The following is a 144,179-nucleotide window of genomic DNA, read 5'->3' as shown; positions in this document are numbered from 1 at the left end:
TTCCGACATCACACATGACATACCTAGGCATAAAATTAGGGCGCACCCCATCTGCTCTTTATAACCTTAACTATAAACCTATTTTCACTAAGATTAAAGGTGATCTAGACAGGTGGTCCACTCTTCCTCTCTCTGTGGTGGGTAGAGCGCATTTGGTAAAGATGATGTGCTTCGGCAAGCTACTATACCCGCTACAGACGATACCTCTACTGCTTAGACATGATGACATCCGTACACTTAGGTCGCTTATAATTAAATTTCTGTGGAAGGGAAGGAGATCACGCATAGCGTATAGCAAACTTCAGTTGGGTAAACATATTGGAGGACTGAATTTGCCATGCATTCGCACTTATAACCTAGCGGCACTCTATAGGCACGCGAGGGATTGGATTATGAACAGCTCTTATTTTTCTGACCTGACTATAGATAGGCAAATGGCGGAACCGTGGGACCTCGTGGCTCTGCTACACTCCAAATACTCTGAACTCCCTCCGTCGGTCAAACATAGTGTATTGTTGAGGGACACAATTGCAGCATGGAAAGCTATTAGACTACTCTATAAAGTGCCCTTTAGTATCTCCCCGGTAATGTCCTTATGGAATTCACCATCCTTTGCCCCCTGGAAATACTAACAAACTTTTTAACGCATGGAAAGAAAGGGGGATTATGAAATTGGGAGACCTCTTGTTGCCTCCTAGGGGTACCTTTATGACATGGCCGGAAGTCAGGGACAAATATCATTTCCCCTCTTCTCATATATTGCAATATTATCAAATTAGGACTTTTTGTAGATCGAGAGCCCGCCTTTTTGATGAAGTCCATGGGGAGGTGCAGTTTGCAGATTTACTGGCTCAGCCCACTGGTTCGCTCTCTTTATCTACTATATACAAGATTTTGAGAGAACACAGCTCAAGGGGGCTGGCTGATAAAATTTTCGATCACTGGGTTCCTATCCTGCACACGGACGATTTGACTCCTAAACTATTGCAGGGCCTAAGACACGTCAGGAGCGCTGTAGTGGGGGAGGACTGGAGAGAAATGCATTTCAAACTTCTACATAAGGCCATCTATGCTTTTAACTTCTCCCACTGGGAAGTACCTCCCCATTACTTAAAAGCTTGCCCAAAATGTCACCTAGATGGAGCGGACCTCTGGCATTGCCTATGGACTTGTGATGGGATACAGGGGTATTGGAAGGATATCAAGTTCTTTCTTTCACACATATGGAATGTGCATATTCCTCTAGAACCGCTACACTTCATATTTCATTATATTCCTACTCCAAACACTAACGGTGTTTCATCCACCATAGCCTCCAAAGACATCCATCTCCTCCTGCTGGTGGGGGTGAAGTGCTTATTACGCCATTGGTTGGTTGCCACAATACCCACACTGACGGAGGTGAGGGATACTATGATACATTTATTAGGTCTAGAGGCTAGAGAGACGCTAAAAGACCCTGAAAAACTTACTAAACCTTTTTTTGCTAAGTGGAGGACAGTGTAATGCCTGATGGGGACAGGAGGCGCCTGATGTCCAAATTCCGAATGACTGAATGGTATGCGCTAGAGTCCTTGAAGGGGACTCTTGGAGTCCTAAAAGTAGTAGAGGAGTGAATGTAGCGGTTGTGAATGAGTTGATGTTGCTTTGATGTTTTTATCTTTTATTTTTTCTGATTATGTCCTTGTCAGACTGTAAGACAGATGCTTCCACATGAGGAGTCTCTCTCCTTATTTGCTCCTCTCATCAACCTAAACGCAGTTTTGTTTTTTATCATCTGTCCTGAATTATGGAGCAATGTTCCACCTGAATGCTGATGTACCGGATATATGTAGGCCCTATTGCATATGTTATAGCTCTTGACATGTAATATAATGGGTTGTATTGTTTTTCAAGGAAGCATTCTTTTGCTCTATTTCTGTCAAATGTTTGGAAAATTTCTAATAAAATTGTTATTTAAAAAAAAAAATTTAGGAATTGTCGCCCCTTTGTAGTTTTAGCCAACCCCGGACCCCAATCTATATCTGGATAGTTAAAATCTCCCATTATTACCACTGTACCTGCCCGGGCGGCCCTCTCTATTTGTTTATGCAGCCGACCTTCTATCTCCTCAGTGATATTAGGGGGTCTGTAGATTACACCAAGTATTATTTTTTCAGTATTTCCCTCCTTTTGTAATTCTACCCACAGTGATTCCACATCCTCAGAATCATCACACACTATGGCATCGTTCACACTGACTTTCATACCACTTCTAACATACAGACAGACTCCACCACCTTTTCTGTTCATTCTATCTTTGCGAAACAATGTAAACCCCTGCAGATTGACAGCCCAGTCATGCGAGGAGTCCAGCCATGTCTCAGTGACCCCAACTATATCAATATGTTCCTCCAGTATCAAGGCCTCAAGCTCCCCAATTTTATTTGCTAGGCTTCTGGCATTTGTGAACATACACTGTACATTTTCATCCTTTATGTTATTGGGGTTAATGGGATTCAAGGATGTAAGTTTTATTTTCCTATGAAGCCTATTCCTATTAACTATTCTAACCCCTCCCTCCGCTCCACCCCAGGTACATTTATAATTCCCACCTCTCTATCTACACTATCTTCCCCCTCTTTGCTGTAGGTCCCCTCCCCCAAGTCCCTAGTTTAAACACTCCTCCACCCTTCTAGCCATCTTCTCCCCAAGCACAGCTGCACCCTCCCCATTGAGGTGCAGCCCGTCCCTACGGTAGAGACGGTAATCGACAGCGAAGTCAGCCCAGTTCTCCATGAACCCAAACCCCTCCTTCCTACACCAGCTTTGAGCCACTTGTTTACCTCCCTGATCTCCCGCTGCCTCTCTGGTGTGGCTCGTAATACTGGTAGTATTTCAGAAAATACTACCTTGGAGGTCCTTGCCTTATGCTTGCGGCCTAAGTCACTGAAATCATTTTTAAGGACACTCCACCTACCTCTTACTTTGTCATTGGTGCCAATATGTACCATGACTGCTGGGTCCTCTCCAGCCCCGCCCAGCAACCTGTCAACCCGATCCGCGATGTGCCGAACTCGTGCGCCAGGCAGACAACACACTGTTCGGCGATCCCGGTCATTGTGACAGATTGCCCTGTCTGTCACCCTAATAATTGAGTCCCCCAACACTAGTACCTCTCTGGCCTGCCCTGTACTCCTCCCTCCCTCCTTACTGGAGCAGACCCCCCCCCCCACCCTAGCGGTCAGAGGCAGTATCCTGCTGCAGTTCTGCTAGCTCTGTAATGGCATCCCCCTCATCTGCCAAGCGGGCAAACTTGTTGGGGTGTGCCAGTTCAGGACTAGCCTCCCTGACACTTTTTCCTCTATCCCGCTTTCTAACTGTAACCAAGCTAACTGCCTGACTGTCCTGCAACTCCATCCCACTGTCCTCCCCCACCTCTACTCCCAAGAGTGCCTGCTCAGTGAGCAGGGGACTCCTCTCCATGCTGTTAATGCTTCTCATTGTTGCCAGTCGCTCCTCTAGATCCAGGATCTGGGCTTCCAAACGAACAACTAGCACACATCTCGCACAACAATATGCACCCTCAAACTGTTGTTCCAAGGATTGCATACATTGAACAGGATGTCCATTGGACTGCATTTTCCAACATGGAGGCCATCTAGTTATGGGGATATCACAAATGTATAGGCAAAAAACAGACAGTCAAAATTACACTTCAAATTTTTTGTAGACCTTGTGGGTTCAGAAATTAACACTGACAGCGATCTCAACCTCCTGCTTTCAAACTCCTGTTTTTGAAACTCCTCTTTCACGCCCCCTCTTACACAGCAACACTCAGAAGAGCAAGCTCCATTATCATTATCATTTTGCTAACTGAAAACATGCTTTCGAAAACAGTATTGCATGAGTTAGGTAAGGTGTGTGGACTTGCGGCTAATCACATGGCTTATGCCTTTTTGATAAATTTGGCACAAGTACACGCACACAAAAAATTTTTTGGAAAATCACATCACCCACACCAACATTGATACATTTTCTCCACTGCATTTGACTTCTGGTAATCCAGATTGCTGATGTCTATACTAGCTCTCATGTATAAGCCACTTCATCCCTGTACTGTTGTCCCCATCTATAACCCTTGAAGATCTTGTCTGCCCTGTGCGGACAGATACTGATGCTGGGGAGTGGGCAATTTTCCCCTACCTCATTGTAGTCTGCTGTATCCTCTGTACACTGAAACACAGGCTTTACCAGTCTGTACTACATGCCTCCTCCTGCACAAAGCCTTGCATGCTCTCCTTCCAATCTACTCTCTGTTACAGTACAACCTGTATGATCTGCTCCCTCTCCAAACTCTAGACTGCTGTGTAAAACTTCCTCCTGCTGGTAGCTCTAACACTGAACAGAGGAAGGGAAATCATGGACAGACAACACAGCAAGGAGCAATGTGCTGTCAGAGCTATGTCAGAAGCAGCAGGACAATCAGCTGGAGTTGAATGGACCTCAACAACAAAATTATAGAATTTTATAATGAATAATATTTAGAAAGTTGCCATTTTTTGCACTTGGAAAACAAATAAGCAATGAAAAAGAATCAGTATACACCTTTAAGTTTATTATAATTATAAAAGTATGAAGTCTATTAATCTTATATATAAATAATGTAAATCAAATTAGTAAATTTTCATATTATTACTATGATACTAAGCAAAGAGATTGCAGAAGAAATCTGCAGCTTATATACCGTTTATGTTACAAGTGCATTATATTTGTTTTTTTAAAGTAATCAGAACATTTAAGCCCTTAAGGACACAGCCCATTTTGACATTAAGGACCAGGCCAATTTTATTTTTGCCTTTTCGTTTTTTCCTCCTCGTCTTCTAAATATCGTAACTCTTTTATATTTTCATCCACAGACTAGTATGGGGCTTGTTTTTTGTGCAACCAGTTGTCCTGCATAATGACATTACTCATTTTACCATAAAATGTATGGCGCAAATAAAAAAAAATACTATTTGTGTGGGGAAATTAAATAGAAAACTGCAATTTTGCTAATTTTGGAAGGTTTCGCTTTCACGCCGTGCAATTTACGGTAAAAATGACATGTGTTTTTAATTCTGTGGGTCAATACGAATAAAATGATACCCATGATTATATACTTTTCTATTATTGTTGCACTTAAAAAAATCGCAAACTTTTTAACCAAATTGGTATGTTTAAAAACCTTCTTTTTTGATGACCTATAACTTTTTCATTTCTCCGTATAAGTGGCGGTATGAAGGGATAACTTTTTGCGCCATGATCTGTACTTTTTATTGATACAACATTTGTGTATGTAAAACTTTTATTTATTTTTAATAGATTTTTTTTTATTAAATGTGACAAAAAAGCTGAAATTTTGTGCATTTTTTTTTTACATTCACGCCGTTTACCGTAGGGGATCAGTAAAATTATATTTTAATTGTTGGGACATTTATGCACACGGCGATACAAAATATGTGTATTAATTATTATTGTTTACACTTTATGGGGGTAAAATGGGAAAAAAGGACATTTTACATTTTTATTGGGGGAGGCGATTTAAAAATTTTTTTTTTCTTTTACTTTTTTTTCTTTCATTTTTACACTTTAATAGTCCCCATAGGAGACAATCTATAGCAATCGTTTGATTGCTAATACTGTTCAGTGCTATGCAAAGGACACAGAACTGATCAGTATTATCGGTGATCTTCTGCTCTGGTCTGCTCGATCTCAGACCAGAACAGAAGATCCCGGGAGACGGCCGGAGCAAGGTGAGGGGACCTCCGGCCACCATGCTGGATGATCGGATCGTCGATATTGATCACGGTATCTGAGGGGTTAATGGCGGACATCCGCGCAATCGCGGATGTCCGCCATTACCGGCAGGACATGATGCGAGCACCGCTCCGGTGCGTTAATTACCACGGTACCATGACGTAGATTTACGTCCATTGTCGCTAAGGGGTTAAAGACGTACTCCAGGAAAAAAAAGTTTGTGCTTATATAGTGCAGCATAGTCTATTCTTAGAGAAGAATGTAGAGATTCTTGTGTATGACAAGCCAGGCATGGGTTTGCAGCCATGCTGATTGGAATTCTATCACTGAATTGCTTGCCTTATGCTGCCTACAGTTCCTGTGAATCCTCTTGCTTTGCAGAGAGAGGGGGTGGAGTTCACTGCCCCTGATCATCTAATCAGGCTTCTGGTGCTGGAGATCACCCAGGTGAACTGATAAGCGAGTTGAGGTCAGTTCACATAATGTGAAGTTTTGAAGCATTTATTTTATTTGAATAGTGTTTTTAGAGAAATCACCATTCAGCTGTTTTAGGAAGATTTAAAAGTATTTAGACTGTGTTCACATGTTAATTTTACATATTTTTCACACATTAAATTTACATAATTTTTCACACATTTTACTGCATTCTGGTTGTTTTTTCTCCAATTGTCCAAAATGGCAGTTAAAAAATAAGTTGTTTTTTTTTACCAGGCTATGCACAACAATAGTTAGTATGGTTGAAAAAAGACATACGTCCATCAAGTCCAACCAGGGTATTGAAGGGAAGGGTGTAAGGGGATAAGGGAAAGGGATGTAGTTTTATAATTCTGCATAAGCCTTAATGTTATTTTGTTCCAGGAATGTATCTAACCCTATTTTAAAGCTGTTAATTGTTCCTGCTGTGACCAGTTCCTGAGGTAGACCGTTCCATAAATTCACAGTCCTCACGGTAAAGAAGGCGTGTCACCCCTTTAGACTAAACCTTTTCTTCTCCAGACGGAGGGAGTGCCCCCTCGTCCTTTGGGGGTTTTTAACCTGGAACAGTTTTTCTCCATATTTTCTGTATGGGCCATTTATATACTTATATACGTTTATCATATCCCCCCTTAAACGTCTCTTCTCAAGACTAAACAATTGTAACTCCTTTAATCGCTCCTCATAGCTAAGATGTTCCATGCCCCATATTAGTTTAGTCGCGCGTCTCTGCACCCTTTCCAACTCCGCATTGTCCCTTTTATGAACAGGCGACCAAAACTGAACAGCATATTCCAATTGAGGCCGTACCAATGCTTTATAAAGGGTGAGTATTATGCCCCAGTCCCTTGAGTCCATGCCTGACATTGCATGCTATTCTGTAGTCTGTGATCTACAAGTACACCCAGATCCTTCTCTACCAGTGACTCTGCCAGTTTAACACCCCCTAAGACATACGATGCATGCAGGTTATTAGTACCCAGATGCATAACATAGTACCCAGATGCATAATAATGAAATAACACAGTTTTTTATTCATGTTATTTTGTTCTAAGAATGTATCTAAGCCTGTTTTGAAGCTCTGAAATCTTTCAACATTTTCTCAGTTAAAATGTTTATTTACAGTTCTTATGGTAAAGAAGGTGCAGTGTGTGAAAACAGCCTCAGAGAGGTGTACAGCTATGATATATCCTAATCCCACCCATAGAGATAGCAGAAGCAGCAGCATACAGATAGAGCTGAGAGGCAGGGGGTCTGGGAGCTAGAAAGAGCAATCTCATAGGTGATAATAGATACATAGAAAAATATAAGGTGTTGTCAGATAAGAAGCATTTGGCCCATCTAGTCTGCCCAATAATCTGAATCCTATCAACAGTCCCCGGCCCTATATTATATGAAGGATAGCCTTATGCCTATCCCATGCATGTTTAAACACCTTCACTGTATTTATAGCTATCACTTCTGCAGGAAGTCTATTCCATGCAACCACTACTCTCTCAGTAAAGTAATACTTCCTGATATTACTTTTTAACCTTTGGCCCTCTAATTTAAAACTATGTCCTCTTGTGGTAGTTTCTCTTCTTTTAAATGTGCTCTTCTCCTTTACTGTGTTAATTCCCTTTATGCATATAAAAGTCTCTATCATATCCCCTCTGTCTCTTCTTTCTTCCAAGCTATACATGTTAAGGTTCTTTAACCTTTCCTGGTAACTTTTATCATGCAATCCATGTACTAGTTTAGTAGCTCTTCTCTGAACTTCCTCTAGAGTATCTAAATCCTTCTCGAGATATGGCCTCCATTACTGTGCTCAATACTCCAAGTGAGACCTCACCAGTGCGTGAGCCCTTCTCTCTTTCTACCGCTTATACCTCTCCCTATACATCCAAGCATTCTGCTAGCGTTTCCTGCTGCTTTATTACATTGTCTTCCTACCTTTAAGTCTTCTGAAATAATTACTCCTAAATCCCTTTCCTCAGATACTGAGGTCAGGACTGTGCCAAATATTCTATATTCTGCCCGAGGGTTTTATCTTGCACTTATCCACATAAAATTTCAGTTGCCAGAGTTCTGACCATTCTTCTAGTTTAGAAAAAATGTTTTTCCAAAGGGAACAGGGGTGCTGTATAAAACTTAGCTTTTAATTATATGCTAGATAAAATATAAATATCAAGTGTTCTACCACAGAAGACAAAACATAACATAATAAGGAGCCACCAAGCAAAGGTGATACACATTGGTCACTGGAAAGGACCACACAATTCAAAATTGTCAATGATCAGAGAAAGATATATTACACTACATCCAGTAGCAAAGGATGTTTATAGTATCACAAGCGACAAATGTCATATGAAAAAGTATAGAGCTATCTTAATTAGCTAGTAATGCCAAATTTGAACCAAAGGTTGTCCTGTCCCAACACGTTTCTGTATGGGGGATGGATCAAGCATAGGAACCCCACACTTCATCAGGGGGCATACAGTATATCCAGGTGTTCCAATCCTCACACCGTTACAAAAAATGGATAGTTGTATAAAAGAGCTTATAATAAAGCCTACTACATATGACTTAAGATGAACAATTCATAATGGATATTTTCAGCAAACTGATGTCAATATGATCATGACAAGAAAGACGTCATCCCCAGGTAAACATGTAATAGCGCTGTGTAGTCAAATGCTGATACCTGCAAGAGAAGACAGACAGAGAATATACCGACATTAAGGTCAGGTACACCAACACTCCTGCAGGGTCTCACAGCAATAAGATAGAAAAGACTGGCAAATACTCACGGTCCTGACTACAGCCTAAGACCAATAAAGGGGATCTGTATATATGGAGTAAAAAGTAGTCCACTCAGTAACCTTATACCAAAGAAAATGTGTCTACATTAAGTATGCCCGCTTCCCGTCATATGTAAACCTCGCAGCCATATATACTTACAGACATCCAAAGTTATCAGGCAAAACTCTGCTGTGGCAGAGTAAACCGGCACGGTGTCCGGATAGACGTGCTGTGTGTGCACGCCGGCGTCTCGCTACACATTCCCTTTATTGGTCTTAGGCTATAGTCAGGACCGTGAGTATTTGCCAGTCTTTTCTATCTAATTGCTGTGAGACCCTGCAGGAGGGGTAAGTGTTGGTGTACCTGACCTTAATGTCGGTATATTCTCTGTCTGTCTTCTCTTGCAGGTATCAGCATTTGACTACACAGCGCTATTACATGTTTACCTGGGGATGACATCTTTCTTGTCATGATCATATTGACATGAGTTTGCTGAAAATATCCATTATGAATTGTTCATCTTAAGTCATATGTAGTAGGCTTTATTATAAGCTCTTTTATACAACTATCCATTTTTTGTAACGGTGTGAGGATTGGAACACCTGGATATACTGTATGTCCCCTGATGAAGTGTGGGGTTCTTATGCTTGATCCATCCCCCATACAGAAACGTGTTGGGACAGGGACAACCTTTGGTTCAAATTTGGCATTACTAGCTAATTAAGATAGCTCTATACTTTTTCATATGACATTTGTCGCTTGTGATACTATAAACATCCTTTGCTACTGGATGTAGTGTAATATATCTTTCTCTGATCATTGACAATTTTGAATTGTGTGGTCCTTTCCAGTGACCAATGTGTATTACCTTTGCTTATTGGCTCCTTATTATGTTATGTTTTGTCTTCTGTGGTAGAACACTTGATATTTATATTTTATCTAGCATATAATTAAAAGTTATTTTTTATTCTGCACCCCTGTTCCCTTTGGAACAACATTTTTTCCAAATTCTGCAATTTGCTGAGGGGGCTCATATTTCATTATTTGCTGGTATATGGCAACACTATTATATACTCTATTTCTTACATTCTTCTAGTTTGCCTAAATCCTTTTCCATTTGGCATATCCCTTTAGGAACATCAACCCTGTTACATATTTTTTTGTCATCAGCAAAAGATACATCTTACCATAGGGACCTTTTGCGATATCACTAATGAAGATATTAAACAAAATTGTGATTCTGTTGTTCACAAGAAGTAAGGTAACCCAGGACTGACCTTCCTCTGGCACTGTGATGATCTGTGTGTCAAACTGGTGATCACATGGTCCAATGGTCCAGTTAGGCTGGGTTCACATATTTCCAGCGTCCGTGCATAGCTAAAACTGATACCATTCATTTGAATGGGACAGTTCCCAATCATCCAGCATCTCAACTTTGAGGCTAGATGGTTGGACATGACGGACGGCATCGGACAGGGAAAAGCAGCTTTCTGTGTTCCCCTCTCCGGCGTCCAGAAACAATGGAAGCTGCATGCTGTACAACTGATGACAACTGATGCACATTGTCATCAGTTATGGCATCAGTTGCGTTGAGATTTAGGCTGAGTTCACCTATGCTGGATGTTGGACATACAGTATGTGAACCCAACCTTGCAGTAATTAAAGGGGTACTCCCACCCTAAGACATTTTATCCCCTATTCAAAGGATAGGGGATAGAATGTCTAATTTCACCGCTGGAGATCCCCGCAAACTCTCATACAGACATCCACCTGTGGCAGTTGCACAGAGCAATGTTTGCTGTGTGTCTGAAGGGTCATGACTACGGGGCCAGTGTTTCGTGATCCCATGACTCCACCCTCTTGTGACATCATGCCCCACCATTCAATGCAAGTCTATGGGAGGGGGCGTGATGACCGACACCCCCCTCCTTACATAGACTTGCATTGAGGGGGAGGGGCACGATGCCATGACTCCGCCCCCTTGTGACATCAGGCCCCCCCTCAATGCAAGTCTATGGGAGTCGTGACTATATAGTAGTGACTAGAGATGAGCACATTTTTGAAAAATTTGATTCGCTATTAAAAACGGCTATTTCTGGCCTATAGAGAGCCTCAACAGGGATTTACCTTACCTTACACTTTGCCTTGCTGTAACACGCATAGGGTGTGTGCTGGGTTTGTGAAATAATTCTGTTATTCAATATGACATGCAGATCAGAGACATCGCTATTAGAATCATTGTCGCAGAGCAGCACAATGACAAAGCATGGAGATGACAGAAGCATTAGGAGACAATATAGTTGCTGAACGACAGCGTGGAGGTGGCAGCAGCATGAGAAAAAGATATGGTGGCTGTACGACACAGCCTGGAGTTGGCAGCAGCATGAGGAGACCACATAGTGGCTGAATGACACTGCCTAGAGTTTGCAGCACCATGAGGAGACCATATAGTGGCTGAATGACACAGCGTGGAGGTGACAGCAGCATGAGGAGACCATTTAGTGCCTGAATGACACAGCGTGGAGGTGGCGGCAGCATGAGGATATCATATAGTGGCTGAATGACACAGCGTGGAGGTAGCGGCAGCATAAAGTGGCCGAATGACACAGCCTGGAGTTGGCTGCAGCATAAAGTGGCTGAATGGCTCAGCCTGGAGTTGGTAAAAGCATGAGGAGACTATATAGTGGCTTAATGACAAAGCCTGGAGTTGGCAGCAGCATAAGGAGAACAAATGGTGGCAGAATGAGACAGCCTGGAGCTGGCATCAGAATGAGTAGAACATATGGTGGCACAATGAGACAGCCTGGAGGTGGCATCAGTATGACGAGAACATATAGTGGCAGAATGAGACAGCCTGGAGGTGGCATCTGCGCGAGGGGAACATGTGGTGGCAAAATGAGACAGCCTGGAGGCAGCAGCAGCAGCATTAGGAATCCGGAAAGTCACCCGATGACATAGTGGTGCAGTGTGTCGCAATACCAGTACCCGGTGGCGAAGGTTGGTGAAAAAAGGAGAACTTGGCATCAGATGTGTGGCAACATGCGGGTGGCAGGATCAGAATAGTAGATGAGGCTGGTATGCAGAATAAAACGGTCTCTTTTGTAAAAGTGTTAGTGTGCACAAGTAAGTATTGAGGATATGCATTACATAAAACTTAAACAAAAGCAAAAAACACCATGTGCCACCTACACCACCAAATATTGATGTGATGCAAAGATCTCTAAAAGTTAGAAGGGAACAACGTATGGTCCATTGTAACCGGTGGGGGTAAAAACTTCCCCTGTAAGGCCCTACTCTTGCATTATTAATTTCCCTCTTAACAAGTGTAACTCGTCCTAAAGGGCGGCCCCACACAGGAACCTCTCCCTATTTCCACCTACAAACACTGCCATTTCCTAGGGAAATTTTTAGGTGGAAATAGGGATTTGTTCCTGTGTGGGGCTGCCCTTTTTAAGATGAGTAACACTTTCCTCGAAAAGGTGGAAGGGAACAACGTATTGTCCAATGTAGCAGGTGGGGGTAAAGGCCCCCTGAAAGGCCCTACTCTCGCCCTAAAAAGGGTGGTCCCAAACAGGAAACTCTATTTCTACCTAAAAACCCTAGGATATGGCAGTGTTCATAGGGGGAAATAGGGAGAGGTTTCTGCAAGAGGGCCACCCTTTTTAGAGCGAGTAACACTTGCAAAGAAGGGAATTAATAATACGGGAGTAGGGCCTTACAGGGGAAGTTTTTACCCCCACCAGTTACAATGGACCATACGTTGTTCCCTTCCACCTTTTAGAGGTCTTTGCATCACATCAATACTTGGCGGTGTAGGTGGCACATGGTGTTTTTTTCACACCTTTCCTTTTGTTTGATTTCAAAAAATGTTTGGGTACATATATTTTATTCTAAGAAAAGTTAAGATTTAGCTAATGCATATCCTCAATACTTACTTGTGGTCTGATGCCAAGGAATGTCTATAACTGGGGAGCAGCACCTTAAATATGTTTTGCACTATCCATATTTGTGAAGTGTTGGTGTGGCACCATGGTCAATCTACTCTGATGCATCAGGCATTGTTGGGTGGAAATCCTGGCTGATCCATGCCTGATTCATCTTCACAGAGGTCAGTCTCTCCTCATTTTTTGTGGACAGATGAAAACACCCGCTCTGACGGAACACTACTGGCTGGGCAGGACAGCTTTTCCATGGCAAACTCTGCTAGTTGTGGCCACAAATCAAATTTGGCTACCCAGAAGTCTAGCAGATCTTCAAGGTGTGTTGGCATGGTTATGTGAAGGCATGCCACCACCTGCTGGTTCAGGTCCTGCTCCAGGTATACTTGCTGTTGATGAGTTGCTTTACTATGCGGGTGAAGAAAGCTACTCATCAGCGACTGTAAACTAAGACTGCTGCTGATGGAGCTGGTACTGCTGCTGCCACCCCACCCCTCCCCAGCAGCCATCGTAGTGGAAGGTGAGCTCAGAGGGCCCCCCGAGTCAGACCTGCGATGGACGATGGCGCAGATAGGCATCAGTCAACTGACTACGTAGGATATCTCTGTAGTAGGTCAGTTTTACTCCCTCTCAGTGGGTGTAAAAAAGGCCCCCATTTTGTGCCGGTAGCGAGGGTTCAATAAGGTGGAGAGCCAGAAGTCATCCCGCTGCCGAATGGTGACAATTCGGCGATCACTACGCAAGCAACTGAGCATGCATTGTGCCATTTGTGCAAGTGACTTGGAGGGACTCCCTGCCTCCATCTCCATTGCATACTGCCACATTGTGTCTAGGTCCTCTGTCTCTCCTTCTTTATAACCCTCAAGCTCCTCTGGCTGCTCCTGCTCCTCCTCCCCTGTCAGATGACTAGAAAAACCACCCATATTGCGAAACCTAAACTGTTCTCCATTGTGCCCCTCTCCCTTCTCCTTCAGTCTAGCCCCCACAGGGTTCATGTGGCCAAGAGATGTAGGCGCCATGTCTCCTTTACCCTCACCAGCCATTGTTTCCAACATTTAATATAGTAGATGAAGCAGTGAAATGACATTGTTCAACTGACTAATAATATGGCTTCCTCAAAGGGCCTGAGCAAACGGCAGGTGTCACGTATGAGCTGCCACTAGTCGACATTGAAGTTACATAGGGGAGTCCCCCTATCCGCTTGGATCATCAAGAAATCGGTGATGGCTTTTCTCTGTTCGTACAATCAGTCCACCATATGAAGGGGTTAATTCTAACGTGTGGCAACGTCGCAAATCAGACTTTGTTGGGCGATGCCGTTCTGACGCTGCAGCTCAAGGATGGTGTGCTTTGCGGTGTACGAGTGGCTGAAGTGCATGCAAAGTTTCCTTCCCATTGTTAGGATGCCTTGCAGATGGGGGGAACACTTCAGGAACCACTTGACAACCAGATTGAACTTGTGTGCCATGCAGGGCACATGTCTCAGGCTTCCTTGTTGCAGCACAGACAAGATGTTCTTCCCGTTGTCAGTCACCATGGTTCCCATTTCCAGTTTTCGTGGAGCAAGCCATGATTCGATTTCTTGAGGAATGACCATTAGCAGTTCCTCCTCTGTGTGACTCTGTTCGCCAAGGCAAACCATGTGAAGAACAGCGTGACACCGCCGTGCCTTGCACACAGGGTATGCTGGAGGGCCACTGAGACTTGTCTGGGAAGTGGAAGCTGAGGACACGGTGGAGGATGAGGAGGCGGAGTCGCACAGGACCAGTGGCCTGAGAGCGTGGAGGCGGAAGCGGCGTGACCTGTTTAAGTTGCAGTTGTTGCTGTTTAGGAACCACATTCACCCAGTGGGCCGTGAAGGACATGTATTGTCCCTGATCGTAGTTACAGCTCCACATGTTGGCGCTGCCAAGCACTTTGGTACACACCAACAGGCTCTAGGACTGGGGAGTGAAAGGGGGTGACATGGAAGAATGAACGGACAGGGTAGTGAAGCATAGGATTTTAAAGTCATCAACCTATCTAATTATCACTTGGACAACGCCACCATTTCTCTACTCTCTAAGGGGTTAAGTTTTCGTTTAGTGGAGGAGTTTGATCAGGTGGCCTTTGAGATCGACTTTTTCACAGCTGTGAGAAAGGTCGGTCTCAAAAAACTATTCTGCAACAATAAAAACACTGAGAAGCAACGCACTGAGGGTGATGTACCCGTTAGTATTGGAGCATTGGGGTTTAGTGTGTTTCGGGAGGCCCCTCAGTCAGAAATTGATTGTTTGCACACTCTCATGGATCTCCTATCGGAAGAAGATAGTGGTGATTCAGAGACCCTGGAAGTGCCCGAGTTCACAGGAGGAAAAAGATCCACCTTCTGCCCTCAGATTATACCTGGGAGTGACCTTAACCTCTTCCAGAAAAAGGTTCTGGAAGAAGTGAAGGCATTCTGCTACCCCTGTGACCCAGATAACATCTCTAGAGAGGAGAGGGATGCGTTAGAAAGGTTGAGAAAGACAGATAACGTAGTGGTTAAAAAGTCTCATAAAGGGGGACAGAGGGGAATACTTGAAAGAGGCTTAAAGGCAGCTCAATAACCCTCAGCACTACACCAAATTGCGGAGCAGCCCCCTTAATAATCAGAAAAACAGACTACAAACCCTTTTAAGAAGATATGTTGTCCAAAAAAGTTGCAGAGAAGTTGTTACCGGATACCCCGAGGGAAGCGGTGTGGTACTTCCTACCTAAAGTCCACAAAACGTTGGAGTCCTCCCCCGGGAGACCAATTGTCTCCGGGGTGGGGACTCTAACGGAGCCCATCTCCAAGTATATAGACTGGCTACTTCACCCCCTCCTAAAAGAAATCCCGGCCCTTGTAAAAGACACTAATGACTTCCTGCGAGCACTGGAGGACCTCCTGGTGCCAGATAATTGTATTTTAGTGTCAATCGATATTGAAAGCCTCTATACTAGTAACCCGCAGGAGAAAAGTATAGAGGTCATCAGGTGCTTCCTCCAGTGCTCGGGGCGAAGTATTGGGTACATTAATTTCATTTGTGACTCCCTTAACTTTGTTTTGTCCTGTAATTCCTTCAAGTTCAATGGCGACTGGTTCACACAGACCAGCGGGGTCGCAATGGGGACCCCGGTGGCCTGTACTTTAGCCAATCTGTACGTAGCAGGCTTCGAACAGAAATATGTTTTTTCCAGCAGGAATAAGTTCATAGGCTACATTGTACAGTATCATAGATTTGTCGACGATGTTTTCATCGTGTGGGCGGGTACGGAGTCCATCTTTGTGGGCTTCGTCTCTGCCCTGAACGATGAAAGCGACATGAACTTTAGGTTCACTTGGAAAGTGGGGACTCCAATGTTGAAGTTCCTAGATGTGGAGGTTGGCGTCGCGGATGGTAAGGTGGTTACTAAGGGTTACTGCAAACCTACGGCATGCAACTCCCACCTGCACTTCAGAAGTTATCACCCTGAACATGTGAAGAAGGCTGTCCCTTATGGACAGTTCCTAAGGCTCAGGAGAATAAATTCTGAGGAAAGGGACTTTGAGGTGCAGGCAGGTGAGTTGCAGACCAGGTTACTGTCGTGGGGTTACCCCAAAAACATTTTGGATGTAGCCCTGAAGAAGGCTAGGTCTAAAAATACAGATGCCCTTTTGAGGAAAAATACAAGCAGAAGCAAGCCAGAAGGTAGATCTGACAGAGATAATCGGGACTGATTTTCTTTTGCATTCACTTACAGTCCGCTAGCACAAAGAATTAGAAAAGCCATTTATAACAACTGGAACCTATTGCAGAATGACCCGGACCTCCAGAACTTAACTAAAAGACCTTCTTGGATTATGTTTAAAAAATGTAAAAATCTAAGTAATGTCTTAGTCAGTAGCTCCCTAAAAAACTCGACCCCCAGTACTAACTGGTTAACCAAGGATATGCCGAAAGGCAATTTTAAGTGTGGAGGGTGTAATTGGTGTAGCTTTTACTGTACAGACAAGTATATCAACATAGGAGGAGTTGAAGTAATTTGTAAAGATTTTTTCTGCTGCAGAACAAAAAACGTAGTTTTCGTGATCCAGTGTTGCTGCAACCGATTTTATATCGTACGTTTCCGAGAACGACGTTTCCCCGACTGATCGAGCATATACGTGAGGCTCACAATAGCGATGTTAACACTATGCGTTTTTTTGCTATAGAACGCGTTTATACTGCAGCAGGCACTACTCCAGAAAGAAGGACGGTGGATTCACAAAACTAATGCCCAGGGCGGTCTTGGGCTCAATGATAGACTCGATATGAGTGTATATTTATGACAGTTGCATGCTGATTGCGATATAATTTTATATCTTGTGATTTTGTATTTTTGTATATGAATTTTAGTCAGCACACCTGTTTTGTGTGTTTTTAATAAAGTTGTTGTAAACACGCCCCCCTGTTGTCGCGTGACCAGCACAGGTGTATTTACCTGGGTCATATGACGACAGGGGGAGTGGTCTGAAGAAGCGCCTTTTGAGCGGGCGTGAAAGCTGCTTACCCCTGTCACGGGAACCTGGCATCCAGCTGATGTTGTAATTTGCACCTGAATAAAGACAAGCTCCCAAGTGTGATCGGCCTCATCATAATCGAGTTGTGTCTGCATGTCACTGATGTCCTCCTCAGGTTCCTCAACAGTGTCTGCTTTAGGAGCCTGAACGCTCCCAACACCACCTCTCATGCCACCTCATCACTACGTGCCTGCCTAGCGGGGGAAGCGGTGGATGTCTCCACCCCTTCTTGGCTGGGCAGTAGCTGCTGACTGTTCTCTAGTACATCCTCTTCACTAAATAGTGAAGCTGAACCCACAGCATAAGATACTTCTGTGGGGGAGGGAACAGCATAGGACAGAGGCAATGGGAGGACATGGGCTGCTCTTGGGCCATGCCAAGTTAGGGTTGTGTCTGAGGAACCCACCAACTGTTGACTGGGGGTGTCAGATGTCACTTGTGATGAAGTGGATGACTGTGTTAACCAATCGATGATGGCAGATGGGTTGCTGTTTGAGACAAGACCGCTAACTGATACCGGGAGCTCAGGTTTCTTGCTGCGACTCCTGCTGCCACTCGCCCCTAGTCTTCTGTGACCACTGCCTGTTGAATTTCTGCTCCTCTGTGCATGTCCTGGCACTTCTTTGCCTGACATACGTGCGTATATGAGGGGAGTACTATATGCTCCACTATGCTTAAATAAGTATTTGTCTACAACACCAGCAGGTGTGTACATTGATCAGGCCTTTCACAGTATCTAGGCCCTTAAGACTTTAACAGGAACAAAATGGTGCACCACTTAGATGAACGTATGTGGTATGCACTCATGAGGGGAGGACAATGCGCTCTAGTTAGCTTAAAAGAGTATTTGTCCACAACACCAGCAGGTGTGTACTTTTGCCTGGCCTTTCACAGTATCTAGGCCTTTAAAACGTTAACAGGAAAAAAATGGTACAACACTTAGATTTACACACAGGTTACACTTAAAAGGGGACAATATGCTTTAAGTGCTTAGCTCACCCTATCTGGCTTGCTACTATTAGCTTTTCAATTGTTGTACACACCAGTGCTGCAGCACACAGTCGCTGTGTAGTACACCGAAAAATGCACTTTCTCTCTCAATCTCCCTCCCTTCCCTATCAGTGATTCTAGGCTGGATTTGGGCTTGAGGTGAATCACTGCTGTAAAAAAGCTTTTCTGTGCAACACACACTGCTCTCTGTTCCTTTCTGCAATAGAATGCTGATGTGACTGGGAGGTTAATTGCTGCAGTAAAAATGCTTTTCTGTGCAACACACACTGCTGTCTGTCCCTCTCTCTCTGTAATAGAACGCTGATGCACTGGGCGGTGAATCGCTGCTGTAAAAATGCTTTTGTGTGCAACACACACTGTTGTCTGTCCCTCTCTCTCTGTAATAGAACACTGATGTGACTGGCCGCAAGATGGCTTTCGATTATATAGGGATGTGACATCACAGGGATGACTGGCTGCTGATAGGCTGCATGTGATTCAGGGTCATCCCGTAGACCCTTGTTCCTGCCTTCCTAGGATTCCTTGCCCCATGTCCTCACATGTGAATCCGCCAGTTTAGATGCCCTAGAGCCTGGACCACACTAAATGGAGTTTATTGAAGCGATTTGCGTGATCGAACCTCGTTAATATTCGCATTCGTTGCAAATCAAATTTTTCCTGAAATTCGCAATGAATTCGGATTTGTCAGATTCTATTCACACATCCCTAGTCGTGACCCTTCAGACACGTGGCAAACATCGCTCTGTTCAGCTGCCACAGGTTGGTGTCTGCATGAGAGATTGCCCCCTCGATCAAACATCTTATCCCCTATCCTTTTGATAGGGGATAAGATGTCTTAGGGCCGAAGTACCCCTTTAAATGTGTTGATGCAGTTGTGCTGGATTAAAACAGATGGCGCTGTAGGACTAGTGATGGTGAGTGACTGTGCATGGGCAGAAAAAACCTGGAGTGCTTCTTAAACAGAATACTGGAAAATGAATTGAAATAGTTATTGTTATCAGTTATTTTGTTGTAAATAATGTGAAGTTCATTCATTACTAAGAAAAATCTGAAGAAATGTTTTTATAACGTATTGATTTGATTACTGCATAAAAGTGCTTATAGTGTGCAAGATATGGCACTCTTCTGTGAGCATGACATTTTTGCTTGTGTATGTGTTCTTGGCACTGCAGCACTTGTCATGAGTCACCTTATATTGAGTCATATTCCCTGCAATACATATTTCTATTTTTGGAAATACTGATCTTCCGAATTGGAAAATGTATGCACAATAGAAATATGATACCTGATTCCATACATTTTATTATTAACAATATACATACAAATTGTTTGACTAATGGCTACCTATAATTCACACACTATATATTAAATTACCTTGGAAGGATAATGATCTGAATTCTCACATCATCATGTCTTATGGGGGTATTCCAATCTCATATTATCATGGCTTTCAGGCCCCTCTGGCTTGTTTGCAGCAGCTGGAGGCGGTCGGCAAACATTAAAAAACAACCGTCATCTGCCTTATGCGTAAATAGTGTAGCTCAGAGTTATTCTGTTTCTGAAATCCCCAGAGTTTAATGCAGTAGTGTAGAGAATTGTGCTAGTCACATGTCTTATCAGCCCCATGCAATGTAACTGCAGGGCACTAGTCAGTTTCCATCTCAGCCAGAGGCCTTCTGAAGGCCTCTGTGCTGGCCACTCAGAAATCTTCTAATAGAGTCTGCCTCATGCATAAGGCAAACTCTGCTAGCAGAGCGCCGATCACAATCAGCAATGCTATGTAATTGTATAGCATTGCTCAGTGTAAGCATTCTAATAAAGAGCAAAAGATACATCTCCCCTTGTCTATGCTTGTGAATTCAGCTCTCTTCAGCTGTCCCCAGACTAAAAATCTAAATAGAGGGTCAGAGCACTGGCAGTTAATACATCAAGTTAAACAGATTTGTAAATTACTTCTATTTAAAAATCTGAATAATTCCAGTACTAATCAGTTGCTGTGTACTACAGAGAAAGTTATTCTCTTTTTAAATTTCTTTTCTCTCTGCTGACACCTCTGTCTATGTAAGGAACTGTCCAGAGCAGGAGATGTTTGCTATGGGGATTTGCTCCTACTCTGGACAGTTCCTGACGAGAACAGAGGTGTCAGCAGAGAGCACTGTGGTCAGACAGAAAAGTTTTCCACCGAGGTGGAAAGGGGATAAGATGTCTATGGGCGGAACACCCCTTTAAATGGACTGGAGGATAACAAAACCTACCACACAGCTGAAGCAAGCTCACGGTTCAAAACCAACATAACAAATATATGTAGTTTTTACAGTATATTAATGATTCATAACTAAGTCCAATCTTTAGTCTAGGAATAGAGTTGAGCAAATATTTTAAATGCTCGTTTTGCCGGACTCCCCGAACTTTTCGAAAATCGCTAATTTTGTTTGGCTTGGTTCAACTCGAACTGGCAATGAAATAATCCCCTAAACATGTTTAAAACACTGTCAAACAGCTCTAAACCCCTGTCTAACATTGTTAGGAGTGTATTCAAGTAGTTATAAAGTGTTTTTAAGGCTCAGTTATGGCAACATGTGGTAACCCATGGTAACTTCCAGCTCGCCCCTTTTTTTAATGCATTTTCACACCAAAATAAAGCAGCATAAATTATTCCTGGTTGTCGATAGATACCTGTCAGTGTTAATATGCACACAGAGGTATCGAAAGATTCCGTGGCTTTATCCAGCATGCCAAAAATTATCCCTTTTTTAGGAGTAGTAACAGAATTGGCATTCTAAAATAGTAAAGACTGAAGAAGAAATAGCTCTTGTATGAAAAACTGAAAGAATTATCCCTTTTCTGGTAATGATGCGTTGTGTATGTGTGGACCTGGTGGAAGTAGGGTGATGGTGGACTGGTGTCACTAGTAGTAGTCTGCGTACAACAGGTGGTGGCTGACTGAGGTTAGCATACATCATGAGATAGAAGACAGAGATTCATAGCATACAGCACGAGATGGCAGACTGATGTCACTAGTGAAATGCATGAGATGGCGTACTGGTAGTGGCAAGAAGGTTGTGGGCTGGTGGCTAACTGATGTTACTATTGTACAGCAAGAGATGGTGGATTGAAATCACTAGCATACAGCATGAGATGATAGACAGATGTCACTAGCGTTCAGCATGAGATGGTGGATTGATGTCACTATCATCCAGCAGGGGTGGTGGTAGTACTGCCTAATCAGTGGCATCTGGCACAGAAGGTTTAAATTCCTCACCGATTCCTGCCTGATTCGTTTTAGTAAAAGTCAGTTTTTCCACACTGCTGGCTGACAGCCTTGTTCATTTGGGGTGACCACTCAGCCTGCTGCGTTGAACACTTTCTCCAAAGCAACACTAGAAGGTGGACAAGACAGAACTATCATGGTAAACTGGGCGATTTCTGGCCAATGGTCTAATCTGGTGAGCCGGAAGTCCATGGGATCTGGGCTCATGGTGTCTGTCAGAGAAAGGGCACTGCTGAGTTAGGCTCGCCTCAACCTGGTTGTTAAGGTGGTGTTTTACATCCCTTTGATGACTCATGTCAAGGGGAGCATACAGAATGCAGAAACTTCGCCATCATGTGCTCAAACTTCAAGATGCCGCCACTGCTGCTGCAGATGCCTCTAGCTGTATCCCAGCAAGTGGCAAGATGCTGGCAGAGGTAGTTGAGCGTTGACTGGACTGGACCCAGTCAGCAGGTGATTGGTGCTAGAATGCCTGGCAAGCTGGCTGTGTAGCGTCTCCTTATACAAATCCAATTTATCTCCTTCTCAGAAGGTGGGAAAATTCCCCCATTTTTGGATTATAATGAGGGTTTAAGGGTGTGGTATCAGTACTCTTCTCTTCCCTTCAAGCCCACAATATGCTTGTTATTGTGCAAGCAAGAAAGCATACACCTATCCATCTTTGCCAGCTTTTCTGAGGGCCCAGCTTGTTCCACCTCTGTCCCATACTGCCAAGGTTGGTCATGCTCCTCCTCCTCATCAGTGTCGCCTAGAGTTGGGTCCTCGTCCCCTCTCTTGTCCATAGATTCCAAATCCTCCTCCTCAGGTCCACTACCTCCTTATACATCTCCTCCTCCACAAGGAGAACATCCTTACTGCTGCCATCAAGATGTGAAGTCTCCTCCATTCCTTCTTCTTTCAACATAGCTGTCAGTGTCTGCTCCAAAAGGAATTTAATGTTGAACATAAAATAAAAATTAAATTATATGGTCCCTGGACTGGTGATACTGACATGCATGGGTTGTGTCTGCTTAGACCTGGTTGAAACTACTAGCAGAACGGGGCGTGGCCTGGCAGCCGGACTGCATGGACGCATAGCTGCATAGCTCCTGAGCTAAGCGACTGGATTTAGGCGACTGTCAGCGGCTGAACCTCTACAATTAACTACAGAGGTGTCGGACCTTCTCCTGATCAAGATGCTGCATCGCAAGAGGGGTAAATCGTCGGGAAGACCTAAAAAAACTTACCGATTTCTACAGCACTGCAGGCCGAGGTGGAAACCAAGATGGCACTGCCTCCTCACAGCGCGCGTCTTCTCCGGCATCTTCCTACAGCAGCAGGCGGGACCGCAGCAGACAGGGTGCCCTAAGCCCAGCTCGGAGCCGCAGAAGCTCCTCTCTCCCGCCTGACAACCCGCTTACTCAGATGGAGTCACCTGTGGAAAGCAGATCTCCGCAAGCAGAAGCAGATTCCCTAGCTGACACATGGCAGGTACGTGCCCCTGCTGTCTCTGCTCCAGCATCCCCAGCATCTGATAGCCCGGTGAAACAGAGGCCGCGGCTGTCTTCCCCTGAAGGAGAGACTGCTCAAACCCCTGCTTTACTATTAACCCCTGCTCTGAGTGATGATCTATTCGCTGCATTCTCCACCACGGAGGCCCCAGTTTCTGAGACAACCCTGAAGTCCATGCTGCAAGCTTTAAGTGCTTCTATACATAGGAGCATTATGCATTCCTTGCTCCCACTGCAGACATCTGTAAATGAGCTTGGTGCTAGAGTGGATCATGCAGAAACGAAAATGGCTGAATATGCAGGTTCACATAATGACCTTATTGATGCCCACAACAATCTTGAATCTGAAGTGCAAACTTTAAGATCAAAAGTGGCAGACATTGAGGACAGGTCGCGACGGAATAATGTAAAACTGCGGGGAATACCTGAAACTGTGGCACCTAAAGACCTCACTGCGTATATACAGAAATTGATTAAAAGTGTCCTGCCGGACTGTTCTCAACGGGATCTACTGTTGGACAGAGCCCACAGGGTACCAAAACCTAAGCATTTGGCTGATGATGTACCCAGAGACGTGCTGGTTAGGGTGCATTTCTATCACATTAAAGATGCCCTGATGTACAGAGCTAGACAACGTGATGCTCTTCCGGATGAATTCAGCTCTGTGTCTATATATACTGACCTTTCTGCTGTGACGCTTCAAACCCGCAGACAACTCCAACCAGTAACAATGGCTCTCCGGAATGCAAAAATGCCTTACAAGTGGGGTTATCCTACCCGCTTATTAATACACAAGGACGGCGTAACGCATGTAATTCACTCATTGAATGAAGGATCCCGTCTCTTACAAAAATGGGGATTATCCGTGGTCAACCCGACTGATAAACAAAGATCGTCCCCGAGATCTGTTCAAGCTGACTGGCAAATTGCAGGGAAATCGCATAGAGGTCACCGCTGAATAGCATTCTTAAAGTTCTGGACTCTTCCTGATATCCTATGTGGTCCAAGTCTGGCATTCAGGAGACTTTGTCATCCCTCCAACTTGATGGTGCCCAGTCACCGTATATTTCCTGTTTCTATAGAATGGTTCACCTGAGAACCGACCTTACTGTTGTTCTATTAGTGTTGTTGTGTTTTGTTTGTTTTTGTCAGGTACTAAAGGAGACAACTTTGAAGACATTGAACTTTCCCATACCAACTACTCTACATTATTGCCTACCAGGAGATGGGGACATATGGAAGAATCACCTATATATAGTATGGTACTAACTGTTATGTCTCTAAATGTAAATGGACTGAATGTGCCGGCAAAACGCTCTTATTTATGGATGGAGGCAAAGAGAACTAATTGCAGGATGCTTTCAGGGTTAAGCATAATAGTTTTCCACATGTTTTTCAGTCTCACTATGATACGAAGTCAAGGGGAATCTTGATTGCGATCAAGAATACTGTTGCATTCACCCTACTCAACAGTGTAATAGACCCACATGGTAGATACATAATTTTAGTCTGCTTCTATTTATGCGCCTAATAAGGGTCAAATATGATTCTGTAATAAAGTATTTAGACTTCTCTCCAAACATAAAAACGGTTCTCTGGTCCTATGCGGGGATCTTAATGCGGTCCCAGATGCCGAACTAGACGTATCCTCCATGTCCCGCACTAAACCAATTTCAATATCTAAGCTTATCCATAGAGAAGAGCTGTATGATACATGGAGACTTCTCCACACCACGGAGAAAGATTTTTCCCATTACTCTGCAACATATAATTCATATTCGCGTATAGATTTGTGCTTAGTGGATAGGACGGCTCTGAGGTTTTTAAAATCTGCGACTATTGAGCCACTTAGATGGTCAGATCATGCACCACTAGTAACAGTATTGGATGAAAAAGAGGCTTCCACACCAACATACCTATGGAGGTGTAACGAATTTCTTATGAACCATACGCAGTATGGAATGGAGATAGAAAAAGACTTACATACATATTTCACAATCAATGAGACATCTGACATATCTAAAACTACAATTTGGAATGCGCACAAAGCTTACATTAGAGATAGTTTTATTAAGCTAGGACACGCGTACAAAAAATTAAAAACTGAACAGCTAGATACTCTACTAACTAAGCAACGTACGCTTGAACAACAAAATAAAATAGCGCCATCCAATGATATAGCAGCAGAATTAAACAAGGTGAGATCTGAAATAAAGACCCACTTCATAGAACAATATGCTAAATCCCTTCATAAACTTAAAGCTAAGCATTATGCGCATAATAACAAAGCAGGTAAATTACTTGCCAACAGGCTAAAAGAGAGGCAAACAAAATCTAGGATCCCTTACCTGAAAGACGACTTTGGTGGGGGGAAAATATACCATCCGCAACTTATAGCTGACAAATTCATGACATATTATGCTGGACTATATAACTTAAGTGCAGGAAATTTAGTTTGTGCTCCTACTGAGGAGGACATAAATACTTTTTTGAGAACACTAAAACTCCCACGTTTATCCTCCATACAGCTGTCTTCCCTAAATTCCCCTATAACTCAGGACGAAATAAATAAATTAATTACCTCTCTCCCCCTTGGTAAGTCACCGGGCCCAGATGGTTTTAGCACGGCCTATTATAAGCAATTTCGTACTACTCTTCTCCCCCATCTACATGCGTTCATAGCACACGCCTTTAGCTCGGGTGAACTTCCTAAAGAAAATCAATCCGCTTTAATTGTAACCCTTCCAAAACCGTGTAAAACTCCTGATACCCCAAGTAATTTCCGCCCTATATCACTACTAAATGTAGACTTAAAAATATTTGCCAAACTGCTTGCATCCAGAATGGCGCCACTATTACCCCTATTAATAAATAAAGACCAGGTAGGCTTTATTAAAGGCAGACAAACATATGACAACACCCGCAGAGTACTTAACCTATTGCATTATGTGGAGAACAACCATATTCCTACATTGTTTTTGTACCTTGATGCCGAGAAGGCGTTCGACCGGGTTAACTGGTCGTTCGCCTTCTCGGTACTTTCCACTATGGGAGTAGAAGGCGCGGCTCTTGGAGCAATCAAAGCCCTATATACAGCGCCTAACGCAAAAGTATTCACAAACGGCACCCTGTCTAGAGAATTTCTGATTACAAATGGAACTCGGCAGGGCTGCCCATTGTCGCCTTTAATTTTTGTTTTATGTTTAGAGCCCTTAGCCTTAGCGATGCGTGCCTGTTCCACAATTGAGGGTGTTAAGGTTGGTTCAGAGGACCATTTAATCTCGCTCTATGCAGACGACATTATCATAACACTGACAAATCCGGAGCAGTCCCTGCCGAGCTCCCTGCAATTGCTAGATACCTTTGGCAAATTATCATACTATGAATTGAATATGCAAAAGTCCCAGATCTTACCCATCCATATTTCGAGGGCGGTAAGAATCTCTTTGTCGGCTAGATACCCCTTAGACTGGAGAGATGATTACATTACATACCTAGGTGTCAAACTGACCTCTTCCTTTGACGCGCTGGTTAGACAAAATTACACCCCTTTTTTAATTGAATTACGTAAGGAATTGGACAATTTAGGTAAATATGAAGTGTCTTGGGCGGGGAAAATAGCAGCTTTTAAGATGCTGCTACTCCCTAAATTATTATATTTATATCGTACATTACCAATCTCCCTCCCGACCTCGTACCATACTCAACTTAAATCATTACTGAACAAATTGGTTTGATCCTCTAAAAAACCAAGGGTGTCGTGGGGGGTGATGTGCCTAAATAAATGGAAAGGGGGTATTGGCTTGCCGGACCTACGGAAATATTATAATGCCACTCTAATCTTCCAATTTAAAACTCTTTGGTCAGATGTCCCCGCTATGCCTTGGATACAGATAGAAAGTACATTAGCAAATACAATACAACCTAGAACTATTTTGTATCTTTCACTGTGGGACCTGAAGATGTCCCAGAACATGTCACCTCTGACCCTAGCTGGGTTAAAGTGCTGGACAAGGCTTCACAATAGTCATGGTGCTGTGCAGCTCTCCTATCCAATTCACACGCCCCTATCCATAATTGCTCATGCTAGTCCTGACCTAGATGTATCCTCCTGGATCAGGTGTAATGTTACCTGTCTTGGTGACATATGTAAGAGAGGTGTGATGCGCCCCTTTACTGATCTTTGCTCCACTTACGCAATATCCACTAATGATTTCTATAAATATCTACGTATTAGACATATCCTAGAGTCAAGTAAATCCAGAGTATGGCGGTATTCTCAGGAAGGTTTTCGCTTATTTCAATTAGCAATAAAAGGCCTTCAACCTATATATACCCTCTTGGACACGCAAGTGGATTATTTTAAAAGGACCCCCTTTGTTAAATGGGAGCAAGAACTAGCATGTACTATATTGGATGCTGAGTGGGTACAATCAGCGAAATGGATGTCTAGATCCTTAGGATGGGTTTCACATTTAGAGGCAGCATTGAAAACGAGACTACAATGGTACCTCACTCCCTCGCGTTTATCAAAAATGTTCCCAGAGAATTCGAACCTATGTTGGAGGGGATGTGGTCAAATAGGGACTCTGTACCATATACTATGGTGATGCCCGAAAATAATCCGCTTTTGGGAAAATATAGAGGTAGTACTGAAACGATTATTCGGATTAACGGGGTCTTTATCCCCCAAATTAGCCCTCCTCTTGGTGGGGGTACAAGTCCTGCCAGTATCAATGAGAATTCTAATTTGTAAAGTCCTAACCATAGCTAAATTGATTAATACACGTAGATGGAAATCTGACGAACCACAATTAGTGACAGAAGTGGTCTCTCTTCTTAATGTTGCCTATAAGTATGAAAGAGCAATAGCATACTCAGAAAGCTGCGTAGATAAATTCAAATGTACATGGATTACTTGGAAAATCTCTGAATACTATGTACCTTGACTGTAACAATCTCTAATTTTATCTTTTTTGTCTTTAAAATGTCTTTCTTACTCTACTTTACTAACACGAAGGCGATGTGAAATTGTTGATGTCTACATGCTTATACGTTTTCAACATACCTGACATAAGTTGTTTAATGTATTCTATATGTTGTTACATTTGGGAAAATACTCAATAAAAAGATTTAAACGAAACTACTAGCAGAACTTGTCTTGGTGACTTACCAGAGTAAGTATTGTAGTAGTCTGCGTACAGCAGCAGGTTAACAAATCTTCAAAATCAATTAGAATTTTGCCCCAGCCAGGTGCCTGGCTAGAAGTAGCAGGTTTTCCAAAAAGTCAATTTCATTTTGGCCAGCAGCCCTGGCTGGCCGAAGGGTGGTTGCAAAAGCAAACGCAGCAAATTTGAATTTGTCCAGCAGCCCTAGCCGGCCAAGGGGGGTGGTTGCAAAAGCAAATGCAGTAAATTTGAATTTGTCCAGCAGCCCTGGCTAGCCGCAGGGTGGTTGCAAAAACAAACACAACAAATTTGAATTCAGCCAGCAGCCCTGGCTGGCCACAGGGTGTCTGCACCAGTCCCCCTAGTGCTATGCTCTGTCACTGCAGCCCCTTCCCCACTTCCCCCACCTCAGCAGCACACTCCAAAGGCTGGCCATGACCCAACGCCTCTTCTCGGCTAGTGCTATCCTTTTGCATAGCAGTAGTGGAGGTGGGGAGGCAAAGACAGAGATGAGGAAACAGACCCTCTAGGATGGACAATTCGTTTACCAGACATATTTTTTTTAAGGATTGTTTTATCTTTTTTGGGAGATTTTTCACCAAAATACTTGTCAACTTTAAGTTTCAATGCACATATAAGGCCAGTTTAATAAAACCAAAATGTAAAAAATACAGTTGCTTTAGAAACCTCATGTGTTTTGAATGCACAGGCTTTTTAGTATAATGCGTGTTTGCGTGTATACAACTTGAAAAATGTAAGGTGTGTTTGCTGAAAATATGAAAACCAACAAAACTTTGTAAACAAGGCAGATACGTATCAGAGGAACATGCTTTTGTATGCCAGAGATGACTGCACAATGTGTACTGGTGGTGTTTGTGGAACAATATGAAATGCAACAGACCTCTACTAACACTACAGGCTAGATACGTACTGTATAACTTCAACACGCTTTTTGACTGGCATAGACGACTGCACAATGTGTACTGACAGTGTTTGTGGAACTATATGAAATGCAACAGAACTCTATTAACACTACAGGCTAGCTACCTATAACTTTAACATGCTTTTTGACTGGCAGAAATTACTGCACGATGTGTACTGATGGTGTTTGCAGAAATATATGAAATGCACCAGACCTGTATGAACACTACAGGCTAGATACATATAACTTCAACACAATTATTGACTGGAGATTACTGCACAATGCGTACAGATGTTGTTTGCGGAAATATATAAAATGTACCAGAACTACAGGCTAGATACAGATCATGGCACTAGCTACTGTAGCTGGTTGAGGAACACTTTTCAATTCAGGTATTTGCAGGTATGAGCCTTGAAAAAGGCTTTGGATTTGTGGTAGCAAAAGATGAGTCCTTTAGCGGCTGTGAGAAGGATGTCCCCTTATCTGCTGTATAGGAGCCCCTTTAGGTTTTTTGTATGGGGATTGACTTCTGTTCATACACACAAAAGGTCTTTATTTCTAATCTATATCTATCTATTTATCTTTCTCTCTCTTTCTAAACTGTTTCTCTATCTTTTTTAACCACTAACTGTCCCTATGTCTGTATCTCATCTTCTCACTGTCTCCTCTCTGCAGAAGTTCCGAGTGCTCTAAATGCTGTGGGTGATGTCAGTGCCTTTTTATCTGTGTTCCTGGCTGTGTCCTAATGCGTTTGTGCTTGATTGATACAGTGAACGGCAAAAGCATGTTTTTTTGGGCGGGCGGAACAAGTAGGGCAGGAATGAAGGGCGGTGAAAAAGCAGCAGATCACATGATAACCCAAATCTATCATGTGATATGCTGCTCTCTCACCGCCCTTCATTCCTGCCCTACTAGTTCCGCCAGCCAAATAAAACATGCTTTCTAGGTTTTTGCGCTAATTACCAACCCGCGCTAGCAGAATCGGTAAAATCTCAAATGTTCGCCGAGAAGGAAGAATCAAAAATTTGATTGAATCCGGCTTCGCTGGATTCAGCTCGCTCATCTGTATTTAGGAGGTATTTATCATTACTATCCAGAATTATTACCTGTTTAGTAACTTTGCACTGACCTTCTGTTGTATTTTCTATATACAGATCACTTTCAAGCAGCGTCCTGCCTATTATAACAGTCAGAACAGGAAGTCTCAGCTTGGTTTTAGGCTCAGTGGTAAGAGTGGCGACTGCAAGATTTCAGGATTATTTTTTAATAGAGATACAAAAAAATTTGAAAAGAACATTACAAAAAAATGTATTTAAAAATATGTTTAACAGAGTGTTTCAAACAATGGTTAATTTTCAGATGCCACATTCTCTTTAAGTTCAGCGTGTCTTTCTCTATATACTAGAATGCAGGACCCAGTGCACCACTATGGCCAATACATGCCCATTAAATTGTTTAAGATAGATACTTAAAACAGTCAACAACTTTTTTAAATACATTTGAAATTGGAAAGTATAAGCTAGGGCAAAGGATACTAGGACTGACATTTTCTTAAAATTTGTGTTTGCCTTATTTCTTCATCTTGCTTTAAAGGGGTTATCCAGGAAAAACTTTTTTTTTATATATCAACTGGCTCCAGAAAGTTAAACAGATTTTTTAATTACTTCTATTAAAAAATCTTAATCCTTTCAGTACTTATGAGCTGCTGAATTTGAGTTGCTCTTTTCTGTCTAAATGCTCTCTGATGACACCTGTCTTGGGAACTGTCCAGAGTAGAACAAATCGCCATAGCAAACTTTTTCTACTCTGTGCAGTTCCCGAGACAAGCAAAGATGTCAGCAGAGAGCACGGTTGCCAGACAGGAAAGGACAAGTCAACTTCAGTAGCTGATAAATATTGGAAGGATTAAGATTTTTAATAGAAGTAATAGAAGTAAATGATTTACAAATCTGTTTAACTTCCTGTAGCCAGTTGATATATAAAAAAAAAAAAAAAAGATTTTTCCTGGAAACCCCCTTTAAAGCTCAACTGTCACCAGTGTTTTATTCCTAAGACTACCCACATGAGTTTACTTCTGTAAAACATGTAATGAAGTTTGGCTGCACTTTTGGCTACTTTATCCAGGCAAAAATCATGTTTGGATGCCGGTCAGCAACAGACGGATACGTCACCGACTTGGATTGCTGCCAGAGAAAGACAGAGGTCCTCAGCCCAAGCGCCCTTGATGTCCTGGACGTGTGTGTATGGCCCAGTGTGACTTACCAGAGTAAGCGCTTGCTCCTTCCGCGAGCGTTGTCTCCGGCCGGCTGAAACCTCTGTGTTCCTGTGGTATGCCAGAGGCAGGGAGCCAGTGGTCGCTTTGGCAAGTCATGCCAGACTGTGTACATGTCCAGGACATCAGGGGCATTTGTGCTGAGAACCTCTGTCTCTCTGGCAATGGTCCAAGCGGTGACTTAGTGAGGATAGGAATAGCTGGGCTTTGCAATGGCCCTCCCACCGCCACGCCTATCTGACTGTTGCTGATCGGCATTCAAACATGATTTTCGCCCAAATAAAGCAACCAGAAGTCTGGGGGGGGTAAAACACTGGTGACAGTTGTGCTTTAAATCTCATTTAATTTTTGTGGTGGAAAATCTATTAGCCTAAGTAAAACCCATTTTCTCTCAGTGTTAAAAAATTTCACAAATAGGTGAGATCTTCAGATATGTCAGTTATAAAGTAATAACTGATGCAAATTTCTGCAGTCAAAACTGTGACTAAATCAATATCAACTACCGCAGTGCAACATTTAGTCCACATTAAACCTGTGATAGCACATAATCTCAAGTCTGAGAGATAATAGTTATTCAACAGAAAATATGTAAACTCTGTTTTATCAAAATTGGGTGTTTGATGTCTAGTAGACATTCGCTGCGGATCTGCTGTCTCGCATTTCCCATATCTTTCAATACTTTAATTGGTAAATTTCAGGAAATAGCAGAAAAATGGATATCATCAGCAAACCTCACATAACAGAGACCAAAAGATTACGTGACCTTGAACCAGTGAAACCTTTTCATTATAAATAGAAATATGCCAACAAAATAAATTAATCTGTGCTCTGAAATTATTATTAGTTTGAGAAGCAGTTAACTAAAGGGATAGAAAGTTTATATTACGGATGTTTTAACTTTAGCTGTAAAACAATAATCTAAGCACTTGGATGAATATGTGTACATGCATTTTATTGTGAAAAGGCTATGTCAATAATGATAAGCGTACCTTTCATAGTGCAAAAAAAAGAAAAAAAGTGATGTGTTACTCAGGACCCAATCCTGATTATGTGCATATAATTTTTATGTGTCTCGGACCTATATATCCAGAGATATAAGCATTTATCTGCTGGTGAGTTACTTTTTCATTGTGTAGGCTGGAGGGGGCGTGTCAGTCTGTCTCCCTCACAGGAGCAAGCACGGGTACAGCCAGCCAATCAGTACTCTCTACTCTGTAACCCTTTCCTCTCTGCTGTGTCATGTGTCAGAGGAAGATACTTGGAGCCTGCCTGCCGTAATCAGAAGACATTATGGTGAACTCATAACAGGATAAAATGTATAAATATAAGAATAGATCTTTCTAAAATTAGTGCAAGGATTTTTTAGATAAAAGTACAGCATTTTTATGAATACATGTTCTATCTGTTTTATCTTCTCCTAGTAAAGCTAATCAGCATAGCTTTTACTATGTGTGTCATTCATCTTTCACAGACTTCTTTGTCATTCAGGAGTCCGAGAAAGCTTTGATTATTTCAGCATGTTGGGAGTTGTAGTTTAGTAACAACTGAAGCTGCAATGTTTGTAAATAACTGTGTGAGAGCAGTGTTGCCTCCAGCTGTTTTAAAACTACAGCTCACAGCATGTCCACACACCCTTTATCTGTAGTTTTGCATACACAATAGAAATCTCTTATACTGGACACCAGTCTGCTTTATGGCCGGTATCCAGTATGCTGTAAAATCTAGACTAGTCTGTCTGGCTAAAAGACAAGCGACCCCTAGTGGTGGATATTTTGAGCTTGAATTTCAGGTGAAAAAAAATAAAAAATTAACAGGTGTATATTGTGAAATGTCATATTATAATGAGTCCTGCAATATATGAAAAGTTTTTAACAATGACAGTGCCTCTTTAATCCAAATAAGTATTTGCTTAGTGAGTTTGTATAATACAATGACAAAATATCACAAATTTCTGCTATGGAGTCTGTACATAAAGTTGAACATTTGTAATGACTACAATAACAAACTAATGTCATTTATACCGCAGAGTAAACTCTGTGGGAAAAAAAAGCAACAAAAAGTGCAAGAATCGCCAATTTTGGTCCAAAACGTGGAATAAAAATGACCAAAAGGTAGCATAAATCAGTAGCACCAATAAAAAGTACAGGATGTCCTGCAGAAAATAAGTCCTAACACAACACAATGTCAGATGAAAAAGGTCAGATGAAAAATAAAGACGTTATGGCTGTCAGAACATGGCAAAACAAAAAAAGGAAAAAACAGGATTTTTTTCTGAAAAGGAAAAAGAACATAAAAAGCTATATAAAGTGAGTAACTCTATAATCATACCGACCCACAAAATAAAGATAACCCAAACAATTTTTTTTTTAATTATGCCTAAAATTTTCCAGTGTTAACAATATTTTGGAGTTTTTCACAAAAAATACTGCATGCATCAACAAAAATTAACATCTAATATAAAATACAAACTGTACCAAAAAAACTATTTCAGAATCGCTTCGCTCAGTAAAATAATTTCAAAGTTTTCACCGCTTAAAGAAACACGTGTCAGATTTGACATGTGGGACCCGGTTATAAAGGTGAAAACAGGCACCGCCCTTAACCCTTAAGGACCAGGCCATTTTCCACTGTAGGACCAGAGCGTTTTTTGCACATCTGACCACTTTCACTTTAAGCATTAATAACTCTGGGATATTCTACTTTATGTTAGTGGTAAATTTTTGTCGATACTTGCATCATTTCATGGTGAAAAATTCCAAAATTTTATGAAAAAATTGAAAATTTTGCATTTTTCTAACTTTGAAGCTCTCAGTTTGTAAGGAAAATGAATATTCCAAATAAATTATATCTTGATTCACATATACAATAGGTCTAATTTATATTTGCATCATAAAGTAGACATGTTTTTACTTTTGGAAGACATCAGAGGGCTTCAAAGTATAGCAGCAATTTTCCAATTTTATAAAAAATTTTCAACAGCGGAATTTTTCAGGGACTAGTTCAGGACTAGTTTTGAAGCGGATTTGAAGGGCCTTCTTATTAGAAATACCCCACAAATGACCCCATTATAAAAACTGCACCCCCAAAAGTATTCAAAATGACATTCAGTAAGTGTGGTAACCCTTTAGGTGTTTCACAGGAATAGCAGCAAAGTGAAGGAGAAAATTAAAAATCTAAAATTTTTTACTATTTATTTTTTACAAGGGGTAAAAGGAGAGAAATCTTCCTAAAATTTGTAACCCAATTTCTCTCGAGTAAGGAAATACCTCATATGTTTATGTCAAGTGTTCGGCGGGCACAGTAGAGGGCTCAGAAGGGAAGGAGCGACAGTGGGATTTTGGAGAGTGAGTTTTTCTGACATGGTTTTTGGGGGGCATCTCCCATTTAGGAAGCCCCTATGGTGTCAGGACAGCAAAAAAAAACAACACATGGCATACTATATTGGAAACTACACCCCTTAAGGAACGTAACAAGGGGTCCGCTCAGCCTTAACACCCCACAGGTGTGTGACGACTTTTCGGTAAAGTTGGATTTGTAAATGAAATTTTTTTTTCACTAAAAAGCAAGTTTTCCCCCAAATTTCACATTTTTACAATGGGTAATAGGAGAAAATGCCCACCAAGATTTCTAACCCCATCTCTTCTGAGTATGAAAATACCCCATGTGTGTGCGTCAAGTGCACTGCGGGCGAACTACAATGCTCAGAAGAGAAGGTGTCACATTTGGCTTTTGGAAGCACATTTTGCTGAAATGGATTTTGGGGGGCATGTCCCAATTAGGAAGCCCCTATGGTGCCATAACAGCAAAAAAAAAAACACATGGCCTACTATTTTGGAAACTACACCCCTCAAGGAACATAACAAGGGGTCCGCTGAGCCTTAACACCCCACAGGTGTTTGATGACTTTTCGTTAAAGTTGGATGTGTAAATGATTTTTATTTTTTTTACTAAAATACTGGTTTTCCACCAAATTTTAAATTTTTACAAGGGGTAATAGGAGAAAATGCCCCCCAAAATTTGTAACCCTATCTCTTCTGAGTATGAAAATACCCAATGTGTGGGCGTCAAGTGCACTGCGGGCGCACTACAATGCTCAGAAGAGAAGGAGTCACATTTGGCTTTTGGAAAGCACATTTTGCTGAAATGGATTTTTGGGGGCATGTCCCATTTAGGAAGCCCCTATGGTGCCCGAACAGAAAAAAAAAACATGGCCTACTATTTTGGTAACTACACCCCTCAAGGAACGTAACAAGGGGTCCGCTGAGCCTCAACACCCCCCAAGTGTTTGACGACTTTGGATATGTAAATGATTTTATATATTTTTTTTAAATAAAATGCTGGTTTTTCCCCAAATTTTACATTTTTAAAAGGGGTAATAGTAGAAAATGCCCCCCAAAATGTGTAACCCCATCTCATCTGAGTATGGAAATACCCCATGTGTGGACGTCAAGTGCACTTTGGGTGCACTACAATGCTCAGAAGAGAAGGATTCACATTTATAAATTTTGCTGAAATGGGGGGGGGGGGGCAGATAGCATTTAGGAAGCCCCTATGGTGCCAGGACAGCAAAAAAAAAAAAAAAAAACACATGGCATACTATTTCGGAAACTACATCCCTCAAGGTATACAACAAGGGGTACAGTGAGTTTTAACACCCCACAGGTGTTTGATAAATATTCATGAAGTGGGATGTGAAAATGAAAAATTTTATTTTTCACACTTAAATGCTGGGGTTACCCCAAATTTTTTATTTTCACAAGTGGTAAAAGGAAAAAATGTTACCATAAGTTTGTAAATACATTTCTTTGGAGTAAGGACATACCTCAAGTCTGGGCGTAAACAGCTTGCACACTGGTCTTAGAGGAGCAGGTCGCATTCAGGAGCCTTGAGCTTCTGCGTTGCGGCCTATAGAGCCAGAACAGTGGGACCCCCTCAAGGGGCATTACATGGGGTAAATAACTGGTTTACACTAAATAACTAAAATGGGGTACAGTGGGACATAAAATTAAAAATATGTGTTTCACATAAATTATAAATATGTGTTTGATAAATATTCATGAAGTGGGATGTGAAAATGAAAAATTTTATTTTTTTTACACTAAAATGCTGGGGTTACCCCAAATTTTTCATTTTCACAAGTGGTAAAAGTAGAAAATGTCACTGTAAGTTTGTAAATACATTTCTTTGGAGTAAGGACATACCTCAAGTCTGGGCGTAAACAGCTTGCACACTGGTCTCAGAGGAGCAGGTCGCATTCAGGAGCCTTGAGCTTCTGCGTTGCGGCCTATGGAGCCGGAACAGTGGGACCCCCCCATAAGGGGAATTACATGGGGTAAATAACTGGGGTACGCTAAATAACTAAAATGGGGTACAGAGGGACATAAAATTATAAAACAGGTTATGTTCCCAGAATGATGACCCAGAGCATAGCCAAAACTAAAAAATATGCCCGCCCCAAACCCTGTGCTCTGAATGATCATTCTGGGAATGTGACGTGTGTGGCCGTCCCTAACCAGTTGCCTCAAATGCTCACCCCCTCAGGTGGAGAGTGCGCTGCGCATTTGAGGCAACAAAAAAAGTCCCCGATGATAGTGACTCAGTGACCCATGACCCAGAGAAAAAAATACCCCCAGAGATCTTATCAGTTTGGTTTTTTAGATGAGTTTTTTTGGGCAATTTAGTGGTTTATGGTGTTAAAATTTGGAATGTACTCTGGACTTGGTACATTGGGGTCAAATTATGGAAAATTAAAATGAAAAGGGAAAGTTTAGTTCTGCATGGAAGTGTGATACTCCCTGAAACAGTTTTTAATGCAGAGGCCCCGATGATCGGGGCAAGTGTCACACTGAGTGGTGGTGTCCTTCCATATCCCCCTCCTGTTACACACTCTGCATTTTTTCTGGGATCGTCCCTTGTTTCCAGTGTGGGGGACCTCACCTGGAAAGTGTTGGCCTGGGATGATCCTGGCACCTATAACTCCAGTTTCCTGGGAAGTCCGGCCTGCTCTTTCCCGGTCGCCAAAGATCAGGACCTTTAGGACTTCTTCTTGGAACTGGAGGAATGTCCCTGTGTTGCCAGCATACTGGGACAGTACAAAAGCGTTGTACATGGCAACCTGTACCAAGTAGACCGCAACTTTTTTGTACCATACCGGTGCTTTCCACATGGCCATGTATGGCTTGAGGACTTGATCAGAGAGATCAACTCCCCCCATATACAGATTGTAGTCCAGAATACAATCGGGCTTGAGGACTGGTGTTGTGGTACCTCGCACAGGGACAGGTGAGCTGCCGTTACCATGAATAGTGGTCAGCATAAGGACATCCCTTTTATCCTTATACCTGACCAGCAACAAGTTTTCATTGGTAAGGGCACGGGACTCACCCTTGGGCATAGGTGTCTGCAGAAAATTTAGAGGGAGGCCTCTCTGGTTTTTCCGCACGGTCCCACAAGCGGACGTGGATCTGGCGGCAAGGGATGTGAACAGAGGGATGCTGGTATAAAAGTTGTCCACGTACACGTGGTAACCCTTATCCAGCAAAGGGTGCACAAGCTCCCAAACGATTTTCCCACTAACACCCAGAGTGGGGGAACAATCTGGGGGTTCAATACGGGAATCTCGTCCCTCATACACTCTAAACTTGAGAGTGTACCCGGAGGTACTCTCACAAAGTTTATAGAGCTTCACTCCATACCGCGCCCGCTTTGAGGAAATATACTGGCGTAAGATGAGTCTCCCCTTAGGCGTAGGCCTCCAAAAATTTGGCCCCAAAGTGATCGATGACCGGTCTAACTTTGTAAAGCCGGTCATAGGTGGGATCACTTGGGGGTGGACATGCCTCATTATCTGGGTAGGTGTGTGTGTGGGGGGGTGAGTATGTAGTGTGTGTGATTGGTGTAACTGTAACTGTATGGCGGAAAAAAAAGCGCTGCGGCCAAAAAAAAAAATTTGGGGGGGGCCAAATGCAGTGCCCTGAACACCTAATAGGGCCCAGATCACACTAAAAATATAAACATTTTTTTTACACAATTTTTTTTACTGTACTTTACTGGTTAACCCTACCTGTCCCTGGGGCTGTACTCTCTCCCTGCTCTAAGGGGGGTCTTCCTCTCTGAGGGGCTCCGATCTTCACAGAGGGGGGGGTCCCTGGCTCCTTCTCTCAACTCGGCCCGCTGAACGAACTCAGGGGGCAAGCAGAGCCGCGAGAAGGGGCCGTTAACCCCTCCCCTGCTGGCTGCTATTGGCCGGACAATTGTCCAGCCAATAGCAGTGATCCTGGGGGGGTGACGAAATCGCCACCTCCCCATAGCTACAGAGGGTGATAGGGGGTGTATCCTACACCCCGATCCCCTTGTACCTCCGGGTCAGTGGGTCACACGTGACCCGCATAACCGGAATAGCCGAAAATTGCAATTGTGAATTCACTTGCGATTTTCGGTGATTGCCTACATCAGCAGTCAACCCGGTCCGGTCCCTGCCCGGCAAGCGGCAGGGACCGAAATTCCCACGGGCATACAGGTGCGTCCTTGGTCCTTAAGGGATTAAAGGGGTACTCCAGTTGAATTTTATTTTTTTTTTTTAAATGAATTGGTGCCAGAAAGTTAAACAGATTTGTAAATGAGTAAAAAAGAGATTGGGGATGTGCAGCTCACAATTAGCTAACCGAGGTAAGAGGGCTGTACACCTACACCTGGTGTTGGGGAGTAGCAGAGAAATTGTTTAAACAGTAGCCAACCCCTCAAAGTTAGCATCAGCTACCCGATACAAAGATGAAAAATTATAATAATGAAAACTGGATTGTGCTTCAATTAAAATATGAAAATGTATATTTATTACACAATTTTAAAATATATAGTTTTTTATCAATATATCCTCTAAGCACAGGGCCCTTGTGCCAAGGGAATTAAAATAAAATAGAATAAAATGACGATATCAACAAACACCGATAACTTGCATAGGAAAATTTGACAATTTCATGTCACTTTTGATGGTCCGGCCTCCGGTAATCCGGAAAGTGAGCTCAAGTCCTATAAATGTTGTAGATTCCAAAGTAATATAGGTAAATAGGATATATTATTACTACCAGTCTGCAATAAAACCTGATGGACCAGTTGGGAAAATAGCCGCTTTCAGAAGTTGTTCGCTGTAGGTGGTATCTCAGCAGAAGAACAGGTGCAGGCCTCTGGAAAACTCAGTTGTAGGTGACATCACAGGTGCTTGGCAGCGCTGCCTGGAAGATGGTCTCAGGAATCATCTGCTGATTTGCAGACCTGGATCGGAGGTCACCGGTGGATAATCGAGTATCGGTGGTGTAGAATAAACCTAGACGCTGTTCAGGGCTCTCATATGTTTTAAACACGGCCCTTTCCTCAGTAGGCTTGTAATTACAACATAACTCCAGGTGACCTCATATCAGGTTTTATTGCAGACTGGTAATTATAATATATCCTATTTACCTATATTACCTTGGAATCTACAACATTTATAGGATTTGAGCTCACTTTCCGGATTACCGGAGGCCGGACCATCAAAAGTGACATGAAATTGTCAAATTTTCCTATGCAAGTTATTGGTGTTTGTTAATATCGTCATTTTATTCTATTTTATTTTAATTCCCTCGGCACAAGAACCCTGTGCTTAAGGATATATTGATAAAAAAACGATATATTTTAAAATTGTTATTTTCATATTTTAATTGAAGCACGATCCAGTTTTCATTATTATTATTTTTCATCTTTGTATCGGGTAGCTGATGCTAACTTTGAGGGGTTGGCTACTGTTTAAACAATTTCTCTGCTACTCCCCAACACCAGGTGTAGGTGTACAGCCCTCTTACCTCGGTTAGCTAATTGTGAGCTGCACATCCCCAATCTCTTTTTTACTCATTTACAAATCTGTTTAACTTTCTGGCACCAATTCATTTAAAAAAATAAAATAAAATTCAACTGGAGTACCCCTTTAATCCCTTAAGGACCAAGGACGCACCTGTATGCCCGTGGGAATTTCGGTCCCTGCCGCTTGCCGGGCAGGGACCGGACCGGGTTGACTGCTGATGTAGGCAATCACCGAAAATCGCAAGTGAATTCACAATTGCAATTTTCGGCTATCAGGTAGCTGATGCTAACTTTGAGGGGTTGGCTACTGTTTAAAAGATTTGTAAATGACTTCTATTTAAAAATCTTAACCCTTTCAGTACCCTTTAGCAGCTGTATGCTACAGAGGAAATTATTTTCTTTTTTAATTTCTTTTTTGTCTTGTCCACAGTGCTCTCTGATGACACCTCTGTCCGTGTCAGGAACTGTCCAGAGCAGCATAGGTTTGCTATGGGGATTTTCTCCTGCTCTGTACTGTGGACAAGACAAAAAAAATTCAAACAGAAAATAATTTCCTCTGTAGCATATAGCTGCTAATAAGTACTGAAAGGGTAAAGATTTTTTAATAGAAGTAATTTACAAATCTGCTTAATTTTCTGGCACCAGTTGATTTAAAAAAATTTTTTTCCACCGGAGTACCCCTTTAAGGGGTTAAAGGCAATCTGTTACCATGGAAATGCTATCTATTGGCATAATTTTTTAGAGCAAGAGGCACTGAACTCTATGATTTCAATCTAGAATTATTATTATTAATAATTATTAATTATTATTATACTGAATCTTTCTTCACAAGGATATATATATATATATATATATATTAATCTGCTCAGCTCCTCCTGCTCTATAACATGATGGTGCTGATATATAAAATGAATATCTTATCTCTAGAAATCAATTGTATTACATTTTTATTGCAAACTATAATCATGTGTTCATATAAAATGTGTATAGATGGAGTTAGTATGATTATTCTGATCAATACTGCAATGTGTGACAATGGTCAATGTAATAAAAAATGGATTATAGTTTACCATGCTCCCTTTTATATAGGGGTAATAGCAGTGCTAGGCACCTAAGGAATTACTAGGTGTTACTAGGCACCTAAGAAATGCTGATATGTATGTTCCAAATCTTTGACTTTTGGTCCAAATTGGGAAAATCTTTCTCTAAACAACTTATTAAAACATTTTTAATGGATCCTTTTTGTGATTTTCAAAATGTGTTAGATAGAGATGTCGCGAACATAAAATTTTCGGTTCGCGAAAGCGAACTTCCGCAAAAGTTTGCGAACCGGCAAACCGCCATCGACTTCAATGGGCAGATGAATTTTAAAACCCACAGGGACTCTTTCTGCCCACAATAGTGATTTAAAAGTTGTTTCAAGGGAACTAACACCTGGACTGTGGCGTGCTGGAGTGGGATCGATGGCAAAACTCCCATGAAAAATTACATAGTTGATGCAGAGTCTGGTTTTAATCCATAAAGGGCATAAATCACCTAACATTCCTAAATTCTTTGGAATAACGTGCTTTAGCCCCCTTTAGGCAGCACATAGAGCCCCCCTTTAGGCATCACATAGTTAGATCCCCTTTAGGCAGCACATAGATTCCCCCATGTTAGGCAGCACATAGTTAGAGCTCCCCTTTAGGCAGCACATAAGATTCCCCCAAATTAGGCAGCACATAGTTAGAGCCCCCCTTTAGGCAGCACATAGATTCCCCCATGTTAGGCAGCACATAGTTAGAGCTCCCCTTTAGGCAGCACATAGATTCCCCCATATTAGGCAGCATATAGTTAGAGCCCCCCTTTAAGCAGCACATAAGATTCTCCCATATTAGGCAGCACATAGTTAGAGCCCCCTTGAGGCAGCACATAGATTCCCCCATGTTAGGCAGGACATAGTTAGAGCCCCCCTTGAGGCAGCACATAGTGGGATTTGAACCCAAGGCCCCAGCCCCAGCCCCAACCTCTGAGCCACCATGCTACCCTTAGCATACATCGAATATCCACGGTTGCTAAAATGGACAGAGATGTCAGCAGAGAGTACCAGAAAAATTTCCCACATTAGTTTGGCAGTATAGTTCCCCCACATTAGGTTGGCAGGATAGTTCCCCACATCAAGTTGGCAGTATAGTTCCCCTCATTAGGTGCAGTAAAGTTCCCCACATTAGGTTGGCAGTATAGTTCCCCACATCAAGTTGGCAGTATAGTTCCCCGCATCAAGTTGGCAGTATAGTTCCCCACATTTGGTGCAGTATAGTTCCCCACATTAGGTTGGCAGTATATTTCCCCACACTAGGTTGACAGTATAGTTCCCCCCCCACCCCACCTCACACAAGGTTGGCAGTATAATTCCCCCCACAAGGTTGGCAGTAAAGTCCATCCCCCCACATTAGGTGCAGTAAAGTTCCACCCACATTAGACAGGCAGTGTTCCCCCACAGACATACAGCCTCCAGCCATATACAGTGTATGGCTGGAGGCTGTATGTCTGGGTCGGAACACCGAAGATGACGTCCCGCTGGTCACTTAACATGCGCGCGTCATCCTCGGTCCTCCCCGACGCATGCGTGCGCTCGTAAAGCAGAGCAGAGCATCGGGGAGGACCGAGGATAACGTGCGCATGGGAAATGACCAGCCGGACATCATGCGCCACCTCTTGGCGGTCACACTTTTTTAAAGTTAACACGGGGCTGCAGAGAGGTAACCAGGACATCCTTGTGTCGCGAAAAGAACTTTCGGGACACAGGGATGTCCCGAATGTGACAGGGGCCTGTGGCCACGTGCCCACAGAGGGGGCTCGGCATGCCACCTGTGGCACGCGTGCCATAGGTTCGCCATCACTGCACTAGTGTGACAATGAGCAAAAAACTTGCAGTGGTCCCCAACCAGGGTGCCTCCAGCTGTTGCAAAACACACGGACTGATGTTTGAGCCCTTTTAATACTGTAGTTGCTGGACTGAAAAAAAGTTTGCCAGCGGAGTACCCCTTAACCAGAGGTTACCCAACCAGGGTGCCTCCAGCTGTTGCAAAACACACGGAATGATCTTTGAGCCCTTCTAATACTGTAGCTGCTTGAAAGAAATCAAGTTTTCAACCGGAGTACCCCTTTTAACCTGTAGTTCCCTCCCAACCAGGGTGCCTCCAGCTGTTGCAAGAGACACGGACTGATATTTGAGGAGTGTAGTGGACCCTGAATTAACCAAATAGCTATCGCTTTCCCTATTACAGCAAGAGCAGTTTCACTTTCCCTCCACTCTCTAAGCCTACAGCATTCTGAATTAAAGTAAAATGGAGTCTGTGCAGGAGGTTGGAGGGTCTGGAAGGGAGGGTCTGCTAGGGATTGGCTGTAATGTGTCTGCTGACTGTGACACACAGGGTCAAAGTTTACCGCAATGTTAATGAATAGGGGGCGAATCGAACTTCACATATGTTTGCCCGGCGAGGCGAACCCGAACATGCGAAGTTCGCCGCAAACCGTTCACTGCCGAACAATTCGCAACATCTCTAGTGTTAGACATGATACACGTAACTGTCAATTTATAGCCACAAATATAGTATTACATTTAATAGCTTAAAAATCATTATGAGGTTTTGACTATATGATTAGTTCGATTTTTTATCAGTTCTTACAAAAAACTATTTACCAACTACAAAGCTTAAGCATGAACTATCTGACTCATATAAAATGTCCATTTTGGAGATTTCTGAACAGTGGTATCTCCATAAGCAAAAATACAGTAAGTACTAGATAGCGGATTTATTAGTACATACCAATCTTAAATCATAGTTCCATTTATAAAGCAAAATGAGGCCTACATTTAAAAATCAAGACTGCAGAAAAAGCTGAGTTGGTCAAAGACAATCCTGGGATAGCAAGGCCTCACCTGCATAATGTTCCCAGTTATGCTTTAGCCACAGTCAACAGTAATGGATTCTGCACCATAAATCCAATTTACAGTACAATACATTAAAATACCATTTTGAAAATCTTTAAAAAAAAGAAACATTTTATTCTACAAATTGCATTAGTAGAAATCTGAAATTTTCTACACTTTCTGATATTTTACTTGTACCATTTTCAGTTTAATAATCATTTGTATCCATTGTGTTTCTATTACTTATGTTATCCACAGGATAGGGGATAAGTGTCTAGACCGCTCTCATGGGGAGTTAAAGGGGTTGGGAGGGGGGTTGTCAGGTCATGATTTCTGACCATGGGGATCCCACACGATCTCCAAAATGGTGCCCAAATATCCCTGTGTATGGAGCGTTGTCAACACACTCCGTACATTTTGTATGGGAGTATCGGAGACAGCAAAGTACAGCACTCGTGAATCTCTTGCGCTTTCACAGAAAATGCATGTAGGGGGTGTGTTGAAAGGGTGCGGAGATAGCAGAGGTTCCCAGCAGCCAGACCCATCGTCTCCAATCCACCAACACCAAAACACCAAACCTGGATAACCCCTTTATTGAAGTTAAATAATCTAAAGTTATATTATAATATACATTAATCTGAAAAGCTACCAATGTAAATAGTAAAGTTTTTCATAATGTGACAGATGCTACATTTCCAGGGTGCAATCCAGGGTGTAATGTTTCGTGGTGGTTGACTACAGTCTCTGAAAAGATTATTACAGTGCTTAGACTACCAAACAGGTAATTGCTTAAAAGTACTGTGTGCCCAGAAACAAAGCCCTTTAAATGCTGCCCCCCTAAGCCGCACCACAGATATTGTTGGTAAATGAGCTTAAGATTTGATAACCAATGCTTTCCGTGCTGCGTGGTTTTATGTTTTATTTCAATGGGTTTTTTGTGGTTTTCTAAAACACGTTCCATTCAAAGCACTTAAGTACTACTGACCACATCGTATTATAGACAAACTGGGTAAATGTCTGTATATTGTAATATTTTAAAGTTAATAGCAAGTGCAGAACTATTAAGGGAGGATTGTAATTGTAACAGTTCTCTGATAGACTGTCTGCTCACTGGTGAATGAATATCCAATGTTTCTGCCTAAAATAAGAGTTATTAAATCCATGCTGGCTAAGTAATAACACATGCCATGATAATTAAAGGGAACATATCCTACTACTTGGCTAAGTCACATGACTAAGTTACATGTGGGTATTGGTCAGTGATTGCAAATATTAATGCACTTAACACATGTATTCATTTTCAGAAGAAAGGGAAAGAATTCTATGTTCTCATGTTTTCATTTTAAGGGTTGGGGTATTCAAATTATTCATTGCCTTTAAATAGATATTTGATATTCATATGCAAAATTTATTGTTTCATACAGGTCAAAGGGGCTGCGAATAATGTGTCAATCAAGCTGTGCAATTCTGAAATAAAAAAGATAATATTTAAGCATTTTTTTTTGTATTGTGTTTTCTGAATCCAGGCAAACTATTACATAGTTTGTAAGGTTAAAAAAAAGGCAAGGGTCCATTGAATTCAAACTAAAGCCTTACTGTGTTGATCCTGTGTTAAACCCTACTGTGTTGATGCGGCTGGTGCCAATTTCCCCATGACAGAGAAAATATTTATTACCGACTCAAGTATATATTTCTTTTAGTTGTGTTTCAATTGCCTAATATGAAATTAATCTTCTCATAAAGACAACTCATTTAAATCATATGGGGGACATTTATCAAAGCCTTTATTAGTATTTTTTTGCTTAAAATTGTCGCAAAAAAGTTATTTGTGTTGCTTTTTGTGTGGATTTTTGATTGTACAGTGCCCTAAGCAAAAAAAAATAAATAAATAAAATTAAAAAAAACTTGCTTACAAAAGCAAAAGTGATTTTTGACTTGCAGTGGTCAGAGATTTATCAAGTGCGAAAGTCACAAAAAGTCACATCACATGACCTACCGAATTTACTTCAGCTCAAACATGGAGCAGAAAAAAAGCATTAGCAAAGCAAAAAATAAATGCTTACGTGAAAGAAATTTATCACCAGGCTAAAACCATTTGATAAATAAGTCGTACATAAGCAACAAAATTGTTAGGAAAACATAAAAAAAAAAAAAGGAATACATAAGCAAACATTGATAAATGTTCCCAACACCGATGTGGACCAGGCCAATCCATATATAACATAGTTAGACATTTATTTGAATGGCTGAAATAAAAAAACTTCTACAAACATAAGGCTAACCACCAGTCACCATAAGTTTTTGAAGCTGAGGTTAAGTGAAGCAGTAAATCACAACATCTTTAGTCACAGAAGGGGAGATTCATTAAAACCTGTCATGAGGAAAAGTTGCTGAGTTGCCCATAGCAACTAACCAGATCACACCTTTATTTTCTGAAAAGGCCTCTGATTGGTTAATATGGGTAACTCAGCAACTTTTTCTCTGGACAGGTTTTGATGACTCTCCCCCAGTATGTGTAAATAACATTGTATCTGTTGCTCCACCAGGTCATCATGTTACAACAGGGTGATGTGCTCCAAGGATCTGGCCTCTTGCCACAGGGCAATGAGCAACCTTCCAATAGGGAAAACAACCTATCTGATTTTTACTTCCTTATGCTCTTTAACCCTGATCATCAATAGAAAACTGGAGCAGACCTAGTACAAAAATATTTACTAAACTGAGGGGGACTTTACATGGGTTTACTGGTATCAACAAACATTGATGAAAAGCATACATCTCAGATATAAAATCCTTTAATCACAGCCCATTTGATTTAATCCGTGAACGTATTGTTCCTTTAAAGAAAATTTACCAGGACATAGCTCTGGTTGCCTGGATGAATACATCTACTGATCACATTGTTACCTACAATCAAACAAGCAGAAAGTGATAAATGCTTTTGGTAACCACATGTTGTGGTCATAGGAAATAGTAATGGCACATGGGGACATTGTGCCAGAGTACTGTTTGACTAGAGAGATACCTTGGACTTAGCTCAAGGTGAGGGTATTGATTCTCATTGAAGATATCCAGTGATACATGGAAACTCTGGGGCAAGAAAGTAAAAGCTATCTACAGAAAGGTGACTCTTTTGGAGGAGACTCTGGTATGTCTAGCATGAAATGTTTGTCTTTTGGAGGAGGAGAGCATATTTTCATACTTTTATTTTCCTTACCTGAAAATAAGTTTGTATATACCACAACGATCTTTAGAGAGAATAAATACCTGAATAAGCTGAATTTATGACAAGTTTTTAGCAAACCAGTACACTTCTCTGTATTAATGTGGGTCGAGAAACCCCAAAACAGCTGTGGATACACTGAAAAAAAGGTGAACAGTGTTCTTAAGAGTGTTCGAAGTATTTAAATAGGTCTGCCCATGGATAAAGTATAGGACTGAAATATACAGAGTCTGAAATTACATGATGCTGAAACTTTGAGCTATGAATTTGTGGAAACTGAATTTTCCACCATAAGTTTTTAGTGGCAATATTCTTCATGGGAAAACTACCAGAACATCAACTCTGACAGAGCCAATTAAGTCCATGGGATTCATCAGGATTTGACACAATCTCTTGAAAAAATCTGGAATAATTGTCACTGCCTTGTTTTATCAGGAATATGTGCTGCAAGTGTGAACATAATCTAAACTATTTAGACATTATTTTCTTGGATTTGAATTTTTTACTTAATTTCAGGTAGAGGAAAAGAAATAGATGACAGTTAATCATAGCAAATGTATCAATTTGCCTAATACTCAAACATTAGAATACAGTATATACCTACAATTTCAAGAAGTACTGTACATGGAGAGTGTCACGGTGATGGTCTTTAATTTGCAATTTTAGTTGCCATATGTTGGAGGCATTTTGTAAGGTAGAAACATCCTTTTACATCTCTGAAAGACTTTTTCACTGAACCTATTATTTGGTGCTAGCTCAATAACTTAATGGGATTTATTGCATGATTCTTTCTTCTTTTTTGACAATGGAAAGGATCAGAAAAAGGGCAAACAGAAATGAGAACACTCCAGTTTATAGTGGTTAAGCAAGTAAGCTGATGAGAAATAAGCCATGAGTGCCAAAGGGACTGACTTGCAAAGTCCATTACCTTACCAACAAGACCATTCTTGTCATTATTTCCATTCAATTCATTGGAAGTAACATTTCAAACATTGAACAGTAGAAGATCTTTCTGAGTCATCCCTCCTTTGCTGGAGTATCATTAATACATGTGAAATGTGTTACTACAGTAGCAGTTGTAGCATCAAAGAGTCACTAGGGAGAAGGGAAGACCATAGAGGTAGAGGGTATCAATAAATGTCATAAGTACATCCTAAGATAATATAGTTCTTTCAAAAGTCTGACAAATTCATAGAAACAGAAGACTGAGTCTTAAATAAGCAGAGTGAAGTGAACAAACATTTTAACAAAGCATGTACGCATTTGATGGTCCTAGGCTGGGTCATGGTATGTGGAATGGATGAAATGAAGACAAAGTTTGCAAAGCATGTGAACAATTGCACGAAAGAAAAAGAAGAGAGAACAAGTCTAATAAAAAAAAAATGTAATATAAAAAAATTAACACACAATGGTTACTATGAGTTAAGAAGTGCCAGGTCCAGATTGATTTGGGATAGAACCATATAAGCTTTTACAAAGCTATATTGTGCTTTATATTACTTCTTTATATGCTTTATTCTTAACATAGGGACACATGAATAGGTGAAAATACAAAAAAAAATTATAATTCTGTCTTTGAAACCCTGCAGAGTGAAGTAAGAGATTGGTTCATAAAGGCTAGTTTCTTCCTTAAACCAGGACTATAAGATTTAGGGGCTATTGATCAGACTGGTTTTCCTAGGAGACATTAGCATATCGTCAGCCAAACAACATCCAAATGTTGATGAAATGCTTGTCATGTTGGATGCTGATGAAACCTTTGATCACATTCCTTAACATATTTATTTAAGTCCATGATTTATTGGGGCCTAGGATCAGAGTTTAAGGTCTTATTAAGAACATAAATGAGAATTCAATGGCTACTTTATTCAGTAAACTGGGGGTGTCAGATTTCACTTGTGATGAAGTGGATGACCGTGTTAACCAATCTATGATGGCAGATGGGTTGCTGGTCTAGACACGACCACTAGCTGATACGGGAGCTCAGGCCTCTTTCTGCGACCCCTCCTGCCACTCGCCCCTAGTCTGCTGCGACCTCTGCCTGATGAATTTAGGCCTCTGCCACTCCTCTGTGCACGTCCTGGCACTTCTTTGTCTGACATACTTATTGCGTATATGAGGGGAAGACAATATGCTCCACTACGTTTAAAACAGTATTTGTGTACAACATTAGCCTGTGTGTACTTTTGGCAGGCCTTTTACAGTATCTAGGCCATTAAGACTTGAACAGGAACAAAATAGTACACCACTTTAGATGTACGCATGTGGTATGCACTTATGGGTGGGGGACAATGCACTCCAGTACGCTTAAAACAGTATTTGTGTACAACACCAGCCGGCGTGTACTTTTGGCTAGCCTTTCACAGTATCTAGGCCCTTAAGACTTTAACAGGAACAAAATAGTACACCACTTAGATGTACGTATGCGGTATGCACTAATTAGGGGAGGACAATGTGCTTCAGTACTCTTAAAACAATATTTGTGTACAACACCAGCCAGTATGTACTTTTGTCTGACCTTTCACAGTATCTAGGCCCTTAAAACTTTAACAAGAACAAAATAATACACCACTTAGATGTACGCATGTGGTATGCACTCATGAGGGGAGGACAATGAACTCCAGTACACTTAAAACAGTATTGGTGCACAACAGCTCTTGTGTACTTTTTGCTGGCCTTTCACAGTATCTAGGCCCTTAAGACTTTAACAGGAACAAAATAGTACACCACTTAGATGTACGTATGTGGTATGCACTCATGAGGAGAGGGCAATGCGCTCCAGTACACTTAAAACAGTATTTGTGTACAACACCAGCCGGTGTATACTTTTGGCTGGCCTTTCACAGTATCTAGGCCCTTAAGACTTTAACAGGAACAATATAGTACACCACTTAGCTGTACATATGTGGTATGCACTAATGAGGGGAGGACAATGTGCTCCAGTATGCTTAAAACAGTATTTGTGTACAACACCAGTTGGTGTGTACTCTTGGCTGGCCTTTCACAGTATCTAGGCCTTTAAGACTTTAACAGGAACAAAATAGTACACCACTTATGAGGGGAGGACAATGTGCTCCAGTATGCTTATAAAAGTATTTGTGCACAACACCAGCAGTACACACCAGTACTGCAGCACACAGTCGCTGTGAAGTACACCCAAAATTGCACTCAATCTTTCAATCTCACTCCCTTCCCTATCATTGCTTCTCGGCAGGATTTGGGCTTTAGGTGAATCGCTGCTGTTCTGTGCAACACACTGTGCAACACACTGCTCTCTGTCTCTCTCTGTAATAGAATGCTGTAGTGACTGGGAGGTGAATCGCTGCTGTAAAAATTATTTTCTGTGCAACACACACTGCTCTCTGTCCCTCTCTCTGTGCAACAGAATGCTGATGGGATGGGGAGGTGAATCGCTGCTGGAAAAATGCTTTTCTGTGCAACACATAGCGATGTCTGTCCCTCTCTGTCCCTCTGCAAGAAAAGGCTGAAGTGACTGGCCGCAAGATGGCTGCTGATTATCTAGGGCTGTGACATCACAGGGGTGGCTGGCTGCTGATAGGCTGCATGCTGCATGTGATTCAGGGTTATCTTGCCTACCCTTGTCCCCGCCTTCCCAGGATTCCTTGTGCCATGTCCTCACATGTGGATCCGCTATTTTAGATGCCCTGGAACCTGGACCGCATTAAATGGAGTTTAATTAAGCAATTTGTGTGATCGAATCGCTGCGATATTCGCATTCATCGCAAATTGAATTTTTCCTGAAATTCGTAATGAATTCAGATTCGTCTGATTCGATTCGCTCATCCCTAGCAGTAATTATAAACAGGGGATTTAATTTCAAATTTGTTGGGGTACTAAGCAAGGATGCCCTCTCCCTGCGTTTGCTGCCTTTGTCTTTGCTTTTTAACTTGGCTCTGGATCTATTTTTTGACACATATTATAATTAACTAACTTTTAGGAAATTCCGTTAAAATGATTGCTTGCAGATGAAAAAGTGTAACATGAGCTTGACAAAAATTTTTGGAGCGTCTGGACCCAAACAAGTCTATTGTATCGTATTTTATGTGAGTGCTGGCACATCTAAAGATGTATGCAGAGAGGTATGTTACATCATTACACAGGGGTTATTATTCACTCAAACAAAAATATCTGATGGGAATTATGTAATCTTCCGGATGTCCTAACATATATAAAAGCAAATTCAATCAAAACCATTTCTATGCATCAAATTGCATCAGTAAATTAAAAGGAAACTACTTATGTCATATATCAATAGATATGCCATTTTATGTTGCGTGTGCATTTTCAGGCATACTCATCAGTAATATAAAATATAATAGAAGCCGATTCCTATAAATTTTTGCAGTCAACTACCTGATGATCAGCTGATCAGTGGGCCGACTTTATCTTTAATGGGTCAAGCCCTAAGCACTCATAGTAATAGAAAACCATTCTGAAGAATAATTTTTTCTCTGGCATTATATGGACAGACATTAATTTGGAAGATCACCATGCTTCATTGTGCTTGCATTAGCCATGCCTACAAGGGGCCATAGCAACAGGGGCGCCAGGTGGCCGACACAGCTCGCATGCCACTAACATACTTGTCACTACTGCAGTGGCGGATCCAGGGGGGGCAATTGCCGCCCATCCCCCACTCGGAACTCTATCATGGTGGAGCGGGAGCTGTCAGCTCAGCCGCTCCACCATTCATTCACCTTTCTCACACGCTGCTCCTTGCTTGCAGCGTTTGAGCCGCGGGGACGCGATCTACGGCTGGCCGGAGCGATGACGTCACATCATTGCGCCGGCGCCCGGAAACACGTCCCCGCGGCTGGCACACTGGGAGCAAGCAGTAAGCTTTGTAACCAGTAAGTAAAACTTCGGGCACATGACAGGGGGGCATTATAAGTGTGGGCACATGACAGGGGGCATTATAATTGAGGGGCACATGATAGGGAGGCATTATATTTGAGAGGCACATGACAGGGGGGCATTATAAGTGAGGGGCACACTGTCATGTGCCTCTTACATGTTATGCCCCTGTGCTGTGCCCCTCACATATAATGACCCCATCATGTGCCCGAAATATGATACCCCCTTTCCTGTGCCCCACACTTATTATGCCCCCTGTCAAGTGCCCCACACTTATAATGCCCCCTGTCATGTGCCCCTCACATATAATTCCCCCTGTCCTGTGCCCCTCACATATAATACCCCTGTCCTGTGCCCCTCACATAATGCCCCATGTCTTATGCCCTTCACATATAATGCCCCCTGAGGGGGCAGGACAGGTGGCCTTATATGTGAGGGGTACAGGACAAAGGACATTATTATTTGGGAGGAACAGGACAGACAATGTTACTATGTGGGGGGCACCGGAAGGGTCATAATTATTATATGTGGGGCACAGAATGGGGCATTATTTCTATATGTGAGGGGCACATAATGTTTTGCATTTCAAAGGTATAGCATATATTATAAGGAATTTCTGGGGTGGTACGTTTTTTATAGGTCAAAATACTTTATGGTATTGTATTAAGAGGGTGGACTGAACTGTAAGGTTATATTCAGAGGATACAGTGTGTGGTAGTATATTCAGAGGGTACAGTGTGTGGTAGTATTATAATCAGAGGGTACAGTGTGTGGTAGTATTATATTCAGAGGGTACAGTGTGTGGTAGTATTATATTCAGAGGATACAGTGTGTGGTAGTATTTAGTGATGAGCGAATTGAATCTGACGAACCCGAATTTGTTACGAATTTCAGGAAAAATTTGATTTTGAATCGCTTTATTAAACTCCATTTTCCTGCGTTCTAGGTGGTTTTAGACCTAAGATGGTGGCTCCACATGTCAGTACATGGGGCAAGGCACCATGGGAGGGCGGGAAGCTGGCACGGGAATCAAGGTAGGCGGGCTGACCCTGAATCACATGTCAGATGCAGCCTATCAGTGTTCACTGACCCCTGTGATGTCACAGCCCTATATAATCGGCGGCCATCTTCCCTCTGGTCATATCTTCTCCACACGAGATTGGGAAAGGAAGTGACTGCACGTCTGTGTGCTGATCGCATAAAACGGCGTTATACAGCATCCAACCGCTATGATTAGCAATGACATCAGCATTAGGAAAAGATAGAGGGCACAGTGTTGCTGCAGTTCTGACCGAGAACGATTCTAGCATAACCTCGTATTCTCCTTACTCCATGTAGCAGGCATAGAGGTGCTGCATAGCAGTCACCTGTGTCATAGATCTCACAGCTGTTTTACCTGTATGGAGCATCTAATCTCCTCTTTTTTCAGCCCAATTGAGTTTTTTCTGTTGCTCCACAAATCTGATTCTCACAATTGTGTGACAGAGTGCAATTTATTGTTTAATCCCTGTAAAAAAAAGAATTTCTGCGGTGCTGCCCAGTTGGGTCCTGCTGCTGTTCAGAAATAAGTCCTATTAGTGTGGACTCTAGTGCCTTTTTACCATTTTTACCATTTTTCACCATTTTACCATTTTTCACCTGTACAAATACGCTTAACAGTGGCCTTATCATTGCAAAGGGCCTACATACAAGCAAATAGCGTACCATATACTACCTTTTTTCTGTCTCTGTGCTAAATTCAGTGTTATACCACACGTTATACACCTGCCGGTGTATGAAAGAAAAAAAAAAGTTTTTCCTGCGTACAAATACGCTTAACAGTGGCCTTATCATTGCAAAGGGCCTACATACAAGCAAATAGCGTACCATATACTACATTTTTTTCCTGTCTCTGTGCTAAATTAAGTGTTATACCACACTAGTGTTGAGCGGCATAGGCCATATTCGAATTCGCGAATATTCGCGAATATATGGACGAATATTCGTATATATTCGCGAATATTCGCATATTCGTTATATCCTCGTTTTATTTTCGCATACGCGAAGATTCGCGTATGCGAAAATTAACATATATGAAAATTCGCATATACAAAATTAGCACGCGCGAAAATTCGCATATGCGAATCTTCGCGTATGCTAATTTTCGCATATTTGAATTTTTCGCACGCCAGTCTCACACAGTAGTATTACATCCTTCTTTACACCACACAAGCTGGAAGCAGAGAGGGGTGATCACTGTGATGTGTACTGTGAAGAAAAAAAACAAAAAAAAAACACGAATATTCGTAATTACGAATATATAGCGCTATATTCGCGAAATTCGCGAATTCGCGAATATGCGATATTCGCGAATAATATTCGAATTGCGAATATTCGCGAGCAACACTATACCACACGTTATACACCTGCCGGTGTATGAAAGAAAAAAAAAGTTTTTCCTGCGTACAAATACGCTTAACAGTGGCCTTATCATTGCAAAGGGCCTACACACAAGCAAATAGCGTACCATATACCAATTTTTTTTCTGTCTCTGTGGTAAATTCAGTGTTATACCACACGTTATACACCTGCCGGTGTATGAAAGAAAAGAAAAAGTTTTTCCTGCGTACAAATACGCTTAACAGTGGCCTTACCATTGCAAAGGGCCTAAATACAAGCAAGTAGTGTACCATATACTACCTTTTTTTCTGTCTCTGTGCTAAATTCATTGTTATACCACATGTTATACACCTGCCGGTGTATTAAAGAAAAAATAAAGTTTTTCCAGAGTACAAATACGCTTTTTCAGTGCCTCTATCATTGCAAAGGGCCTACATACAAGCAAATAGCGTACCATATACTACCTTTTTTTTCTGTCTCTGTGCTAAATTAAGTGTTATACCACACGTTATACACCTGCCGGTGTATGAAAGAAAAAAAATAGTTTTTCCTGCATACAAATACGCTTAACAGTGCCCTTATCATTGCAAAGGGCCTACATAAAAGCAAATAGCGTAACATATACCACCTTTTTTTCTGTGTCTGTGCTAAATTCAGTGTTATACCACACATTATACCCCTGCCGGTGTATTAAAGAAAAAAAAGTTTTTCCTGCGTACAAATACGCTTAACAGTGCCCTTATCATTGCAAAGGGCATACATACAACCAAATAGTGTACTATTTAGTACCTGTATTTCTGTCTCTGTGCTAAATTCAGTGCTATTCCACCCATTAGTATACACCGGCTGGTTTATACAACAAAAAAAAAGTATATTTCTGCTTATAAATACGCCTAATAGTGCGCTCATCATTGCAAAGGGCATACATAGAACCAAGTAGTGTACTATTTACTACCTGTTATTCTGTCTCTGTGCTAAATTCAGTGCTATTCCACACATTAGTATACAACTGCTGGTGTATTTTAAAAAAAAAAAGTGTTTTTTCTGCGTAGAAATACGCATACCAGTGCACTCATCATTGCAAAGGGCATATATACAACAAAGGAGTGTACTATTTAGTAACTGTTATTCTGTCTAGGGCCTATATACTTTGAAAGGACAGCCGTAAGTAATTGCCTTTTATACCCTCATTTTACCCTCATAAACGCACTAAGTATGTCAGGCAGGGAAGTGCCAAGACGTGCACAGAGAAGGGGCAGAGGCCTACATGCGTCAGGCAGAGTTGGCAGCAGACTTGGGGCGAGTGGCAGCAGGAGTCGCAGCAATTGGCCTGAGCTCCCGTTAACACCCAGCGGTCGTGTCGTCGACCCATCTCTCCTCGTCAATTGGTTTGCACACTCATCCCCCTCATCACAAGCGACATCTGACAAGCCCAGTCAAGAGTCGGTGGGTTCCTCAGACACAACCCTCAATTGGCATGGCCCGGGAGCTGTCCCCGTAATCCCTTTGCCTTTGTCCTATGCTGTTCCCTCTCCCAAAGAAGTATCTCATGCTTTGGGTTCAGCTACACTATTTAGTGAGGACGATGTAATAGAGGACAGTCAGCAGCTAATGGGCAGCCAAGAATGTGAGGAGACATGCGGCCAAGTAGTGATGCGGAGAGTGACGTGGGAGGCGGTGTTTCAATTGTTCAGGGTCCTGAGGCAGACACTGTTGTGGAACACGAGGAGGACATTAGTGACGTGCACACATCTTTTGATGATGATGAAGCCGATTGCAATTGGGAGCCAGGTGCAGAAGCTGGGGCTTCATCATCATCAGGTGAAGAGATTTGCTCTTTGTCTATGAGGCAGCAAGGCGGTAGCACGGTTGGCAATCAGCGTTGTGGCGGCAGTAGTGGAAATTCAGGAGCCAAACGTGCCAGGGGGAGACCACCTGCTTCACGGCAAGCTACCATTCAGGGAGGTAGTGGAACAGGGGTTCCTGAAGACGGCGCCAATAGCAGTGAAATAGTGCGGACTGCGGGTGGGAAAATCAGCTACTCTGCGGAGTCGTTCTTCATAAAGAATCCGGAGGACCTTAGCATAGTCACATGCAAAATCTGTCGGCAGAAAAAGAAGAGTGGCCAGGGTCCCAATCTCGGCACCACGGCCCTGCGTCAACACATGATTCGCCACCATAAAGCGGCCTGGGATAACCATGGCTCCGATGTAGTGGTCCAGCCTACTGCATCACCCAGTGGCCATCCGCTCCCTCCGTCATCCAGCCAAGGCTCCACCACCTCAGCCAAAGGGAGCATTGTGTCAAACCCTCCTTCTTGCGCTCCTGCTTCTTCCGCTCATAGTCAGCCATCCCGCCAACAATCGATCGGCGAAGCCATGTCCAAGAGACAACAGTATGCGCCCACTCATCCAACGGCGCAGAAGTTGAATGTGCTCCTGTCCAAGTTGCTGGTGTTGCAGTCCCTCCCTTTCCAACTGGTGGACTCTGCAGCTTTCAGGGAATTGATGGCTTGTGCTGAGCCGAGGTGGAGAGTCCCAAGCCGTCATTTCTTTGCGAAGAAGGCAGTACCAGCCCTGCATAAGTTTGTACAAGAGAAGGTGGGCCAGTCCTTGAGCCTGTCGGTGTGTTCAAAAGTGCACGGCAGCTCCGAAGTGTGGAGCTGTAACTACGGGCAGGGACAATACATGTCTTTTACGGCCCACTGGGTAAATGTTGTTCCTGCACAGCCACAACAGCAACTTGGACAGATCACACCACTTCCTCCTCCATGCTCTCGCTCCCAGGCAGTTGGTCCTTTTACAGTGTGCGCCTCCTCCTCTTCCCCCATGTCCTCGGCCTCCACTGCACGTCCAAATCTCAGTAGCCCTTCATCGTACCACGTGTTTAGGGCACAGCGGCGTCAAGCCGTCCTTCACATGGTTTGCCTTGGGGAACAGAGTCACACAGGGGAGGAACTGCTAAAGTTCTTTAGGGAAGAAATTCGTGTATGTCTTACTCCACGAAATCTGGAAATGGGAACCATGGTGACCGACAATGGGAAGAACATTGTTGCCGCGCTGCGACAAGGAAGTGTGAACCATTCGCCCTGCATGGCACACGTGTTGAATCTGGTTGTCAAGAAGTTCATCAAGTCTTCACCCCTTTTGCAAGACGTCCTGACAATGGCAAGGAAACTGCGCATGCACTTCAGCCACTCGTACACCGTCAAGCACACTTTGCTTGAGCTGCAGCGTCAGAACGGTATCCCACAACATAGTCTCATTTGTGACGTTGCCACACGTTGGAATTCCACCCTCCATATGTTGGACAGACTATATGAACAAAGAAAAGCCATCACGGATTTTTTGATGATACAAGCAGATAGGAGTACTCCCTTGTGTAACTTCAATGTGAACAAGTGGCAGCACATACGTGAAACCTGCCGTTTGCTGAGGCCCTTTGAGGAAGCCACATTTTTTGTTAGTCGCTCTAATTACGCCATGAACGACATAATTCCACTCCTATATTTACTCCAAAAAATGATTGAAAACATGGCTGGTCACGGCAATGGAGACGTAGCGCCTACATCAGAAGGCGTCCTACATGAGTCCTGTGGGGGATGAACTGGGGGAGGATGATGAGGGGCAGAGCGGAGCACAGTTTACGGTGGATGAGATGGCCGGTGTTTCTGGTCATTGGAGAGGAGGAGCAGCCAGAGGAGCTGGAGGGTTATTACGAGGGAGGCGAGACAGAGGACCCAGACACACCGTGGCAGTATGCAGTGGAGATGGAGGCAGGTAGTCCCAGCGAGTCACTGTCACAAATGGCACGGTGCATGCTGAGTTGCTTGTGTAGTGAATTGTCAAAATTCGTCAGCGCGATGACTTCTGGATCTCCACCTTATTAGACCCTCGCTACCGGCCCAGAATGGGGGCCTTTTTTACACCCACTGAGAGGGAGGACAAACTGACCTACGTCGGGGAACTTCTACGTAGTCGGTTGGCCGATGCCAACATAGCACGTGGACATGGAGCAGGACCTGAACCAGCAGGTGGTGGCTTACCTCGACATGACCCTGCCAACAACCGTTGAAGATCCGTTGGACTTCTGGGCAGCCAAACTCGATTTATGACCACAACTAGCGGAGTTTGCCCTGGAAAAGCTGTCCTGCCCGGCCAGTAGTGTGCCATCAGAGCGGGTGTTTAGTGCGGCCGGGGCCATAGTCACCTCAAGGCGAACTCGTCTGACCGCTAAAAATGTGGAGAGACTGATGTTTGTCAAGATGAATCAGGGATGGATCAGCCAGGATTTCCAGCCACCAATGACAGATGGGTCTGAGTAGATTGACCATGCTCCTACAACAAAATTTTCTCTATTTGGTTGGTTATGAAACCCTCTGGGGCAGACCTGGGCATTTTACGGCCCGCTTGCCACATACGGCCCTTTGATTGGTTCTGACCGGCCCGCGCTGATTGGGGAACAATTATGCTGCCTAATCTGGGGGACAACTATGCTCCTAATCTGGGGGACATCTATGCTGCCTAATCTGGGGGACATCTTTGCTGCCTAATCTGGGGGACATCTATGCTGCCTAACCTGGGTGACATCTATGCTGCCTAATCTGGGGGACAAGTATGCTCCTAATCCGGGGGACATCTATGCTGTCTACTCTGGGGGACAAGTATGCTCCTAATCTGGGGGACATCTATGCTGCCTAATCTGGGAGACATCTATGCTGCCTAATCTGGGGGACAACTATGCTCCTAATCTGGGGGACATCTATGCTGCCTAATCTGGGGGACATCTATGCTGCCTAAACTGGGTGATATCGATGCTGCCTAATCTGGGGGACATCTATGTTCCTTATCTGGGGGACAACTAAACTCCTAATCTGGTGGACATCTATGCTGCCTAATCTGGGGGACAAGTATGCTCCTAATCTGGGGGACATCTATGCTGCCTACTCTGGGAGACAAGTATGCTCCTAATCTGGGGGACAACTATGCTGCCTAATCTGGGGGACATCTATGCTGCCTAATCTGGGGGACATCTTTGCTGCCTAATCTGGGGGACATCTATGCTGCCTAACCTGGGTGACATCTATGCTGCCTAATCTGGGGGACATCTATGCTGCCTAATCTGGGGGACAAGTATGCTCCTAATCCGGGGGACATCTATGCTGTCTACTCTGGGGGACAAGTATGCTCCTAATCTGGGGGACATCTATGCTGCCTAATCTGGGAGACATCTATGCTGCCTAATCTGGGGGACAACTATGCTCCTAATCTGGGGGACATCTATGCTGCCTAAACTGGGTGATATCGATGCTGCCTAATCTGGGGGACATCTATGTTCCTTATCTGGGGGACAACTAAACTCCTAATCTGGTGGACATCTATGCTGCCTAATCTGGGGGACAAGTATGCTCCTAATCTGGGGGACATCTATGCTGCCTACTCTGGGAGACAAGTATGCTCCTAATCTGGGGGACAACTATGCTGCCTAATCTGGGGGACATCTATGCTGCCTAATCTGGGGGACAACTATGCTCCTAATCTGGGGGACATTGATGCTGCCTAATCTGGGGGACATCTATGCTGCCTAATCTGGGTGACATCTATGCTGCCTAATCTGGGGGACATCTATGCTGCCTAATCTGGGGGACAAGTATGCTCCTAATCTGGGGGACATCTATGCTGCCTAATCTGGGGGACAAGTATGCTCCTAATCTGGGGGACTTCTATGCTGCCTACTCTGGGAGACAAGTATGCTCCTAATCTGGGGGACAACTATGCTGCCTAATCTGGGGGACATCTATGCTGCCTAATCTGGGGGACAACTATGCTCCTAATCTGGGGGACATTGATGCTGCCTAATCTGGGGGACATCTATGCTGCCTAATCTGTGTGACATCTATGCTGCCTAATCTGGGAGACATCTATGCTGCCTAACCTGGGTGACATCTATGCTGCCTAATCTGGGGGACAAGTATGCTCCTAATCCGGGGGACATCTATGCTGTCTACTCTGGGGGACAAGTATGCTCCTAATCTGGGGGACATCTATGCTGCCTAATCTGGGAGACATCTATGCTGCCTAATCTGGGGGACAACTATGCTCCTAATCTGGGGGACATCTATGCTGCCTAATCTGGGGGACATCTATGCTGCCTAAACTGGGTGATATCGATGCTGCCTAATCTGGGGGACATCTATGTTCCTTATCTGGGGGACAACTAAACTCCTAATCTGGTGGACATCTATGCTGCCTAATCTGGGGGACAAGTATGCTCCTAATCTGGGGGACATCTATGCTGCCTACTCTGGGAGACAAGTATGCTCCTAATCTGGGGGACAACTATGCTACCTAATCTGGGGGACATCTATGCTGCCTAATCTGGGGGACATCTTTGCTGCCTAATCTGGGGGACATCTATGCTGCCTAACCTGGGTGACATCTATGCTGCCTAATCTGGGGGACATCTATGCTGCCTAATCTGGGGGACAAGTATGCTCCTAATCCGGGGGACATCTATGCTGTCTACTCTGGGGGACAAGTATGCTCCTAATCTGGGGGACATCTATGCTGCCTAATCTGGGAGACATCTATGCTGCCTAATCTGGGGGACAACTATGCTCCTAATCTGGGGGACATCTATGCTGCCTAATCTGGGGGACATCTATGCTGCCTAAACTGGGTGATATCGATGCTGCCTAATCTGGGGGACATCTATGTTCCTTATCTGGGGGACAACTAAACTCCTAATCTGGTGGACATCTATGCTGCCTAATCTGGGCGACAAGTATGCTCCTAATCTGGGGGACATCTATGCTGCCTACTCTGGGAGACAAGTATGCTCCTAATCTGGGGGACAACTATGCTGCCTAATCTGGGGGACATCTATGCTGCCTAATCTGGGGGACAACTATGCTCCTAATCTGGGGGACATTGATGCTGCCTAATCTGGGGGACATCTATGCTGCCTAATCTGGGGGACATCTTTGCTGCCTAATCTGGGGGACATCTATGCTGCCTAACCTGGGTGACATCTATGCTGCCTAATCTGGGGGACATCTATGCTGCCTAATCTGGGGGACAAGTATGCTCCTAATCCGGGGGACATCTATGCTGTCTACTCTGGGGGACAAGTATGCTCCTAATCTGGGGGACATCTATGCTGCCTAATCTGGGAGACATCTATGCTGCCTAATCTGGGGGACAACTATGCTCCTAATCTGGGGGACATCTATGCTGCCTAATCTGGGGGACATCTATGCTGCCTAAACTGGGTGATATCGATGCTGCCTAATCTGGGGGACATCTATGTTCCTTATCTGGGGGACAACTAAACTCCTAATCTGGTGGACATCTATGCTGCCTAATCTGGGGGACAAGTATGCTCCTAATCTGGGGGACATCTATGCTGCCTACTCTGGGAGACAAGTATGCTCCTAATCTGGGGGACAACTATGCTGCCTAATCTGGGGGACATCTATGCTGCCTAATCTGGGGGACAACTATGCTCCTAATCTGGGGGACATTGATGCTGCCTAATCTGGGGGACATCTATGCTGCCTAATCTGGGTGACATCTATGCTGCCTAATCTGGGGGACATCTATGCTGCCTAATCTGGGGGACAAGTATGCTCCTAATCCGGGGGACATCTATGCTGCCTAATCTGGGGGACAAGTATGCTCCTAATCTGGGGGACATCTATGCTGCCTACTCTGGGAGACAAGTATGCTCCTAATCTGGGGGACAACTATGCTGCCTAATCTGGGGGACATCTATGCTGCCTAATCTGGGGGACAACTATGCTCCTAATCTGGGGGACATTGATGCTGCCTAATCTGGGGGACATCTATGCTGCCTAATCTGTGTGACATCTATGCTGCCTAATCTGGGAGACATCTATGCTGCCTAACCTGGGTGACATCTATGCTGCCTAATCTGGGGGACAAGTATGCTCCTAATCCGGGGGACATCTATGCTGTCTACTCTGGGGGACAAGTATGCTCCTAATCTGGGGGACATCTATGCTGCCTAATCTGGGAGACATCTATGCTGCCTAATCTGGGGGACAACTATGCTCCTAATCTGGGGGACATCTATGCTGCCTAATCTGGGGGACATCTATGCTGCCTAAACTGGGTGATATCGATGCTGCCTAATCTGGGGGACATCTATGTTCCTTATCTGGGGGACAACTAAACTCCTAATCTGGTGGACATCTATGCTGCCTAATCTGGGGGACAAGTATGCTCCTAATCTGGGGGACATCTATGCTGCCTACTCTGGGATACAAGTATGCTCCTAATCTGGGGGACAACTATGCTGCCTAATCTGGGGGACATCTATGCTGCCTAATCTGGGGGACATCTTTGCTGCCTAATCTGGGGGACATCTATGCTGCCTAACCTGGGTGACATCTATGCTGCCTAATCTGGGGGACATCTATGCTGCCTAATCTGGGGGACAAGTATGCTCCTAATCCGGGGGACATCTATGCTGTCTACTCTGGGGGACAAGTATGCTCCTAATCTGGGGGACATCTATGCTGCCTAATCTGGGAGACATCTATGCTGCCTAATCTGGGGGACAACTATGCTCCTAATCTGGGGGACATCTATGCTGCCTAATCTGGGGGACATCTATGCTGCCTAAACTGGGTGATATCGATGCTGCCTAATCTGGGGGACATCTATGTTCCTTATCTGGGGGACAACTAAACTCCTAATCTGGTGGACATCTATGCTGCCTAATCTGGGGGACAAGTATGCTCCTAATCTGGGGGACATCTATGCTGCCTACTCTGGGAGACAAGTATGCTCCTAATCTGGGGGACAACTATGCTGCCTAATCTGGGGGACATCTATGCTGCCTAATCTGGGGGACAACTATGCTCCTAATCTGGGGGACATTGATGCTGCCTAATCTGGGGGACATCTATGCTGCCTAATCTGGGTGACATCTATGCTGCCTAATCTGGGGGACATCTATGCTGCCTAATCTGGGGGACAAGTATGCTCCTAATCCGGGGGACATCTATGCTGCCTAATCTGGGGGACAAGTATGCTCCTAATCTGGGGGACATCTATGCTGCCTACTCTGGGAGACAAGTATGCTCCTAATCTGGGGGACAACTATGCTGCCTAATCTGGGGGACATCTATGCTGCCTAATCTGGGGGACAACTATGCTCCTAATCTGGGGGACATTGATGCTGCCTAATCTGGGGGACATCTATGCTGCCTAATCTGTGTGACATCTATGCTGCCTAATCTGGGAGACATCTATGCTGCCTAACCTGGGTGACATCTATGCTGCCTAATCTGGGGGACAAGTATGCTCCTAATCCGGGGGACATCTATGCTGTCTACTCTGGGGGACAAGTATGCTCCTAATCTGGGGGACATCTATGCTGCCTAATCTGGGAGACATCTATGCTGCCTAATCTGGGGGACAACTATGCTCCTAATCTGGGGGACATCTATGCTGCCTAATCTGGGGGACATCTATGCTGCCTAAACTGGGTGATATCGATGCTGCCTAATCTGGGGGACATCTATGTTCCTTATCTGGGGGACAACTAAACTCCTAATCTGGTGGACATCTATGCTGCCTAATCTGGGGGACAAGTATGCTCCTAATCTGGGGGACATCTATGCTGCCTACTCTGGGAGACAAGTATGCTCCTAATCTGGGGGACAACTATGCTACCTAATCTGGGGGACATCTATGCTGCCTAATCTGGGGGACATCTTTGCTGCCTAATCTGGGGGACATCTATGCTGCCTAACCTGGGTGACATCTATGCTGCCTAATCTGGGGGACATCTATGCTGCCTAATCTGGGGGACAAGTATGCTCCTAATCCGGGGGACATCTATGCTGTCTACTCTGGGGGACAAGTATGCTCCTAATCTGGGGGACATCTATGCTGCCTAATCTGGGAGACATCTATGCTGCCTAATCTGGGGGACAACTATGCTCCTAATCTGGGGGACATCTATGCTGCCTAATCTGGGGGACATCTATGCTGCCTAAACTGGGTGATATCGATGCTGCCTAATCTGGGGGACATCTATGTTCCTTATCTGGGGGACAACTAAACTCCTAATCTGGTGGACATCTATGCTGCCTAATCTGGGCGACAAGTATGCTCCTAATCTGGGGGACATCTATGCTGCCTACTCTGGGAGACAAGTATGCTCCTAATCTGGGGGACAACTATGCTGCCTAATCTGGGGGACATCTATGCTGCCTAATCTGGGGGACAACTATGCTCCTAATCTGGGGGACATTGATGCTGCCTAATCTGGGGGACATCTATGCTGCCTAATCTGGGGGACATCTTTGCTGCCTAATCTGGGGGACATCTATGCTGCCTAACCTGGGTGACATCTATGCTGCCTAATCTGGGGGACATCTATGCTGCCTAATCTGGGGGACAAGTATGCTCCTAATCCGGGGGACATCTATGCTGTCTACTCTGGGGGACAAGTATGCTCCTAATCTGGGGGACATCTATGCTGCCTAATCTGGGAGACATCTATGCTGCCTAATCTGGGGGACAACTATGCTCCTAATCTGGGGGACATCTATGCTGCCTAATCTGGGGGACATCTATGCTGCCTAAACTGGGTGATATCGATGCTGCCTAATCTGGGGGACATCTATGTTCCTTATCTGGGGGACAACTAAACTCCTAATCTGGTGGACATCTATGCTGCCTAATCTGGGGGACAAGTATGCTCCTAATCTGGGGGACATCTATGCTGCCTACTCTGGGAGACAAGTATGCTCCTAATCTGGGGGACAACTATGCTGCCTAATCTGGGGGACATCTATGCTGCCTAATCTGGGGGACAACTATGCTCCTAATCTGGGGGACATTGATGCTGCCTAATCTGGGGGACATCTATGCTGCCTAATCTGGGTGACATCTATGCTGCCTAATCTGGGGGACATCTATGCTGCCTAATCTGGGGGACAAGTATGCTCCTAATCCGGGGGACATCTATGCTGCCTAATCTGGGGGACAAGTATGCTCCTAATCTGGGGGACATCTATGCTGCCTACTCTGGGAGACAAGTATGCTCCTAATCTGGGGGACAACTATGCTGCCTAATCTGGGGGACATCTATGCTGCCTAATCTGGGGGACAACTATGCTCCTAATCTGGGGGACATTGATGCTGCCTAATCTGGGGGACATCTATGCTGCCTAATCTGTGTGACATCTATGCTGCCTAATCTGGGAGACATCTATGCTGCCTAACCTGGGTGACATCTATGCTGCCTAATCTGGGGGACAAGTATGCTCCTAATCCGGGGGACATCTATGCTGTCTACTCTGGGGGACAAGTATGCTCCTAATCTGGGGGACATCTATGCTGCCTAATCTGGGAGACATCTATGCTGCCTAATCTGGGGGACAACTATGCTCCTAATCTGGGGGACATCTATGCTGCCTAATCTGGGGGACATCTATGCTGCCTAAACTGGGTGATATCGATGCTGCCTAATCTGGGGGACATCTATGTTCCTTATCTGGGGGACAACTAAACTCCTAATCTGGTGGACATCTATACTGCCTAATCTGGGGGACAAGTATGCTCCTAATCTGGGGGACATCTATGCTGCCTACTCTGGGATACAAGTATGCTCCTAATCTGGGGGACAACTATGCTGCCTAATCTGGGGGACATCTATGCTGCCTAATCTGGGGGACATCTTTGCTGCCTAATCTGGGGGACATCTATGCTGCCTAACCTGGGTGACATCTATGCTGCCTAATCTGGGGGACATCTATGCTGCCTAATCTGGGGGACAAGTATGCTCCTAATCCGGGGGACATCTATGCTGTCTACTCTGGGGGACAAGTATGCTCCTAATCTGGGGGACATCTATGCTGCCTAATCTGGGAGACATCTATGCTGCCTAATCTGGGGGACAACTATGCTCCTAATCTGGGGGACATCTATGCTGCCTAATCTGGGGGACATCTATGCTGCCTAAACTGGGTGATATCGATGCTGCCTAATCTGGGGGACATCTATGTTCCTTATCTGGGGGACAACTAAACTCCTAATCTGGTGGACATCTATGCTGCCTAATCTGGGGGACAAGTATGCTCCTAATCTGGGGGACATCTATGCTGCCTACTCTGGGAGACAAGTATGCTCCTAATCTGGGGGACAACTATGCTGCCTAATCTGGGGGACATCTATGCTGCCTAATCTGGGGGACAACTATGCTCCTAATCTGGGGGACATTGATGCTGCCTAATCTGGGGGACATCTATGCTGCCTAATCTGGGTGACATCTATGCTGCCTAATCTGGGGGACATCTATGCTGCCTAATCTGGGGGACAAGTATGCTCCTAATCCGGGGGACATCTATGCTGCCTAATCTGGGGGACAAGTATGCTCCTAATCTGGGGGACATCTATGCTGCCTACTCTGGGAGACAAGTATGCTCCTAATCTGGGGGACAACTATGCTGCCTAATCTGGGGGACATCTATGCTGCCTAATCTGGGGGACAACTATGCTCCTAATCTGGGGGACATTGATGCTGCCTAATCTGGGGGACATCTATGCTGCCTAATCTGTGTGACATCTATGCTGCCTAATCTGGGAGACATCTATGCTGCCTAATCTGGGGGACAAGTATGCTCCTAATCCGGGGGACATCTATGCTGCCTACTCTGGGGGACAAGTATACTCCTAATCTGGGGGACATCTATGCTGCCTAATCTGGGTGACATCTATGCTGCCTAATCTGGGGGACATCTATGCTGCCTAATCTGGGGGACATCTATGCTGCCTAATCTGGGGGACAAGTATGCTCCTAATCCGGGGGACATCTATGTTGCCTACTCTGGGGGACAAGTATGCTCCTAATCTGGGGGACATCTATGCTGCCTAATCTGGGGGACAACTATGCTCCTTATCTGGGGGACAACTATGCTCCTAATATGGGGAAAACTGATGCTTCTGGCCTTGGGCCTATAATTTTTTGAAGTTTAGCAGTAGCTAAATACATGCTTAATGCAAATGTCAAAATTGATCTTTAAATGTAAGGAGTTATGAAACCCTCTTGGGTACTGCGAATGACTGCTCCAGACTCATTCTGTATCTTTCACAAACTTCTTGCCTCCCTGGTGCCTCAGGCCTTGGGCCTATAATTTTTTGAAGTTTAGCAGTAGCTAAATACATGCTTAATGCAAATGTAAACATTGATCTTTAAATGTAAGGGGTTATGAAAACCTCTTGGGTACTGCAAATGCATGCTCCAGACTCATTATGTGTCTTTCAGGAACTACTTGCCTCCCCGGTGCCTCTGGCCTTGGGCCTTAAATTTTGGGATGTTTAGCAGTAGCAAAATACATGCTTAATGCTTTCAACAATGATCGTTAAATTCTCGGCGCTCTGCCAGGGCCTTCTCCTACCCCGCCTAAGCTGATCCGAGGACTTCACTAACCAACTCACTAACTAATCCAATCGCTTATAGCGACGGGCGGTGTGTACAAAGGGCAGGGACTAAATCAATGCCAGTTTATGACCCTCACTTACTGGTAATTCCTTGTTTTAAGGTTAAATAATTGCAATCCCTATCACGAACTGGTTTCAGCGTGCAACACGCACCAGAGACACGCTAATCCGTTCAGTGGAGCGCTAGTGCAGCCCAGGACATCTGAGGCCATAACACACCTGTTATTGCTCGATCTCGCAATTGATCAGCCAAGGTAAGGGGTTATTAAAGCCTCTTGGTACTGCTGAGGCCTACTCCTGACTGCTCCTGGTGCAATGTATGGGGTAATTAAACACTCTTGGGTAGTGTTATGGTTAAATTTACTGATAATTTTATCAGTAATAAAATTGAATTTTGCAGAATGCTAACCGTTACACAACCGTTGTTGCGTGTGATTTTCTTGTTGCGATATATTTTTTTTCAAGAAAAAAAATATATATATATGGAGAGGGATTAACTCTGCTTGATAATTTTTGGCGATTAGAATCATTTTGTGATCTGATCTTTTGGAGTCAGATGCGCTTACACACATGTAATAATTTTTTTAACCAAATTCCAAACATTGTGTGGTTTATTCTTTTAGAGAAGAATGTCTTTTGGTGGTCCACCATCCTGCATTATAGAGTCTTCTGAACTGCTGTTTATGCGCTTGTTTTTAAAAAACAGGTATTTTGTCAGTCAATTTCAATAACATTTTGCGTTTTTTTGGGGTGGATTGTGAAGCCCGGGTGTGTACTCGTGCATCAGCCAACTCCAGGCTGTGTCTTTCAGGCAATCTATGGGTTCCTGATGCCGCAGAGGTGGGGCCTGGGTCTGGGAATTTAAAATTTTTGGATTGCAGGTGCTACCAAAAAAGATGGACACACCCTAATCTGTTCAGTGGAGCGCGCCTGCGGCCCCGGACATCTGAGGGCATAACACACCTGTTATTGCTCGATCTCAGGAGAAGGGGTGTTCATCATCGGGAGAAGAGAGTTGCAGGTTGCCCTTGAGTCAGCAAGGCGGTAGCACGGTTGGCAGTCAGCGTGGTGTGGCAGTAGTGGAAATTCTGGAGCCAAACGTGCCCGGCGGAGACTACCTGCTTCGCGGCAGCTTACCTTTCTGGGAGTTAGCAGCTTACCGGCACCAGTCGATGAAAGATAGAGACACGCTAATCCATTCAGTGGAGCGCACCTGCGGCCCCGGAAATCTGAGGGCATAACACACCTGGTATTGCTCGATCTCGCAATTGATCATGCAAAGGTAGGGGGTTATCAAAGCCTCTTGGGTACTGCTGAGGCCTACTCCTGACTGCTCCTGGTGTAATGTATGGGGTAATTAAACACTCTTGGGTAGTGTTTTTTTTTTTATTTACTGATAATTTTATTGGTAATAAAATAGAATTTTCCATAATGCTAATCGTTACACAATGGAACGCTTGTTGCGTGTGATTTTTTAATGAAAATAAAAAATATAAAAAATAAAATACGGACAGGGATTAACTCTGCTTCATCATTTTGGGCGAAAAAAGTCCTTTGGTGATCTGATCTTTTGGAGTCAGATGCGCTTACACACATATTGAATTCGTTTTTGTAAAAAAAAATTCAAACATTGTGTGGTTTATTATTTTTGAGAAGAATGTCTTTGGGTGGTCCACCGTCCTGCATTATAGAGACTTGTGAACTGTTGGATATGCCCTTGGTGGGGCCTGGGTCTGGAAATTTCAAATTTTTGGATAGCGGGTGCTACCTATGAAAAATCTTTGTCAAAAATGTAATATATTTTGTTGTTTTTTGGGGGAGGATTGTGAAGCCCTGGTGTGTAGTATACTAGTGCATCAGCCAACTCCACGCTGTGCCATTCAGCCACTAAATGGTCTCCTCTTGCTGCCAACATGTCCACGCTGTGTCATTCAGCCACTATATGGTGTCCTCATGCTGCCAATACCTCCACGCTATTTCATTCAGTCACTATATGATCTCCTGACACTGATGCCACCACCAGGCTCTGTCATTGTGCTGCTGTGTGGCAGTGATTCTAAGAGCAATGCCGGTAATCTGCATGCTTTTCTGAATAATTATTTCACTACCCCAGCACACTCCATATGTGTTTTAGGACACAGCAAAGTGTTCTATACCCCTATAGAGGCTGTATGTAGGCTAGAAATAGCCTTTTTTAATATCGATTCGCCGCGAACAAATTCGGATCGAAACAAACTTTTGGGGAAAATTTGGCGAATTGGCCGAATCTAATTTTTGAAAAGTTTGCTCATCTCTAGTAGTATTATATTCAGAGGATACAGTGTGTGGTAGTTTATTCAGAGGATACAGTGTGTGGTAACATTATATTCAAAGGGTACAGTGTGTGGTAGTATTATATTCAGAGGATACAGTGTGTGGTAGTATTATATTCAGAGGATATAGTGTGTGGTGGTATTATATTTAGAGGGTACAGTGTGGTAGTATATTCAGAGGGTACAGTGTGTGGTAGTATTATATTCAGAGGATACAGTGTGTGGTAATATATTCAGAGGATACAGTTTGTGGCAGTATTATATTCAGAGGATACAGTGTGTGGTAATATATTTAGAGGATACAGTGTGTGGCAGTATTATATTCAGAGGATACAGTGTGTGGTAGTATTATATTCAGAGGATACAGTGTGTGGTAATATTATATTTAGATGATACAGTGTTTGGTAGTATATTCAGAGGATACAGTGTGTGGTAGTATATTCAGAGGATACAGTGTGTGGTAGTATTATATTTAGAGGATACAGTGTGTGGTAGTATTATATTCAGAGGATACAGTGTGTGGTAGCATTATATTCAGAGGATACAGTGTGTGGTAGTATTATATTCAGAGGGTACAGTGTGGTAGTATATTCAGAGGGTACAGTGTGTGGTAGTATTATATTCAGAGGATACAGTGTGTGGTAGTATTATATTCAGAGGATACCGTGTGTGGTAGTATTATATTTAGAGGATGCAGTGTGTGGTAGTATTATATTCAGAGGGTACAGTGTGTGGTAGTATTATATTCAGAGGATACAGTGTGTGGTAGTATTATATTCACAGGGTACAGTGTGTGGTAGTATTATATTTAGAGGATACAGTGTGTGGTAGTATATTCAGAGGATACAGTGTGTGGTAGTATATTCAGAGGATACAGTGTGTGGTAGTATTATATTTAGAGGATACAGTGTGTGGTAGTATTATATTTAGAGGATACAGTGTGTGGTAGTATTATATTTAGAGGATACAGTGTGTAGTAGTATTATATTCAGAGGTACGGTGTGCACCATAATTATATTCAGGGGATACAGAGTTTGGCAGTATTATAATAATTATTGTTTTCATATAGAGGATCAGACTCCGCTGACATAGTGAGGAGTCATCTGGGCGTCAAGTTCTGCAGGGAGAAGATTTAGTTGGACCCGGTTGTATGTACCATCTGAATTAGATAAGGAAAGACTATAGCCACGACGTCACCTGTAATCACTGGGGGGGGGGGGGGCACAAGGTTGGCTCGCACAGGGCGCCTGAACACCTAAGGACGGCCCTGATGGCAGGGGACATTTTTGGCCAGACACTTCTTTAACTGCACTGGCTGTTCATCAGGGATTAGATAAGAAGGGTGTGTGGTAGTCAGTTGAATCTAAGTAAAAATGAGAACCTTTAAATCCCTCAGTCTCTGTCTAGATGCCTCCTACAACCACCTTCTGGAGCAATAAGATTGCATAGAGTGCAGGGTATTTTCAACTTGGTCAGTCTAATGGTGAGAACAACACAATGGGTCTATGCCTTAAAGTAAACAAATATTGTTTGCCTTTTTAAGGTTTTTGAAGCAAATGCTCATGTCGAGACGGTGTATTTAAAGGGTACCTCTCATCAAAAAAAACTTTTGATATATTATAGATTAATGTATGCAGAATAACTTTACAATTGCATGTTATTAAAAAATATGCTTCTTTCTATTTAATTTTCCACTTTGAAGAAATGACCACTAGGGGTCTCCCTACCAGTCCTGGCAGCAAGCATTTCAGACTCTTGCTGGAGTCCTAAACACTACGAGCTGCCAGTCTGCTTTGTTCACAAAGGAGAACACTCAGAGCTGCCAGCCTGCTTTGTTCACAGCCTGTTTGGCTGTGAACAAAGCAGGCTGGCAGCTCTGAGTGTTTAGGACTCCAGCATGAGTCAGAAATGCTTGCTGCCAGGACTGATCGGGAAAAATACAATAGAAAGAAGCATATTTTTCATTAACATGCTATTGGAAAGTTATTCAACATTCATTAATCTAAAATATATCAAAATTTTATTTGATGAGAGGTACTCTTTAAGGGAGTTACCAAATTTGAGAAAAAAATTACCCTCAGGTTAAGTTTCTACTTGTATTTTTTTTTTTTTTTTTGTGGCCCAAAAATATCCAAGAAAAAAAATGCCAGAAAAAATGCCACAGCATTTTCCTTTGTTTGGCGTTTTTTTTTTTCTTGCGTTTTTAGTGGAAATTGCATTTTTGGCCCCTTTGACGACGTTATTTCAAAATTAGTTGGGTACCAAAAAAAAAAGAAGGATGCAGTAGTGATGGAAAAAAATGTATTTAACGAAATTTATATTTTTTATAACAAAATTTTTATAAATTTTTAATAAAGTGTGTGTATTTCACTTTTTTCCTATATTTTTAACATTTTTAGGTAGTACTACTGCTCCCAGCATGGAACAGACTTTTCCTTGATGGGAGTAGTAGTACCTGTACTAGTACCTGTATAGACACATCGCTCCAGTTGTAACTCCTTACACCCAAAGCAATCGTCCATAATATAGCAGAGATGTGGAGCAGCTCTATACAGCGCTCACATCTCTGCTCTGTACTCCGGCAAGTGATGTGAATAGAACATCACTCACTCATATTTTCCGGATGGCTGTATGGTTGGAGCCAATCACTGCTCTCAGCGAGAAATATGAATGTGATGTTTTATTCATATCACTGGCCAGCCGGAGTATAGTGCAGAGATGCGAGTGCTGTATAGAGCTGCTCCGCAACTCTGCAATAGATAGGATGATGGCATCTGCTGTGATCTCTTCTTAACTGCAGGTATGACTACTACCAATATGGAGCACACTGCTCCATGCTAGGAGCTGTAGTACCTGCATTAACAGACAGATCGCAGTGACACCTGTTGCGATCTATTAATGTAGGTACTACAGCTCCCAGCATTCAGCAGAGTGTGCTCCATGTTTGGAGCAGTAGTACCTGCAGTTAAGGAAAGATTGCAGTGAGTGTCACTCCTGGCAGCCGCTGTGATCCTCCAGTATAATGTAAAGATGTGGTCGGCCGCTCTTCTATTTTCCATCACTACTGTATCTTTTTTTTTTTTACCCTACCAAATTTTATTAAAAAATTAACTTTTTTGGATTGCCAAAGTCCAAAAAAGAATAAAAACGTTAAAACCCACTTGTCATTTTTCTTGCTGTTATTTTCGCCCCGTACGCCACAATTTCAGGGAAAAAACACCATAGGCTCAACATGCTGCAACTTTGCAAATCCGCCAAGGAGCTAAAAAAAAGAGTGAAAAAACGCCAAAAGGATTAAAAAAAGCCAAACTTAAAAATGCTAAGTAGAAAAAGAATTTTGTGATTTCTTATTGATTTACAGCTAACATCTGTCTGCAGTGTTTTTTCAATGAAAAAACGCCATGGGAGCCGTTTTGGCGTTTTTTGAGGAAAAACACACGCACAAAAAGAAAAACAAGTAGAAACTTAGCCTAAGTCAGAAGCTTTTCTATAAAACATCAGAGCCTATCTAGACTGCCCATGGGCCGCAGGAAAATTTCCGAACTAGGACTTGCTGGTTTGCCTTAAAGACACTACCTTCTTTTCTAGAAAGTATCATTTTAAGGAGATTTTTTAGATGGTGGGTACTTGCAGACAAGTCAGAATTCTAATCCCAATGTGAACATAGTTGGCTAATGCTGATTAACTAGTCTATTCAATGTTTAAAGAATTTATGCCACCAGTCCTTCTATGGTAGTAAAGTCATTAGCAATGTTGCACTAGCGTTTTTTTAACAGTCAACAGTCATGTAGTATGGAATAGGTCCATTTTTTTTTTTTTTGGTATATATGGTCCTTTAAAGTGTTTTCTTAGTCCAAAAAGGAACAGATTGATATTCTACTCCAGTGTGACCTTTTTTGTATTAGAAAAACTATTATATGTAAGCTTAGAGTAAGATACTTTAAGCAGGGCATCCAAAAGAATGTCAGATATCAAAGCTTTCCTACAGCTAATCTAGACAGATCATTGTAGATTTTAACTGAGTCACGTAGAAAGGAAAAGACACTGACTCCAGGGGCTCATTTCTTCTCAATATTACCGATTAAAAATTCCTCTCCTTTTCTATACACTGTTTAGTTGTATATGAAATCTGAGAATTAAGAACCTAATGTATGTGCAATAATTTAGGAGAATGAAACCATTTAAACACAGTATTTTTTTAAAGTAATATTATTCATAGGTGCACATACTGTAATAGTTAAAAAATATTTGTATCGCTTCAATTAGAGATGAGCGAATTTACAGTAAATTCGATTCGTCACGAACTTCTCGGCTCGGCAGTTGATGACTTTTCCTGCATAAATTAGTACAGCTTTCAGGTGCTCCGGTGGGCTGGAAAAGGTGGATACAGTCCTAGGAGACTCTTTCCTAGGAATGTATCCACCTTTTCCAGCCCACCGGAGCACCTGAAGGCTGAACTAATTTACGCAGGATAAGTCATCAACTGCCGAGCCGAGAAGTTTGTGACGAATCGAATTTACTGTAAGTTCGCTCATCTCTAGCTTCAATGCACCAATAGAAAGAATGAAATTTAAGAAAAAGCGTAAGATAAAAATCTGTTCTGTGTCTAGAAATCCATTGATGCTGACGTCATACTCTGTTTTATCTATCTTCTACTTCTTGTTTACCCAGGCTTGGTAAACAGCAATTTTTTATGAGGACCATAAACCTGCTTCCTTTTTAGCTAAAAGAAGATTAAAATTGCTAGCAAAGGTGAACATATTAAGCATTTGACACTATTTCAGACCAGCCCACATTTTCTGTCAGTTTAGCTCGGATTAGGTAATGATAGGGAAGTTTGTGTTATTTGAGCATGTGTGAGTGTTTTGACATATAGTTTATGCAGTAGACATGCATGCTATATACAGAAATTAGTTTAAAGGAAATCTGTTCGGCTGGGTTCACATATGTCCGGCATAGGTGAACTCAGCCTTCATCTTGACACAAATGATTCCGCAACTGATGACAACGTGCATCAGTTGTCATCAGTTGTATGGCATCCGGTGTCCATTGTTCCAGGCACCGGACAAGGGAATGCAGCAAGCTGCTTTCCCCTGTATGATGCTGTCCGGCGTGTCCAACCATCCAGTGTCAAAATTGTCCAACCATCCGGCGTCACTGGAGAGAAACTATGCCGGACAACTGATATATGTGAACCCAGCCTTAGCTAGTTTGGGACACTAAATTACCAGCATGCATAAACACAGCCAAGATTGGGGATCCTAAAACTGCTGTTATTAAAGTGGTTTTGACATCTCAACTTGTTATAACCTATCTATATGAGAGGGAATAACTAGCTAATCAGTGGGGGGCTGACTGCTAGGTCCCATACCCAAGAATGGGGATATAATTGTCCCAAGAATGAAGATAGTATGCCAAACATGCACAACTACCGATCCATTCATTCTCCATTGGGCCACTGAACATTTTCAAGTTTGGCGCTCAGTAACTGTTTTTGGGATTGGTGAGGGTCCTAGTGGTCAGACTTCCGCCAATATGCTTGTCATCCTCTATCCAATGGCTAAGGGATGATAAACTGAAATGGGAATCTCAACTTATCATCCAGTTTCAATACACTTTTTACTTACCAGGATAGGAGTCCCGGACATGTTTGCCTGGCTTTCAGCGCTTGCACACTGCAAGGATGAAGTCAAGGGAAGTACACCTTGATTTTTTAAGCATGTGTAATGAAACAAGTCATTTTCTCCATGGCTTCGAGACACTAAATCTCAGCTGTGCAAATATATGCTTGTGGTTAAAGGATAGGGGATAAGATGCCTGATCACGGGGGTCCCGCCACAGGGGACCCCGTGATCTTGCACGCCGCACCCCGTTAAAATCAGTCCCCGGAGCGTGTTCGCTCCAGGTCTGATTACTGTCGATCACGGGGCTGGAGCATTGTGACATCACGGCCCCGCCCCCGTGTTACATCACGGTCCGTCCCCTCAATGCAAGCCTATCCTTTGGATAGGGGATAAGATGTCTAAGCGCCCTTTAAGTTTCCCATATATAGCTCACAGGTGGACGTTGAAGTTAACTATTCATAGCAATCTAAACAGAAAAATAACTTTATGTGGTCTGATTGGTGCTAGTAAAATAATGAATGTTTGATTTAATACAAAGTCATGTAAAGTATTTTTTTTCCGTTTTATTTAGGCAGAACATGTCAAGAAATGGGACTTGTTCCATGCTATATTAGGGTATGTTCACACTACGGAATTCCCACAAAATTCCACGAGTGGAATTCCGTGAGTGGAATTCTGCGCAGTGAACATTCCAATCAGTGTGAACAGGTCTTCCGCAAAGAAAGAACATGTTTATTCTTTGCGTATTCTTTGTTGCCAAGGTTTAGACATTAATGGCTGTGTGTTGCGTTCTATTAAGGGGAACACAACATTAAACACTGTTATAAAGGCTGTGCACTCACTACTTTAGATTGTAGTAGAGGATCCTTTCTTCAGTGTTGTCACATGAAAAGATATAATAAAATATTTTTATGAAATGTTTATGAAATGACCATCAGTATCACATTAAAAAGTAAATGTGTGCTAAAAAAAGTGGTCAGGGAGGATACATATCAGGTACATAAATGTATAAATATATATTAATGTGTATATAAATTTATATATAAAATTATGCATAAATATTTCTATCCTTTTATGCTGTCATATCTTTTTACAAGAATATATATATATATATATATATATATATATTGTATCTGAATATAATCCTATATATAGGATAAAATTGTGTACAAAGATATATATATATATATATATATATATATATATATTTTTTTTTTTTTTTTTTTTTTTTTTTTTTTTTATGTGAGATCTTATGTGAAGAAATACATGATGACATTCTATATGAAGGTTACATGTATAATAAACTGAACACAAATCTGTCAAGATATTCCCAGAAAATTGCTTCTGTGTTTTGGACATTCATACATTATGCCCTTGAATGCCATGCTCATTTAATGTCTGGGGAGTTATCTCTCAGAGATAGACTGGCTCTACTAGTGATACAGTTGAATATGCAATATATCATAACCAAACTCAAAAAAATTTAAGAGACTAAAGGACACACTGATATATACTTCATGCACTACAGAACAATTTCTAGATTGTACATTTTTGGTAAACTGAATATAAGCTAAAAATGTATTTCATTTGTTTCTCACTATGTGCTATTCTAGAACTCTCTACTATATAAATGAGAATTCTTCTGTATTTTTAGAATTTAAATTGTATTCATTTTAGTGATTTGGCCTCTTGCAACTGTCTTGGATCAAACAAAATTAACTAAGTTTAGAAGCACCGATCAATGATACAGGAAGTAGCTGGTAACACATTTAATTTTTATTTTTGGGAGGGATTTGAACCAAAATCATTGTTCTTGTGATCATTTGAGCAGCTGACAATCCATTTTTATGTGCAGGTAAAAAATGATCAGTGTTGACTGATCACTGAACTGTTTGCATGGGGCACAGATCAGAAACAAACATATATAGAATGGGCATTCGCCTGATCATAGGCCATGTAAAAGATGGCAAGGTTCATGCCAAATTATTCCCATTTTGAAGGTGAGCAGCTCTATTTTTGGCTTCTTACCATTCCTTAAATGGGTATTCTGGGCAAAAACATTTTATCCCCTATCCAAAGGATAGGGGATAAGATGTCTGATCGCGGGGGGCCACGGCTGGGACCCCCCCCCCTGTCATCTCCCTGCAGCACCCGCATTCTATGCGGGAGCTGCATCTCCAGTATCGGAAACCTCCGGGTTTCCGGGACTGGGGTCATAACGCCACGCCCCCTCCATTCAGGTCTATGGGAGGGGGCGTGATGGCCAGAGGTTTCCGAAACTGGAGACGCAGCTCCCGCAATCAGACATCTTATCCCCTATTCTTTGGATAGGGGATAAAATGTTTTCACCCCTTTAAGTCACCAGTAAAGAAAAGTTTTTTTAGTAAACTTCTTGATCTCTTGTAATCTTCATTTTTCTACTGGCAAAGTTCAAATTCATCCTTAGAAAAAATTTGCCAAATTCAAAAATATACAGCCATCACAACAACCAAAGACAGAAAGGGAACACTGAGAAAAAGTGTGGAGATTGAGTTGAAAAATTAAGGGGCCCCAATGTGGGAGAGAATAATCTTACGCAGCACGGGAAGATGAAGAGTGTGTAGTTTGTGCCACAATTGTGTTTGCTATAATAAGACACTAATCTTACAGCAGAGTTGGAGGAGATGTTTGCAGCTTTTTGGGAACCTGTCATCACATTCATCCTGCCTAATCCATGAGTCATCAGGGTGGCCTCCAGTGACTACTGTCTGTCCCGCCAGCCTTCATAGATCTCTCCATATATCCAAACTGGAAGAGATCTATCCATCAAGGTTGGCAAGGTGAAGAGAAGGTGCTGGAAACCACAACAATGACTCATGGTTTGGGCATCATGAAAGCAAAGACAGGTTCCCTTTAAAGGGGTACTCCACTGGAAAGCATACATTTTTTAATATCACCTATGCCAGAATATTAAACAGATTTGTAAATTACTTCTATTTAAAAATCTTAATCCTTCCAGTACTTATTATCTGCTATATGCTCCACAGGAAGTTATTTTCTTTTTGAATTTCCTTTCTGTCTGACCACAGTGCTCCCTGCTGACACCTCTGTCAATTTTAGGAACTGTCCAGAGCAGTATAAGTTTGCTATGGGGATTTGCTCCTACTCTGGACAGCTCATAAAATGGACAGAGATGTCCACAGAGAGCACTGTGGTCAGAGAGAAAGGAAATTCAAAAAGAAAAGAACTTCATGTGAAGCATATGGCAGCTGATAAGTACTGGAAGGATTAAGATTTTTAAATAGAAGTAATTTACAAATCTGTTTAACTTGGTTTTATTTAGACTTTTTTTTTTCCAGACTTGGCACTTAAAATTGAGACCACAAACTTTAATCTTGGTTTTATGAGACCAGATCTTGTTTTCTACAGCTTAAGAGTCCCGTAGGTGCTTTTTTTTTTTATAGATGATTTCATGTGTCATTTACTGTGGATAAATCTTCTTTCTGGCTACTCTACTAAAGGGACTAGAGTGCTGCAGTGATTGTTGACTTTTTGGAAGTGTATCCGATCTGAACATACTATAGGATCTATGGAGCTCAGCCAGAGAGACCATTGGGTTCTTGGTCATTTCTCTTAGCAAGGCCTTTCTCCCCAATTACTTAGTTTACAGGGGTGTGGCCAGCTCTTTAAGAATTTTGGGGGTCATTGTGCTCTTGTGCCTTCATACAATCCTGGCTCTTAGCTTTACATTTACCACATATGACTCCAAATAAGGTATAGAAACATCTGATGATCAAGATGATCAAGAGAAATAGAGGGCCCCAGAGCCGAATTGTAAGTGTCATAGCAAAGCGTCTGACTACTTATGTCCATACAAAATATTTGTTTTATTAAAGGAGTACTCTGGGAAATGAAAACGTATCCCCTATCCTAAGGATAGGGGATAGGCTTCAGAGAGTGGGTGGTCTGGGGCCCCAGCAGTCAGCGGCAAGGGGGCATGTCCTACCACTGCATGATGCGGCATGTGGACACGCCCCTCAATACATCTCTATGGGAGAGCCGGAGCGCTGCATTTGGCCGTCTCTGGGTCTGCCATAGAGATGTATTGAGGGGGCGTGAAGGCGTGTCATCATGCAGGGGTCAAAACATGCTATTTCAGGAAAGAGCCGGGGGCCCCGTACAGGTGTTCATGGGGGGCTCCAGTGGTCGGACCCCCCGCGATCTGAAACTTATCCTCTATCCTAAGTTTTCATATCCCGCAATACTCCTTTAATTTAATGTCTTATAAAAATTTCATTTTTCAAGTTCTATTAAATTAATTTCCATTAATTTGATTCTGTTTTTACATTCTCATTAAGCATTGAGTGCAAGAATGGCGGGGAAAAAATTGATCTTTTTTATTTAACACAAGGTTGCAACATAACAAAACATGAAAAGGTCTCACATTTCTTAATACATTGTGTATCTGCATCTAGATCAATGCATTATAGTATTTTTAAGCATTTGTAGATGATCATATATTGTCTGATAGCTGGATTTTCCTTTATATGTTTACTTTGTCTGAAAAAAATATACCGAGGCATTGGCAAACTATCTTTCTGTGGTAAGGCAACACATAAAAAAAAGGGTATGTGACTTCCTTTTGGGTTTATTTTTTTCCTTACATTAAAAATGAAGCTTATCTGAAGATATTCTAGTTGGAAAATAGAAATTCAAACATCACAGCTGACAAGCAAAAAATAATAATATTCTAGTCATAAATGCTTTAGGTCATCCAATACATTGAAATCTAAGATACCAGAATCTCCTCGGCTGGGCATTTCACAGATAGATGCCTGGACAAAAAGGCAGATGTGGTTAAAACGCTTATGTTGCATTTCCTGCAATGTTGTGTATTTTATCATGTTGAATCACAAGTTATTATATGTCACATTTCAAGGTTGCTGTATATTTCCTTAACTCAAACTGTATTATCTGCCATACCTTTTACAGGTTTTAATTTATATCAACCGAATGCTGCAAAATATCTTTTTCCCCCATTTCCCATCAGGTGTGTTTAATTTCAAGTGTGCGTTTTTATTCCTGAATAATAATCAGTATAAAATACAGTCTTTCCTGTGATTTGACGACATAATGTAAAAATAAGGTGTAGTTTATAGAAGTAGAGAGGGCTGATTAAATACTTTGCAAATAACTCTTATTTTCATTATTGTAGATTAGCAGTAGATTTTCGTTTTTGCACTTTTGTTTTTTCCTCCTCACCTTCTAAAAACACTTTCAATTTTCCACCTAAAAATCCATATGAGGGCTGGTTCTTTGCGCCAACAATTTTACTTTGTAATACCTTTAATCATTTCACTATGAAAACGAAAAAAAAAATGATTTGTGGGCCAAAAAAAAAAAAACATTTTGTAATTTTTGGTGCTTCCGTTTCTACGCAGTGCAGTTTTTGGTGAAAATTGCACTTTATTTTTATTCTGTAGGTCCATACAGTCACAGGGATACCCAATTTATATAGGTTTGATTTTATTTTACTACAAAAAAAATTTATAACTTCATGCACCAAAATTAATACGTTGAAAAATGTCATCTTCTGACCCCTTTTATTTTTTTTTTTTTTTTCAATATAAGGGGTGGTATGAGGGCAATTTTTTGATCTGAAGTTTTTATTGGTACCATTTTTGTTTTGATTGGACTTTTTGATAGCTTTTTATTCATTTTGTTATGGTATAAAGAGTGACCAAAAATACGCTATTTTGAACTTTGAATTTTTTTTTTTACTTGTACGCCATTGAATGTGCGTTTAATTAACTACATATTTTTATATTTTGGACATTTACGCATGTGGCGATACCACATATGTTTATTTTTATTTACACAGTTTTTTTATTTTTATGGGAAAAGGGGAGTGATTCAAACTTTTATTAGGGAAGGGGTTAAATCACATTTATTAACACCTCATTTTCTTTTGAAATGTTATAGCCCCCATAGTGCTTTAACGCAACCATGACCCACGGCTAATGCCGGAAACATAGGGTGGTTATTGATGGTACTTATTCTGACTGGGTGACTGTTACTAGTGGGGTACCACAGGGATCAGTCTTGGGTCCTGTTCTATTTAATATATTTATTAATGACCTTGTAGAGGGGTTGAATAGTAAAGTAGCAATCTTTGCAGATGATACTAAACTGTAAAGTGGTAAACACTATAGAGGACAGTGCACTGTTACAAATGGACGTGGATAGGTTTGAGGTTTGGGCTGAGAATTGGCAGATGAGGTTCAACACTGATAAATGTAAGGTAATGCACATGGGGAAGACAAAATCCAGGCTGGGATTATGCATTAAATGGGAGAACACTTGGGACGAATGACATAGAAAAGGACTTAAGGGTCTTAGTTAACAGTAAATTTAGCTGTAGTGACCGATGTCGGGCAGCTGCTGCCAAGGCAAATAAAATCATGGGGTGCATCAATAGGGGCATTGATGCCCATGACAAGGAAATAATTCTACCGCTGTACAAATCACTAGTCAGACCACACATAGAATACTATGTAGAGTACTGGGCACCAGTGTACAAAAAAGATATAGTGGAGCTGGGGAGGGTTCAAAGACGGGCAACCAGAGTAATACGGGGAATGGGAGGACTACAGTACCCAGAAAGATTATCAGTATTAGGGTTATTTAGTTTAGAAAAAAGAAGGCTTAGGGGAGACCTAATAACTATGTATAAATATATCAGGGGACCGTACAGTGATCTCTCCCATCATCTATTTGTACCCAGGACTGTATCTATAACAAGGGGGCATCCGCTACGTTTAGAGGAAAGAAGGTTTCTTCACCAGCACAGACAGAGGTTCTTTACTGTAAGAGCAGTGAGACTGTGGAATTCTCTGCCTGAGGAGGTGGTCATGGTTAACTCTGTAAAAGAGTTCAAAAGGGGTCTGGATGCATTTTTGGAGACTAATAACATTACAGGTTATGGATTCTAGATTTATAGGGACAGAACGTTGATCCAGGGATTTATTCTGACTGCCATATTTTGAGTCGGGAAGGAATTTTTACCTCTAGTATGATGTTTTTTTTTTTTTCCCTTCCTCTGGATCAACTCAGTAGGGACTCACTAGGGTTATAGGTTGAACTTGATGGACTTTGGTCTTTTTTCAACCTTATGAACTATGTTACTATGTTACTATAAGTGACTATAAAATTGCACACACTGATTTCCTACACTGATCACTGCCATGCAATAGCATGGCATTGATCAGTGTTATCGCTGCTAACCGGCAATGTTTACTTTTGTTTTAAATGCGGCGATCAAATTGGATCACGTCTAAAGGGTTAATGCCACGTCTAAAGGGTTAATGCCACACAAAAGCCCGATCGGCGATGTCCGGCATTAGCCGTGGGTCATGGTTGCGTTATAGCACTAGAGTGGGCGCAGGGCGTATAGCTACGCCATGCGTCCTTAAGAGGTAAACATTTTTAATTATAGAGCAGAGAAAACAAAAAATATATATACTATTACATGGGGAAAATTAACCTCTTAAGCCCTGTGACTGGTCCCGGTATATAACGCGGGGTCACGTTGTGTCGGTCCCGGTGGCTAATGATAGCCGGGACCCTGGGCTAATAGCGTGCAGCACTGATCGTTGTGCTGCGTGCTATTAATCCTTTAGACGCAGCGATCAAAGTTGAAAAAAAAAATTCCAAATAGCGTATTTTTGGTCACTTTTTATATCATGAAAAAATGAATAAAAAGCTATCAAAAAGTCCAATAAATACAAAAATAGTACCGATAAAATCTTCAGATCAAGGCGCAGAAAATGAGCCCTCATACCAGCCCATACAGGGAAAAGTAAAAATGTCATAGGGGTCAGGAGATGACAATTTTTAACGTATCAATTTTCCTGCATGTAGTTATGATTTTTTTCAGAAGTACGACAAAATCAAATCTATATACATAGGGTATCATTTTAACCAAATGGATGTACAGAATAAAGATAAGGTCTCATTTTTACGGAAAAATGCACTGGGTAGAAACAGAAGCCCCCAAAAGTTACAAAATGGCATTTTTTCTTCAATTTTGTCGCACAATGAATTTCTTTTCCATTTCACAATGGATTTTTTGGTAAAATGACTAATGTTACTGCAAAGTAGAATAGGTGGCATAAAAAATAAGCAATCAAATGGAATTTTAGGTGCAAAATTGAAAGCGTTATGATTTTTAGAAGGTGATGAGGAAAAAATGAAAATGCAAAAACAGAAAAACCCTGCATCCTTAAGAGGTTAAATAAATATATGAGATTAAATTATCAACTATAAAAAAGACCTAAAAGCTGCTGTGGACAGCTTTTTTTCTACACCATAAACTATATAATGTAGAAATGTGACTAATGAGTATGGGATGCGACTAAACGTGCGACTATAGGTGTTTGTCGCACGTGATGAATTCGGGACCACTGGAAAAAAAAGGGTAAATGTAGACGTAAAACAGTTTGGTGTGAAGAACGGCATAAATGGTTTGGCGCATTAAAAAGTTGCAAGCGATGGATTGCGACAAAATATCCGACAAATAATTGAAAAAAAAAATAAATGGGTAAATGGCTTGTTGAATTCCTTCCAACATGTTTGACATATACCTTAGATATCTTTGCTGCATGTATACATCTAACATGTCCATGAACTTCTAGTAGACAGGCTTGTGCCCTCTTTTGCATACGCTTTATTAATATATGTCCTTATCCTTATGTTTCAAGTATGTAATTAATGTTGAATATTGAAGAATATGTGTATATATATATATATATATACACATATATTCTTCTACACTTGATAGTTTTGTATACCTTAATACAATAGTCATACATTTACCGAATAACACCAGTATACAAAAGGAAATATCATCATACATGTTTCCACCATGCTTTAGTTGACTAAATCCAGTATACCAAGACCAATATTACCAGTATACAAGGGACACATATAATTGCCACACCATGACCACTACCAACACACAGTGACAGGATGATACCACTCTACTGATACTGAATAAAATTCACTATATACAACTAATACTAATATCCCCCCATACTGTGACCATATAGTGATTGAAATCAGCATTACATGGGCTCTGCAGATTATATAACTGATAACATACAGTTACATCCAATGACTCACAGATGACATTTTCTCTGAGTCTTTCACTTTTTCTTTTCTTCTTTTTCTGTCCTGTGCCATCATAAAGACTTCTCCTGCCCTTGACGCTTCCGCACAGAATCTGCAGGACATACAATGTATTACACCACCCCATATAGTAGTTTGGCCCCCTTTGTGCTCCCATATAGCATAAGGCCCCCTTTGTACTCTGATAAGGTCTTCCTCTGTGCTCCCATATGCAAAAGAGATGCCAGAGAGTGTTTTGTCAAATTGGAGGAGCAGATTCAGGAGAGGGATGTAAGCGAGTACAGAGGGAAACACGACTCCAGTGTGCCCCTGCCTATTCTATGATGGGAGTTAGTCCAAATATAGCAGGTTAGGAGGCTCATAAGTGAATGGAAAAAGGTACAGGGGAGCACGATCAGAAGCATCTGCGCGGCGGGGTTTGGGGGAGCGGGATGTGCGGCAGAGTGCCTCCAGTTGTTTCCCTACTACAACTCCCAGCATGCCCTGACAGCCAATAGATGTCAGGACAAGCTGGGAGATGTAGTGCTGAAACAGCTGGAGGTACACTGTATAGGTGAATTAAGGTCAGAAGTCGGCCCCCCCAGCAGGCATCAGTGACCTCGTGCCTGCTGGGGAAGCCTGCCTGGTAAGTGAGCACACTACCAGGCAGACAAAAAGGCATTTTTAATATAGTTAAAAAAAAATTAAAGACAGGGAGGGGGTTAGGGATAGATGGGCAATAGGCAGGGACAGAAAAAAAAGGGATGGTGGGAGCTACTCTTTAACAATCCCATTTGGTGAGGTCCAACCTAAATCTATAAAAAAGGGGATAAAAAAATATAGAACAAGTCCCTAGGGATGTGCGCCCCCAGGTACTAAAAGGAAGAGGTATACCACAAACAACAAAGTGTTTGGACCAATGCAGGGTCAAGAAAGACATTCCTCTTAGAATAGTTAATCTTTTAGTAACTAAACTTGCTAAACTCCTAAATCACAGACAACAGAGCAGGCAGAAATGTCTCCGGGGAGTAGACTTAAAGGAAAACTTTCAGCTTTCTCCCCCCGCACTAACCAGTGGTATTGGCTGGACACTGATCAGTTTGATGTCTACCGTGCCTGAATCGCCCGCGCCGTTCGGCCCTAACCTTCTATTTTTGGGATATGCTAATGAGGTGCTAACTGGCACCGGCCGGGCTAACTAGCACTCTGACGTCAGTGCCGCCTGCCACAGCGCCGCCCAGCTCATCAATATTCCTCCCCTCCCTCTGCCTCTCCCTCTTCTCCCCGCTCTGTAATGAAGAGAGAGGGGAGGAATATTGATGAGCTGGGTGGCGCTGCGGCCAGCGGCGCTCATGTCAGAGGGCCAGTTAGCCTGGCCAGTGCCAGTTAGCACCTCATTAGCATATCCCGAAAATAGAAGATTAGGTCCGAACGGCACAGCAGATCCGGGCACGGTAAGCATCAAACTGATCAGCGTCCCCCGCACTACCAGCCAGTACTGCTGATTAGTGAGGGGGGAGAAAGCTGACAGTTTTCCTTTAAAAGAGATGGTCATCAGCAAAAGCTGAACATTTAAACTGAATCCCCCCAATCTGCACATCTTTGAGGCTAGGGAGGAGGCGAATCGCTTGCATTAAGTGTTCCATGGCCAGAACATATAATATTGGTGAAAGCGGACAACCCTGAGGAGTTTAATTCTTAATAGCTAAGGGGAGCAGACAGAGAACCATTAACTCTGATTCTGGTAGCCGTGGGGAGGTCTAAAACACGAAGGTGATGGGATGTAAAAATGCAATCCTGTCTTGAGTACACTTTCCTAGTATGCAAATAGAAGGTATAAACATTGCTGAAGAGAAAAAAAAATCAGGTCCCCCAGAGTCCTCACCAGAAAAGACTGTTGCCTGTAGTTAGGAGCATATACACGTGCAACCGTATTTTCCCTGCCCTGTATCTAATGAACAGATACCTGCCATCAGAATCAGTTTTGGATCTAGAACCTAAATAGGGAGAGATTTATGGGAGAAAAAAAACATTGCTACACCTTTACCTTTTGAGAAGTGTTACTACTGTGAAACCAGAGAGGATAGTATCTGTTCCTGAAAACAGGAATCTGATCCTGCAAAGCACATTATGTGAGATATCAATTTGTGAAAAAAATACAGGATCTTCGTTCATTTCTCAGGGACGTTAAAACCCTGAAGATTTAGGAAAGAGATTTTCAGTGACACCATCCACAATGGAGAACACTTTTGAGAAACAGCAAATGTACCCGAAGAGATAAACCTACAAAAGCACCAGTATACAAACAGGGAGGAAGAGAAAATGAGAAGAGAAGAAAACAAAACAAAAACACAAATAACAAGGTAAAACCACAAGAACAGCCACTGGATAAATATTAGTAGCAAAACAGTCCTTCCCAAAACCCATGTGGGGTATGAGAATAGGGAATATGGTGATAAAGGGCCATAACTAGAGGAGACCCAGAGACACCTTTTTAATGCATGTAAAAATAGAAACTCTGGACAATATAAGTATACAGGGATAGTATTAGAAAACTACCAACAAAGAGATACTGAGTAACATCAGAAAATAACCTAAGTATACATATGGAAATCAGTAGGGAGAACTACCCATCAGCAAAGTGAGTCCAGAACCTCTCATGAAGAATGCTGAGAACCTCTCCTCAAATGTGAGGAGCTTCATGGACACCTTCTGGGCAGTAGAGAAAGCCGATATAAGGGGCAGTCTTCTAAGGAAGGCGGCACAAATGGAGACAGACTCAGAGGTCTGCAGACGATGATGCAGAGTCACCAACTTGTCTTCAAAGCTAACATTCAGTGCAAATGGGAAGCCCCACCTGTGAGATATTTTGCAGGCTTGAAGGGCAGCAAAAAGTGATGTTATAGCCATCCTCTAACATAAGGTATGTCAACAGAGGTACAGGAAGAGTTGCAGCTTTGCACCATCCAAATCTATTTCTAGTAGATGCCTGGCCTTTTGCATAATCTCTGACTTGAATGAGAAATCGTACAGGTGACAGATGGCATCTATTGGTCTTTGCAGGTCTGAACTCTACGGTCAGAGGGCCCTGTGCACCGAATCAATCTCATTTGGTGATTGTGCTGGTTGATGCAGGATAGAATTGAAAATGTCCATAACAGTCAACATAATAATTTCTGGACACATGGCTTTTAGGAGACCCTTGATTCTAATATTGTTCCGACGATTACGATTCTACAAGTTGTCAAATTGATATTGTAGTCTCTGTTGTTGCTTAGCATGCTGCACCACAGGCATCTGGAGATCTGAGACCATTTGTTGGATGGTCGTGCGATACATTTTAAATGTGTGAGAGGACAACCTCAACATCAGTTTTCACAAATTGAAGGTCCTGGTGCCAGGCTTCTTTGAGGCCAGATGACAATGAGGAAAGGTTCTGCTTAGCTGGGAGAAACGTGAGACTTGCTTGAAGTTCTTGGTGGGCACTCAGAATCTGTGCCGCTTCAGTATGACGCAACAAGACTTGCGCCAGTTGTATTCCTGAACAGTCCTGAAGAGGAGGCTTGAACATAAGGGGCAGGTGACACAGTAAACTGTGGGGCACTTAAGATGTAGTCCAAAGTAGTGACAGAGGCAGGAGGTTTCCAGCTTCCTGTGGCCAGGAGGAGAAAGTAGATGAGCTCACAGAGGGATATGGTGACATGCCAGAGCAACAAGCTGGAAACTGAGGTAGTCTTAGGGCATTGGATGGGAAGGACCCTTCAGGGTCTGAAAGAGGAGAGATACTCTCTAAGTGCACTGTAGCTGGAGATGGTGACCGCACTGCAGCACTATATGGAGCAAGCAGAAGAGGCTCCACAGTGCCCAAGTATGTCTGCAGAAAGCAGGGCTAAGCTGAACTCACCAATGACAGATGTTCTTGACATGGAAGTATCCGAAATTGGCATTGGAGGACTCTTGCATGCCAACACATCTGCGGGGGGTGCGCAGGAGGAGCGGATCAGGGAACAGCCTGTAAAGATGGTGCCGTGTGGGAGCCACAAGATGCTGGAGCCTCTATGTCAGGAGCCAGAGGAGCAAAAAAAAATTGAAATAGGGACCACAATCCTAGCAGGTGTTCTTAGACCTTTTAAGTTCTTCTTTGGTCATTTAGGACCCATTAAGTTGAAAAGTTTCCTCAGATTTCAGCGGTCAAGAACAGAGCTCTATACATTTGTTCTCATGGCAGATCACGCCCCATGAACTTAATTTTAATAGTGGGAGTAAGTATTAGGTGATGGATGGGATTATACAGTCATTTAAATACCTGCAGTCCGACTCCCTGTCCCTCTGAAGATCCTTTTCTTTCTGCGTTGAATTGCGCGCTGGATTTGAATATTTATGGGCGCTGGTCACGTAAGCGTTCAGTAGGCACAAGTGCTCATGTGACCAGCGAACATGAACATTGAAATCCAGCTGACTGACCCGCCTCCGGCGCGCAATTCAGTGCAGAAAGAAGAGGATCTTCAGAGGGACTGGGCGCTGGACTGCAGGTATGTATATTAGTCAGAGACCCCGCATCAGTCTCCTGTATACCCGCACCATACCCCGAGGTATTGGGTTTAGTGTGGGTGAACCGGTGACCATTTTCCTTTAAGCTAACTCCTTTTACCCCTCAACTCTCCATAGATTTGGGGCCATGCAGACTAATGCCTAAAGGACCTGACATTCTATTTAGTTTCTCCAGATAGACTGATGACTTTAGGATGGGTCAGGAATAAAGGGGCCTGGTAAAGTGAGAAATGCATTTTTCACTATCTAGTAAGATATATTACAAAGTTTCTTATATTTACTTGTACTAATGATTTTTACAAAGTTTGTTGAAAGTTTAGAAAGTGCAACCATATAAATAATACATAAATCTTAATTGACAACTCAACCAATCATTAGCAATGCCACTAGTGTCATTCATATCCATGCAGGATCAATTAAACACAAGCACTTTCCATGTAAAGCACCTCACATATCTAGTGATATACACAAAAAAAGAAAGATATCTTGTCTAGTTAGGTAACTGCAGACAGTATGTACTTTCATCCAAATGCATCAGCGTAAATGTTTTCACACAGAATCGAGGAAATGCTACATCTTATAAGGAAAAAAATATGATAAAAACTGAAGAATTTATTCAATATTTTACCCTATCATTACTATGAAATAAAGGCATATGCTACAATACTGTAATAAATCTCACCACATTATTATGTGGCAATGGAGCAATGAATATTTTAATGTACAATCACATATATTTTCATTATTATAACCTATGTACGTTCATTACTATGCGATAATGGAAGATCTGTAATCATTTTTCTAATGTAAGGATAAATTGTTATACTCACCTCTAGATCTTACTATAACTTGAATTATATCACAAATGTTTCAAGACAAAAATGTGCAGCCTATTACATGCTCTACTTTAATATACGTTCTACCCAGAATACAAAGTTTAATCTACAGCTGCAATTCTATTTTTGTGGGCCTATGTCTGAGGTAAATTCTATTGTATAATACACTGCTCAAAAAAATAAGGGAACACTAAGATAACACATCCTAGATCTGAATGAATAAACTAATTGCATGGAATACTTTCTTCTGACAACAAAGTCACACAAAAATTATCAATGGAAATCAAATTTATCAACCCATGGAGGTCTGGATATGGAGTCACACTCAACATCAAAGTGGAAAACCACACTACAGGCTGATCCAACTTTGATGCAATGTCCGTAAAATAAGTCAAAATGAGGCTCAGTAGTGTGTGTGGCCTCCAAGTGCCCGTATGAACTACCTATAATGCCTGGGCAAGCTCCTGATGAGGTGGCCAGACCTGGACTAAAGCATCCACTAACTCCTGGACAGTCTGTGGTGCAACGTGGTGTTGGTGGGTGGAGCAAAACATGATGTTCCAGGTGTGCTCAATCGTATTTAGGACTGGGGAACGGGCGGGCGAGCCAATAGCATTAATGCCTTCCTCTTGCAGGAACTGCTGACACACTCCAGCCACATGAGGTCTAGCATTGTCTTGCATTAGGAGGAACCCAGGACCAACCGCACCAGCATATGGTCTCACAAGGGGTCAGAGGATTTCATCTCGGTACCTAATGGCAGTCAGGATACCACTGGTAAGCACATGGTGGGCTGTGCGGCCCCCCAAAGAAATGCCACCCCTCACCATTACTGACCCACCGCCAAACTGGTCCTGCTGGATGATGTTGCTCTCCAGACTATGTCACGTCTGTCACATATGTTCAGTGGGAAATTGCTTTTATCTGTAAAGAACACAGGGCGCCAGTGGCGAATTTGCCAATCTTGGTGATCTCTGGCAAATGCAAAATGTCCTACACGGTGTTGGGCTGTAAGCGCAACCCCCACCTGTGGACGTCGGGCCCTCATACCACCCTCATGGAGTCGGTTTCTGACCATTTGAGTGGACACATGCACATTTGTGGCCTGCTGGAGGTCATTTTGAAGGGCTCTGGCAGTGCTCCTCCTTGCACAAAGGCGGAGGTAGCGGTCCTGCTGCTGGGCTGTTGCCCTCCTATGGCCTTCTCCACGTCTCCTCATGTACTGTCTCCAGGTAGTGCCTCCATGCTCTGGACACTACACTGGCAGACACAGTAAACCTTCTTGCCACAGTTAGCATTGATGTGACATCCTGGATGAGCTGCACTACCTGAGCCACTTGTGTGGGTTGTAGACTCCATCTCATGCTACCACTAGAGTGAAAGCATTCAAAAGTGTCCAAAACGGGGGGGGCGAGATCTGCATGGGGAGCTAAGCAGACGTGTGTCCACCAAGCTCCGCTTACCTGTTCCAATTACCCTGAAAAGCATCCCCCTGACCCACGGTGACACTTACCTGATGGGGGTCGGAACTCCGGAGGACCTTCGGTGACAGTGGCGGTGAGGTTGTCTGCCTTTCCTGGGTGGCGGTGCGCAGATCCCTGGTGGGGCCGGACGGATGAGGTGAGAGAGGAGGCAGTGATTGGCAGGGCTGTCGGCCTCTGGGTGAGGACGGAGTGGAGACTATGCTGCTGTGAGGTGCCTGGAGTCCTGAGTCGATCCCTGGCTGCTGTGGCTGAGTGCCCACCATTACTGGCCTTCGTGGGTGAGGCTAAGGCCTTTGAGGGGTCTCCAGGGCAACTCCCGCTATACCTGCGCTGCTGGGACTGCCAGGCTGTAGCGCTGAAGATCAGCCCTCTGCAGGAGAGTATAGGAGGACGACGGCACTTTCCCCTGCATCTGGCGGAGCTGTGAGTGGGTGCTGCAGCCGTGAGTGGGCTCTGGACTTTAATATTACATGGCCTGGGCTGCTGGCCACTGCTGCCTTGTGAGTACACCCTCCACTGTCATCTATATCTGCCCCTCAATACTGTAGATACCTCGCTGGGACTTATAGTGGGTGAAGAATTGGCTCTGTACCAAAGGTCTCCTTTACTGAAACTCCTTTAAACCCCCCCCCCCCCTCCCATGCTGGACTGTGCTGACATTGCTTCTTGCTAAGCTTGCTGGGACTTGTGGTGGCTGCAGTGCTGGTGGAGCTCTGAGGCTCCCTTAGGTGAGGCCACAACTGGTCTGTATTCTATGCTACGTTCTGTCCCTCACATGCTGCTGATTTTTTTTTGGTGCAGATCTTTCTGCTATCTTACCCGGAGAAGTCTGCTCTGAGGGATACGTGTGGTGCTCCTCTCTTCTGGTGTCTTACTTTGCTCATACTTGCCCTACTAAGTGAATGTGCGCTACTATGGGCAACCCGAGGGGCAAATCCAAATGAAACAAGTCAGGGGTTGGAGTGGCTCGCCCTTCGTTTGATGATGTCTCTTCAGATGATGGACACTTTGAGGCTAGACTCTGTGGCTCAGACGCCTCTTTCTACCAAAGTCACGGCCAACGCTACAAACACGTCCCTTTTCCAGGTCTGAGGATACTTCAGGCAGCTCTCTGACTGGTTAGTCCGTGTCCTTAGCTGACCCTCCTTCTGATCCGTACCCTCTTCCTTCTACTGATCGGTTGCCATATGATGGGGCCACCATGGACCTCCGCTTTACATAAATATTGCCCTACTTTAACCTCTTGTCATACCTCCATGATCTCTAAAGTGGATGAGCTTAGACAGGAGTTTATCATCCTGCGTCACAAGACACAAAAGTTGAGGGAACGCACCACCGAGGTGGAAAACAGAGTTTCTACAGTGGAAGACACTCTCTGCCCAGTCCCTCAACAAATTGCTGAACTCCAAAGGCAGTTTCGGGGCATAGTGGACAGAGCTGACGACTTTGAAAATCACCTACAGCGCAATAATGTTAGGCTGGTGGGCCTTCCTAAAAAGGCAGAGGGCGCCGATCCTGTGGCATTTCTTGAATCCCGGCTAAAGGAGATTTTGCCTGCAGATACCTTCTCTCCTTTCTTCTCGGTGGAGGAGGCCCATAGGGCTCCTGCCAGACCTCCTGTTCCTGGGGGCCCCACAGACCATTCCTGTCGAAGATTCTTCATTTTTAAGACAGAGACGATATCCTGTTGGCGGTGAGGATTAAAAGCGAGGTGCTACCCTGACTTCTCTGTGGAATAAAGAAAACAACGTACTCAATTTACGGATGTCTGAGCAGAGCTCCGCTCCAAAGGATATCACTATGCTATGCTGTACCCGACTCGTCTGAGGGTGGTGGATGGTCGCATTACTAAACTCTTCACGTCTCCTGCTTAAGCGATGCAGTGGGCGGAGGGGGCCCCTAGGGCTGCTCAGCCACCAGACTGATCCCCCTTCTGGACTATTTACTCCCGTCTTAGTTAGTTAGAGGAGTAGTAGTTGGACGAGGTATGAGTTCCCCCTAGGTTTTCCCTGGCTAGAGGGTTACAGGGTTGTTGGCCTTAGTTTATTGGGTGGGTGGGAGGTGGTGGTTGGTGGATTATAAGTAGCTCCTGCACTCGCCTGATATGGTTCGCTTGTTAGGGGTACAGGTCTGCACTGATTTAGTTAGTGTTATTTGTTTTTGTTGTTTTGTTGTTTTGTGGTGTGGTGTCTTTGTTGTCTGTCCTTGTTGTATGGTAGTATGGGGTGTGCCTGGGAGCTCCCCTAGTTGACTGGTTTCTGTATGGCGTGTTGGGCCCTGTGTGTGCTTCTCACCTGCTGCATGATGCGGTCCCTTAGAGTACTCAGTGGGAACGTCCGCGGCCTTAATTCCTAAAGTTTAAGAGAGCGCTGTGCCTGGATTTTGTTAAGAGACATTCCTCAATATCAAATGTTTGCAGGAAACTCACCTTACAGGTCAAAAGGTGTTGGCCCTTAAGAGGGCTTGGGTTGCGAAGGGATATCATTCTTCTTACTCGTCACTAGCTAGAGGGGTCTCAGTCCTGGTGTCTAAATCCTTGTCTCTGGTAGTCTCCCATGTTTCCTGTGACCACTTCGGTAGGTATGTGATCTTGCACTGTGCATTGTCTTCCTTCTGTTTCACCTTGGTCTCCCTGTATATTCCTCCTCCTTTTCATGTTGCCTTGTTGGGTTTGTTTACGGATAAACTGACTTCCTTCACTACTAAGCATGTTCTTTTCATTGGTGACTTCAATGTTGTTCCTGATCCCCGGCTTGATCGCACCAGTGCTGCGCACCCTGGCTCATCTGCATTGGCTTCTTGGCGACTGGGGCTGGGCCTTACCGACCTCAGGAGAATGGAAGTATCTGGATGATTCTGTTTTCTCCTTTTATGCCTCAGTGCACAAGTCCTTTTCTTGTATTGATCTCGCCTTTCCTTCGGCTGACCTATTGCCAGCGGTGAGTGAAGTGTGTTATACTATTAGGGGGATCTCAGATCAGTCTGCTTTAATAGTTGCATTATCCCTGTGTCCCTGCCCCTCCTCCCCCCTGTGGAGAATGCATCCTGGGTGGCTTCAGGCGGAGGAAGTTTCCTCCACCTTAGAGGTCACACATTCTGATTACTGGGCCCATAATGCCTCACTTCCGGATGCTCTGATCCAGTGGGATGCTTATAAAGTGACTGTTCAGGGAGCATTTATGATGGGGGGTAGCGGGTAGGAGGGCGGAATTGGGTGCCTGGGAACAGGCTCTACAAACCGAGATAGGACTCCTGGAGGCAGCAGTGGTTAGGGATCCTACTCCGGAGGCGGAGAGAGCGGGGGCTAAGGCACAGAGGTCTCTTTTGATTATACAGAAGGATTGAGTACATTAGAAAATGGCGGCAAGGGAAGTGGCCATATTTGAATTTGGGGACAAGAACGGTAAACTATTGGATTACTTGTCTAGAGAGTGTAGTCCTGTAGCTTCCACACCCTGTATACGTACTCATGATGGGACCCTTAGCTCTGACCCGATGGATATTAATGGGATATTTCACTCCTTTTACAGTTTCCTATACTCCTCCTCCTCTGGGGTGGCCTCTGAGACTATACTGTCCTTTTCTGAGGGAACCCCCCCTTACCCCATTGACCTCACTGCAGTCTTCTGGTCTTGAGACCCCATTGACAGCTGGGGAGGTGTCAAGGGTTATAAAAGATTTGCCCTCTGGGAAGACTCCGGGTTGGATGGTTTGGTTGGGGACTGGTACAGGTGAATGAGGAGAAATTGATTCCTATCCTGATTAACCTGTATACAATGGCCTTGGAGTCTGTGGCTTTGCCTGACTCTATGAGAGAGGCCCTTATTGTAGTACTTCCCAAGCCTGGAAAGGATCCAACTTTGCTGGACTCTTATCGTTCCATTTCCCTTCTTAATGCAGATATAAAAATTTGGGCAAAGGTACTGGCAAACAGGCTTACGGGGGTCATTTCTTCATTGGTTCACCCTGATCAGACTGGGTTTATGTCAGGAAGGGCTACTGATATCAATGTCAAGAGGCTCCAGCTTAACATCTCTGCAGTGGAGGAGGACGCTTCCCCTGGTTATGTAGTTAGCCTTGATGTCTATAAGGCCTTTGATTCGCTTGAATGGCACTATATTTGGTCCCTGATGCATGTCCTCCACTTTGGACCTGTGTTTAGGGTGTGGGTCCGTGTGCTATATGATGCGCCTAGGGCCCAAGTACGTACCAATTTGGAGATTTCAGGCTTTTTCCCGCTGGGCAGGGGCACCCGACAAGGGAATCTCTGGCGGCGGTTGTTCATGCCTCTAATTCTATTAAGGGAATCCCTAGAGGATTCATGACTGAAAAGATATCCCTGTATGCCGATGACACCTTGGTTTATTTAGCTGATATGGAGGGCTCCCTAGGTGCTCTGTTTGGTCTTTTGGATAGGTTTGGGGAGGTCTCGGGTCTGAGAGTAAATTGGGCCAAATAATCTATTATGTCCTTATCCCGGGGAGGGGTTTTACCTTCTACATTGCCTAATGGTTTGCAGGCTGTGTCCCGCTTCAGGTATTTGGAAGTGGAGGTGTCTCCTAGTAATTCTAAGTTTATGGCCCTAAATTTAGACCCTCTTTTAGGTAATATGCTTATGCGCTTACAGGCGTGGGATGCCTTACCCTTATCCCTAGTAGGTAGGGTTAATATTTTCAAAATGATCTTCCTCCCAAAATTCCTATACCTCTTTCATTTGTCACACATTATCCCTCATATATATATTTTTTTTAGTCAAATTTAACAGGGCTCTGAGATCCTTCACCTGGCGGAATAAACCTCCGACATTGGGACAGGCACTGCTCCAGGCACCAAAGCAGAGGGGGGTGGGGACTTGCTGCTCCTAATATGCATAACTATTTTTCAATCTTCACAGTTGGTGTACGCAGCCTGGTGGATTGACCTGGACCTCTCTAATACCTTCACTGCTCTGTCGGGGGCTCTCATGGGTTCCTAAGAGACACTAACTAATACATTGTACAGGTATGCTCTCTCTACATCCTTGCCGGTTCCTATTAAGAAGGTGGCTGCGGTCTGGTCGGTTGTTTCCGGGCACTCATTCAATCCAGGTTTGTTCTCCGTTTGTAGTATACTCCCATTAGACTGCATCACATGGGGGTCTTGAGTTGGATGTTTGTTTCAGGTGTGTGAGTGAAAGAGGTATTTTTTTGCATGCAGTGTGGACTTGTTCCTGTGTTGTGCCATTTTGGAGAGAGGTGATGCAATTCTTGTCAGACCATCTGGAATTCCCCATTGTTTTGACACCGGAAGTCTGTTTGTTGGGAATCATTAATGGTTTGGTCATGGGCTCTTATAGACGCATATTGATCCGTTTTTTCCTGTTTTGTGCACGCAAAGTCATAGTGATGGCCTGGAAGGATGTGTCCTCCCCTCCTCTGTCCCGGTGGATAGCCTTAGTGAATAAATATGTTCCTCTCTACCATACCTTGTACGTTAGTTGGAAATGTCCAAACAAATTTGAGAAAGTTTGGGTGCCGTGGATGTTGTTGGATGGTTCTACAAATCCTCTGGTTCGTGGGTCCTCCCAGTCTTAGGGTGGTTACGAGAATAAATGGTGAGCTCCCGGGACGTGTTCTGGTGTGTGAATGATTGTGTCTGTGGTATGGTGTCAAAGTGATGGTGTTCTCTGTGGGGATACTCCTCATTGTCACGCACCTGGATGTAGGCTGTCACAAAGCTGGAAGTGGATCCTCCACTTGTGTGGCAGATGACTCAGACCATAGTGGAGTGGAGTCTAAGGTGTCGCTGGTTTTCACCAGAGCCCACCACAAGGCAGGATGGGCCTGCTGCGGCAGGTGACATCCAGGTCGCTATCCCCGACATTGCTCGACCACACAGGTAACTGGACAAGGCAAGGTACCAAAGGATGAGGCTGTAGCATAGTCAAACGTAGCAGAAGGTCAAGGCAGGCGGCAAAGATTCATAGTCAAAAAATGTAGCAGGAAGTTCTGGATACACTGGAATTGCAAAACAGGCAATGGGAACGCTTTCTCTCAGGCAAATGGCACTGAAGATCCGGCACAGAAGTGTGGGAGGTGCAGGGACTTACACATAATTATGGGCGTGCTGGCCCTTTAAATTTCCTTTAAATTTGGAGACGGGGACACGCGTGCCAGAGCTGAGACACAGTGGAGGAGGTGGCAGAGGAACGTGGTAAGTCATGGGCCGGGATTCGCATGCGGGTGCTTCCCGCGATGCAAATCCCGGCCCCGCCGGGAGCAGGGACAATGCGCTGGCGGTCGACATGTGCGGCCGGAGCGCAAACTGTAACAGTGCCCCCCCCTCTTTTTGCGGCGAGGGATTTCTTGAGAAGGTATTTGTCCAGAATATTGTTCTGTGGCTCCCAAGACCTCTCCTCTGGACCAGAGCCTTCCCAATCTACCAGAAAAAAGCTTTTTCCTCTGACAAACTTCAGTCTAAGATTTCCTTAACAACATACACTTCTGAGGTACCAGAGATGGGAGAAGGAGAGATGTCCCTTTGAGAAAAACAGTTGAAGATGGCTGGTTTCAGGAGGGAAACATGAAAGGAATTCGGGATCCGGAGAGAGGAGGGAAGATAGAGGGAATAAGCCAGAGGATTGAGCCGTTTCTTGACTTTATAGGGACCCAAATAACGAGGACCTAGTTTATAACTGGGTATCTTGAAAATGGATATATTTAGTAGGGATCCTACTCCGGAGTCGAAAGGAGAATATTCAGGAGTAGGATGTCTCTTCTTGTCTGCCTGAAATTTCATGCGAGAAGTAGCCTGTAGAAGTGAAAGACGTGTCTTTTGCCAAATGGAAGAAAAATTGCAGAGGACTCTTCAGAGGAAGATGACAAAGGATGAGGAGGACGAGGGTGAAGTCCATAGAGCACAAAGAAGGGAGAAGCACCTGTGGAATTGGAATCCTTGTGGTTGTAGGAGAATTCTGCCCAAGCTAACAGATCGACCCAGTCATCTTGATGGCAGACAAAAAATGGCGTAGATAGTTCCCCAAAACCTGATTCACCCTCTCGACCTGTCCATTGGATTGTGGATGGTAAGCCAAGGAGAAATCCAACTTGATTTGTAGAAGTGAGCATAGGGCCTGCCAGAATTAAGAGACAAACTGAACCCCTTAGTCGGAAACATTGTGGGAAAGGAGTCCATGCAAATGAAAGATATGATGAAGAAAAAGCTTGGCAAGCTGTGGTGCTGATGGCAGATAGAGGTACAAAATGAGCCATTTTAGAAAATCGATCCACTACCACCAATATGACAGTATTACCATGGGAAGATGGAAGGTCTGTAATGAAATCCATGGCAATATCGGACCAAAGAAGCTCAGGAACTGGCAAGGGCTGAAGCAGACCTGCTGGCTTGGATTGGGGAGTCTTGTCCCGACTTGCACAGACTGAGAACATCCTTTTTCAAATTTGGCCACCAATAATGTCTGGAGATGAGCTGTAGGGACTTACGAATACCAGGATGGCCGTCCAGAAGAGAAAAATGTCCCCATTTCTTGATTCACAGTTTCATACAAGGAGATACATAGATGCTGTAGAAATTAGATGCTCCGGCGGGATAATATGCTGTGGAAGAGATTCACCGTCGTGCACAGCTGAAGATCTGGAAAGAGCATCAGCTTGGACATTCTTTTCTGCAGGACTGAAGTGGATGAAGAAGTGGAATCTGGAGAAAAATAAAGACCATCGGGCCTGAGACGAAGGGTTGAGACGAAGGGCAGACTGAAGGTAAAGCAAATTCTTGTGGTCTGAATAAATTGTAATAGGATGTACCGAGCCTTCCAAGAGGTGATGTCACTCTTCTAAGGCAGCTTAATAGCTAAGAGCTCCCGATCTCAATAGTATAATTTCTCTCAGCAGGGGAGAAGGTTTTAGAGAAAAAGCCGCAGGTTAAAGTTCTTCCCTTAGTAGATTTTTGTGTTAAAACTGCCCCATCTCCAACTGAGGAAGCATCCACTTCCAAGAAAAATGGCTTGTTAGGATCAGGTCTAGATAAAACAGGAGCATAAGCAAAGGCTGACTTCAACTGTTTGAAAGCTTCTTCAGCCTCTGGTGTCCACACCTTTGGATTAGCCGTCTTTTTGGTAAGGGAGACGATGGGAGCTCTCTTGGAGATGATGGGAGCTCTCTTGATCTCTTTGGAGGGAAGAAGCTGGACTGTCAAATTTAAGCATGGAGATGAGGAATTCACACCTAGTGAGACCTCTCCTACAAACGCTAGGTGCGAGCGTTTCCCTGTGGCTGAGGGTGCAGAGGACAATCCTTAAGGAAGTGGTCTGCACTGGCGCAGTAAAGACAAAGATTTTCGGTTCGTCGGCAAGTCCTTTCCAGCTGGGTCAAGCGAGACCAATCCACTTTCATAGCCTCCACTGCGGGAGGTATCGAAGAAGGTTGTGGTGGTTGGTGGAAGACTGGCGCCAGATGAGGAAAGCGCCGAGGTCGTGCAGATTCCCTTTCTTATCATAGTTCCTCTCGTCGCTCGGAGAAATGGATATCTATCCGGGATGCCAATTGTATAAGTTCGTTCAAGCAAGATGGAAATTCCCGGGCAGCGAGGACATCCTTAATTTGACTTGATAATCCTCTCTTGAAGGTAGCGCAGAGAGCCTCATTATTCCAGAACAACTCCAAAGCCAGGGTTCGGAAACGGATGGCATTCTTGCCAACAGTGGAGTTGCCCTGAGAAAGATTCAGTAGAGCCGTTTCTGCGGAGGAGGCTCGAGCAGGTTCCTCGAAGACAGTGCAAAATTCTGCCAGGAATGCCTAGAAATTAGTAGTGACGACATCACTGCGATCCCACAGAGAGGTTGTCCAGGCTAAAGCCCTTCCAGATAGGAGACTAACGACGAAACCCACCTTTTCACATTCCGTGGAGAACTGATCCGTCTTGAGTTCAATGTGCATGGAGCACTGCATCACAAAACCACGACAGGACTTGGGATCCCCTCATCCTGATCCTATTGATTTTTTACATACCTTGTCTTATGGACCGAATGTCAATTGGTACGGGTGGGGAGGGTCCTCTTCGGGCTGAATAATTGTATGTTGTAAATTTAATTGAAAATTAAGAAGAAAAAAAAAGTGACCAAAGCATCAGCCAGGAAGCATAGGAACTGAGAAGTGGACTGTAGTCACCATGTGAAGAACCATTCATTTATTGGGGGGTGTCTTGCTAATTGCCTAGAATTTTCACCTGTTGTCTGTTCCATTTGCGCAACAGCATGTGAAATTGTTTTTCAATCAGTGTTGCTTCCTGAGTGGACAGAGTGATTTCACAGAAGTGTGATTGACTTGGAGTTACATTGTGTTGTTTAACCCCTTAAGGACCAGGCCATTTTACACCTTAGGACCAGAGTGTTTTTTGAACATCTGCCCACTGTCACTTTAAGCATTAATAACTCTGGAATGCTTTTACCTATCATTCTGATTCCGAGATAGTTTTTTCGTGACGTATTCTACTTTATGTTATTGGTAAAATTTTGTCGATACTTGCATCGTTTCTTAGTGAAAAATTCCAAAATTGAAAATTTTGCATTTTTCTAACTTTGAAGCTCTCTGCTTGTAAGGAAAATGGATATTCCAAATGTTTTTTTTTATTCACATATACAATATGTCCACTTTTTGTTTGCATCATAAAATTGACAAGTTTTTACTTTTGGAAGACACCAGAGGTGCTTCAAAGTTAAGCAGCAATTTCCCAATTTTTTACAAAATTTCCAAAATCACAATTTTTCAGGGACCAGTTCAGGTTTGAAGTGGATTTGAAGGGTCTTCATCTTAGAAATACCCCACAAAATACCCCATTATAAAAACTGCACCCCCCAAAGTATTCAAAATGACATTCAGTCAGCATTTTAACCCTTTAGGTGTTTCACAGGAATAGCAGCAAAGTGAAGGAGAAAATTCACAATCTTAATTTTTTACACTTGCATGTTCTTGTAGACCCAATTTTTGAATTTTTACAAGGGGTAAAAGGAGAAAATGTATACTTATATTTGTAGCCCAATTTCTCTTGAGTAAGCACATACCTCATATGTCTATGTAAAGTGTTCGGCGGGCGCAGAAGAGGGCTCAGAAGGGAAGGAGCGACAAGGGGATTTTGGAGAGTACGTTTTTACTGAAATGGTTTTTGGGGGGCATGTTGCATTTAGGAAGCCCCTATGGTGCCAGAACAGCAAAAAAAAAAAAACACATGGCATACCATTTTGGAAACTAGACCCCTTGAGGAAAGTAACAAGGAAAAAAGTGAGCCTTAATACCCCACAGGTGTTTCACGACTTTTGCATATGTAAAAATTTTTAAAAAAAATTCACTAAAATGTGTGTTTACCCCCAAATTTCACATTTATGCAAGGGTTAATAGCAGAAAATACCCCCCAAAATTTGTAACCCCATCTCTTCTGAGTATGGAGGTACCCCATAAGTGGACCTGAAGTGCACTACGGACAAACTACAATGCTCAGAAGAGAAGGAGTCATATTTGGCTTTTTTAGAGCAAATTTTGCTTGGGGGCATGTCGCATTTAGGAAGCCCCTATGGTGTCAGGACAGCAAAAAATACCCACATGGCATACCATTTTGGAAACTAGACCCCTTGAGGAACGTAACAAGGAATAAAGTGAGCCTTAATACCCCACAGGGGTTTCACGACTTTTGCATACGTAAAAAAATATATATTTTTTTCACTAAAATGTGTGTTTCCCCCCCCCCCCAAATTTCACATTTTTGCAAGGGTTAATAGAAGAAAATACCCCCCAAAATTTGTAACCCCATCTCTTCTGAGTATGGAGGTACCCCATAAGTTGACCTGAAGCGCACTACGGGTGAACTACAATGCTCAGAAGAGAAGGAGTCATATTTGCCTTTTTGAGAGCAAATTTTGCTCGGGGGGCATGTCGCATTTAGGAAGCCCCTATGGTGCCAGGACAGCAAAATGACCCCCACATGGCATACCATTTTGGAAACTAGACCCCTTGAGGAACGTAACAAGGGGTACAGTGAGCATTTACCCCCCACTGGTGTCTGTCAGATCTTTGGAACAGTGGGCTGTACAACATTTTTTATTTGCACAGCCCACTGTTCCAAAGATCTGTCAGACACCAGTGGGGTGTAAATTCTCACTGCACCCCTCATTACATTCCGTGAGGGGTGTAGTTTCCGAAATGGGGTCACATGTCGGGTTTTGTTTTTTTGCGTTTGTCAAAACCGCTGTGACAATCAGCCACCCCTGTGCAAATCACCTCAAATGTACATTGCGCACTATCCCTTCTGGGCCTTGTTGTGCGCCCCCAGAGCACTTTGCGCCCACATATGGGGTATCTCCGTAGTCGGGAGAAATTGCATTACAAATTTATGGGGGTGTTTTCCCTTTTACCTCTTGTCAAAATGAAAAGTATGGGGCAACACCAGCATGTTAGTGTAAAAAATTTATTTTTTTACACTAACATGCTGGTGTAGACCCCAACTTCACCTTTTCATAAGGGGTGAAAGGAGAAAAAGCCCCCCAAAAATTTGTTAGGCAATTTCTCCCGAGTACGGCGATACCCCATATGTGGCCCTAAACTGTTGCCTTGAAATACGACAGGGCTCCAAAGTGAGAGCGCCATGTGCATTTGAGGCCTGAATTAGGGATTTGCATAGGGGTGGACATAGGGGTATTCTATGCCAGTGATCCCCAAACAGGGTGCCTCCAGCTGTTGCAAAACTCTCAGCATGCCTGGACAGTCAACGGCTGTCCGGCAATACTGGGAGTTGTTGTTTTGCAACAGCTGGAGGATCCATTTTGAAAACAGTGGCGTACCAGACGTTTTTCATTTTTATTGGGGAGGGGAGGGGGGCTGTATAGGGGTATGTGTATATGTACTGTTTTTTACTTTTTATTTTATTTTGTGTTAGTGTAGTGTAGTGTTTTTAGGGTACAGTCACACGGGCGGGGGTTACAGCGAGTTTCCCGCTGCGAGTTTGAGCTGCCGGGCAAAATTTGCTGCATCGCAAACTTGCAGCCTGATACTCACTGTAAGCCCCCTGCCCATGTGAATGTACCCTGTACATTCACAGGGGGGGAACCTCAAGCTGTTGCAAAACTACAACTCCCAGCATGCACAGTCTATCAGTGCATGCTGGTAGTTATAGTTTTGCAACAGCTGGAGGCACACGGGTTGGGAAACACTGAGTTAGGAAACAGACAATGTTTCCCAACCAGTGGGCCTCCAGTTGTTGCAAAACCACTACTCCCAAACATTCTCAGGCATGCTGGAAGTAGTAGTTCGGCAACATCTTTAGAGCCAGATGTTGCCGAACTACAACTCCCAGCATGCTTGGAGTTGTAATTTTGCAACATCTGGAGGACTACAGTTTGCAGACCACTAATACAGTGGTTCCCAATCTGTGCCCTTCCAGATGTTGCAAAACTACAACTCCCAGTATGCAAAAACTGTCCAGGCATGCTGGGTGTTGTAGTTCTGCAACATCTGAACGGCCATATGTTACAGAACTACAACTCCCAGCATGCCTGGGCAGTAAGGGCATGCTGAGGATGTGTAGTTTTGCAACATCTGGAAGGGCACAGTGGTCCCAAAACTGCGGACGTCCAGATGTTGCAAAACTGCAACTCCCAGCATGCCCAGGCGCGAAGGGCTGTCTGGGCATGCTGGGAGTTGTAGTATAGAGGGTCCCAATACAGCAATGCATGTCGCTTTACGGTGACGTGCATTGCTGTTAAGGGCCCGACCGCGGCTGAAGATCCACTCACCTGTCGCCGCCGCCGTCTTCATCGCCGGGATCCGGGTCTTCACGGACGAGGTAAGTACCGGGGCCGGTCCCCAGCACTCCCCCGTCCCCCGCCGCGTCCTCCGGTCTTCCTCCCGTCCTATCCGAACTTCAAGGGGCCGGGCAGGACGGGAGGAAGTAACAGCCCCCCCCCCCCTGCGATTGGTCGGTTAACTAACCGACGGATCGCAGGGCATAGGAGGAGGTGGCAGGCTTGCCACCTCGCTCTTATACGTTAGCATGGTCCTGGCTGTCTGTGACAGCCGGGATCATGCAAAATTGCCGGGCGGTCGGGTCCCAGTGACCCGATCAGCCTGGTATCGCCGCAGATCGCAAGGGCGATTACCCTAGCGATTTGCGGCGATCGCTGACATGGGGGGCCTACATGGCCCCCCTCGGCGTTTGCCCTGGATGCCTGCTGAAGCATTTCAGCAGGCATCCAGTTCCGATCTCTGCCCGGCGAACGGCAGGGACCGGAAAACGCCATGACGTTGTGAAACGTCATTGGTCCTTAACCTCTTAAGGACCCATAACGTATGCGTACGTCATGAGTTCCGGTCCTGCGATATAACGCGGGGTCACACGGTGACCCCGCATCATATCGTGGCGGGCCCGGCGTCATAGTGAAGCCGGGACCCGCCTCTAATAGCGTGCGGCACTGATCGCTATTAACCCTTTAGCCGCAGGCTCAAAGCTGAGCCGCGCGGCTAAAAACGAAAGTAAAAGTGCCCGGCTAGCTCAGGGAGCTGTTCGGGATCGCCGCGGTATAATCGCGGCATCCCGAACAGCTGTAGCACAGGAGGAGGTCTTCTTACCTTCTCCTGTGCTGTCCGATCGCCGAATGAATGCTTCAAGCCTGAGATCCAGGCTTGAGCATTCAATCGCCGAAAACACTGAGTGATCCATTCCTATGGAGATGGATCAATCAGTGTAAAAGATCAGTACATGCAATGTTATAGCCCCTTATAGGAGCTATAATATTGCATAAGAAAAGTGTAAAAAAAAATCATTAACCCTTTCAATTATATCTTCCCATAATAAAAGTTTGAATCACCCGGCATTTCCAAAAATAAAAAACACATTATGTAAATAATAATAAAAATAAACATATGTGGTATCGCCGCATGCAGAAATGTCCGAATTATTAAAATATACCGCTTTTTAAACTTCTCGTTCAATGGTGTACGCACAAAAAAATTCCAAAGTCCAAAAAAGCGCATTTTTGATCACTTTATATACCACAAAAAAGTGAATAAAAAGTGATCAAAAAGTCTGATCAGAACAAAAATGGTACCGCTAAAAACTTTAGATGATGGCGCAAAAAATGAGTCCTCAAAGCGCCCTGAACACAGAAAAATAAAAAAGTTATAGGGGTCAAAATAACGTATAAATTTTCCTGCATGTATTCATGATTTTTTTCGGAAGTGAAACAAATTCAAACCTATACAAGTAGGGTATCATTTTAACCGTATGGACCTACAGAATAAAGATAAGGTATAATTTTTGACAAAAAATGTACTGCGTAAAAACAGAAGCCCCCAAAACGTACAAAAATAGTGTTTTTTCATCAATTTTGTCGCACATTCATTTTTTTCCCGTTTCACCGTAGATTTTTGGGTAAAATGACTAATGTCATTACAAAGTAGAATTAGTGATGCAAAAATTAAGCCATTATATATAATTTTAGGTGAAAATTTTTAAGAGTTATGATTTTTTAAAGTTAAGGAGGAAAAATTGAAAATGAAAAAACGGAAAAAGCCCGGGTCCTTAAGGGGTTAAAGCCCAGGGTGCCATGACGTTCCACAACGTCATTGGTCCTTAAGAGGTTAAGTGTTCCCTTTATTTTTTTGAGCAGTGTACATTTCACTAAAGTTGTGTCATAATTCAATATTCTCCTTACAACTTTTATAGGTATCCTACCATTTAAACAATAGTATTTGTTAGCATGGGCGTAGCTATAGAGTTAGTGGAGGTAGCAGTCGCACCAGGGTCCTGGTATCTAAGGGGGCCCCAAAGCACATCTGCCCGATGAGAGACCATTATTATAATTGCCATATGGGTGCCTGTTGCAGATTTTGCACCGGGGTCCAGAAGCTACACGTTACGCCTCTGTTAGTTTTGGCTACTTATTATGGATGATTAAAGACATTACTTTTGAGACCGGTATATACTGTACAATGCTAGTAACACTCAAAATCTCAGTCACACAATGTATAAGAAAAAATGCTGTTTGGAACTATTGTGGAACATCAACAAGGCCAAGCAGTAGACTCACATTATGCATAGAGGAACTCCTAGATATCTTTGTTTGGTAAATAAGCTGTGAATGAACTAGATATGACAAAAATATAGATTAAATGGTTGGTTTCCAAGATACAAGCACAGGGTTAGGATTTATGTATAAAAAGAAAGTATTGTGCTGTTTTGACCAAAAACAGCAATAGCTAGCAAGTCAGATCTTTGATGAATTTGTTCTTTATATTTAATGGAGTCATTTTCACAACCTTTGTTTAAACCTTAAACATTCAGCATTTATAGTCAATGAAGTTAGAAAAATTGTCACAATAAACCCCATCAATCCTGTGCTAAATGGAAAGAAGATGCATTCCTACTTAAATTAAGTAAAAAAAGGAAACGCTTTTGTGCGATCTATCCTTACATATAAGAGAATGGACCTCTATTGTCCTTTCAAGTCTCTTCATCTAAGCATCTAAGTACTCATTGTGGGGTAATCCCATAGGTATGTCAAATATGTTTTCTTTTTTATTTAGAGATTACAAAATGCAAAGATGAAATACTAATAGCTTGGGACATACATAAGCAATGTGGCTAAGGTGATGTCCAGTGACATTGCTGGGGGTGGACAAACGGTGCTAAAGCCAGGCTCTGACACCCACTTCCCTGGGTCTAGCATAGACTCACTTGCTATTGATGTCTACACTGCGTAGGAAGAAGGATATGGCCGTGATTAGAGATGAGCGAATCAAAGCTGACAAACCCGGTTACAAATTTCAGGAAAAATTTGATTAGCAACGAATGTGAATATCGACGTGATGCTATCGTGCGAATTGCATCATTAGGCTCCAGGGCATCTAAAATGGTGGATCCACATGTCAGTACATGGGGCAAGGAACGCTGGAAAGGTGGGAAAGCAAGGCGGGAAGGGAAGTAGGCAAGGCGGGAAGGGAAGTAGGCAGGATGACCCTGAATCACATGCAGGATGCAGCCTATCAGCAGCCAGTCACCCCTGTGATGTGGAACACTTGCAGAAAACAAAAAGACCAATATATCCAGGCGCTGCTCTATCCAGCTATACACAGGATGCAGGTAAGTTTTATTAAGCAAATGACTTTATTTGCAATAAAACAATAAAAGGATCATGACGCGTTTCGGGGTAAATTACCATTCCTCAGATAATCATCTGAGGAAGGGGAATTTACCCCGAAACGCGTCATGATCCTTTTATTGTTTTATTGCAAATAAAGTAATTTGGTTAATAATACCTACCTGCATCCTGTGTATACCTGGATAGAGCAGCACCTGGATATATTGGTCTTTTTCTTTTCTGCAAGTGTTCCAGTTTCTACAGGACGGTGTATCCGCCCCTGTGACCATCAGGCCTGGCAGCTTATCCGATTTCTTTTGGTACCCCGGACCAGGGGTGATATGCGCATTACATCCACTTTAAGGTGAGCGGCCACCCTGACTTAAGTCCTGGGTGTATATCCAGCACACTGTTTGGTTCCCTCACCTGCCAAGGGTAATACACGAGGCGCTGCCTCCCGGTTGTCTTTTTTGTCTCCATTTCTATACCCCTGTGATGTCACAGCCCTATATAATCAGCAGCCATTTTGCGGCTCGTCATATCATTAATTTCACTGCATACAGATAGGACGAACATTGCTATGTGTGTGATACACCGAAAAGCTCATTACAGCAGCGATGTCACATCCTAGTCACATCAGCGTTCTGGTGGACACAGAGCAGTGTTTTTTTCACTAAAAAGGATTTTTACAGCAGCCATTTACCTCCCAGTCACTTTCTTCAGCATTGTATTACAGAGAGGGGCAGAGAGCTGTGTGTTGCCTCATACATTTCAACAAGATGCCTCAACTTCATAAACCTTAGCAGAGGAGGCAGGAAGACATTTTCAGCGCAATTCTGTGTCTTTGCTTCACAACAACTCATCTGTTGTTTATTCTAGTCTGTAAAAGGTATACTATCCAGCAGTTCATTCCTAATAGTCTTTTACAGAATGCAATTTTGCCTTTAGTAGACAGCTTTTTTGTGCTGCAGCACTGTTATGTTCTGTTGGTGTTGTGCAAAAATATGTTTTTTTAAGCATACTGTACCGCATTTTTCTGCCCTCAGAAGTGCATACCACATACGTACATGTAAGTGGTGTTCTATTTTGTGCCTGGTAATCTGTCAAGGGCCTTCATACTGTGAAAGGACACCCAAAAGTAATCACCGGCTGGTGTTTAACTCAATACATTTATTGAGCGTACTGTATCGCATTTTTCTGCTCTCATAAGCGCATACCACATACCTACATCTAAGTAGTGTACTATTTTGTACCTGTTAATCTATCAAGGGCCTAGATACTGTGAAAGTCCAGGCCAAAATAATCACCAGCTAGTGTTTTACTAAAATCCGTTTTTTAAGTGTACTGTACCACATTTTTCTGCCCTCACAAGTGCATGCCACATACCTACATCTAAGTGGTGTACAATTTTGTGCCTGGTAATCTGTCAAGGGCCTACATACTGTTAAAGGACAGCCAAAAGTAATCACCGGCTGGTGTTTCACTCCAATACGTTTATTAAGTGTACAGTATCGTATTTTTCTGCAGTGAATACTACATACCTACATCTAAGTAGTGTACTATTTTAAACCTGTTAATCTGTCAAGGGCCTAGATACTCTGAAAGTCCAGGCATAAGTACTAAACGGCTGGTGTTGTACTTGGATACTTTATTAAGCGTACAGTAGTGCATTTTCCTGCCCTCATAAGTGCATATCACATAACTACATCTAAGTAGTGTACTATTTTGTACCTGTTAATCTGTAAAGGGCCTATATAAGCGCTGCAGAATCTGTAGGCGCTATATAAATAAATAAAATAAAATAAAATAAAAATATACTGTGAAAGGCCAAAGTGATCACCAGCTGGTGTTTTACTAAAATAAAAATGTTTTAACCCCTTAATGACAGACAATTTTATTTTTATGTTTTCGTTTTTTTCCTCCATGCCTTCTGAAAATCATAACTCTTTTATATTTTCATACACAGACTAGTATGAGGGCTTGTTTTTTGCGCGACCAGTTGTCCTTTGTAATGACAGCACTCACTTTACCATAAAATTTATGTCGCAACCAAAAAAAATACTATTTGTGTGGGGAAATTGATAAGAAAACAGCAATTTAGCAAATTTTGGAAGGTTTGGTTTTCATGCTGTTCACTTTACGGTAAAATAGACATGTTTTTATTCTGTGGGTCAATACTATTTTTACGTATAAGCGGCAGTAGGAGGGCTCATTTCTTGTGCCGTGATCTGTAATTTTTTTTTGATACCACGTTTGCATATATAAAACTTTTAATACATTTTTTATCAATTTTTTGGGGAATAAAATTTTATAAAAAAGCAGCAATTTTGGACTTATTTTTACACTCACGCCATTCACTATATGGGATAATTAACATTATATTTTAATAGTTTGGATATTTACACACACGACGATACCAAATATGTTTATAAAAAATAATTTTTACACTTTTTGGGGGTAAAATGGGGAAAACTGACAATTTACATTTTTATTGGGGGAGGGGATTTTTCACATTTTTTTACTTTTATTTTTACTCCGCATGTTGATCACGGCATCTGAGGGGTTAATGGTGGACATCCACGCGATCACAGATGTCGGCCATTACCGATGTCAGCCAGGACCTGCCACACATGACCCGAGCTTTGATGCTCGCAGTTATGTATAGGACATAAATGTACGTCCTGGCGCTGCGGTGTCACGCTGTTCTTCACATAGTTTGCCTTGGCGAAAAGAGTCACACAGGGGAGGAACTGCTAAAAGCCATTCGTAAAGAAATTGGAGCATGGCTTACTCCACAAAAACTGGAAATGGGAACCATGGTGACTGACAACGGGAAGAACATCTTGCATGCGCTGCGACTGGAAAGGCTGATTCCACCCTCCATATCTTGTACTTACTGTACGAACAGAGAAAAACTATCACCGATTTCTTGATGATCCAAGCGGATAGGGGCACTCCCCTGTGTATCTTCAATGTGAACCAGAGGCAGCTCATACGTGACAACTGTCGTTTTCCCAGGCCATTTGAGGAAGCCACAATATTAGTAATTCGCCAGGATTATGGGATGAACAACGTAATTCCACTGCTTCATTTCTTACAACACATGTTGGAAACAATGGTTGGTCAGAGCACTGGAGATATGGTGTCAACATCTCACAGCCACATGAGCCCTGTGGGGGCTGAACTGGAGGAGGAGGAGGAGGAGGAGGGGGAGGGGCACAGTGGAGCACAGTTTAGGTTTTACCAAATGGGCGTTTTTTCTAGTAATCTGACAGGAGAGGAGGAGCAGGAGCAGCCAGAGGAGCTAGAGGGTTATGAGGAAGGTGAGAAAGAGGACCCAGACACACCATGGCAGTATGCAGTGGAGATGGAGGCAGGGAGTCCCTCCAAGTCACTTGCACAAAAGGCACGATGTATGCTCACTTGCTTGTGTAGTGACAGCCGAATTGTCACCTTTCAGCAGCAGGATGACTTCTGGATCTCCACCTTATTGGACCCTCGCTACCGCCACAAAATAGGGGCCTTTTTAACACTCACTGAGAGGGAGGACAAAGTGACCTACTACAGAGGCATCCTATGTAGTCATTTGGACGATGCCTATCGGCGCCATCGTCCATCCTCTAGCAGGTCTGAATCAGGGGACACCCTGCCACTGCCATGGCTGCAGGGGAGGCGTGGGGTTACCGGCGCAGTACCAGCTCCATCAGCAGCAGCCTGAGTCTACATGAGTAGCTTTCTTCACCAGCATGGTGAAGCAACTCATCAGCAGCAGCTACACCTGGAGCAGGACCTGAACCAGCAGGTGGTGGCATACCTTGACATGTCCATGCCAACACACCTTGAAGATCCACTGGACTTCTGGGCAGCCAAACTTGATTTGTGGCCACAACTAGCAGAGTTTGCCCTGGAAAAGCTGTCCTGCCTGGCCAGTAATGTGCCGTCAGAGCGGGTGTTTATTGCGGTGGGGGCCATAGTCACCCAAAGGAGAACTCATCTGTCCATGAAAAATGTGGAGAGACTGACCTTTGTGAAGATGAATCAGGCATGGATCAGCCAGGATTTCCAACCCCCAATGCCTGATGCATCAGAGTAGGTTGACCATGGTGCCACACCAACACGTCACAAATATGGATAGTGCCAAACAGATTTAAGGCGCTGCTCCCATGTTACAAACATTCCTCCACATCAGACCTTTTTCACCCACCTTCAGGACTCCTGATGCTGCTACTGCCACCTCCAGGTTGTCTCATTCACCCAATATATGGTCTCTTCTCATGCTTCAGCCAACTCCAGGCTGTGCCATTCAAACACTATATGGTCTCCTCATGCTTCAGCCAAGTCCAGGCTGTGCCATTAAGCCACTATATGGTCTCTTCATGCTGCCATTAACTCCAGGCTGTGCCATTCAGCCACTATATGTTCTTCTCATGCTTCAGTCACCTCCACTTTGTGCCATTCAGCCACTATATGGTTTCTTCATGCTTTAGCCAACTCCAGGCTGTGCCATTAAGCCACTATATGGTTTCCTCATGCCTCAGCCAACTCCAGGCTGTGCCATTCAGACACTATATGGTCTCCCCATGCTGCCACAAACTCCAGGCAGTTATCCAGCCACTATATGGTCTCCTCATATTGAGGCCTCCTCTAGGCTGTCTCATTTAGCCATTATATGGTCTCCTGCTACTGATGCCACCTCCAGGCTCTGTCATTGGGCTGCCATCTGACATATTATTCTTTGTTAGATTTGGTCCTTTGTACCCACAAGCCGGGGCCCGAGACACTAAAACTTGGGAGTTAAAATTTCAATTTCAAAATCCTCAATTTCAATTTCAAAATCTTACATTTCTATTCAAAATTCTTAAATTTCAATGGTCTCCTCATTCTTCTGCCAACTCCAGGCTGTGCCATTCAAAATTCATCTTTTATTCTTAGGGATTGCCCTAGTGTCTACTCATGATGCTGCCAACTCCAGGCTGTGCCATTTAGATACTATATGGTCTCCTCACAGGGGTGTAGCTAGAAACCGCAGGGCCCCGGTGCGAAAAATTGCCCAGGGCCCCTCAACAACCTGATGACCCGCTTCCCCAATCCCGGATGACCCCCTTACCAGGCCTTGGCCGCACAAAGATATCAATAACTACAGCACTGATGGGACACAGTCAAGAGAATACACAACTATATAAGTGACTAACATGCAGGGCTGGACTGGTATGAAAAATACGCCCGGGCATTTTTAAATAAGCAGCCCATTTTTTTGGGTGGAGGTCCGAATGCTGGGACCCCCACCAATCACCTTGGTTCCAGTTGCTCTCCAGCTGTTGTAAAGCTATCACTCCCATCATGTGGAGAGCTGGAGAGCCAAGCATGGGTACAGCCATCATCAATGCAGGCCTTATAGGGTGACTCCAGCTGATGGGACAGTCAGAAGAATATACAAAGTGACCTGAGTGACGTCTTCTCTGTTGTCTTTCCTTTTCTTCTTCAATTGGTCCAGACGTCAGGACGTCTTCCAGCTACATCTTCTCTGGAGAGTCCACCCGGACATCATTGGTTACTCACTTTGTCAGTAGAGCCTCATCCTCTGTATAAAGACAAAATCATTATAATCCTGCCAAATACTTTACCCCCTAAATATAATACTGCCACACACTATACCCTGTGAATATAATACTGCCACACACTATGCCCCCGAAATATAACCCTGCCACACACCATATCCCTGAATATAATACTGCCACACTGTATTCTCTGAATATAATAATACCACATACTGTGCCCTCTGAATATAATACTACCACATACTGTACCCTCTGACTATAATACTGCCCCACACTGTACCCACAGAATATAATACTGCCCCACGCTGTACCCTCTAATTATAATACTGCCAAACTGTGCCCATGAATATAATACTACCACCACTGTAGCCCCTGAATATAATACTGCCACACACTGCCCCTCAATAAAAATCCCCAAAATATAACCCTGCTATACACTGTACCCTCTGAATATAACCCTGCCACACACTGTGCTAATAATAATGTCCTCAGACAGTTTCTTTTCAGTTTAGCTGAATTCAACCTGTCCTCCTCCTGGGTCCTTTGCTCCACTCCCCCCTCTCAGATTTCTAGGTCCTCCCCAGGCTCCTTTGACCCCCCCCCCCCCCTATGTCCTCCTACATGCTCCTCTTCCCCTCTCCCTAGACCCCCAGATTCCGCTCCAGGCTCCTCTGCCCCACTCACCAGAGCCCAATATCCGTCCTGTACCCAATCATCCCCTGGCCCCTCACCCCTCCGCATTGATGTAGAGTATATGTATTTATGTATGATAGATGTGTATGTGACTGGTGTATGTATGGTAGATGTGTATATGTATGATGACAGATGTATGATACATCTACACATCATACACCCTTATATAATACACATACAAATCTATCATACATACACACACCTATCATGCATACACACATTTATCATTCATACATACATTTATCATACACACATCCATCATACATACATCCATCATACATGCACACATCCGTCATACATACATACATACATCATACATACACACATACATACATCCAGCTATCATACATTAACACATCTGTCATACATACATACATCATACATACACACATTCTATAATACATACACACATCCCCAACCTCTCACCCTCCTGGAGATCAGCACCATGGCCTGCCACTCCCCAGGTAGCAGGGATGCAGCGAGGCAGAGGAGATTATACAGCTGGTGACTGTAGGGGATGGAGTGGAGCAGAGGCTGCTGCTTTTTCTGCAGATGCTGTGGATGTAGCGGCGGTTGCAGGCAGGGACTTGTCAGGGGCTTGGAGCAGATGTGCTTACCTGCGTGGGGCATGTCTGCTCCCAGCAGCCCTCTGCTCTTAAGGGGGCAGTGTCCCTGCCAATCTTACTGCGCTAACGACCGGCCCAGAGTGAGGCTCCTGCAGGGGGAAAAGCGGCCAGAGCTTGCCCTTAGCTTTTGTTAAATTATTATTATTTATTTATTTTCAAGGGCTCATCATTAAAATAAATAAGTGTGCTGACAGCAACAGGCCTCCCCTTCAGACCTGCAGCTGTAGTATTACACAAATCTATCAAGCATACATACAGACACATCAATCATACATGCATACATACAGACACATCAATCATACATGCATACATACTGACACATCAATCATGCATGCATACATACAGACCCATCTATCATACATGCATACATACAGACACATCTAAAATACATGCGTACATACAGACACACCTATCATACATGCGTAAATACAGACACATCAATCATACATGCATACATACTGACACATCAATCATACACGCATACATACAGACACATCAATCATACAAGCATACATACAGACACATCAATCATACATGCATTAATACAGACACATCAATCATACATGCATACATACTGACACATCAATCATACATGCATGCATACTGACACATCAATCATACATGCATACATACAGACACATCTATCATACATGCGTACATAGACACATCTATCATACATGCATACATACAGACACATATATCATACATGCATAAATACAGACACATCAATCATACGTGCATATATACTGACACATCAATCATACATTCATATATACTGACACATCAATCATACATGCATACATACTGACACATCAATCATACACGCATACATACAGACACATCTATCATATGCACTTACACACCCATCCTCGGTATCTTCACCCCACAGTTCACTCACCCGGCTCCTGGGGACCACTGCCGCGGCTTGCTGTTTACCAGGTGCCAGGGAAATAACGGGGTCGGTGCCAGAGGAGATCGCGGTGCAGGTAACCGCAAAGGATGTATGAGACGCTGGGTTGCTGCTTCCGTTTACAGTGTAATGTGGCAGGGTTGCAGGGACTTGCTTGGAGCCGATGTGCATGCCTCATGTCATCTCCCAGCAGTCCCTGCAACTATCTATAGGGTATCATAGAGGCAGGGAGGCTGCAGCCGCACACATTAAAAATAAATGCTTTAAAGCAGGCATATGACCCGATGGTCAGTCCGGCCCTGCTGCGCTCATTTTCTAAAGGACACAGTCTGGCATGAAGGAACTTGCTGCCAGCTACGCCCCCTTCCACCCCAGGCCCAGGCCCGCGCAGTGCCGACCTGTCAGCCATGGCGACCTTTGCGACCTCTATAGCTACGCCACTGTCGCCTCATGCTTCAGCCAACTCCAGGCTGTGTCATTCAGGCAAATATATGGTTTACTGATCCTGCTGGGCCTGGGTCTGGCCCTAAAAATGTTGTTATGGTAGCACCAACTACCCAAAATCTTTAATTTAAATTTAAGAATTCATCTTTTAATCTTAGGGATTGTGAAGCCCTAGTGTCTACTCATGCTGCTGCCAACTCCAGGCTGTGCCATTAAGACCCTATATGATCTCCTCATGCTTCAGCCAACTCCAGGCTGTGTCATTCAGCCAATATATGGTCTCCTCATGCTGCCAACGCCTCCACGCTGTGTCTTTCAGCCACTATATGGTCTTCTCATGCTGCCAATACCTCCACGCTGTGTCATTCAGCCACTATATGGTCTGCTCATGCTTTAGCCACATAAAAGCTGTGTCATTCAGCCACTATATGGTCTTCTCATGCTGCCAACACCTCCACGCAGTGTCATTTAGCCACTGTATGGTCTCCTCATGCCAACACCTCCATGCTGTGTCATTCAGGCACTATATGGTCTCCTCATACTGATGCCACCTCCAGGCTCTGTCATTGTGTTGCTCTGCGGCAGTGATTCTAAAAGCAATGCCTGTAATCTGCATGTCAGTTTGAAAAACAGTGTTCCATATGCATGTTAGAACAAAGCAAAGTGTTCTACACCCCTATTGAGGCTCTCTGTAGTCCAGAAATAGCCGTTTTTAATATAGATTTGCAGCACATAAATTCGTATCTAAACAAATTTTTTTGAAAAATTTGTCAAATTGGCTGAATCTAATTTTTCAAAAGTTTGCTCATCTCTAGCCGTGATCAGGGCATGGGACAGGTGAATATCTGTTTTGTTTTATAAATTTTTTAAGCCTTGCACAAAAGTTAGCAGAGGTGTGTGTAGGTGTGTGTGTGTGGAGGGGGGGGGGGGTTCTACCTAACTATTCACTTACCAACCTACATACTAAGCTACCAATCCAAGCTCCTGTTTTACCATTAAAAAAAATTCCACTACAAAAAAAAATTGTATTAGAAAATTAGATATATATTACAAAATTACATCTTTTTTTTTCAAATCAATCAATAATCTTTATTAACTGGAACCATATTACTCCATTAAATGACACCTTGTTATTAATAAGATGTCATTTCTGAGAAAAACACTTTTTTAAATTTTTTTAAAGATGACCAAAATCCATGATTTATGATCCTAAGATGAATTGATGTAAATAATTCAACCAATTTTTCTGAATCCTACATGATACCATGAGGGGTGTGTCATTACAGTAAAGGCTCGACTCCTTATCGTTTTCGAGGTAATACTTTCTATTAAAATAAACGTACATGAACATTAAGAGGAGCAAGTATGGTACTTTAAGATGGATTGTTAAATTACAGTTACAGGGATAGATTATCCATCCTAAATATATTATGGAAGAGTAAATGAGATTAATGAGAATAAATGATTTCGGTATATCAGTTATTAAAGGGGGAAGACAAAGTAGGCCAATTACGTGTATTTGACTTGGTGATCACTATTAGGGCCAGGGGACAGGCTTTGAAAAGTAGAAAGGATGGATGTACGTTTTTTGCAGAAACCCTATTTTTCACAATGACTGCTATCTCTACAGGGCTGTCTTTAAAAATGATTGCCAAAGGGAAAGACCATTGACATATTAAAAATTTAGGTAGACATATTTTCTTAATCAGGACAAGGATGTCCAGCTATCATTTTCTAAACATAGAATCCTATACCTATAAAAAAAAAGAGTTTACTAAACAAAACCGTTATTTATATAGCTATGTGTCCTAAGTCACTTTCAAAATATTCATTTTTAATATCTAAATTTATTTTGATATTTTCTTCTGTTAAGGTCAGCTCTCTTAACGCATCTATTTTAGCATTACCTTTTTTAGAATGTTGTGCTATTCCTCTGTTATGAATATACTGACAGTTTTGTAATAGGGGCATGTCCCTGCATAATCTGACAATGTCAGCACTGATTGGACAGTGTCAGAATCTTAAGAGATACACAATGTTAATGGTAACACCCAGTTGTCAGTTTATTCATACATTAGCACTGATGTAATGTACAGTAAGTTATACCTATTTTATGTTTGCCACTCAATACACTAGAGCTTTGCAGTAAATGCTAGATCGGTAATATTGAAACAAGCCAACTACACCATGAAGAATAAACTATTAACAATGTAGTGTCTCACACTCATTAAGGGCTCATTCACACTGCCGTCGGGCTCCGTTATGTGGAGCTCTGTCAACAGTTCTGTCAAGTTAAGTGGAAAAAAATAATTGTGTAAGCACTATTTTTTTCTCCGCTAAATTCCTGTTAAATTACTGGATGACCAACGGACCCTATGCAATTGCATTCGGCCATTTTTAGGGTCCATTCGGCTCAAGAAAACAAAAAAGAGCTGATCAGACCCTATACGGATCAGATGCAAACGGCAATAATAACCTAGCCAAACTCTAACACACTAAAGCTATTGTGACTAAAGTTCCTTGGTTATTTATTTGTTTGGATATTTAAATTGTAAAATGTATTTACCTGCAGCCGATTCCCCACTTATGCCATTCAAAGCGGCACTTAGTTCAGAGGTGAAACAAGGAAGTGAGCAGCAGGGGGGAAGACGCTGTCAGAATGCCAGTGGCGGGGAATCAGCAGCAGATGAGTACACTTTTCTTTTTTACTATTATTACTCCAGCCTGGCCACTGTAAAAACTAAAAGAAAAATTTTCTGGATTACCCCTACTATAGCTGTTGATTAGTCCTAAGTGGTAAATGTAGATGTTTACAAGAAAATAATGCTTATCAGCCAGAATCCCCATGGGGATTTGCTTCTGCTCTGGACAGTTCCTGATATGGACAGAGGTGTCAGCAGAGAGCACTATGGTCAGATACAAAAGAAGAAAAAAAAAGAACTTCCTCTGTAGTATACAGCAGCTGATAAGTACTGGAAGGATTAACATTTTTAAATCGAAGTAATTTACAAATCTGTTTAACTTTCTGGCACCAGTCGATTTAAAAAATTTTTTCCACCAGAGTACCCCTTTAACACCTTAAGGACGCAGCCCATTTGGGCCTTAAGGACACAGACAATTACTTTTTTACGTTTTCGTTTTTTCCTCCTCGCCTTCAAAAAATCATAACTCTTTTATATTTTCATCCACAGACTAGTATGAGGGCTTGTTTTTTGTGTAATCAGTTGTCCGTTGTAATGCCATCACTCACTTTACCATAAAATGTATGGCGCAACCAAAAAAATACTATTTGTGTGGTGAACTTAAAAAGAAAACCGCAATTTTGCTAATTTTTGAAGGTTTTGTTTTCACGCCGTACAATGTATGGTAAAAATGACATGTGTTCTTAATTCTTTGGGTCAATACGATTAAAATGATACCCATGATAATATACTTTTCTATTACTCTTGCGCTTAAAAAAAATCGCAAACTTTTAAACCAAATTAGTACATTTAAAATGCCCATATTTTGAAGACCTATAACTTTTTCATTTTTCCGTATAAGTAGCGGTATGAGGGCCCATTTTTTGCGCCGTGACCTGTACTTTTTCTTGATACCATATTTGCTTATATAGATCTTTTAATCCATTGTTTATAAAAAAAATTTGGAATAAAATGTTATACAAAAGCATCTATTTTGGACTTTTTTTATTTTTACGTTCACGCCATTCACCGTACAGTATCATTAACATTTTATTTTAATAGTTCACATATTTACGCACATGGCAATACCAAATATGTATCTAAAATATTTTTAACACTTTTTGGGCGTGAAATAGGGAAAATGGGACAATTTACGTTTTATTTGGGGGAGGGTTTTTTTCACTTTTTTTACTTTATTTTTTAACTTGTTTTACTTTTATTTTTACACTTTAATAGTCCCCATAGGGGACTATTTATAGCAATCACTCTGTTGCTAATACTGTTCAGTGCTATGTATAGGACATAGCACTGATCATCATTATCGGTCATCCTCTGCTCTGGTCTGCGGGAAGGCAGATTAGAGCAGAAGACGCCGGGAAGGCAGTGAGGGGACCTCTGTCTGCCGTGCTGGATGATCGGATCGCAGCGGCAGTGCTGCGGGCGATCAGATCATCCATTTTAGTGACCGCAATGCTGCAGATGCCGTGATCTGTATTGATCACGGCATCTGAGGGGTTCCACCATTACGGGCGGGTCCCTGGCTGCGATCAGCAGCCGGGACCTGCCGCGCATGATCTGGGCATCGTTCTGATGCTCGCAGTTATGCTTAGGATGTAAGTGAACATCCTGGTGCGTTAAGTACCACCTCACCAGGACACACATTTACGTCCTCCGTCGTTAAGAGGTTAACCTTGAATGTATTTTATTTACTGTAGGGTATTTCTCAATTTTAGGCAACCAAGAATTTCTAATCAGCAGCAACTGCACTACAAGAACTCACAGAAACATAGTCAAAAACTACATAAAAATGGTTACCATATCAGACATAGCCAAAGGTCAGCAATGCAGGTCAGTAGCAGACATGTGACCGCCAGGTAAAAGAGTGATTGAGGTACTAGATGGTTTTCTTAATTATTATGTAAATTTGTTTCTTAGGAAGGAGACATTTGTGGTTTTCATTTTGGTGCCAATTTCTCTGGTCACTCATGCACTCACCTTTGGCTTAGTAAAAATAAAAAATATATAATTAAAGTGAATTTATTAAAACTAGCCAGACATATATGACTTGTAAAAACATATATATATATATTTTTTTAACTTCAGTGTCTTTTGTGCCCCTTCTCTTCCATGTTTATTAATTTTACTTCCTTCTTGTTTTAATCAGGATGGTCTCTTCTTGCAAACAGCCAAAATAATAAGGAGCAATGAAAACTAGAAATGAGAGGGCTTTTGTTGACCTAATAAGACCCCTCATGAAAATACAAACTACTGTGGTACATAGAATAAATCCCACTTTAAATCTTCTCTCTGCTTCCATCCAATCTTCATTCATGCATGTGGTGTCATGTCAATCATGGAATCATTTCCTGTCTCTACAGATAACCTGTGCCATAAAAGAACTCAACTGTGAGGACCCACAAAGTAATCCCAGTATCCGTGTGAATTTCAGAATGAGTCTTTTTTTTCTTTCTTTTTACCATATTTCTGCTTCCTCTGTAACCACTTTTGTACCATATGTCTTTCTGCCCTATCTGATATAATTTTGTTTTAATTAACTTGACTTGTGAGTTTTTCGTAGTACAATTCACTTCTTTGTTTAAATTGCAATTTCAGGTTTTGCTCAAAGCAACAAAGATAGGGTGGCTTCTAAGATATGATATTTGAGGCAAAACAGGAGCAGTTTAACCTCTGGATATGTAAAAATCTTTAAAAAATTTCAGATTTTCCATGAATGGTGGTCTAAATTTTAATTCACTATGTGTGAATTCATGCTCAATTTGTAGAAACTCTATAACTACCATTGACAGAACTATAATATACCCCACTTCTGTACATTCGGTTTGAATTTATTTGTGGTGAATCACTATTAAAAACGGCTATTTCTGGCCTACAGAGAGCCTCAATAGTTGCATAGAACACTTTGCCTTGCTGTAACATGCATAGGGTATGTGCTGGGTTAGTGAAATAATACTTTTATTCAGTATGACATGCAGATCAGAGGCGTCGCTATTAAAATCAGTGTCGCAGGGCGGCACAATGACAGAGCCTGGAGGTGGCATCAGTATGAGGAGACAATATAGTGGCTGAATGACACAGCGTGGAGGTGGTAGCAGCATGAGGAGACTTAATAGTGTCTGAATGATACAATGTCGAGGTGGTGACAGCATGAGGAGAACATATAGTGGCTGAATGACACAGCCTGGAGTTGGCAGCAGAATGAGGAGACCACATAGTGGCTGAATGACACAGCCTGGAGTTGGCGGCAGCATATAGTTGCTGTATGACACAGCAAGGAGTTTGCTGCAGCATGAAGAGAGCATATAGTGGCTGAATGACACAGCCTGGAATTGGCGGCAGCATGAGGAGAACATATAGTGGCTGAATGACACAGCCTGGAGTTTGTGGCAGCATAAGGACAACATATAGTGGCTGAATGGCACAGCCTGGAGGTGGCTGAAGCATGAGGAGACCATATAGTGGCTGAATGACCCAGCATGGAGGTGGCATAGCATGAGGAGACCATATAGTGGCTGAGTGACACAGCATGGAGTTGGCAGCAGCATGAGGAGACCATATAATGGCTGAGTGACAGAGCCTGGAGTTGGCGGCAGCATGAGGAGACCATATAGTGGCTGAATGACACAGCCTAGAGTTTGCGGCAGCATGAGAAGAACATATAGTGGCTGCATGACACAGCCTGGAGGTGGTGGAAGCGTGAGGAGACCATATAGTACCTGAATGACACAGCGTGTAGGAGGCGGCAGCATGAGGAGACCATATAGTGGCTGAATGACACAGCGTGGAGGTGTTTGCAGCATGAGGAGAACATACAGTGGCTGAATGACACAGCCTGGAGTTGGTGGCAGCATGAGGAGACCACATAGTGGCAGAATGAAACAGCCTGGAGTTTGCAGCAGCATATAGTGGCTGAATGACACAGCCTGGAGTTTGCAGCAGCATGAGGAGGACATATAGTGGCTAAATTACACAGCATGGAGTTGGCGGCAGCATGAATAGACCATATCGTGGCTTAATGACACAGCCTGGAGTTGGTGGCAGCATGATGAGTACATATAGTGGCTGTATGACACAGCCTGGAGGTGGCGGAAGCATGAGGAGACCATATAGTGGCTGAATGACACAGCCTGGTGCAAGGAACAACATATGGTCCATTGTAACCGGTGGGGGTAAATACTTCCCCTTAAAAGGGAAGCCCCACACAGGAACCTCTCCCTATTTCCAACTACAAACACTGCCATTTCCCAGGGTGTTTAGGTGGAAATAGGGATTGGTTCCTGTGTGGGGCCGCCCTTTTTAAGTCGAGTAACACTTTACTCGAAAAGGTGGAAGGGAAAAACATATTGTCCATTGTAGCCGGGGGGGATAAAAACTTCCTCTGTATGGCCCTACTCTGACCCTATTAATTACCTTCTTGGCAAGTGTTACTCACCCTAAAAATGGAAGACCCACACAGGAAACTCTCTCTATTTACATCTAAAAACCCTGGGAAATGGCAGTGTTTGTAGGGGGAAATAGGGAGAGGTTCCTGTGTGGGGCCGCCCTTTATAGGGTGAGTAAAACTTGCCAAGAAGGGAATTAATAATGCGACCCCCTGTACCCCTGTTCATGATATTTAGAGATTCTCTGGTGTCTGGTATTGTGCCAAGGGAGTGGCGCAAGGCGAATGTGGTGCCAATCTTCAAAAAGGGCTCTAGGTCTTCCCCAGGAAACTATAGACCGGTAAGTTTAACGTGCATTGTGGGTAAATTGTTTGAAGGACTTATAAGGGATTACATACAGGAATACATAGGGGATAATTGTATTATAAGTGATAGCCAGCATGGGTTTACTAAGGATAGAAGTTGTCAAACCAATCTAATTTGCTTTTATGAAGAGGTGAGTAGAAGCCTTGACAGAGGAATGGCTGTGGATATAGTGTTTCTGGATTTTGCTAAAGCATTTGATACGGTCCCTCATAGACGTCTGACAGGTAAGTTAAGGTCTTTGGGTTTGGAAATTTTAGTTTGTAACTGGATTGAACACTGGCTCATGGATTGTAAACAGAGAGTGGTGGTCAATGATTCGTACTCTGATTGGTCCCCGGTTATTAGTGGTGTACCCCAAGGTTCAGTACTGGGCCCGCTGTTGTTTAATTTATTTATCAATGATATAGAGGATGGTATTAACAGCTCTGTTTCTATCTTTGCAGATGACACCAAGCTTTGTAGCATGGTACAGTCTATAGGGGATGTGCATAAGTTACAAGATGACTTGGATAGACTAAGTGTCTGGGCATCCACTTGGCAAATGAGGTTCAATGTGGATAAATGTAAAGTTATGCATCTGGGTACTAATAACCTGCATGCATCGTATGTCTTAGGGGGGATTAAACTGGCAGAGTCACTGGTAGAGAAGGATCTGGGTGTACTTGTAGATCACAGACTACAGAATAGCATCCAATGCCAGGCTGCTGCTTCCAAAGCCGGCAGGATATTGTCATGTATCAAAAGAGGACTCAAGGGACAGGGACATAATACTCCCCCTTTATAAAGAATTGGTACGGCCTCACCAGGAATATGCTGTTCAGTTTTGGGCACCTGTCCATAAAAGGGACACTGCGGAGTTGGAAAGGGTGCAGAGACGCGCGACTAAACTAATATGGGGCATGGAACATCTTAGCTATGAGGAGCGATTAAAGGAGTTACAATTGTTTAGTCTTGAGAAGAGACGTTTAAGGGGGGATATGATAAACGTATATAAGTATATTAATGGCCCATACAAAAAATATGGAAAAAAACTGTTCCAGGTTAAACCCCCCCAAAGGACGAGGGGGCACTCCCTCCGTCTGGAGAAGAAAAAGTTTAGTCTAAAGGGGCGACACGCCTTCTTTACCGTGAGGACTGTGAATTTATTGAACGGTCTACCTCAGGAACTGGTCACAGCAGGAACAATTAACAGCTTTAAAACAGGATTAGATACATTCCTGGAACAAAATAACATTAATGCTTATGAAGAAATATAAAATCCCATCCCTTCCCCAATATCGCGCCACACCCCTACCCCTTAATTCCCTGGTTGAACTTGATGGACATATGTCTTTTTTCGACCGTACTAACTATGAGAGTAGGGCTTTACAGGGGAAGTGTAAGTTTTTAACCCCACCCGTTACAATGGATCATGCGTTGTTCCCTTCCACCTTTAAGAGGTCTTTGCATCACATCAATACTTGGTGATGTAAGTGTCACATGGTGGTTTTTGCACACCTTTCCTTTTGTTTGATTTGAAAAAATGTTGGGTACATATATTTTATCCTAAGAATATTATTAAAAGTAAAGTTTTACGTTATGCATATCCTGAACACTTACTTGTGGTCTGATGCGGAGGAATGTCTGTACTAGTGTTGAGCGGCATAGGCCATATTCGAATTCGCTATATTTCGCCAATATATGGACGAATATTCGTGATATATTCGCTAAATTTGCATATTCGTAATATTCACGTTTTATTTTTGCGTATGTGAAAATTAGCATATGCAAATTTTCGCATATGCAAAATTTCGCACGACAGTCTCACACAGTGGTATTAGAGCCTTCTTTACACCACACAAGCTAGAAGCAGAGGGGGATGATCACTGTGATGTGTACTGTGAAAAAAAAAATGAATATTCGTAATTACGAATATATAGTGCTATATTCGCAAATATTCGCGAATTCGCGAATATGCGATATCCGCGAATAAAATTTGCATTGCGAATATTCGCGAGCAACACTAGTCTGTACCTGGGGAGTAGTGCCTTAAATCTGTTTGCCACTATCCATATTTGTGAAGTGTTGGTGTGGCACCATGGTAAACCTACTCTGATGCATCTGGCATTGGTGGATGGAAATCCTGGCTGATCAATGCCTGATTCATCTTCACAAAGGTCAGTCTCTCCACATTTTTCGTGGAGAGACGAGTTCTCCTTGGGGTTACTATGGCCCCAAGCGCATTAAACAGCGACTCTGATGGCACACTACTGGCCAGGCAGAACAGCTTTTCCAGAACAAACTCTGCTAGTTGCAGCAACAAATCAAGTTTGGCTTCCCAGAAGTCAAGCAGATCTTCAAGGTGTATTGGCATGGTCAGGTCAAGGTATGCCACCACCTGCTTGTTCAGGTCCTGCTCCTGGTGTACCTGCTGATGAGTTGCTTCACTATGTGGGTGAAGAAAGCTACTCATCAGTGAATAGGCTGCTGCTGATGGAGCTGGTACTACTCCTGACACCCCACCCCTCCCTAGCAGCCATGGCAGTGGAAGGTGAGCACAGAGGGACCCCCGAGTCAGACCTGCGAGATGATGGACGATGGCGCAGATAGGTATCAGCCAACTGACTACATAGGATGTCTCTGTAGTAGGTAAGTTTGTCCTCCCTCTCAGTGGGTGTAAAAAAGGCCCCAATTTTGGGCTGGTAGTGAGAGGCCAATAATGTGGAGAGCCAGAAGTCATCCTGCGGCCGAATGGTGACAATTCGGCAGTCACTACGCATGCAAGTGAGCATGCATTGTGCCTTTTGTGCAAGTGACTCAGAGGGACTCCCTGCGTCCATCTCCACTGTATACTGCCACAGTGTGTCTGGGTCCTCTGTCTCGCCTTCCTCCTAACCCTCTAGCTCCTCTAGCTGCTCCTGCTCCTCCTTTCCTGTCAGAAGTCTATAAAAACTACCCATCTCGCAAAACCTAAACTGTGCTGTACTGTTGCCCTCATCTCCTCCTCCAGTTCAGCCCGCACAGGGCTCATGTTGCCAGGAGATGTAGGCGCCACGTCTCCAGTGCCTTGACCAGCCATTGTTTCCAACACGTGTTGTAGTAGATGAAGCAGTGGAATGACGTTGTTCATCCCATAATCCCGGCAACTGACAAATAATGTAGCTTCCTGAAAGCGCCTGAGCAAACAGCAGGTCTCATGTATGTGCTGCCACTGGTTGACATTGAAGTTACACAGGGGAGTACCCCTATTCGCTTGGATCATCAAGAAATCGGTGATGGCTTTTCTCTGTTTGTATAGTCGGTCCAACATGTAAAAAGTGGAATTCCAATGTCGTGGAAATGTCGCAAATCAGACTATGTTGGGGGATACCATTCTGATGCTGCAGCTCAAGGAGGGTGTGCTTTGCGGTGTACGAGTGGCTGAAGTGCATGTAAAGTTTCCTTCCCATTGTTAGGATGTCTTGCAGATGGGGGAACACTTCAGAAACCACTTGTCAACCAGATTGAATATGTGTGCCATGAAGGGCGCATGTCTCAGGCTTCCTTGTCGCAGCGCAGACAAGAAGTTCTTCCCGTTGTCACCATGGTTCCCATTTTCAGTTTTCTTGGAGTAAGCCATGATTCGATTTCTTGATGAATGACTTTTAGCAGTTCCTCCCCTGTGTGACTCCATTCGCAAATCAAATCATGTGAAGAATAGTGTGACACCGCCGTTCCCTGCACAAATGGTATGTTGGGAGGCACTGAGACTTGTCCGTGCAGTGGAGGCTGAGGACACAGTGGAGGATGAGGAGACGGAGTCGCACACTGTCACAGGACCAACGGCCTGAGACCGTGGAGGTGGAAGCGGCGTGTACTGTTTAAGTTGCTGTTGTGGCTGTGCAGGAACCACATTCACCTACACAACCCATTTATTGTCCCTGACCCTAGTTACAGTTCCACTCTTCGGCACTGCCGTGCACTTTGGTACACATCGACAGTCTCAAAGACTGGCCCACCTTCTGTTCCACAAAATTGTGCAGGACTGGTACTGCCTTCTTCACAAATAAATTATAGCTCGGGACTCTCCATCTCAGCTTGGCACAAGCCATCGGTTCTCTGAAAGGTGCAGAGTCCACATCTTGAAAAGGGAGGGACTGTAGCACCAGCAACTTCAGGAGCAAATTCAGCTTCTGCGCCTTCGGATGAATGGGTGCATATTGTTTTCTCTTGGACATGGCTTCGCCGATGGATTGCTGGCAGAATGACTGACTCTAAGTAGTAGGAACATCTGGAGCGACAGAAGATGGGTATGACACACAGCTCCCTTCTGCTGAGGTGGTGGAGCTTTGGCTGGCTGAAACAGAGAGCGGCGTGCCACTGGCTGGTGCAGCAGGCTGGACCACCACATCAGAGCCAAGGTTCTCCCAGGCTGCTTTATGGTGACACTGCATATGTTGATACAGGACCGTGGTGCCAACATTGGGATCCTGGCAACGCTTCACCTTCTGCCGACACATCTTGCATGTGGCCAGGTTAACATCATCTGTATGCTTGATGAAAAACTGCCACAATGCTGAGTAGCTTTTTTTTTATACCAACAGTCTGCACTGATTGACTGCTACTGCTGCCGACTCCAGGAATCCCTGTTCCACTACCTCCAGGGAAGGTAGTCTGCAGCGAAGCAGGTGGTCTACCCTGGGCACATTTGGCTGCAGAATTTCCACTTCTGCCACCATGCTGACTGCCAACCATGCTACCACCTTGCTGGCTCAGCTGCTGCCTCATGGGCAACCTGGAACCCTCTTCTCCTGATGATGATGAAGCCCCTTCTGCATCCAGCTCCCAAGTGCGATCGGGTTCTGTCTGCATGTCACTGATATCCTCCTCAGGTTCCTCAACAGTGTCTGCTTCAGGAGCCTGAATGCCTGCAACACCACCTCCCACGCCACTCTCCTCATCACTATTTGCCCACCTAGCGGAGGAAGTGGCATATGTCTCCTCCACTTCTTGGCTGGGCAGTAGCTGCTGACTTTCCTCTAGTAGATCGTCCTCACTAAATAATGGAGCTGAACCCACAACATAAAATACTTCTGTGGAGGAGGGAACAGCATAGGACATGTGCAATGAGAGGACAGGTACTGCTCTCGGGCTATGCCAATTAAGGGTTGTGTCTGATGAACGCATTAACTGTTGACTGGGGATGTCAGATGTCATTTGAGATGAAGTGGATGACCGTGTTAACCAATCAATGATGGCAGATGGGTTGCTGGTCGAGACACGACCGCTAGCTGATATTGGGAGCTCAGGCCACTCGCCCCTAATCAACTGCGACCTCTGCTTGATGAATTTAGGCCTCTGCCACATCTCTGTGCATGACCTGATACTTCTCTGCCTGACTTACCTATTGTTTATATGAGAGGAGCACATACTTAGTGTGTATATGAGGGGAGTACAACTTGCTCCACTTCACTTAAAACAGTATTTGTCTACAATATCAGAAGGTATGTACTTTTGGCTAGCCTTTCACAGTATTTAGGCCCTTAAAACTTTAACAGGAACAAAATAGTACACTACTTAGATGTACGTATGTGGTATGCACTTATGAGGGGTGGACAATGAGCTCCAGTACGCTTAAAACAGTATTTGTCTACAACACCAGCAGGTGTGTACTTTTGGCTGTCCTTTCACAGTATCTAGGCCCTTAAGACTTTAACAGGAAAACATTTTTACACCACTTAGATGTACGTATGTGGTATGCACTTATGAGGGGAGGACAATGCACTCCAGTACGCTTAAAACAGTATTTGTCTACAAAACCAGAAGGTGTGCACTTTTGTCTGGCCTTTCACATTATCTAGGCCCTTAAGACTTTATCAGGAACAAAATAGTACACCACTTATATGTACCTATGTTGTCTGCACTTATGAGGGGATGACAATGCGCTCCAATTCGCTTAAAACAGTATTTGTCTAAAACACCAGCAGGTGTGTTCTTTTGCCTATCCTTTCACAGTATCTAGGCCCTTAAGACTTTAACAAGAACAAAATAGTAAACCACTTAGATGTACGTTTGTGGTATGCACTTATGAGAGGAGGACAATGCGCTCCAGTAAGCTAAAAACAGTATTTGTCTACAACCCCAGCAGGTGTTTACTCACAGCAGGTGTGTAGGCTACACTATGCTTTTAGTGCTCTGCTCACCCTGACTTGCTGGCTACTATTAGCTTTTCAGTTGTACAAACCAGTGCTGCGGCACACAATCGCTGTGTACTACACCCAAAATTGCAATTTCTCTCTCAATCTCACACCTGTCTCTACCAGTGCTTCTACTCGGGATTTGGGCTTGAGGTGAATTACTGCTGTACAAAAGCTTTTCTGTGCAACACACACTGCTCTCTGTCCTTCTATCTCTGCAATGGAACATTGATGTGACTGGGAGGTGAATCGCTGCTGTAAAAATGCTTTTCTGTGCAACACACACTGCTGTCTGTCCCTCTCTCTCTCTCTCTCTCTCTGTAATAAAAGGCTGAAGTGACTGACCGCTTGATGGCTGCCGATTATATAGGGCTGTGACATTACAGGGGTGGCTGGCTGCTGATAGGCTGCATGCTGCATGTGATTCAGGGTCATCCCGCCGACCTTTCTCCCGCCTTCCCAGGATTCCTTGCCCCATGTCCTCACATGTTGATCCGCCATTTTAGAAGCCCTAGAGCCTGGACCGAACTAAATGGAGTTTAATGAACCGATTTGCGCGATCGAGTCACTAATTTTTCCTGAAATTTGTAACGAATTCAGATTCGTCTGATTCGATTCGCTCATCCCTATTAGCAGGCATGAGGGAAATAAATTAGTCAATGGCTTATGTAAAGGCTCTTCTGTTTTTGGGGGTAAAACCCTGAACCATTGCTTTGTAGGTTTAAATAGTACATTATGAGAGTATAGTGTGTGCAGTCTTAGCCAAACCTTTTAAAGTGTCTACCATGACTTCTTGTTGCATTTCAAATTTGGCACCATCACTACCTAAGACATCTTGTTCTTCTTTCACTATGGCAATTGTTCCCTTTAGCATTGAGTGCACACTCCAATCTGGGTTTCTTTCCGCTTTTACATGTAGTATTCTACACAATGGCTTACTCCTTAAACTCAATATACAGAACATTGCTACCAGAGCTCAGTATCTGCATCCCAGAAGGCACTTCAGATGATAGGCAAAGACTTTTTTTTTTTAGCAATTTTGATGATGCTGTTTCTCTTGATACATCATCAAAGGCATGAAAGATGAAAAGCTTTTGTTTCCTGTTCTCTGAGAAACTGTTCTAACATCTTTGCCTCCCCTTCTAGGGTGCTTAGAGGCAGTTCTGGTTTTAGATGTGATGCTACATTGCAAAGTTGAACAGCCCCTTCCAACCTCTCTCACCAGGCTTCCAGTAAACATTGAATTTTTGCAGGTGGCTTAGAAGGGTTCCCACGGGTATCATAGACTATGCAGAGCTCAGAAAGATGGCGCACCCTCAGCTGTATTCATATCTATCTTATCAACTACTGCCAAGTTGTAATATGAGTAGTCTGAAACAATTACCACAGTTGGTAGAGTCTTTCTTTCCTTTATATCACTATTTTCAAGTAGTAATTTAACATAATAGCCAAGAACAGGAACCAACCATGTGTTTTCTCAATAAAATAAAGGTACAGTCTCTAAATGAATAAAAGCAATAGTCTCTGTACTCTTACTGGATTAGCCATAGTGCTGTTCACCAAGTACCTCCCGTTGTTGGGCGAAGCAACTTCCTGGCACTTGTTTCCATGTATTGTGCAGATTTCTGTATCTTTTGCTTCAACACTGTGGTTATCATCTGTAAAACAGCCATACTGTTTGTAACCACTCAAATAGCTTGGTGTTCAATGCTCTCTGGAACTGTTCTCTTGCTCTCTGTCACTCCACAAGCAAGTGAGCATGCATTGTGGCATTTGTGCAAGTGACTCAGAGGGACTACCTGCCTCCATCTCCACTGCATACTGCCAAAGTGTGTCTGGGTCCTCTGTCTCCCCTTCCTCATAACCCTCTAGCTTCTCTGGTTGCTCCTGCTCCTCCTCTCCTGTCAGATTACTAGAGAAACTGCCCATTTGACAAAACCTAAACTGTGCTCCACTGTGCCCCTCCACCCCCTCCTCCTCCTTCAGTTCAGCCCCCACAGGGCTTATGTGGCCTTGAGATGTAGGCGCCACATCTCGGACAAGCCATCGTTTCCAACACGTGTTGTAAGAACTGAAGCAGTGGAATGACGACTTTCATCCTGTAATCCTGGCGACTTTCTAATATTGTGGCTTCCTCAAAGAGTCTGAGCAAATGGCAGGTTTCACATATGAGCTGCCACTGGTTCACATTGAAGTTACACATGGAAGTACCCCTATCCACTTGGATCATCATGAAATCGGTGATGGTTTTTCTCTGTTCGTACAGTCAATCCAACATATGGAGGGTGGAATTCCAATGTGTGGCAAAGTCAAAAATCAGACTATGTTGGGGGATACCGTTCTGATGCTGCAGCTCAAGGAGGGTGTGCTTTGCGGTGTACGAGTGGCTGAAGTGCATGCAAAGTTTCCTTCCCATTGTTAGGATGTCTTGCAAATGGGGGAGAACACTTAAGCAACTGCTTCACAACCAGATTGAACATGTGTGCCATGCAGCCTTTCCAGTCGCAGCGCATGCTGTGTTCTTCCCGTTGTCAGTCACCATGGTTCCCATTTCCAGTTTTTCGTGGAGTAAGCCATGCTCCAATTTCTATACGAATGACTTTTAGCAGTTCCTCCCCTGTGTGACTCCGTTCACCAAGGCAAAACATGTGAAGAACCGCGTGACACCGCAGTGCCCTGCACACATTGTGTGCTGAAGGGCCACTGAGACTTGTCTGGGCAGTGAAGGCTGAGGACACGGTGGAGGATGAGGAGGCAGAGTCACACACTCACAGGACCAATGGCCTGAGAGTGTGGAGGAGGAAGCGACGTGACCTGTCCAAGTTGGTGTTGCGGTTGTGCAGGATCCACATTCACCCAGTGAGCCATAAAGGACTTGTATTGTCCCTGACCATAGTTACAGCACCAGATGTTGGTGCTGCCATCAACTTTGGTACACACAGACAAGCTCAAGGACTGGCCCACCTTCTCTTCCACAAAATTGTGCAGGTCTGGTACTGCCTTCTTCGCAAAGAAATGACGGCTTGGCACTCACCACCTCGCCTTGGCACAAGCTATCAGTTCTCTGAAAGGTGCAGAGTCCACCAATGGAGGAGCAGGAGCATCTGGAGCATCAGAAGGAGGGTATGACACACAGCTCCCTTCTGCTGATTTGGTGGAGCCTTGGCTGGCTGAAAGAGGGAGCGGCGTGCCGCTGGGTGATGCAGCTGGCTGGACCACTACATCGGAGCCACGGTTCTCCCAGGCTGCTCTATGGTGGCGAATCATATGTTGATACAGGGCCGTGGAGCCAATATTGGGACCCTGGCCATGCTTCCCCTTCTGCCGACAAATCTTGCATGTGGTTATGTGAACCTCTTCTGGATGATTGATGAAAAACTGCCACACCGCCAAGTAGCTTATTTTCCCACCAACAATCGCACTGATTGACTGCTACTGCCACCGTCTCCAGGGACCCCTATTCCACTACCTCCTGGGAAAGTAGGCTGCCGCGAAGCAGGTGATCACCCTGGGCATGTTTGGCTCCAGAATTTCCACTTCTGCCATCATGCTGACTGCACGATGCTACCATCTTGCTGGCTCAGCTGCTGCCTCACGGGCAACCTGCAACACTCTTCCCCTGATGATTAAGAAGCCCCTTCTGCACCCGGCTCCCAATTGCGATCGGCTTCATCATCATCAACAAGTGTCTGCACATCACTGATGTCCTCCTCAGGTTCCTCAACAGTGTCTGCTTCAGGACCCTGCACCCTGGCAACACCGCCTCCCACGTCACTCTCCTCATCACTACTTGCCCGCCTAGCAGGGGAGACGGCAGATGTCTCCTCCACTTCTCTGCTGGGCTGCTGACTGTCCTCTATTAGATCGTCCTCACTGAATAGTGAAGCTGAACCCACAGCATAAGATACTTCTTTAGGGGAGGGAACAGCATAAGACAAAGTCAATGGGAGGACAGAGACTGATCCCGGGCCATGCCAACTGAGGGTTGTGTCTAAGGAACCCACTGATTGTTGACTGGGGCTATCAGATGTCACTTGTGATGAAGTGGGTGACCTTGTTAACCAATTTATGACAGCAGATGGGTTGCTGGTCGAGACACGTCCGCTAGCTGATAACGGAAGCTCAGGACTCTCTCTGCGACTCCTGCTGCCACTCGCCCCTACTCTGCTTTGACCTCTGCCTGGTGAATTTAGGCCTCTGCCACTCCTCTGTGCACATCCTGGAACTTCTCTGCCTGACATACTTAGTGCGTATATGAGGGGAGTACAATATGCTTCACAATGCTTAAAAGAGTATTTATCTAGAACAGCCGCAGGTGTGTACTTTTGACTGTCCTTTCACAGTATCTAGGCCCTTGACAGATTAACAGGTACAAAATAGTACACTACTTGGATGTAGGTATGTGGTATGCACTTATGAGGGAAGAAAAATTTGCTACAGTACACTTAATAAAGAATATGTGTACAACACCAGCCAGTGAGTGCTTTTGCCTGGACTTTCACAGTATCTAGGACCTTGACAGATTACCAGGTACAAAATAGTACAATACTTAGATGTAGGTATGTGGTATGCACTTATGAGGGAAGAAAAATGCGGTACAGTACGCTTAAATTTTTTTATTTTAGTATAACACCAGCCGGTGAGTACTTTTACTTGGACTTTCACAGTATCTAGGCCCTTGACAGATGAACAGGTACAAAATAGTACACTACTTAGTTGTAGGTATGTTGTATGCACTTATGAGGGCAGATAAATGCGGTACAGTACACTTGAAAAAAATTAGTTTATTAAGACACCAGCCAGGGAATACTTTTGCCTGGACTTTCACAGTATCTAGGCCCTTGACAGAATAGCAGGTACAAAATAGTATACTACTTATATGGAGGTATGTGGTATGCACTTATGAGGGCAGAAACATGCACTACAGTACACTTAAAAAAGTATCTGAGTACAACAGTACACTTAAAAAAAAGTATCTGAGTACAACACCAGCCGGTGAGTACTTTTGCCTGGACTTTCACAGTATCTAGACCCTTAACAAATGAACAGGCACAAAATAGTACACTACTTAGATGTAGGTATGTGGAAAGCACTTACGAGGGCAGAAAAATGCCGTAAAGTACGCTTAATAAATGTATTGGAGTGAAACACCAGCCGGTGATTACTTTTGGCTGCCCTTTCACGGTATTTAGGCCCTTGACAGATTAACAGGTTTAGATTGTACACTGCTTAGATGTAGGTGTGTGGTATGCACTTATGAGGGCAGAAAAATGTGGTACAGTACGCTTACATTTTTTTATTTTAGTATAACACCAGCCGGTGAGTACTTTTACTTGGACTATAACAGTATCTAGGCCCTTGACAGATGAACAGGTACAAAATAGTACACTACTTAGTTGTAGGTATGTGGTATGCACTTATGAGGGCAGATAAATGCGGTACAGTACGCTTGAAAAAAATTAGTTTAGTAAGAAACTAGCCAGGGAATACTTTTGCCTGGACTTTCACAGTATCTAGGCCCTTGACAGAATAGCAGGTACAAAATAGTATACTACTTATATGGAGGTATGTGGTATGCACTTATGAGGGCAGAAACATGCACTACAGTACACTTAAAAAAGTATCTGAGTACAACAGTACACTTAAAAAAAAGTATCTGAGTACAACACCAGCCGGTGAGTACTTTTGCCTGGACTTTCACAGTATCTAGACCCTTAACAAATGAACAGGCACAAAATAGTACACTACTTAGATGTAGGTATGTGGAAAGCACTTACGAGGGCAGAAAAATGCCGTAAAGTACGCTTAATAAATGTATTGGAGTGAAACACCAGCCGGTGATTACTTTTGGCTGCCCTTTCACGGTATGTAGGCCCTTGACAGATTAACAGGTTTCGATTGTACACTGCTTAGATGTAGGTGTGTGGTATGCACTTATGAGGGCAGAAAAATGCGCTACAGTACGCTTAATAAACATATTGGACTAAAACACCAGCCGGTGATTACTTTTGGCTGCCCTTTCACAGTATGTAGGCCCTTCACAGATTAACAGGTACAAAATAGTACACTACTTAGATGTAGGTATGTCTTCTGCACTTATGAGGGCAGAAAAATGCACTACAGTATGCTTAAAAATGTTATTTTTGCACAATACCAGTAGTACACAACAGTGCTGCAGCACACAGTCACTGTGTACTAATCACAAAATTGCACTCTTTCACAGACTATTAGGAATTAGTAATAAGCGGCATAGGCCATATTAAAATTCACGATATTTTGCGAATATATGGACGAATATTTGTCATATATTCGCTAAATTCGCATATTCATAATATTCGCGTTTTATTTTCGCATCTGTATAAATTTGCATATGTGAAAATTAGCATATACAAAAATTAGCATATGCGAAAATTCGCACGCCAGTCCCACACAGTAATATTAGAGCCTTCTTTACACCACACAAGCTGGAAGCAGAGAGGGATGATCACTGTGATGTGTACTGTGAAAAAAAAAATTATATTCGTAATTGCGAATATATAGTGCTATATTCGCGAATATTCACGAATTCGCGAATATGCGATATTCGCCAATAAAATTCACATTGCAAATATTTGCGAGCTACACTATTAGGAATGGACTGCTGGGTATGTATTATACCGTCTACAGACTAGAATAACCAGCAGATCATTTGCTGTGGAACAAACAGGGCAGAAAAAATGCGCTACAGTACACTTAAAAAACTTATTGGAGTAAAACACCAGCCGGTGATTATTTTTTGCTGTCCTTTCACAGTATGTAGGCCCTTCACAGAATAACAGGTACAAAATAGTACACCACTCAGATGTAGGTATGTGGTATGCACTTATGAGGCAGCAAAATGCGCTATTGTACGCTTTAAAAATTATTTGAGTAAAACACCAGCCGGTGATTACTTTTGACTGTCCTTTCACAGTATGTAGGCCCTTGATAGATTAACAGGTACAAAATAGTACACTACTTAGATGTAGGTATGTTGTATGCATTTATGAGGGCAGAAAAATGCACTACAGTACTCTTAATAAACGTATTGGAGTAAGACACCTGCTGGTGATTACTTTTGGCTGTCCTTTCACAGTATGTAGGCATTTGACAGATGAAAAGGTACAAACTAGTACACCACTTAGATGTAGTTATGTGGTATGCACTTATGAGAGCAGAAAAATGCACTACAGTATGCTAAAAAAAAAAATGCCCACAGCATCAGCAGTACACAACAATGCTGGAGCACACAGTCACTGTGTACTAAACCCAAAATTGCAAAAAGACTCTCTCTCAAATACTATGGAACAAAGACACAGATTTGCCCTTAACCCCTTAAGTACCAAGGACGTACTGGTACGTCCTTGGTCCTGCTCTTCTGATATAACGCGGGGTTACACAGTAACCACGCGTCATATCACGGTGGGCCCGGCGTCATAGTGAAGCCGGGACCCGCCTCTAATAGCGCGCAGCGCCGATCGCGGCGCCGCGCGCTATTAACCCTTTAGCCGCGCGCTCAGAGCTGAGCCGGGCGGCTAAAAGTGAAAGTCCCCGGCTAGCTCAGTCGGGCTGTTCGGGATAGCTGCGGCTAATCGCGGCATCCCGAACAGCTGACAGGACAGCGGGAGGGCCCCTTCCTGCCTCCTCACTGTCCGATCGCCGAATAACTGCTCAGTGCCTGAGATCCAGGCATGAGCAGTCATGCGGCAGAATCGTTGATCACTGGTTTCTTATGAGAAACCAGTGATCAATGATGAAGATCAGTGTGTGCAGTGTTATAGGTCCCTATGGGACCTATAACACTGCAAAAAAAAAGTGGAAAAAAAAAGTTAATTAATATCATTTAACTCCTCCCCTATTAAAAGTTTGAATCACCCCCCTTTTCCAATAAAAAAAAACACAGTGTAAATAAAAATAAAAATAAACATATATGGTATCACCGCGTGTGGAAATGTCCAAATTATAAAAACATATCATTAATTAAACCGCTCGGTCAATGGCGTGCGCGCAAAAAAATTCCAGAGTCCAAAATAGTGCATTTTTGGTCACTTTTTATATCATTTAAAAATGAATAAAAAGCGATCAATAAGTCCTATCAATGCAAAATGGTACCGTTAAAAACTTCAGATCACAGCGCAAAAAATGAGCCCTCATACCGCCCCATAAACGGAAAAATAAAAAAAGTTATAGGGGTCAGAAGATGACAATTTTAAACGTATTAATTTTCCTGCATGTAGTTATGATTTTTTCCAGAAGTCCGACAAAATCAAACCTATATAAGTAGGGGATCATTTTAATTGTATGGACCTACGGAATAAATATCAGGTGTCATTTTTACCGAAAAATGTACTACGTAGAAACGGAAGCCCCCAAAAGTTACAAAACAGCGTTTTTTTTTTCAATTTTGTCGCACAATGATATTTTTTTCCCGTTTCACCATAGATTTTTGGGCAAAATGTTTGACGTCATTACAAAGTAGAATTGGTGGCGCAAAAAATAAGCCATCATATGGATTTTTAGGTGCAAAATTGAAAGAGTTATGATTTTTTAAAGGCAAGGAGCAAAAAACGAAAATGCAAAAACGGAAAAACCCCCGATCCTTAAGGGGTTAAAAATTATTTCTCCCTCATGTAAAAAATTTTCTGCTGCTGAGGGAACACACAGGTCTCTGCCCCTCTCTGTAATACAATGTGTTCACAGTGACTGAGGGGTTAATCGCTGCAGTAAGAATTAATTTATGTGCAAAAACGCTGTGACTAAGAGGTGAAACTCTGCTGCAACAAGCTTTTCCGTGTAACACACACACACAGCAATGTCTGTCCTATCTCTCTGCAGTGTGATGAATGATATGACGAGCCAGAAACTGGCTGCCGAATATATAGGGCTGTGACATCACAGGGGTGACTGGCTGCTGATGGGCTGCATCCTGCATGTGATTCAAGGTCATCCCCCCTACTTCCCTTCCCGCCTGGCCTTCCCACCTTCCCAATGTTCCTTGCCCCATGTACTGACATGTGGATCCGCCATTTTAGTTGCCCTGGAGCCTGGACCGCAGTAAATCGAGTTTAATGAAGGGATTTGCGCAATAGAACCACGGCGATATTCGCATTTGTTGCGTATCGAATATTTCATGACATTCATAATAAATTTGGGTTTGTCAGTTTCGATTTGCTCATCTCTAGAGAGAGAGAGATTAAAAATTTTGTGTACAATGCTGCAGAATATTCTAGCTCTATGTAATGTATTTAAAGTGCTTGAAACAATTGCCACTGTATTCTGGGCAAACACATAATTTATGTTTGTCTGGATTCTTTGTGCTCCTGTTACCCCTTTTACATTCTAGAGATCGATTACCAAACTGTCCCATATTATTCACCACTTCAGATCCTCTTTTAGTCATTCATTTTCAATGTGTCAAGGTCTGCCCCCCACAAACATAATAATGGCAGTGGAGACCATCGTTGACACATTACCCTCTAAGGACAATAAATAGGCAGGTCCGCTACGACACTACGAAAAGAAGGATAAAAAATACACCTATCAGTCACATGCAGCTGTTTAAGAGAAGCTCAGACGATAGATAATGGCGGGCCAATTCCCGCTCATAAGCCCACATTTATTATTGTAGTGTAAGTGAAGCATTTTTTTACACCTTTTTTTTTTGTGTGTGTGCTGGTAATGTGCCGGAGCACCAATTTTATTAAATGGTCAAAGAGTATTTGATGAATTTTGTGCAGGTAAACATTTTCTGAAATTTCTGTCTTCACATACACTAAAAAGCTACACCATGTCTGGGCTGGTGTCGTTTTAGAGACTTTTCAGTGGCTTTGCACCTTTTTTGCTCCTTTTAACAAAAAGGCACAGTTGATAAAACCCTTGCATATCATGTCTATTGCCAAAATCAAGGGATTGCAACTCAAAATCAGCAGAAATGTCTAAACAGAAAGGGGCAAAAAAAGGCGCAAAAAAACCTGCTTGCTCCTTTTTTGCCCCTTTTTTAGACACAAAAAAAAAACAATGATAAATGTGGGCCATAGACATCCAAAAATAGAAAAAAGGTGTAATCAGCTTCCAAGTTATAAACTACAAAAATTTATTAGGGAGACATTAAGAATAGAGAAAAAAAAGCACACAACGTAATGCCAACGCTTTCAAACTGTTAACAATTCTTGATCATGGCACTGTCACTAGTCGGACAGTGGATATCCTGAACAGAGCCACCATGAAAGCTAGTATTTCAGGGGTGGAGGTGTAGGAAAGTCTGGGCAAAAAAAAATAATAATTAAAGTTTTGCACTAAATATTTCTTTGAGAAAGAATATGTCTGTCTTATGTTAAATGGGCACTGTCAGATACAAAAACTTTTGATATGTTGTAAAGCATGCCAAACCAACAGGTTTTGCAATTGCTTTCATTAGAAGATTTTCAGTATTTCATACTGAAAAAGCCAGTCAAACAACTGGCCCCCTGCCTGCTTGGACACATATTGGTCCTGCTGTGTCCATGCATCATCACCTAGGACATGGACACAATACCTTGATTGACAGCTGTGAGCGCAGGGCTCACAGCTGGAGGAAAAATCCTCCCACTGTCAGCTTGTGTCCCACTACTGTCAGTGAGGACAAGCTGGGAGTTGTAGTTTTGCAAATGCTAGGGGAGATGTGAGCAGACAGCATACTGAAGGAGGGGGCGGAGACCTGCACAGTTAGGTTACGCACCCTCCCTTTGAGAGGAATTCTGACTAGTCAGCTAAATTAAGTGCAAAAAATAAATAAATAAAGGTGATAGACACATAAAAATACATGCTCAGGATTAGGTACTGAGTGATAAATTTAAAAAAAATGTTTGTCGTATCTGAGGGGTACACTTTAACGTAAGGTCAGATTAGAAGGCAAACCTAAACAATGCTTCTCAGGATATTAAGAAATTCTTTGTTTCTTGCTTATATAGCTAAATATAGCCACGGTGCTGCCTTCTATATAAAGAATGCTATGTTTGCAACAATTGGATATTTCAAGCACAGCTGCTTAGTCACCAATTGTCATTAATTGTGCATCTACTTCCAGGCATTTTGTATTCCCGGTCTTAATTACATAGACGATCCTTAAAGAGAAGCGCCATCACTTGGCATCTGTAAGAATTAATCATCACTTTATTTAGTCTATGTTAGAGGATCACAAACCGGAATAACACCTTTTTTCCTGTACACTGCTTAGTGACTGCATACATATACAGTGATCGCCAGCTGATTTTTTTTTTTTGCTTCTGCGGCTGCTTAACACTGTGCCTATTATATTATAAATGAATTGTAGCTTTTACAGCAATAATGGCTAGACATTGTGTATGTAAATGTGCTATTTTCCATGCATGGCTGGAAAGGGTGCTAATTAAATACTTGGCATTCATACTTATGTTCATTCATTGTTTAATGACGGACAAATTCAGCGATGTGTTCAAGCAGACATTTTAAGTCGAATGCTTTCCCTTTGTCATAAAATGGTGGCAACATGAGGAGAGGACTGCTGCTTGCACGCCATAGAAAAGAAGTTGAATAATATTTTAACCATTTAGCGCCTAACGTCAGGTGGTGTAATGAAACATTATTTTCCTTCCCCTTCTATAGATGCTCGGTTACCAGCGATGCATACTAAATTTGCTTTGAACCATTTTTATGACAAAATTTCCATAAAATGGGTAAATGCTAATGTGGTAAATAGAGCCCACCAGTTAATGTGCTCAATAGCGTCGACAGTAAAATCTCATCAAAATGAATATTTCAAGTGCAGTTAATGTGTATCAATATTTAATTGTGTGCTTATTTGTATAATAAAGGACTTAGTAACTAATAACATTCACATATGTTAATGAGTAGCTTGAAAACAATTCTGAGGTTTTATATTTTTATCGTACAAGTCTTTTTTTTTTCTATATATAATAAAATGTTTAATTTGTCTAATTGTGTTTTTCCCTAACAAAAAGATTCAATAAACCATTGAGGAATTAAAAGTATCAACAATGACGGAGACCCAAACAGACAAAAGAAGATCTCTTAGCTCCTATTCAGTATATGGCTTATTTAAAAATAAATGCGTGCTTTGCCTTACAGTTATTTTCTATAAAGCCTGCTAAATAATTTAATAAAATATGATATATTATTTAGATTTGGAGGTTTTTTAAAATGTGTGTTGCATTTCAGCTACAATTACAGTAATTTATTTATCAGTGAGAAATTTACATAATCACACTTCAAAAATCCAGCGGGTTGAGACGTATCAGAAATGCATCCATGAATGTGTTAACATCATTAACGAATAGCATTGTACCTTGATTAATATTATAATTTCTTATGTCATTCTAATGTTCAGTCATTCTGAATGCATTGAGGGATAAATATGGCTCATCACTTAGAGCTTTTCCACTTAAGAGGAAAAATTAAAATATATTAAAATTCAAGGAAAAAAAAGAATAAAAAAAAAAAAGAAAATTGCAGTGAGCAATTACAAGTTTTAAAATGACAGAGAAAAAGATTTTATGGTAAGATAATAAATATCTGTTTTATTTTCTGTATATGAAATAAGTAGTTTGAAAAATAATATATATATATATATATATATATATACTCACACAGAGACATACTGTATATATATATATATATATATATATATATATATTTAGATACATAGATACATACATTTGTGCACAAACATACATACCAATCACCCATAAGATTAAAACAAGTGACAGGTAAGTAAATAACAATTGTTATCTGATTACGATGACACCTTTCAAAGACTGAGATATGCAGGTGAGACTTGAAATATTTGAATATCGTGCAAAAGTTCATTTATTTCAGTAATGCAATTTAAAAGGTGAAACTAATATATGAGAGAGACTCATTACATGCAAAGCAAGATAGGTCAAGCGGTGATTTGTCACAATTGTGATGATTATGATTTACAGCTCATGAAAACCCCAAATCCACAATCCCAGAAAATTAGAATATTACAGGCAATCAAGAAAACAAGGATTGTACATAGAACAATATCAGACCTCTACCAGAAAAGTAGAAGCATGCACATGTACTCAGTACTTGGTTTGGGCCCCTTTTGCAGCAATTACTGCCTCAATGCGGCGTGGCATGGCAGCTATCAGCCTTTGGCACTGCTGAGGTGTTATGGAAGACCAGGATGCTTCACTAGCGGCCTTCAGCTCTTCTGCATTGTTTGGTCTCATATCTCTCATCTTTCTCTTGGCAATGCTCCATAGATTCTCTATGGGGTTCAGGTCAGGCTAGTTTGCTGGCCAATCAAGCACAGTAATCCCATGGTCATTGAAGAAGGTTTTGGTGGTTTTGGCAGTGTGGGCAGGTGCCAAGTCCTGCTGGAAAATGAAGTCAGCATCCCCATGAAGCTTTTCTGTGTAAGGAAGCATGAAGTGCTCCAAAATCTCCTGGTAGATGGATGCGTTGACCCTGTACTTGATAAAGCACAGTGGACCAACACCAGCAGATGACATGGCTCCCCAAATCAACACAGACTGTGGAAACTTCACACTGGACTTCAAGCATCTTGCAGTGTGGGCCTCTCCATTCTTCATCCATACTCTGGGTCTTTGGTTTCCAAATGAGATGCAAAACTTTCTCTCATCAGAAAAGAGGACTTTGGACCACTGAGCATCAGACCAGGTGTGTTTTTCTTTAGCCCAGGTAAGACACTTCTGACGTTGTTTGTTGTGGAGGAGCGTCTTGACAAGAGAAATACGAAATTTGAAGCCCATGTCCAGGATCCGTCTGTGTGTGGTGGCTCTTGATGCACTGACTCCTGCCTCAGTCCACTCCTTGTGAAAGTCCACAACACCTTTGAATGGCCTTTTCCTGACAATCCTCTCCAGGCTGCGGTCATCCC

The sequence above is a fragment of the Hyla sarda genome, chromosome 1, assembly GCF_029499605.1.
Source record: "Hyla sarda isolate aHylSar1 chromosome 1, aHylSar1.hap1, whole genome shotgun sequence".
Classification (NCBI taxonomy): domain Eukaryota; kingdom Metazoa; phylum Chordata; class Amphibia; order Anura; family Hylidae; genus Hyla; species Hyla sarda.
The sequence above is the reverse complement of the archived record's forward strand: the minus strand, read 5'-3'. Positions refer to the sequence as shown.